General features: G+C 33.0%; 3 protein-coding genes and 1 long non-coding RNA gene across 7 annotated transcripts; 2 read left to right on the top strand and 2 right to left on the bottom strand.

Moving 5' to 3' along the window:
• The first annotated feature begins 21,609 nt into the window (after nt 1-21,609).
• On the top strand, nt 21,610-23,967 carry LOC147404411 (cyclin-D5-1-like). The gene is made up of 5 exons (XM_086437735.1): nt 21,610-22,009; nt 22,120-22,206; nt 22,311-22,605; nt 22,686-22,822; nt 22,935-23,967. Exons 1-5 carry the CDS (start codon nt 21,737-21,739, stop codon nt 23,112-23,114), a joined length of 972 nt encoding a protein of 323 aa, XP_086293861.1. The 5' UTR covers nt 21,610-21,736; the 3' UTR covers nt 23,115-23,967.
• A 7,583-nt stretch (nt 23,968-31,550) lies between these two features.
• On the bottom strand, nt 31,551-40,682 carry LOC147404410 (calcium-transporting ATPase 2, plasma membrane-type-like). The gene is made up of 7 exons (XM_086440348.1): nt 40,048-40,682; nt 37,750-37,804; nt 35,719-37,667; nt 35,440-35,598; nt 33,772-33,943; nt 33,385-33,683; nt 31,551-32,309 (listed from the first exon to the last, which is right to left on the bottom strand). Exons 1-7 carry the CDS (start codon nt 40,231-40,233, stop codon nt 32,061-32,063), a joined length of 3,069 nt encoding a protein of 1,022 aa, XP_086296474.1. The 5' UTR covers nt 40,234-40,682; the 3' UTR covers nt 31,551-32,060.
• A 17,467-nt stretch (nt 40,683-58,149) lies between these two features.
• Nucleotides 58,150-91,982, bottom strand: LOC147404409 (uncharacterized). Of its 4 annotated transcripts, none has more exons than XR_015177742.1 (5): nt 91,697-91,981; nt 91,087-91,132; nt 85,321-85,389; nt 82,102-82,217; nt 58,150-61,142 (listed from the first exon to the last, which is right to left on the bottom strand). It is a non-coding gene; the product is annotated as an uncharacterized LOC147404409 (long non-coding RNA). The 4 variants fall into 4 exon arrangements; XR_015177743.1 differs by lacking the exon at nt 58,150-61,142 and adding an exon at nt 61,150-76,368 and having other exon boundaries at nt 91,697-91,982; XR_015177741.1 differs by lacking the exon at nt 58,150-61,142 and adding an exon at nt 61,150-76,638.
• Nucleotides 91,983-101,118: 9,136 nt separating this feature from the next.
• On the top strand, nt 101,119-101,714 carry LOC147404408 (beta-1,4-xylosidase). The gene has a single exon (XM_086437734.1). The coding sequence runs from the start codon at nt 101,168-101,170 to the stop codon at nt 101,486-101,488; it is 321 nt and encodes a 106-aa protein (XP_086293860.1). The 5' UTR covers nt 101,119-101,167; the 3' UTR covers nt 101,489-101,714.
• The last annotated feature ends 25,842 nt before the right edge of the window (nt 101,715-127,556 follow it).

Genomic DNA, 127,556 nt, shown 5'->3' with positions numbered 1-127,556 from the left:
TTTGAAGTAAGGTGACTCAAGTAGTAAATGCACCTCATAATTTTAAAATATTTTAATAATAAATCCCTCTTTTAAGTGCACCTACCAAAAATATTTTTAGTTAAGATAGGACTGTCACGATTTTCACAATGAGTCGTCGTCCCCTAAAGAAGTTAACGAATGAACTTTGTCCAACATTTGATCCAAACCTTACAAGACATCAAACGTAAATTCCACTAAGTTTGTTTATCTTTTTAACTTTTGTAATGGTGCATGACAAGGAAAAAGTAATAGAAAAATCATGATAAATGATAAGAATTGATTTTGATTGCTTGACAATGTTCACACATGTTTTTATAGAGTAATGATAACCAAAACTCGTTAATATGATGTTAAATCATACGAAAGTTTTATTTTATTTTTTGCTTATGTTGATCTATCAAAGTTGACATGTATTGACATATGTCACGGTTGACATGGATTTGTTCAATTCAACACGTGTTTGCTTCAAGATCAAAGCCCGAAATCCGAGTTCAATTGATACAATACTTTAGAAAGGTCAAGATCCACACCAAAGGGGTTGAGATCGATTCGTGATCAAGTGCTAGGCACTCGAATCTGATGGCCCATGGGTAAGAGTATTCGGATGAAGAAACTTAGAGAAAATGGTTTGAGCAAAAAATAAGCTAATGAAAAGCTTGATCGTGGGTTTTAATGCCCACTGGAACATGGGTAAGCCATGGCCAAACAAGATTTCGCACTAGGTCGTGCGTTATCCATGGCCTAACCACATATTCCTTAAAATTGTGGGCTACCCATGTCCCAATTGAAAATTTTGGAAAGTTGTGGCCTACCAATGGCCCACCGAAAAAAAAAGGGAAAAAGAAAATTAGTTTTGTACCCAATGATTGCATTACCATTTTCAAATTTTAATATGTAGCGTTGTTTCAAAGGAAAAAATAGAAAGATAAAATGTGAAAAATCAAATAGAAAAGCATGTTTTTACAAAGAGAAGGTTTTCAAATCAATCCCAACCTTGTAAGATTTCAGCCAATTTCACAAGAAGCCGACTTAGTTTCACCAAAGATGAATCAAGATTGAAGTTATTTTATCACTTTTTCTTTCAACGTCTTCGAAGCCATACATCGAACCGAGAAACTTGTTACTAATTCGAAAGTTTCAGAGCTATACATCAAACCAAAAAACCAAGAATTGCACGATACTTGATCCCTGTCAGACTCAAAGCATGGAAAGGTCAGCTTTTTTCTTTTTTCTATTTTCTTTTACTTCAATCTGAGTTTGTTGAGGCAAGACCAAAGAAGCATACAAGCTTGAGCTTGTTCGGACGAATCGGAATTTTTGATCTACATCTTTGTAATTTATTGCAAGTAATTTTTTACAAAGAAGGGTAAATGCAGACATTCCAATTTTCCCGGATCAATCACAAGAGTTCTTAAAAAATCTAATAGAACAAGGGCCTACCCAAATACCTCCAACTTGACCAAATGTGGCCAACCAAGGGGGCCTATATTTTCAAGCCCAAAACCTACCTAGATTATGGGTTATCCATGGCTTAAAATTATTTTTCTCTAGGTCGTGGGTTACCCAAGGCCTAAGAGAATTTGTCTCTAGACCTTTGGTAACCCATGGCTCTGTGCATTCTAAGCTTGGCCCTTGCCTCAAGCAAGGTCTAGTCAATTATGTTGTTAAGATCTAATTTTGTGTGCTTGAGTGCTTTGGATTTGCTTAAGGGGATTTTACTTTTACCTTTGCATTAATTCTTATTTAATTTTTTTTTTATTTGGTTATTGTGTATTATATTGAAATCGCCTCGACCCTTTTTCACTTGATAGTGGAAATAGTCTTATTAGTATATGAGGGATTTTTTGAGAATTGAGAGTCACCACCTAGTTTAAGTCTAGGAATAAAAGATAATTCAAAATGGATTAGGATTGGTCCACGAATAAGAAAAATGAGTAAGGGGTCAAATTACGAGTTTCGAAAAGTGTTAGGCACTGAACCCTCCTGATCAAGATGATCGGTCTCTACTACGATTCAAAAATATCCTTGTTTTCTTGGTTTCTTGGTTTTCAAATTACAATAGATAGAAGTTCTAGATCTAAAACTCCGTCTAACCACTCTATCATGTTGAGGTTGGATCCTTAATCCATTATCTTCATGATGGGAACAAGGTGATGAACTCAAGCTAAATGTCTTCTTTCATGACCCCAAAATGCTCCAAATCGATTTTTTGCCTCAAAAGGCCTCGAATCGGATAGAACCTTTGGAGGGGGAACATAAGTGTTATGGTCAAGTTTCATCCATAGTGCTAGAATATGAAGATTATTTTCCTAATAGCATGAGTTGTCATGATCCCATGTCATCCTTATGGAACTTGTCGTCTTTGCAATATTCATTGTGTCTTTGGACGATGGTGCTTTCGAATGTTCTCCTTAGTCCATCATAATTTGCACCAAGAGTTGATGCAAATTAAATAGGTTCACATGTGCGTCATGTGGATTGATTATATATGAGGTGAAAAAACACAATCAATGGGAGAAGGACAATTAAGTCATGTTACCTAATTTTTCTATAAAAAAGACATGGGGTTGACTTCTCAAAATTGAGGATTCCATTATCTCATAAGGGGTTCTTCCTCCTATTTTTTTCTTTCTATGTAATATTCATGTATTGTAGATTTTGTACAAACTTGAAGAATACTGAAATGGTTCTTCAGGGCCCGGGGACTTAATTCAAATTTTGGATGAATGTAATACCCCAAATCCTAATTAGTATCTTGAGGAAATATAATACTAAAATTTGGAAAAAATTCGGACCAAGGGACTTAAGGTAAAATACTTGGATTTTGCATTGTTCATTTTTGATGAAATATGACTTCGCCATTAGATTCAAAATGGTCGAAAAACATACTCTAACCTGTAAGCATGCTCGAATTCGAGTTCGGATAGAAAAATTATAAAATCCTCAAATTTCATGTCAAATAGGACCCAAAACAGTGAATTTTTGTTAAAGCGAGAATTAGTAAAATCTGAATACACCCTTGGGTTCACAACAAAAAATTATAAAGAATGGAATATTCATTCGTCGATTTTCGAGTCCTGGAGATCAAGTTATTGTCGAAAATAAAAATAATGTGAAATTACCAACCTTGCCCTTCAAGTCATTATAAAAGAAACTTAAGATTTCTTTTATTTCATTCTCCTCTCTTAACAAACCTAAATCTAGCTGAGCAAGCCACCAAGGGTTTCAACCCTCTTCGCCTCAAGGTCCTTCACAAAAGGGTCACTGTTGAACCTCGACAAAGAAGGAGTTGTCGGCATCGACAAACTCTACATTCCTCCAGGTTTTAATCATAGTTTTCCATCCTTCTTCCCCACTCTCCATCAAGAATCAATGATAAGATTTCGACACACTCCACGTGAGGTTTCATCTACCTCAAGGAAGGTTTGTTTTCCATCATAGAAGGAAGAGAGAGTACCATCATCAAGGTGTCCGCAGCTATCGATCATTTCACATCAAAGACAAACCAACCCAATCTTCATGCCGTTCTTTGCCCCCGATCAATCGTCGAAAGCTATACAAGTAGGATGCCTTTCCTTCTACCCTCAAGTTATATAATGTTTTCCATAGGATATGATTCTAGTCATTAAGGTTATTTTATCTAAACAATTAGCGATGAATCAACAAAGTTCACGTAGTTTTGGTTTGAGTTGAGCATGGTTTTAAATTTCTATTAATTTGATTTCATGTTAGGAATAGAGATTTGACATGTTTTATCAAGATTTAACATTAGTTTCATGGGTGGGTCGAAGTATTCGAAGAACAGAAAAGAAATCCGAAGAATGGATCAAAAAATCAAAATTTCGTGAAATAGTTCAGTGCTGTTGGCAAGAGCTGGCGGTGCCACCGACACCTGCCGCAAGTCAATCTATCAGTAGAACAACAGAATCATGTTTCTGCCACCGACAGAAATTTTTAATTCAAACTAAGTTATGGATTTTGGGTTGCTCTCCTTATGGCTCGTACATGTTTTCTTACCCTTCATTTCACTAAAAATATTTAAGTAAATGTCTTATTTAATTTTTACTTTCCATTTACTTTTCATTTAAGTAAAGATATTTACTTTAAGTTCTTTAATGAAATTAAGGTTTTACCCCCCATTTCGGAACAATGGGAATAGTTTTGAGATCCAAAACTCAAAGGATAAAAATTTGATTTTTGGTTTCAAGAATAAAACATAAATTTTGATGTTTTCGGCAAGTTTTCAAAAGTCAACATCTTTCACGTTTCTTTGATTTAAGCTATAAAAGTTATATGGTGCCGAATCTCGTATCCAAGCCTTTCATTTCAAAAAACTCATTTTTAATTTCGATAACTTTGAAAAATCACCTTTTCCAACACTTAGTCAAATGTTGACAACTTTTTCAACTTCCACGTCTTATGGTTTTATTGCATTTTTCGAACCTTTCTACTCAACCAAAACCATCGAAAGGTATTGGTTGATGCTCTATGATTTTCGAATAATTTGAAATGTAAAATTATTTTGATAGATATGTAGGAAGTTAGCCGATAGATTGTTCGATTGATTGATGGATGGATAGAGAGAACATATGTTCTCGACTGGTTGTTGGGACAATGCCTCCAATTCTATAAATAGATATGTCACGTAAAACTAAATGAAATGATAGATGGATGGAATGATTGAGGGATAGAAATGACAGATAGATGTCACTAGAGGATACTACCAAACCTTGTTTGTATTTTGATAAAAAGAAACGATATAATATATACAAAACAAAATAATTTATTTATCAGAAAAGAGTCGTAGAAAACTTATAAAGAGTGACGCGTTGCTGTATATACGGAAGCGACATGTCAATCTAGGGTCAGTACTAGATGTCATATGCTCTTCGGTAGTATGGGATACCTTAGAGCATATTACAACTTATGAGATCCGAAAATTTTTCCTAATTCTTTTTTGGGGAACGTTCTGTGTAAAGAGGTTTCTGTATAGTGTAGAGGTAGGTGGAATTCACATATATTGCCTCTTAATAGGGTTCGACACGAGGAGTCTCCTGGACTAGTTAGTGATCACTGTTAGTATGCAGTCGTCAAACGGTAGGCCTCACCGTAAAGTGAATTCAGTATTGGATTCTTGGCCAACGGCCAATCTGAGCTAGATAAACGGTCCCATAATTGTGGTATGCCGACCGGCCACACAATCAGATTTTAACGATGGGATTCCACGTCAGATTTGAAGTTTGGAATATCGATTTGTCATGTTGAGGTTTTTGTATCGATGTGTTCCTCTACTCTCTTATCGACTACACCATCGTGTTCTTATTATGTATTTTCTTTGTTTTGTGATGTTGATAGATGTTTTCCATTTGAAAGATGTATATGTTATGTTAAATGATAAAAATGATAGATTGAAGTTATTTACAAATAAAGAAAATACTCATGGAATATGCTTAGACATTTTTCGTATTATAAAAAACTTGCATCATTTAACTGTGTAGATATTTACTCATGTTGTTAGAACGACGTTCATCCTGTTGAGTAAGATTCCCCTGTTACTCATCCTATCATTCCCCTTTCAGATGTTTTAACTTTTGGAGAACCTGTTTGTGAGGAGTCATTGAGAAGGTTCTTGTACAGGGTTTTGTCGAGGATCCGCAGCCTCCGTCAACTTGAGGATTGGCCTAGTCGTATAAGAAGTATAGTGTAATTCAAATTTTAGGACATGATGTATATTTTGGGATATGATTATAATGTTTAGGTTTGTCTTGAATTATGATTATGACTGTGTAGCTTCTGCTAATCTGATTGAGATTATCTAATATAGATTTCGCTGCGTATATTCTTCTCCATAATATTTTTAGTTATAATTGTTCTATCAGGTTATGTGATTTGGTAACCTCACATCTTGAGATTCTGACTAATGAATCATAGGAATTCGTATTAGAATTTCGGGCGTGACAATGAACCTCATGAATAAATCTTGTGTATTGTCCTCTCTTTCTCATTCTCTTTAATCATCTTAGTACAACTTGTAGACATCCAAATTTTACCTAGTCAATCTCGGGAAGAACCTCGAAACCTACAAGCACGAGAGTTCAACCCAAATTCAATCAAAAGTCCAAGGATGGCCCATCTTAGGGGCCCAACTCTTAAAAACCACCTTTTAAAGCCTAAAATTAAGCTAGGTCATGGGTTACCCATGGCTTAGGCAATTTTTTTTTCCTTTGAATCGTGGATTACACATGGCTTTGGTAATTTTTTCCTTTGGGTCGTGGGCCACCTATGACCCTAGCATATTGTGCACAGAACCTTGGGTGAGTCATTGACTCAGGCAATTTTTTCATAGAAACTCATCACCCAAGTCCCATTCGATTATGTAGTTTTGTTGGGGGATTAGTGCATTTAAGTGCTCTAGATTTGCTTAGGAAATTACCCCTCAATCCTTCTCTTAATTATTTTTTTCTCCAGAATGTCCAAACACTTACCAATTGTACCCTTGTATCAAGCCATCATTCATTTTTTAACCATGGTCTTTTGATTATTGTGTTTTTCTCTTACTATTGACTCTTGGTTATTGTTGGTCCCCACAAAGAGTCAATTACCCTTTTGCTCTCATTTTGTTGAAACACAATTAGGTAAATTGACCCTAAAGCCCTTCATCCCAATCCATAATTAAAAATTGACTAGAATTAAGGGACCTTGACCATTTTGCCTACTTAATAGAATTTTCTAGAACCTCTAAGCCTTTTACACATCTACCCCTAGGTTGTTAAGATCCTAGCTACTACAATTGTTCTAAAAATCTTAATTTCCTATTGTAAATTACATGCCATTACTACTAAGTTCCCTAGTGTTTGATCAAATTCAAGGAGTTGTGACACTTCTATCCTTCAAATAGAATTCTCTAGAATTTTGAGTGTTTTGACACCTCTATCCTTTGATGATCATGATTAGTAAGACTTAAAGAGGTGCAATTACAATCAAAGACAACTTCATTAAAAGTATTTGAAGTCATTTGTTGAGGTTTTCTTGAGAATATTTTGGAGTTAAGATTTTTGGACACTTATATCTTTAAGGGTCTCCCTAGAGCCTATAAATAAAGACCCATCCAAGATAAATAGGAAGGCAAGTTTTGAGTCCCAACATTCTGTCAAAAGTCCTTCTCAGAAGCTTTTCAAAGGGTCAAAAACTCTGTCCAATTGTCATATCATACGTCCTAGAAACCTATACTAAGAAGAACAAAAAGAGGGGAGATAGAAGAAGACTAATGTGGGGATACACCTTTACTTTTCTATTTTTACTTATTATACCCCTCTAAATACTACTTTTAATTTAGCCCATCTTTTACTTTTCAAGCATATTTAATTTCTTGTAATGTAGGTAGCTTAGTTTCTTTTCAATGACTAGGGTGGTAAAGAGTAATCCTTCCCCATGAGGTAATCTTTCCCCATATGTCCATAATAAATTCTCTAGAGAATATTTAGAATAACTTGTCTTTAATTCTTTATTTTTCAAGTCATTTAAGTCCAAGCAAAGTAGAATAGTTTTCTTTTCTTCTTTTCATAGCATAATGAGGTAAAGAGTAAACCCTCACTTAGGTGAAGTAATCTCATCTTTCTAAGTCTATTGAATAAGTTCATTCATTGAACATAAAATTCATACACCTTAGCACATACCACATTTCTTTTATTTTAAAAGGGTTATGAGTCAAAAAATATGAAATCTACCTAAATGCTTACAACTCTAAACCAACAAAAAAGTCCCTAGAGGACACATTTTTATGCATAAGATGTAAATTCCCATAAGGATTTGTCCAACTTATGGACATGTCTTTAGAGTTCTACCAACAAAAATACACTCCTAAGGGAGTACATAATCTTGTAGTTCATACTTGAGCATAAGAGATGTGAAATCTAATTAGATTTACTCAAAAACTTCAAGCTTCCAAAAATTTTCAACAAACTTGAAATTTTTTCTATGGCTTGCTCCTTATCTTCCTTTGCAAAATTAGAGGCTGAACTATATTTTGTTTTATTCTTAACTTCTCTACCATCCCTTCTAACTTCAAAAACTAAAAAAAAAAAAAAATAGTTTTCACTTCACTTTTAATCAATCTTTGGTAACCACCAACTTGGTGGGTGAGATGAGGTGTCTAAAACCTTCATTGTCTCATAATCGAACCTCCTTACCCTTAATCTCATAGGTTAGATTATATTTAGGTCATTAATTTGTTGAAAAATAGATTTTCACAACTCTTTTTTATGGTGTCCGTTCATACATTAAACTCTTTGAATGATGGCAATTCTTAAACCCATGTAGATGAGGTTAAATCCATTCCATTGAACCTCGCATATCTTCATAGCTCATACCGACTTAATTTCAAACACCGAACGACCATGAAACATGATTTAAGATGTGGTGGGACTACTTTGAGTGCCACTTGATATGGAATAATCTAAAAACCTTCTCCTTCGTGTACATAACCAAAAAGTGGGCATCGACACAAAGCATTTATACCAATAAACACAATAGATGCAATCAAACAATTTCAATTGGACCCTAATCAAAACCTAAATAAATAAACAAATTTATTAAGGGAACTTCAATTGGCACCCCAACTAAATTAAAAAACAAAACAAAGAAGAAGAATTGATAGGCTGAGATTATCATTCTCTCATGTTAGGAAAGAACATTATGTCTAGATATATCTTTCATCTTTGATGGAGAGATATAAAAAAGAAAAGAGCACAAGATCAACATCAAAAAGTCGGTGTAGATGATGTCCTTAATATCATCAAATTGTTCTTTTTGATGGATTATTGTTGATAGTAGCAACTCGTGGTTTTATTATCTTGTGCAAGTATTATGGGAAAATTTTGAGGCGGAAATGTCGATTCCTATTTTAATGGTGTTTGTTAATTTTTAGTTGGGGTGTAATAAGTAATATTTGGATTGCTAATAGAATTTCTCTTTATTAAATAGACAAGAACCCTTGACTGAAACTGCGGTATTTATAGATCAAATGGTTGATGTTATTCATTGCAATCAATTAGTTCACCGTATGACGGGTACTTCATGATCCAAAGGTATTGGATATCACCAATCAAGCCGACTTTGACTTTTTGGTGTTTGACCAGACCAAAGGCCAAAGATCATTGAATCAGTACACCTTTGATTATGGACTTCTAACCCACTAATGGGCCTCCTCATTAAGATGGGCCCTTGTAGTAGAGACAGATATCAATACAATGAGTCCGGATCGTGTACTCCCAGAAGTTGGGTAACTACACGACTACAATTATCCTTTTCTCACCACGTGGAATGCAGAACCATTTTACTCACGCTTGGTAGACTAATGAACAAAATCACGCTTAGTGATATATAGTCAATTGAATCTGAGCGGTTTCTATCATGGGCTTGGTACTGTCTGCGGGCACTATCTATAAAGCCTTTGATGAGAAATAATCAAAATGAATGTCTAGAAATCAATAATTTTGTTGACTTTTTTTTTTCGTGATTAAGTATTGGTCAAACATATAAGGAGATAGGGGAGTCGGGTAGCAAAATGGAGCAAGGCTACACCTTTATAGAACATATGGAAGCCCAAGCCATCCCTAGACATGTAATCGCATCACATTAGTCCAAGCTTTAAACATTCTCCATATGATTGAGGTTGAGATTTATGGTCTATATAGATTTTTTTTTTTTTTTTTTTTTTAATTTTAATACTTCGAGATCCTAATCATAAGAGTGCTACTAATATGAAGGACTTGATGCATACTGACGTGGAAGCACATAACTTATTAAAAAAAGAAAGAGAGAGTTTCTCACTCTTGCCCGATCTTTACCCATCACATATTTATATTTTTAGATGTCAAATCTTAAAAATGATCGTTGGGCTCACATTGACAATCCAATAACACAGACATCTAGATTTCATCAAAATATTCATATTAAAAAAAAAATTAATTTTTTTTTCAAGCTTGATCCATGATGTTTAAAATGAAATGCTACTGAGCACCCAAAAATAAAATTCAGCGGTGAAAAATTACAGTTTTATTATTATTATTATTAATTTTTTTTAGTTCATATAATTTTATCCTCTACAACCCCATTTCTTTGGATCATGATTTTAAATGTCACAAGGTGATCAGACTGAAAGTTTCTTTTTTTTCACTATGGACAGGAGAGAGAAAGTCTCTTTTTTTTTTTTAATAAGTTATGTGCTTCTATGTTAATGTGCATTAAGTCCGTCCACCAAAAGTCCATCAAATTATCAGTACTCTAATCATAAACCACACATATCAATCTTTTGAACTCCTCGCATAAGCCTAAGCTTTATAACTTGAGATTACAAATACATTCCAAAGATATCCTTGCATTCAAGTTTGGCAAGAGTCTAATAATTATTTTTAGGTAGGAGTTAAAGGAATCAACCATTTTATTTTACTCTTATCTATATACTTTCTTAATTTCTATCTTTTAACATGTTGATTTTCCTCTTAGAATTATCATCTAATTCATGATTAAGTAATTACTCTTTTTTTTTTTTTTTTTTCTAGGTTATGTTTTGTAACACTTTAAAGTTTGAAGTCTAGAAACTAGAAATCAAATTTCAAAGGTTTCATCTAGCGTCCCGCCATCGTTGGTTCAAAACTGCTAAATTTCGATTCTAAAGTTTGAAATCCAAAATGAAACAAACGGAAATAAAACTTTTGAAATGTAAATTTTAAAGGTGGATGGGTACCACCTCTGTTGAGACTTCAGAAATGTTACCAAACACACTAAATTTAATTGATAACTTTTTGGATTGCCAAACAGAATCCATTAGTTGACTTTTTAGTAATTACCTCAACCCCTATAATGGACGCATTTCTTGGTCCTGCTAGCCTAGTCTGGCCCGTCCGAAAAAACAATGTGTTCAGCCTGCAAAGGTAGGGTGGGATTCTATAATTGGGCTAATACTTAATAGTTTTTAGCCCAGCCAAATCTTCTACAAAGAAAAGTAAAATAAACTATATAATCATAAGTTAACCCTAACCCATTATCATTATAGGTAAAATAAGTATCAATTTCATATTTAATTGGATAATCTTCGCATACAAAGAAAAGAAAAAAATTCTTTGAAAAGTTTAAATTTTTTTCTTCATTAAAAATGTTGAATTCTAGTAATTTTATTTGTCCCACCCGTTTGGACCTAGCTAGGGCTTAGCGACTTAGGCCCCATAGGACTAGTCTAAGGTATCACTATGTGAAAATAGTCTAAATTCGATGGCCTAAAACCGTCGAATTTATTACAATTCGATAGCCTTTCTCGTCGAATTCGTTCGTCGTTTTGGGCCATGTCAAAAAAAATTTCGACGGTCATAAGCTATAGAGAAATAAATTCGTAGGCTTTAAAAACCATCGAAAAAATAAAATTTGACTGCTCTAAACTGTCGTAGGGTTTTTTACTTGTGCTCTAATTTCTTATTTGATTTGAGCTCTGAGAGATTAAAAATCCATCGACGAAGTGACAATGGCTCGTTCAATGCTCTCGATCAATCCAAAATGGGAGATTGAGAGACGTGAGTGAGAGTGAGTGAGAGTGAGCGATCGCTCGGAATTTTCAAATGTCTGGTTTGATTGAACCAAATCAAGAGGGAAAATTATCTGTGAGTGAGTGTGAGTGTCTTCTGCAAATTTTTTCGATCTGGTTTTCGTCTGAAATGCTGAGAAGGAAGTCTGTTAAGAGTTAAGAGTTTTTTCTTAATTTAAAAAGACAATTCGGTGGTTCGTTTGGCTCAGATTGTCGAAATTTATTGTTGGGCTTAAATTTGGATTTTGGGCCGGTAAAAGTAAACGTTGGTTTTGGGCCACCGATTTTAACGCTATAATAGTAACGAATTTGAGCTTTTTTGACGTTGTGTATAAATGGCCTTTTAAGGGCAGGGTTTGGACTAAACCAAGCCCGATTAGTACCCGCCCATTGACAGCCCTACGTATGTCCTTTATGTCTCATCTTTAATCATTATTAATTACAAGCCACTAATCTGGTTTGACTATCCAAGAAAGAACAAAACTGCCTCATTACTTAAAGTAAAACATGTATGATTTAGGGGGATATATTTACATTCTATCCTCAGAATATATAATCAGATCAAACATTTATATTTATACTTTTTATATAAACATTTCGAGAGATTAAAATTTAAAAGATAGTGTCTCAATCAAGGCCCTCTCGGTTCAACAAAGCCCATGTAGACCTTCACAGACAGTTGGCCTTCAAACTAGGCCCAAGCCTATGCAAATCATTTTCTATCAATAATGTTGCAAGTTGCTATCAATCGACTTTACTCAGGGCCCCTAATAATTAAGAAAGGAAGATAAAAAGAAAAGAAAAAAGTCAAATAATTAAGGGTGACTTTGAAGCACCACTACAAGGGTTCAAAACCAACCTTAACTCACTAATTATTGATCACTAATCTCTCTTTCTTAATTAATTGAAAACTGTCTCATATCTTGAAGTAACATATGTATATTGTAGTTTATTAAGTTTTTCTAAAATTAAACATTTTAGATCGAGTTAGTGTCTTAATCAAGATTCTTGGGCCGACCAGGCCCATGCACAGCTTCACAGACAAGTAGCCTCGAAACTAGGTCCAAGCCTAAGCCACACCCTAAGCATTTTCAATCGATAAGGTTGCAAAGTTGCAATCAATCAACTCTACTCATGGACCCTAATAATAATGATTAAAAAAAAAAAAGGAAGAAGAAGAAGATGATGATTCAGACGCTCTTCTCCAGCTTTTGTTGAATATCTGAGATACCCCTGTTCTCAAATTGGGAATACCACTAGATCTCAGTCTACTCGGTTAGATTAACAAAGAAATGACCTAAATGCCCTCATCTTCAACCTCAAAGAAAAATACCTTGATTATTGTACCAAAATTATATCCTCTTCAAGCTCTTCAATCTCAAGGGTAAATATTTTTAGAATAATTAAGGATGATTTTCAACGCCCCCCCTCCCACCTTTGACATACGCTCCCATCATAGAACCGTTGATCATTTGCCTCGAGAAAAGTAGAATCATAAAACTTTTTCTTGTGTATCCTAAGGCAAATGATCTATGGTTATGTGATGAGGGTGTACGTCAGAGGGGGGCGTCAAATTATCACAAGTCATATGTTTAGCATATTTAATCTTATCTTCAATCACCAGAAAACCCTTGATTTTTTTGTCCCAAAATCCATTGTTTTATACTCCCCCTCCCTCCACCCAAATCCTATATTATTTTTAAGGTCTAAAGGTTGAAGGAGATAGAATCCTAAGGTGGACGAGGAGATGAGGGAAAATTTTAAAGTCATTTTCTATTAGTCTCTAAGAAAAGATTGAGGTCAAGGCGTTTGTCATTGGGCAACCAAAATATAGGTTTTGTATCGAACAATTGGAAACATCTAGGTAATATGTGGTTTTTGAGATTGGCCAGGGTAAGTTGTAGTCCCTGAGGAGGGTATTTTTCATATGACACCAAAGAATGACATGTCCACGTTGGGATCATAAATAGGAAGTGCCGAGATCCTATACCTTAGAAGAATCTAACCTATCAAATCTCATTTCTTAAAAGAGTCGGATGTGGAGAGGTCGAAAGAAAGAGAGCTAGATGATGGAAAGACACGAATATATGAAAGAGGGAAATTTGGAGATCGGACATAGTAGGGGCTCTCAGAGTTCGGATGAAGTTAAGTCAGAACACAGAGGAAATATTCATCCAATTGAATCCCCAAAAATCAGGGATTCGATCACGATAATAGCCAGAATTCACAAAGATAAACTCCTGATTCGAAGGAAAGAACGAGCACGTAATAAGGGGTAGGTACATCCCTAATAAAATAGTAAGGGAGGGAATTTAGTAAGAAAATCGGGAAAAATCCTAGGGTTTCTAGGGTTGAAACCCTATAAATACAAGAATAATGGACACTAAAAAGTATGCAATTCCCTCTCTAAAAAACGCTATACTTTTTGTACTAAGGTCTTGACTTGATCTTTGGAGAGATGTTGTTGCAGGTACACCAAGGGGCACAAGAAATGGAGATCAGCAACTTAGTGAGAATCTTGAGATAGTGCAAGTGTTTGTATCGACAATCCCTATATCCAGATCATTGGATGCTCGTCAAGATTCAGAAATACACAATCCTAAACACCATCTATGGTCATTTAAATAACCAAGGACTTTAAATGTTATAGTGGGTTCAGTCCAATTTGGTGCAACAAATCTGGTGATTTGTTTGGATATAGGGGTGGAGAAGGACGGGATTTCTTTGAACCAAGTTGACTTTAAGGGCCTAATTGGATTTAGAAAATAAGATTTGGGCCCAAAAATGATCAGAATCGGTTGATGGTCAATGTGAGAAAATGGGCCTCAAGTTTTCTGACCCTGTGAGAAATTGACAGATGGCATTACCATACAAATTCAAAATTCTCAGCAAGTGAAAAAGGGGTATTGGCAATGCTGTTAGTTTCAGTGGTTTAGAAATATTGGTGAAGTTGAGAAATAAATTTTGATAAATTATAATTGGTGACCATATTGGAGAAGTGTTGTATTTTGGGTAGAAGTTGGAATTATTATTTACTAAAAAGGGGTGTTCCAAAATGGTATTTTGGACAATGGGATAAAATTTTAATAGACAGGTATTAAACTCTAAATTATTTTTTCTAAGTTTCATTCCTAAAATAATATTAAATGAAAAATAATAAAATAAAATTCAATTTTAATGATTGAATGCTATAATCCTAATTATTGAAATTTAATGATAGAATAATCATAAATATTAAATTTTAATGAGGATATAATAATTAATAAAAATTAACAAGAGTGAAAAAATGAAATAGCAAAGACGACAAAAATCGCAATAACACAAGAATTTATGTGGTTTGGCAGTGTACCTACATCCACGAATCAGAACAATAACAATCATTATTTTCTCTCAAGTTTTACAGTCTTAGAGATCTCTATTTATAAAGTTGGGAATTGCTAAAATCCGTTCAAAAAAACAGAAACCCCCCAAAAATAGAAAATCTTTAATAATTAATTTTTTCTTAATCCTAAAATATAGAAAACCCCTACACCCTCGCAATTTTGCGTAGCACAACATAATACAATACATATATTACATAACAGAGAGTAGAATCATAAGTAAGAGCTATTAAAATTTAATGGGGGTATGTAAACATTTTAGCCTTATTTTCCATTAATTTCCCATAGTCACAAAAAACTATAAGCTCAAAATACGTGATCAGCACTTCCAATCCTCTTGATTCAAATGTTTTAACCCAATGCATAAAAAAGAATGAAAAAAAAAAAAAATACATGAGATCGAGGTACAATCCAGTAAGGTAACCAACAACGACATGAAATCAAGCAAACAACATTTTCTTGAGAAATTGATTTCCTAAGCAAACAACCCTCCTAAAACTCATCATTGAGAAAAATCTATCATCCAAGCAAACAACAGTCACTAAGCATTTTTTAATTCACCAAAACATTAGTACTAGTTGTATGGGTGCAGCCTTAGTAAGAAACACATTCATCTACAAACTAGCGTTAAAGAAGAGTACAACAGCTTTGTCTTTGTTGCTAAAAGGCCAAAGAAATACTAAAGCTTAGGCCCTTGTGTCGGAGTCGGATTCGGATGCCCTGATTTGAAGGGCGACCCATCCGTATTGGGGCCAACGCGCACATGTAAGGTCAGTGTCCAGGTGGCTTTGAAGTGGGAAGTTTGAAGAGTCAGAGTGGTCAAAACATTGGGAAACAAACCCTTCTCTCTCTCTGAGGAATTGCAAGGTAAGGTTGGGATGGGCATGCGCAGGAGGAGCTTTTGCTGAAAAAGATGGCATAAGAATGAGTGTGTAAATGTGGGGGGCAACTTTCAGTCAGAAATTTAAGGCAACAACTTCAATTATGTACATTGTAGTCCCTTAGTCTTGCATTCTTTCCACTTTTTACCTATCAAAAACCTAACTAACTTGCTGCATTATTTAAATGGGAAATGGAGATGGGCCTTTGTGAATTGTGAGAGACATGGGTGTTTGACAAGACTAGCTTAGTTGGCCTTACTCTTTGGAACTTAGAAGTCTTATCTCACTATTTTTTTTTCTTTCTTTAATTAAAAAGAACAAAGAAAAGTTGGTGTGAGTGTCACAAGGTGGTAGAAAACTAGAAATATTTGTATTTTTTTCCCTTCATCTAAGAGAGAGAGAGAGAGAGAGAGAGAGAGTGAGGAGTAGGGTTGGTTGGTGAGAGTCTGGAATTTCCCATGTGGTTAGGCAGGAGACATCCTTCATCCTCTCATTTCTTTTTCTTGTTCTCTTATATCTCCCTCAATATTTATTTTTGTTGCTCTCTTTCTCTCTCTCTCAATTAAAAACACTATGGTACAACATGGTAACCTCTAATATGTTTTTTTATCAGTAATTTTAAGGGACCCCACTCTTTTATTAATAAAAAATGATCTTACAAACGTGAATATTACATTATTAAACATAACTTGTTTGGAAGATTCAAAGAAGACGACCACCCTAACTACTGAATCCACATTCAACCCCAACTTGGAAAGAGAATCCGCTGTCTGATTTGTTTCCCACTAGCAATGCTCAAAGTGATAGATGTAAAGGACTTTGAGATCTTTTTACCACTTTACCAAATATTCTACACTAGCTCTCCAACCGATTCACACGAAGCACTAGTGGATTAGATCCAAATCTTAGTGGGCGTTTAGTTCATATTCTAGAATCTAATTCTGGCTCATAATCGGATTCTAGAATCTAATGCAATGTTTGATTTGGATTATTGATCTAATTATTTCATGATCCAAAATCAAAATCATGGAGAATCAGAAACAGTTCTAAGATCGTTTCTATTGATTCTCACACACAATCCACTTATGTCGATATTGAAATAATAATAATAATAATAATAAATTAATTACAATAATAACTAATATTAATAAAAAAAATAATTATAGATATTATAATTAATAACAATAGTAGTAATCATGGAGTCAACAACCACCATAATTATAAATAATGATGAGGATGATAATAATAACCATACAAAATAAATAATAATAATAATAAATCAATAACAATAATAACTAATACTAATATAAACATAATTTTAACTAATAACAATGGTAGTAATAATGGTGATAATAATAATAATTTATAATTTTTTTAGGCGACCTTAACATGCTCCTTAATATACAATTCACTTGAAAATTAATAGAAAATAACCTAAATGCTCTCTTTTTTTAATCTTTTTCCAAAAATATTTGATTTTTCTTTCAAATATTGATTGTTTTCTATATTTGGGATACATAATTTTACTCTCATTTTCAATATCAAGATGTGTAATTTAGTAATTTTTTTTTTCTACAAAATCAATTATCAGAAACAATGTTAGCCAAATGAGATTTTGAATTCTGGAAATCAGTTTCTATAATCTAATTTTGATAATCCATAATAAGAATTGAGAATCAGGTTCTTCAATCCGAACCAAACAATCCCTTGGTACCATTTAAAGATTCTCCTCTCCATTGAAATTATTTAAACTTTGTTTATAAATTTCATTACAAATTATCCCTTAGCAAACCCATTGATCTTTTCATCACATGATTACTTTTCTTTACAATAGTTGAATAATTTTACTACAGTTGACTAAGAAATTATGAAGTGCAATATTGTAAGATATAATATATCCAACAACATCATTAGTATATTACTTATTTTAAGAAGTAAAATATGCTTAATTATTTAATTGTAGATATTGATATTTATACATTGTACACCTGAAAATCATTATAATTCCTTTTCTTTATTTTCGTTCTTTCACTATACACTCTGAACAACACAAAAGAGGCCAACAAAATATATTTTAATTTTTTATTTATTTAAAGGGTAGGGCACCGATGACTCATGAAGAATTACTTATGAGAAAACACATGAACTCAACCGTGTAAGCGTGAAATCCAACTATTAGGGTTTATATGTATTCAAATAAGATAAATCTCATTTGTTGGATTTAATGTTTACATGGTTGGGATTGTGTATTTTTTCTATGAGTCATTCTTCATAAGTCAACATATCCTAACCCTTATTTAAAGTATATTTTTTTAAGAAATATATTATAAAAAATATCAAAATCTTTTTCTATGATTCTTTTTTTTTAACTTTTGTTTGTTACTTAAAAGGACTTGATCATGAAAAAAGGTAAGAAAATTTCCATGATTTTATATTTTTAATATACATATGAAACACTCTTGTTGGTGATAAACATTTTTGTATATTATATCAATGGATACAATAATTATCCTTCATATTTTTTATATAAAGTGATTGTAAGTAATCCATTGTGAAGGAGGAGTAGTTTCATGTTTCAAAAATAAGTAATATTCTAATGGTATTTGAAATTTTCACTGGTGGTTATATAATGTTAGTGAAGATCTAGAAATTGTCAGAAATTTATTGAGCAACACATACACAAAACGTCACCAATATCTCTGTCACACAAACTTTCACTGAATTTTATTCCAACTTTCTCTTAATTAAAGCCAAAACATGCTCGTTACCGATGAATTGGTTTTGTTTCAATGACATTTTCTACGATCACTATAGACAAAACCCATATGAGAGGTGGTTATGTAACCATCGATAAATTATTTTATTTTAATAGAATTATAAAAGGAATTAATTTGTAAATACCTTTTAGAGGTAGTTATCAACTATTGATATATATTGAAGTAGTAGCGAATAATGATATTTTTATATCTAGATTTCTCGGCAATTAAAAATTGTTGCTAAAAGACTTCATTAATAATTATTTATCTATTATAAATATAATCTGTGAATGCACATGTATTTTATCGATCAAATTAATTCAATAACTAAAATCTATTGTAAAAAATAAATGTGTTTATATATGCATTTTATTATTAAATAAAATCTACATCAATTACCTTGGCAAATAATGTGGTTGGGTCCACTGGAGCCTCAAGTTGATAAACAACAATTAATAATAAAAGCTAATTAGTCATTTCAACCAATCAATAATTGTAACATAGAGTATAATACAACACATGCATTGTAAGAAGTTATCTTCAATTGGCGCTCGATGAGACTTCTAAGCTCTTGCATCTTAGCATTCCTCGTGGCATTGTCCTCCTGCATATATAGGCATCTCATCATGGAGGAGGAGACAAACTTCCTACTAGAAGATGACACCCACAACCATGAAGAGAGCCATTTTTCTTAGGTTCCATGATTTGAGAGAATATATATCGTTATGATCAGGGGCGGAGCCAGGATTTTGTTTTCGTGGGGGCAAATTACAAATAGAAAATTTTTCTGATTTTCTATGGGGGCACAATTGTAGAATGTTAAAAAAATTTGTGGGGGCAAATTACAAATAGAAAAATTTTCAAAACTTTTATGGGGGCAAAGCAGTAGAATGTTAAATTTTAAAAAAAAAAATTATTAGTATCTCCCTATTGATTTTAGAAATTCTTGTGGGGGCAATTGCCCCCACTGCCCCCATTGTAAATCCACCCCTGGTTATGATCTGTCCTATCTTGGGGGCATTTTGGAGATCTACCTCTCAACTTTCATATTTTCTCAAGCAAACACTTTAAAGTGTTTAATATGTTTTTAATCAACAAAATAGAAACATAAATAATTAAAAAAGAACCAATGAATTAGATTATGTACTCTAAGAAGGGTTATCCATCATTCAGTTCTAAAAAGGATGAACCTTTTAAAATAAAAAATAAAAAAAGAGAGAGAGAGAAATAAAAGTATGAAGTGTAGTTATTGAAAAAATGTATAGTATGAGAATCGCCATTGTAAAAAATGATTAAATTGAAATATCATGGATAATGCCAGTGGGATATTAGTGTGAAAATTCACATTTTTGCAGTCTTGAACATATCAACCTAATTTTGAATTGGAACATTGGTTAATCCAATAATTTCTTTGGTAATTACAAGTTTAATTCTACATCTTATTGGCCGAAGCTTCCATCGACGATGCAGATTCAAACCTTATTGACGAAGGAAAAAACTAAAACCCTAAATCGAATATGAAAGTAATCGATAAAATAAGTTATATATGTATTTTGAAGATAGAGAGAATTGAATTCAGACCCAGACTTTTATCGGTTCAGACTAAGTTCAATATGAAAATTGATCAAATCTGTATTTCTATCCAAATCCGATCCATAGAATTAAAACTCCGATACAAATCCTATTTTTCGGATGGGATTGAGTCAGCTATCAGATAAAAATGGATCATTGTTAGTCCTATCGTGGCCTGTTAATTTTTAAATCAGTTTCAATGGGACTAGAAGTTTCGGAATATGCTGATTTTTTATGAGGATAATTTCCTCGACATAGAAATTATCCTCACAAAAAATCAATCCATTTTGAAACGTCTAGCCCATATAAGACAAAACACCTTGACTATATTATTGGCTCTTCAACTTGACCCTATATATATATACACCTGTTTAGTCAACTGACTTCATGAACTAGTTGGTTATTTGTTTATTTGGCCATCTATTAGTATCTCTATAAGTCAAAAGATCCAGCTTAATCTGATTTTGACTTTTAGTTGTTAAATTTGACATTTTCATTGACAAACGATTCCACTGGTTAAAAAAAAGATGGTAACAAAACCCAAATAATAATAATAATAACGCACCAACCAGTGGGCCAAACATTCATGTGTCATTGCTTCACTGAACCCACAGTATGAAATGTGGTATTTGTCTCGTGGGCTATTGGACAGCAATGTTTTGTATTGTAATTATGAAGATATTGACGTTGAGTTTTCCTAGCTCTCACTTAAGCCCATGGGCTTCTTTATTCTTTACACGGTTTTAAAACTTGGTTTTCCATCTTGTCTCGTTCCCTTGTTGACTCATCCGAGTCAAATAATCTCTTATATGATAAATCACTCAACTTGATTTATAATTGGGTAATTATAATTTTGAGTCGTGATGAATACCCTCGGTTTTGGGTACACGATTGAAGTGGCAAGGGCACAGAATCATAGATCTTTTTCTTCGGGATACACATGAAACAGATCTATGATTATTTACCCTTACCACATCAGTTGTTTACCTAAAATAACTTGCATTCATCATTATTCTATAATTTTCTATCCAAACAAGGTGAATTATAAGATGTACAATCATTTAGATTATATTTTTATTAAATAATAAAAACTAATTACTTTTCTTTTTAAAAAAAATAATAATAATAACAAAATTCCTAATTGACTCCATAAAAGAGTTGTACAATATATCGAGTCAATGTGAAGAATAATTCAAATAGAAGAATCCATTAATCATTTGCGAATGTTATTAAAATTATGCTCCCTCATGATCTAATTGTCCCCAAATCTCAAAGATTCGGGCCACGAATGATAATGAAATGAGTCAGCCGAGTCATCTCAGTCTTGGACGATTTTTAATACCATGGCCCTACCTTCACCTCTGGGTCTACCACCTCCCTCAACACCCAAGACTAAAATCTTGCAACATTTGGAGAGATTTAGCGACTAGTCATATTTAACTGTGCAACCGCAAAAAATACTTCCAAAAGTTGAATCTCTCTCTCTCTCACACACACACACATAGACGACGCTTATAGAGTTCTTGTGTAGATAATTAACAAATAAAAATGGAGGAAACTGGTTCTTCTTTTTCTCTCTCTAGCCTTCTTTGTAAAGAAAGTGAATCGTTTTTAGATGAAGAACAGATTGAAGAAGGACTCTTCATTAACTTTAACAATTACCCTTTCTCAGAAACTGAAGATGATTATATTAAAACTCTGATTGAGAGAGAAAACAGTTTTGAAATCAAAACCCATGGAAGATCTTTCAACGATTGTTCCACAATGATTGAAGATTGGTTGAAATGTGCTCGTTTTGATGCCTTTCGATGGATTCTTAAAGTGGGTCTCAATCCATTTTCTTCATATATTTTCAAATCTTTGTCTTATTTTTTTATAATGATTTTTAAGTTGAGTTCTCTGAGTTATTATGTTTATTTTGTTATAATCAGACAACAGCATTTTTTGGATTTGGCTTCCAAACAGCTTATTTATCTGTGACTTATTTTGATCGATTCTTATCGAAGCGTAACATTGATGTAATTAGCAGCCCTCTCTACTCTGTTCTTGATTCTCTAATTGTTCCTTCTTTTATTGGTTTGTTTCTTCTTCTTTTTTTACTGAATCTTGTTGTTTTTGACAGAATGGGAAAGATTGGGCAATTCGATTACTATCGGTGGCATGTTTATCTTTGGCTGCAAAGATGGAAGAATGCAGTGTTCCAATTCTATCAGAATTTGGGAAAATCAAAGAATATTACTTTGAAAACAAGGTGATTCAAAGAATGGAACTTCTGGTTTTAAATACTTTAGAATGGAGAATGGGTTCAATCACTCCTTTTTCTTATCTCCATTTCTTCATCACCAAATTCAGCCATGAATCTCAACCAAAAGATTTAGTATCTAAATCTGTGGAACTTATATTAGCCATGATTGAAGGTAAATAACAGCTCTTGACTTATATTTCACATTGATGTTTATTGAAATTTATTTGATTTAGTTTGTTTTATTTGATATAGAGATGAACTTAATTGATGATCATCGGCCATCTGTTATTGCTGCGGCCGCAGTATTAGCAGTGTCGAATAAAAGATTAACAAGAAAAATGGTGGAACTAAAGATGAATTTGGTATCATCATGTGTGTCTCTTAAAAATGTGAGTCCTTTTTCTTTAATTTTCATCAACTTTACAATTTATATCCTCAATATTTATTGAGAAAGAAAGAATTTTGATAAATGGGTCTTACTTGATTATGTTTCTTTACCAGGATCAAGTGTTTTCTTGCTATAATCTAATGCAGAAATTAGAGATGGAGAAATTTAAAATGTCAACTAATGTTCTTGAGGACTCTTCTCTCACATCTGCTTCTGAAACTAAGAGGAGAAGGCTTACATTTGATGATTATGATCAAAATTATGACCTTAACAAGGAGAAGGAATTCCATTGAATCAAACAAATGGATCTCATTGTGGGTCATGAGATCTTTATTGGGTATGGATTTGTGTTTTTTTATTTTTATTTTTTCAATTGGGTTATTGGTTTTTAATGGGCTGGTTGGTTATCTACCATTTCATGGATATATGATATGGGTTTGAGTGAGGGTTTCTATTTCCAATACTAAACATGTCTGATCAAGAGACAACAATGGAGATTAGGTTGAAAAAAAAAACACTTTATCCTAAAGTGGAAAGCTCCCTAAAAGGGGGGAAAGTTAAACGTGTGGCCCAAGAGAAAGAGGTTGAAGAAGCCATGAAAGACTGTTTATTAGAAGTGGGGCTGTAGTGTTTTTATTGATGAATGCTACTGCTTACCCACTTATTTAATTGGTTGTAGTATTTCTTTGTGATAGAGATTTTTTGTACATCTCTTGCAACCCTACCTTTTGATGGGGGGCTTGAGATGCTTCAATTCCTGTCTCTTAAAAAAGCTGATAGCAATGAAGAGAGGGAGGGGAGCTGTTGGTGTGATTTGATGCATCTGTGTTGCATGTTGACCATCAAAAAGTATGTAAAGGTAAATGTCATTAGATTTGTTTGAATGTTGAGGGGTTCCTTTTGATGGAGGGCCATGCTTTTTAATGTTTGCAAGGCTGTGTTTGGTCAGGAAAACCCACCCAGACATTGTATGTGGAATCAAAGGGATTTCTCTGCAATAACTTGATGATGTAAATCTTTTTATTTTTATTTTTATGTATTGGAATCAAGATGGCCAAATGGGCCCATGTTTTTTTTTTTTTTTTTTGTTACTTAAAGTTCAAATTAAAGATATGTGAGAGGTTTTATATTTCTTGATCCATTTCACGATTCACATTGCTCTTACTTGAGCCTCATAAATGGAACTTGTATTGTATGAGATATGCTTGAGTTTATATATTGTGTTCACTTAACTGGACTGTCTTTACTTCAAATATTCAGCATTGGCTTCTCTTATGGGCAGCATGGTTTTAAAATCCCAATTTTCGGATCAGATAAGTATTGGGGGTTTATCCAATCCGACATACATGGCTGAGTACAAACCTTCTCAAACAGGTGAATACCAATTCAACATTATTTGGCAAATATATATTTAGTCTTCATTTCTAATGGGTATTTTGTTATAGAATGTATAAAGATGTTATGATCACAATGTCGCATTCTATACAAATCACAAACACTTGATTCAAATCATTCGTAAATATATACACCAAATTGATTTACTCAGCCGTGTATTAAAAAACTAGCCAAGTTGTTAAAAAAAATCAGTCTATTTCAACTGGTTTTGGCAGAGTTAATTTTGATTGGCTTGATCAATGCAAACTTGCAGGGGCGGAGCTCGTAAGGAGCCAGTGGGGGCAATTGCCCCCACAGAACTCTGAGATACCCTTGTATTTTCAACTAATTACATACCTCATTTGCCCCCACTCCCTCATCTCTCTACCCATTTGCCCAAACCCTCTCACCTTCAAGCTCTTCAACCATACCATTAACTATAGTTTGCCTCTAAAAGAAAATGCTGGCTCCACCCTTGCAAACTTGGCCTAGTTTTAAAACCATGTGGGTACGGGATTTTCAAGCATTTAACCAGAAAATTTAACCATCGTATAGTTAGGAAATTATCATTTGGATGGGATGAAAATTTGTTGAATGGTTGGGATCAATGGGTACATAATTTCACTTTTTATACTTTTTTTTATATTTATATTTATATTTATATTTTATTTAATTTAATTTAAAAAAAAAATTTGGTGTGTGTGTGTGGTGGGGGGGAGAGGGAGAAACCGACTCATTGCACGCCACCCATTATCAATTGCAATCCATCACTTAAAAATTCGCCTTTGCATTCCATTTAGATGATTACACTCCAAATTTAACAGAAAAACTATTGCACTCCTTTACTTATTCTTCTTCTTCTGCAACCATGCCCAAATAAATTTTTGTTGGTTCAATCATTTTAGTATAGTCTAATCTATGTGCAAACATGACAAATCCCTTGTAATCACCATGCATCCAGATTGACAAACTAAGGAAGGACTGGTTTTGTCCATTTTAAAGTCATTGTGAGGTTTACGGAACTCACTAGGGTCCATGTCCGACACTTTGAGCTGATCAGTAATCATGGAATTCCAAGAGATAAGATCCAAGAATAGGCTTTTACCAATTTCTAAACAAAGCCTAAATAGAGATTGGAAAAACCAATAACTTCAATTGATGCCAAAGATGAATACGGCCCTAAATCATAAGATTGCCATAATGAAGTGCAATTAATCGAGGTTTAAAGAATAAGCATTTTTTTAAGGTTTGAGTGCAACCAACAACTAGAAGTGTGCAACTAGTCCATCCCCTTTTTTCCCCCTTAATCTTGGAAAGGGAAGTCATTTTTTCCTGGTGGATTTTCCAATTTTAAGCACGATGCCATTTTAGCCAACTTGAGTTTAATAACATCAAACAAAACTTGGAGGTTCCACAACCAACAACAAATTGGATCCAAAATAATTAGGGTGTGTTTGGAAGACGGAGTTGGAGATGCAACTCACACTTACAAGGTTTGGATCGGAGTTGTTACTCTGCTCCAACAATTTTACTATGCTCAAAATGCTAAAAGAAAATTACGATTTAAAGTTAACATACTACCATAAAAACTACAATATTTCCCTTCAAGCCGGGGCTTTTGCCCCAGAATCCCAAGCAAGGGGCGCATTGCCCCCTTGAAACCCCAAAACAATATCAATGCGAAATTTGATCCATAGAAGTCTTGGCTTGATTGAATCAACACCATCAATTTTATTTTTTTGCTAGGCAAACAAGGTGGTTAGTTGTCAATGTGAAAGTGGGTTCATTCAGAAATTACCGTCAATTCCCAATACTTTAACCCCCAACTTCATGACCTTAAAATCAGAAAACAAGTTAAAAAGGCGAGATCCAAATTTTCTTCAAGACGACACAATACTAGAGTAATTGCTTCTCTCGTGCACACACACGTGCATGCACATGCAAAGGCACGCAGATAAGGTAGATGAGTAATTGAAGATGCATGTCATGTGATCCCTACAAGTACAGTGTTGTGGGTGTGTAGGGTGAACATAATGAGAATGGAGGAAAGAGGCTCCACCCTTTCTCAATGCCTTACTGAGAAAAATGTAGCTTAAGAATGGTGGATGGGGAAGCCTCCTGGCTGGCTCTGTACTATAAGCTCTCTTTGTCCATTTACTATGATACAATAGGGTAGACCCATATAGAGTGCTTCACTGTCCTGACGCCCATGTCGCTTATGTGCAGTAGTGTGGGACTCCCTTCAAGGAATCATTAATTTTATGAGACTATGAAGCCCTAAACATCATTCATGATTTGAAGTATATCTTAGAGAGAGAAATTTTTAATAATACCTCCTACTAAATTGGTAATATTAGGTTTACGCCCCGCAAATTTAAAAGATTAGATTTACCACTTGACCTAAAGTCAATGTTTTATTATTATTATTATTATTATTATTATTATTATTATTATTATTATTATTTTATTATTATTATTATTATTATATATATGATTTAATGGTGAAATTTTAATTTTAATTTTAATTTTTTTTCTAATTTTGAAGGTCATTTGGAAAAAAGTCAAAATCTCACCGTCAAATCATCAACAAAGAGCAATGTTAACTATTGGTCGAGCGAATATTACTAAATTATCCAAAAAACAAATACTTGATGGCTAGAGTAGAAATCAGAGTTTTAAAAACTGAAACAAATTGGTAGTTAGATTGAATCTTGGGACTACGACTGTCAAGACCCGTTCTTATAACTATGTACCAAAATGTCCTCTCTAAAAAAATACAATCTCTTTAATACTCATTTTATCAAATATTAGTCAAAGAAGGATTTGTTTTAGAAAAAAAATATCTTAATTACCCTTTCAATGAATTTAAGAGTATAAAGAAATGTCTTTGTTTCAAAGGTTACCCCTTTACATTTCTATGAATATTTGAGATACCCCTATGTTTATTGAAATATATATAATAAAAAAAAATTTAATATTTAAAACACAATTTCAAAACTTGACCAGAATGTCCATCGAATTGAATCAACTCAAAAACTTGCAAGTCAATTCAAATGAGCCAAATAAAATTATATGAAATTTATAAATTTTCCTAAAATAGTTTTTAATAAATAAAAGTGGCCAACTAGTTGCACACCACCCATTACCAATTGCACCCCACACTTAAAAATTCCCCTTTGCACTTCATTTGAATGATTCCACTCCAAAAAAGAAAATATTACACTCTTTTCTTCTTCTTCCCCAACCGTATACCCACATATGCATAAATTATTATTAGTTCAATCATTTTTGTATAGTCTAATCTATATGCAAATATCACAAATCCCTTATAATCATCATGTATCCCGAGTGATAAACCAAGGAAGGATTGGTTCTTATGATTTTAACACGCTTAAGAAACTTGTTGGAATCGAAGATGAATAAGTCCCTAAATTGTAAGATTATCATAATAAAGTACAATTAGTAAGTTAAAATTGATTTTAATAATAAAAAAAACATTTTTTTTTGTTAGAGTTCAAGCAACAACTAATGGTGTGCAACTAGTTGGTCCTTAAATAAATAAAAGAAATTTGTATCCCACAGAAATATTAATAAACAAATAACTCATTCCAGTTTTTCGCCTAACTTGATCTATTTTAGAACTTACTGGACCAAGTTGACTCGAGAAATTGGTTCCGTTGAATATAGGCAGAGTCACCGTCATATTTTATACGAAATATTTTATTTGAAAAACCTAAAATTTTGGAGTTGAAGATAAAAATGTTACCACATTCCATTATTACTTGTGGGGTCGTCGATTAATTCATAAAAGTAGTTATTCTTAATTCGGAGAATTTTATGAATTTTTTGAAAAATTCAAAGAATTTTGTGACTATGACCTCTACAGATTTGTTCTAGCATGACAGGTAACATAAGTCTCACCATATCCCAACTATTAGAGTTTCTGGTTTGGTCCTTAATTCATCAAATACTTTCCACTGTTTCAGAAAAATATTAAAAATGACATAACGCGTAAAGATAGGGCGCGTGAAGATGGTGTCATGTCATGTGGAGGCCCTCATTGACGTCCCATGTATTGTGTTTATTGTTTATAGTTCCTCATACTGAAACACCCTTTTCTTAGTGAACTCCACCGTACTAAATTCTGTCTAATTTTATTTGTCCATTTTAGGTACTTGAGATTGAAAAAAAAAAAAAAAATCATTTTCAAGAAAATATGAATTTTGTGAAAAAGTGGTCACAGAAATGATGGAAGAATTTGAAGAAAAAAAATTTCCACCATTTCATTGGCTAGGAAAATATCAAAACAGGAGTTGGTTTTGAAGATAATTATAAAGAGAGCTGCTATTGGCACCCCTAATTTTATTTATTACATCTTAATTAACAATAAATAAAATGAGTGAATGATTGAGAATAAGTAAAAGTTGGGTTGCCAATAGAAGATCTCTCATTTTAATTTTTTTTTGTGCTACATTTCTATTTTTTTGGGTGGGTTTAGGATTTCATATGAGCCTAATCATAATTATAAACAACTACTCAAATTGTTTGAATGAGTATTCTAATGTTGAGATTATAATTTGAACCAAACCTTTCTAATGATTGAAGGGTGTGTTTTAATCTTTAATTGGTGTGAGAAATAATTTAAGAAATTGGGGTGTAATAAGTAAAAATTGGGATGCCAATAACAGCTCTCATTTTAAACTTGTTTTGTCAACCCAAAACTTAGTTGAGTCAACTCAACCAGATCGGACATTGGGCGAAAAATTAATTTCAAGGGAAAATAAATAATCACATTTTTCTATGAAAATCATTATCCCCTCTGTTTTCCATGGGCAATTATATAGATCCTTACGAATTAGTAATCATCAAACATGTTCGGAGACAATGTACGTCATCCATACGATCATAATCAGAACTCCGATATCAATGTGTTATAATACCATATAATTGGGATCAAAGTCCTGCCTTCACATTTAAATCTATAGAAAGAAGAAAAAAAAAAGCAGACCTTATCACAAAATATAAAATGTAGATTAAGTTTATAATTTTGATTAAGTAGTCACACAAGCTATAGACCATATTATTTTTAGTATTTCTTTAATATGATAATGAGAAAAAAAAAAAAAAAGGCAGAGGAGAGGGTAGTTGACACCAATTTTTTTATTTTTTTTAAATGTCCTTGGCATTCAAAACATGTTCCATTTAAACTTACTATATCATAAAATTATTTTCATTGAAAAGAATAAAATTGCAAACATACCTCCCATAATTACATTAGTTGATTTTTTTTTTTAATTACAAAAATATCATTCTTAAACTATTTTCATAATTGCTTTTATCAATTTTAAAATATCAATTTTTTTTTGTGTGTGCAAGTTTTATATTTTCTAATGGTTCATCTTTACTCTTAACTCCATCGAAACCATGCTTTGTAACATTATCCAAAAAAATATAATGAACTACTTTTCTTAAAGTTCAATTATTATTTTTTCAATAATTTTGAAAGATATATGGGCAGAGTTTATTTTTTGAAAAGGATTGGGATCCATAGACATGAGAAAACAAAACTAATGGTCGGGATACAACTCATATCTTTGATAATATGCCATGTTATCCCTAAGATAAATCTCGACTGTTGGATCCCACTTTTTTACTCTTGGAATTGCACATTTATTTATGAGTTTATTTTCACGAGGTTAGTGACAAATCCCAACCGATTTGTAAATAAGAAAAGTTTGCATGTCCTAATCTAACATGCCATACGTAATAAACTCACCGCTACTAGTAGAAGAAATTCTTTCAAATTTCAACAATTATAATGACCTAAAAATGTACAAGAAGGACCTTGTTCAATAGTAATAGTTCCTCGCAAATATCTCATTCTTGGTCAAAAACAAATTCACAGGATTTGAAAACCAATTGGAGCTCATTTTTTCTCAATAACGAAGATTCTTTCGAATGTTACAAGGTACAGGAAGGAACTTGTTCGGTAGTGTCAGAACTTCCATATCATTCTCGAACTTGTTCCCTCGTGATTTTTGTCGGTAAAGGATTTGGTTTTGGTCTTCTAGTTTTCTTCAGACACATATTGTACTGAAAGTTGAAGCCCCGAAAGCAGATAACAAATAGATAACCAAGTGTTTTTTTAATGCCTTAAAAGACACAATTCAGATCAAACAATCATCAATGTTCAAGAGACATGGTTGCAATTTAATAGTTGCATCCGCTAGAGAAGAAAAAGATGAGTATGTCTGGTGCATGCATGCACGCACATACGCGCTTAGCATGGCACTGTGCGACACGAAGTGACTTGGCTCATGCATGCATGTGAGAGATGCTTACATACCACCCACCACTCACTTATTTCAAGTGGGACTAAAAATTTCCCACAGAATTAAAAGAAAAGCAAAATTGCAAGAATGAAATTATTGACGTGGGCATTATTTGGGATTTATATTTTTATAAACCCAAACATTGTAAGATTCAACTAGTTGCATAAAATCATGTCCTTATAGATAAAATGTGGGACTAACAAAGAAATATTAAAATAGTTGATAGTGTCCCACCTAAAAGTGAGCACAAAGATGACCAAAATATCGTAGAAAACCCCTTAATGTTAATATAAAACCTTACACATTAACAATCATATCCGCACACAAGTAACAACTTTGCTTGTTTTAACACGTGTGTGCCTCTGTGGTTCTCTTTCTTCCCTAATGGGAATACAACATTGTTATTCCCATCAAGAACTAAAAGGATAAAAAGAACGAAAAACATTGTAAACATTTGGGTGAAGTAAAATGTTGTATGGTTCAAGAAAACATAATAAAATCATGTATTCACACCTGAAATATGTGACTAACAAAAAAATCTCAAAAAAAAAAAAAAAAACAGAACCTTGTCCACCTAAAAGTAGGCCCAAAGATGACAAAAAGAAAACTCACAAAATCCAAATTTTCATAGCAACCCTTGAAACATATAGCAACTTCTTCCATGCAAGCTTGTTGAAGCTGTCCATCAGGGTCTTGTCGTCCCAAAGATTGCAATATTTAAAAGATTAAAGTTTTTATGGACTCACAAGCATAGTCACCAAGTTGGGATTCGAGAATAAATCGGAAAGGGGAAATTTCAGCAAAAGAGAAAAAGTAGAAAAAAATATTGGGAAATCAATCTGTGTTAGGGTTGTACGTAAGTGGTGCTCTCAAATTATAATATATCCCATATTAAAATACAATGATAAATCATAAAACCCCATATTGATATCATCCATACTTGTACAAAGAGTGTAACCACAGTCCACAACACATTCAAAGTTTCAACTGAACATGCCATACAATTTATTTAGGTACACTAGATAGAAAATATAGTCCATTTCCACAAGAAACATTTTCAATGTGTAAGCATTACATAAATGAAGTACATGTAGACTTTCCACAATCATAACCACCTTAATTTTTCACAAGTAGTTGGACTGTAACTGAAAATTTTCAAAAACAAAAAAATAAAAAAACAAACAAAGGCATCCTTGGAGACAGATCCTACAAGAAAGTCTATACTTTTTGTGCATGGGCAATACATTATTACAAGAACCTACATGGAAACACAATCTTGTAGATCAATTTCTAGTAGTAGATACATTAAATAACCCCATTATCACTCTCTCCTAAAACAAAGCTGAGTAGGTTAACAGGAAGAAATCTACATTCTCCTCTGTTGGAGAATAGTTAACATAAGTCTTGAATTCGAGATTACTTACAAAAGTCAAGATCATGTCGCAGCAACAATGGGAATTGTATATCCCCAGCATTCTGGAGCATGCAATCTTTTGTGTGCTAAAAGAACTGTCAGTGAAAATAGTTTAGATTTCATTTAGATCCCACGGGAATCATCTTGACAATGGCGGCAATTGGCATGCCTAGGAATCCAATGAAAATGCTGAGGAACCACTGTTGTAGAGTGAGTGGAGAGGTGTTTGCAAATGTACCAAGAAACTCAATGATGATGATTTGAAATAGGACAGTACAAGTGAGCACAGACACAAACACATAGTTCTTTAGTATGCCTTTGAAAACATCTATTTTCTCCATCTCCCTAGAGCTTATCTCATTAAACACCTGCAGAATAAGATCACAAAATCAAGGATAAGGTGAAAGCTTCCAGTAAGGTTGGGAATGTAAATTCTGAACTTTAAACAAGTTTACTTTGTAATTTAGATTAGTCGAGATTTTGTAATTTAAACATGACAGATTCTATTGCCACACCAACTTTTGCTAATGCCACCCCAATTCATATGCAATCACCAAAGAATAAGCACACATTGTGGGTGGTGTTAGCAAAAGTTGGTGTGGCAATAGAAGCTCTCTGTAAACATTTTAACTGGTTTTTTTTTTTTGCATAGATAATTTGGGGTAATTTCATTTCGACCCACTCACATTTATGGAACCACAAGCCAATAGGTGACCATTAGATCGAGTAAACTCATACGGAAACTCTGGAATACCCAGGCAACTCATGTTTTCGCACCATTCGTACTCACCAAGCTACCTCACTGATTTATTTCACCTTTGACTCACTATGGATTTAAAAATTCAGTTATACAATCATTGACTGTTGGTTCTGCAGGAGAAACCAAGTCTACCATTCCCTTCAAAATATGTTGTTGTATCTTATGGGAATGCGGGGAGTCAAAAATGAAGAATTGAATGGAAAAATTAATGAAAGATATGAATTGTCTTAACCCATACATGAAATGTATCAACTGTTTAAGTGTCTTATGAGTTTATTGAACAGTCTTGAGCAATGCATGTGTTAGAAATTGCATGCATTACCAGCCTAGGATGGTCAGGGCTATGGTTTAAAATATCGGAATGTATCAGAATGCATCGGTCAATACATATCGGTATCGGCCAAGATCGATATGAAACATTGATCCTAAAACATTCAATGTTTTGGGAATGTATTGGGTGTGTCTCAAATGTATCAGCCGATACCGTATTGGGTATTTTCAATAACCGAAACATTCAATTGATACAATATTTTAAACATGGTATGGCACCATAAAATACTCTATCCCAAAGGCGACTCAACCGCCTTTCAATGTTACCATGCAACACCATCAAATTCACTTATAATTCCATTCAAGCAGTGAACAATGTTTTTTGAATAAGATTCGAGGAGCCATAGAAATACCTGACAAAAGACGAAGGAGTTAAAAATGAGCGTATTGAGAATGAGATCAGATTCAGGTCCTTCAAGACAAAATATAGCTTTTCCTTGCGTCTGGAGATACCATATTATGACAAATTGATAAATCGATTGCCCAAAGATATTCCTCCACATCACATTACTAATGAAATTCCCTTTCCTTCCAACAGGTGCTCTCTTCATTAAATCATCAGTAGGAGGTTCAGTTGCTAGTGCAAGTGCTCCCAATGTATCCATGATCATGTTGACCCAAAGTAGCTGAACAGCCGTGAGTGGGGCACTTCCTGATAAAACAAAAAGATGAGGTAAAATAATAAATAATAAATTCCACTATGAGAAGATAAAGGTTATAAATAAGATTTTTCCTTTTACCAGTCATGCATGCTGAAGAGAAATTAACAATTAAGGCCACCACGTTAACAGTCAGTTGAAACTGCACAAATTTTTGAATATTTATGTAAACTGAACGACCCCATTTGGCCACAGTTGCAATTGTAGAGAAATTGTCGTCTAGAATTATAACATCAGCACTCTCTTTGGCCACCTGAAAAATTGAGAAAAGTTTCTTAAAAAGTTAATATTTTTATAATAATATCAACCAAATCAAGGGAAAAATATAATTGAAATATGGAGAGTTAAAATTAATAAACAGTCTAGCAGATGAGAATGATGTCAACAATACATAAAATGGATACGTTATTGTCAAATGCAAAGACTGAGAGCATGACACTATCAACTAATGTGAAATGGAATAAATAAAGCTATACCATCGTCAGCAATTGTTCTGGTTAAATGTTCAACCGTTACATCAATGCTCTTACAGTGATTGGCAATGCAAAGATACAGTTTTATTTAAGTGTTCTTTGTGCCAATGTGTTCCCCAACACCAAAGGAAATTTTTTTTTCCACATTTATACTTTCCCATTGAAAAACACTAAGTCAGGATTGCACAGAAGTTCCTCATATTAGAATCCTGAGTAGATACTCAGCATATTAAATGTTGTTTAAACTTTAAACAATAGTAGAACCCAATTACACAGTTATGTAACAGAAGAAATCCCTACTCAGTAGAATTTTGTAGGTCATTGGCAAACAGAAACTGTAGAAATTGGGCTTAGACCCATAGCTCAGTTGGTTTGACACATTGCAGAGCAACTTTGAGGTAGTGGTCTACTGATCCTTTTAAGCACTTAAAGTCAATTCTTCAGAAATGACCAACATGCCGAGATCATAGTTGTGTAAAGATACAGGCTAATAGATCTAGTCACCACAAGTAAATCTGAGACCTTGAGGTCCAAAAATTCATTTTGGAATAAAATTGACAAGATCCACACCGTTCTTTAACATGTTAGTACCAACAGAGAAAACATGTAAAAAAAAGTGGAAAATCATGTAATTTTGTAATTCAGATCATATTTACTGGACAAACCCTTTCAGATAAATGGTTAGTGAATAGGATATACAAGGCAAAAAATCTTTAGGAAGATAAAAATAGAGAAAATTGTGATAATACTCGGCCAATACATAAGGTATCTACCAGACTGAAATATTACATGAGTCTTTCCCATGTCAAGACTTCATATGGCCCAAGTCAAAGACAATCAACCAAAACAATGGTCGTAAGTCTAACACGCCAAACCATGCATGGGCCAAATCAAAGTGTGAGCCACCAAGTGAAACTTCTCAATTTAAAACAACCGAAGTGAGATAAGTCAAACCCCATATTAACTAAAAACAAAAAAGATATTTTAAACAATATGCGCTAGTTTTTTTTTTCTTTCTTTTATTAGGAAAGTGAGATTAGTGGTCGGTAACTAGTAGTTGAAAGCAGATTCTCAACCCAGCAATTTGACCAAGTCATACTTGAGTTATCCGGCTCATATCAGATTGTTGGCTTTCCAATTCCTCAGATTTTAAACCTCAAGCTTGCATGCATTCGTGTGAGTTAGCTGCTTAACTATTTCATTAGCAGGAACAGTTTAAGTTTCAATCTATAAGTAAAAACTAGCAGAGATATATAATTAGTAAGAGGATAAACACCTCAGTTCCAGCAATGCCCATTGCAAGTCCAATATCTGCTTCGTGAAGTGCTGGAGCATCATTTGTACCATCGCCAGTCACAGCGACAACTTCGCCAAGCATGTTTTTCAAGTGTTTCACCAATGTATGCTTGTCTAATGGTGAAGATCGAGCCATCACCTGGAAACAAAAAGAGACATTGTTAGTTGAATTCTTCGAATTCCAGAGTAAACTAAGTATTCCAAGATGATTCAAATATAAATATAAATATAAATACAAAGATAGGGAGTAACATAACACCTGAATTTTTGGAATTATTTCTTGCAACTCCTCGAGACTCTTCTCACGAAAAACTGGACCTTCAATTGCTATACCCCCATCAGTTAGAATCCCGCATTCTCGAGCAATTGCCTTCGCTGTGTTTATGTTATCCCCTGTGACCATCCTTACCGTAATCCCAGCAGATCTGCATATTGCAACGGACTCTTTGACCCCAGGACGGACGGGATCTTTAATACCCACAATTCCAATACAAGTATACCCTGAAACTGGAATTGGGTCCGTGGCAGAGAATTCATTTCCCACGTCCATGTAAGCAAGGCATAGAGTTCGAAGAGCTTCAGTAGCAAACCGTTCAATTGTGTCCATGAGATGGTTTATAGATGATTCGTCAAGGGCAACAACCTCACCATTTGAGTTTATAACCTTATCACATGCAGCCAAAATTATTTCCGAAGCACCTTTACAATGGGCTCGGAGACCTCCTTCAGGAAGTTTTAGCACTACTCCCATTCTCTTCTTCTCGGAATTGAATGGCTCCACTTTTATAAGCTTGGATGCTTGGCGCTCTGCCTGAAAATCTCCCCCAAGTGACATACCAAACTCCAATATGGCGGACTCTGTCGGTGTTCCTAAAATCTCAAGGTTTCCATCTTTGTTAACCACAATTTCTCCACCTGTGTTATTAAATATTGATTGGAGAAGAATTTTCGAGGCAATATCAGGGATTTCTGAGCGGAGACTAAGAGCCGCGGCGGGGCTATCCACATCCTTAATATTTCCACAAATGCATGCTTTCACAACGGTCATGTGGTTGGTAGTGAGTGTCCCAGTCTTGTCACTACAGATGCAAGTGGCGGACCCCATCGTCTCACAAGCCGCAAGATGTCGGACGAGTGCCTTATCATTCATCATCTTCTTCATGGCAAAGGCAAGGCTCAAGGTCACAGCCAAAGGTAAACCCTCGGGAACTGCAACAACAACAATTGTTACTGCGATAGCAAAGTACTCCAACATCTCTAACGCATCATCTCCAGACCAGCTCCAATGAGCCCCCTCTTGCAACTTACGGCTGAACAAGCCTTGTACCAAGACTGCAAAGGTCACAACAGCAAAGAACAGACCTATTTTCCCAATTAGAGTCGCCACTCCATTTAGTTTAACCTGCAACGGGGTCTCATCATTCCCCCCCTCACTAAGGGTAGCCATCAACTTTCCCCATTGGGTCCTCATCCCTACGGTGGTTACTAGCATCATGCAGGACCCATCTTGGACTTTGGTTCCAGACAACATAAAAGGATTCTGTTTGTTCACATTCACCGGTTCACTCTCTCCTGTTAAACTGGATTCGTTTATGAGCACGGAGAACCCCGATATGAAAAGTCCATCTGTTGGAACCTGGTCTCCTATACCAAGATGAACAATATCGCCGGGAAGTAGATCATATATCGAGATCTTTTGCCTGAACCCATTCCGTGTAACCTGAATGGCAATCTTCTTCTTCTCCTTGTCCAAATCTTGGAACTGTAGAGATTGTTTATAATCACTTGTTGCAGTGACGAATACAACCAATAGGATGCTTGCGACGATTCCAAGACCATCATGGGCCCCATGCGGCCATCCTTCTGTGGCTATACCAACAATCAGTGATACAAAGGCACATACAGCAAGAATCATGAGAGTCATATCTTGAAAAGATTCCCATACAAATACCCAGAAACTTCGTACTTGGCTTTCAGTGAATTTATTGATTCCATAAGTTTCTTCTCTTCGTCTCAGAAAGTTCTCTTCGGTGGTGATACCATTGGTGGTTGATGTGGAGAGCTTGTCTGCTATACCTTCCACCCCACCATGCACTTTTAGTTTCTTTATATCGTGGCCTTCGACAATGGATCCCAACTCGTCAGCACAAATATGAAATCCTGCGGCTTTGACTTTCTCTGGTACAGTGTATTGGATTGACTTTATACCTGAACACATTTAAGGAAATTAATATCAAGCATCTTAATCAGACACACCCCTTGAGTATGACAGTTTTCAGAAGAGCCTTACCATCAATAAACTGAATTGCAGCTTTAGAAACCAAAACTACAACTCTCAACTGCTCCTGCAATATGCAACACGATCATTAGCAAAATATAAAAGCAAGAACATTAGTTCAGAGATGCTCCAACCAGTACAAGAGAATGTGTTCTTCTGAAAGGCTTCCCACTCATAAGAACAGAATAAGCCTTAATTTTCAATTGTGCCGTTCTTGTTTTAGTGGTGATTTTTTTTTTTTTTTTGTTTGCACAATCTTTTATAAACAATTAAATAATTTTCATTATTAAGTAAATAAATTTGAAGGAAGGTTGGACATGTGTGAATCCTTCTTGGGTTTAAGGAAGCACTATCCCCAGAATTCAACAAATCGGGGATTGTGCTTGCACTACATGTCAGAGACTAAATACTTGATCACTTTACAGAATTAGTTATTGAGAAAATCCTCATGTTCATTCAAACTAATTTATCAATAAAACAAATCAAACCTCGAGTTAAAGCAATAGAGAACTAGAAAGAATAAATTCCTACAACACATTGACTATAAACCACCACTATCTGAATTTTCAAATTAGGATTCCTGCTCAATTGAACAACCTTTAAATGGAGCATTGGTTTCCAACCATGTCTAAATTCAGCAATACCGTTAATCCCAAAAATAATCATAAAACTTTTAGAAGTCCTTGACTAGCTCATATCATAGACAAAACATTATGCAATTTACATGTATGTCTCACATGATTAAAATATGGTTTTTGTGAAGTTATTCAAACAAAAGATTCAATAATTGAAGACTGTCTCGCAAACAATGTTAATTTAGATAATTTACTTGTCATACAACTAGTGCCTTAAATGTATACCTCATAGAGTAAAGTAATGGGCTGTTTACCAATTCAAAATAAGTCCAAAAAGGACTTACATAAGCCAAAAACAATTTTCCAATTGAGAAAAATCTAAAATACTTCCAAGCCCAAAAATTGGAACATAAATCTAGAGTCCAATAAAATGGACTGATTCAGAGAATCAGTTCCCAGCAGGCCAGACGAACCTACTGATTTCAAGCTGATGATAAAAAAAGCTTAGCACATTTTCAAGGTCTCTATCATGAGAAATCTAAAATCTGACAACTTTGTTATCTCGAACCCTCATCAAATGCACATCATGAAGTACAAAATGCACCTCAAGAGCACGCATCTGAACCAAGGCCTCCTCCATTGCTCACGCATGCATGAACACTTGGTGCTACTACATAGCACCTGACTAGCCCAGATCAATAGTACATGTTAGTTTATTACGTTACAAAGGTGATAACTTATATGCTATACTCCCTATCTAATCCTAAGAACTTATTCCCACTTACAAAACCCATTTATTTGTGGATATATGTTATTTGCAGATGACGTAGTTTTAGTTTATTTTTTTTATGAGTAATGACATAGTATTAGTTGATAAGACTAGAGAGGGAGTCAATGCAAAATCAAAACTCTAAAGACGTACTTTGGAGTGTCCAAGACTTCAGAATAAATAGAACCAAGACAAGTTAAGTAGAATACAAGTTCAGTATTAATCCACATATCGATGGAATAGAAAATAAAAGTAGATAGTCAAGGGATGGGTTCCCCTTTCCCTCCCCTGTGACCCCTCCCCTTCCCTTCCCAGAAAACGTTAGTCTCCTGGGGGGGAAGGCATTCAGACTCTCCTCCAAAGTGACCTTTTCCGCTGCTTCCGTTCTTTTGTACAAAAGGATGGAAAGATTGTGGAATGATGCTGCCTGCCTAGAATTTTTTTCGATACTAATCTACAAGATTAGAGCTCGAATCGTTAAATTAAATGAAATTTTTTATAGGATTACAGAAAGACCCATAGTTTTAAATCTCATCTAAGACCGAGACAACTCGTCCAAATTTTAGTTTGAATGAAGCTAAATGTTAGGCAATTTAGTAGTATAGTGATAGATTGATTATAGCAAAGCCGAGGATGCCGAGATGGATGAGTAAAAAAGCATGAAAAAGATCAAATTAGAAATGAACATATTTTGAAATTTGGGGGACACGAGAAAGGCCCAGTGGATTGAGGTAGTGAGAACAGATATGAACACACTTATATAATAACAGAAAACACAATCTAATTAACAAGATTCCCTTCAGCTGATCCTTAATTTTATTGGGATAAGGTTTTGATGATGATTTTTACTTTTATTTTTAAATGTTTGACCATATTGTTTTTCCTTAATTACAGGTTTACATAATTATATAAGAATTTGTATTATTGGAGATTTTAAAAAAAAATGGAAATAAGAGAGAGAGAGACCAGATTGGTGCGCGTGGTGCGACGCATAGCCTCGGCTTCAAAACGCTTAGACAAATTAGCAGTAAAGCGGAACCTGCGAGTTGGGTTCCTTACGAAACCACAAACATTTCTCCATCGTTGAAGGGCTTCATCTGACGAATTCTTCGGCTTCACTCCTCCAAAGTTTTCATTCAAATAACTCTCCATATTTCCTTCTTTTTTTCAACAACAGAAAATATCTTAGAAATTTGAAGCACAGATCTCTCCCTCAAATACTAAATGAGAAAAAGAAACTTCGTGGAATAACTGGAATCTGAAATTGCTTAAAAGTCCATGACCTGACAGAGTCGTCTCCATGAATAAAACTAAAAGCAATAATGGACTTGTCAAAAAGAAAGTTCCAGCTCGTTTCCTCTGTCTCTGTGTCTGAGCATTTCTTTATTCTTTCTTTGTTCCTTCGACGCAATGACTCACTAACTTTCCTCTTTTTTTTTTTTTTCTGAAAAAATACAGAGTAAGAAAAACAAATCAAGAGAAGAAGGAAAGATGTGAGATGGGAGAAGGATTGATTGATTTGGATCCGAAATTATAGAGAGAAGAGACAACAGACACAGAGAACTTTCTCCGATGGTTTGGGAACGGACCCCAAAACAGTGGATCAAATTAAACTGTATATTTTAAAGTCCACCCACCAAGTAAATTATTCCGAGTACGGCTATCGAACGCGGCCACCCAACACGACCCACCTAAACGTCAACCCGTTTAATCCGTTTTTCACGAGTTTAGTTGTTATGTGATTAATGTCGTTAACTTGTAGTTTTAAATAGGGGTGCAATTTGGTCCGGTTCAAATTGAGAATCGAATCAAATCGATAATTTTAGGGTAGTTTCGTTTGGTTTGGAATAAATTGCGATTTGATTCTAGGTTACAAAAAATCGATTAATTTTGTTTAATTATTGGATTAAGCTCGTATAGAATTAAATTAAATCGAGAATCAATCTCCTATGCAATAAATAAATATATATGTATATAATAATTTTCATAAATTATTTTAGGAGTTAGGACATATATTAGTCATCTTTTATGGATAAACTAATGATTTTTTATGGATAAATTAGTTATTTATTGTATGCAATTTTATGTTTATTATATATTTCTTTTTTACATTAAAGAATATTATTTACAATTTATAGAATATTGACAACCCATAGAATTGAATCGAACCAAACCGACTTTAGTTCGGTTTGGTTCTGATTATTATTTAGAGGAATTGACCTATGTTGGTTCGGTTCCAATTTGATCTCAAACCAAACCAAATTGCACCCCTAGTTTTAAATATATTAAGAATTTTTTAAATTATTCATTTTTTTATATTTGAATTTCAAAAAAAAAAAAATCTGAATATTTTTTTTAAATCTATAAAATATAAAAGATATTTTTCAAATAATTAATGATAAATTTTTATTTACAAAATAATAAAAAAATACTATCTTATTAAATAAATTATTTATTTATATTTATATTTATTTTTAGATTCTTAATATGGTGATCCATGTGGGCAAAATGACTCTTAATAAGACTTAAGATCTTACTAAGTAAGGATAGTATGCCTATGATAATGAAATACACTTTGAAACTAAATAATAATAAAATTATAACACTTTTCTTAATAAATTAGTAAGGAAAGTTTTCTGACCCATCATCTTCTAAGAACATGATCCAATGCCATATGGTTATAAAAGATAAAATTATATTAACTTTCAAGAAAATTCAAAAGAAAGTTATTTATCATCATTGAACTTAGTTTATGGTTGTGTGACTTTATCTTTTAGTAATAGTATTTTATTTTTGGTGGTAAAAATGAAATTTATTTTTTTCAATAAAACTAAGAATTTTATTAAATATGTTATACATAGATTGGATCAGGTATACTTATTTATAAATGAGTTGGGTTTGTAGTTAAGTTTTTTATATGACTATTAAATGAGTTGGTTTGGGTTTGATAAATTTTCATAATACCCTTACCTCAACGTGATAGGAACACGACCCGGTCCGACCCATTACCACCCCTAATTATACCCAAAGTTTTGGGTAAATATTTGAATTACTCCCTTGTTTTTTCAATCTGATGGCATGCCTCCGTTGACTTGGGTCTTCTCTTATATCTTAAAGAAAAATGACCTAAATACCTTCATCTTCAACCTTTAAAATCGTGTTCAAGGTCTTTAATTTTTAGGATAAATTTTTTTTTTTTATCTTTTCATTTTTGTAGGTAAAAAAATTAGTGGTTAGTAATAAGCAAGTGAAAGCGCAAATTCTGAAGTTGGGTCATCATAGCAATATTCAAACTTTAACCAACTTAACAAGCTTGCACCTTTCAATTTCTTTTAATCTATCCAACCATATCTCCATCCTTTGTTTTCAAACTCTCCTTAAGTCTTTTGTAGAAAATCCTTGATTTTTTATCCAAAATTTCATATATATATATATATATATATATATATATATATATATATATATATATATATATATATATATATATATATATATATATAATACATTTTCATGAATCTTATCTTGTCTTGATGTTTGAATGTTGTACTAAGGGTATCAATTGAGTTCGCTAACTGTTCTTGGTCCTTCCAAAGAAATAAAGTTTAGGGTTGGCCTTGATCTTGAGACCAAAAGGCAAGATTGGGCTAAAAAAAAATTAATCCTTTAAATCCGGTTTAGACTAGAGCTTAACAATGCTCAACTTGGACTGTCAAATCAGCAAGTATTTATTATATGTATATCTTATGCATAGAGAGATGTATTATTTTATGACAAAGACAATTAAAATATATCATAAATAAATAATAAGTTTAGCTTCATCTCAAACTATTTTTTCAACTAGGATATATATTAGAACCCTATTTCAATGAAAAAATAATATCAAATGGTTCCAAATGATTTTTATGAAAAGCATAAATTTAAAGTTTTTATTTATTTTTTAATAGAAGCCAAAAATAACTTGAAGTTAGCTACCTTTGGTCTAATAGGATATATAGCTGATTTAAGGTATAGTTCTCTCTTTAGGGTCAAATTAGGATACAATGAATCATAGGCCATACCTTACCCATTAACCCATAATGATTCTAAGTTGAAGTAGATAAAATTTTAAGCTTTCACTTGCAAGGGGGGAACAGAGTTAGTCTTAAACCTTGGGTTTCTTGCGCTAGGTCTAAAATTTAATAGGACCCACAGGCTAAAATTGATGGGTCGAGTTTGTTGGTCACCTCACTCATCCTTAGGGATTGGTCCTACTCGCAAGGGTGGGGATACCCCAAGGTCTTTATTAAATAAATAACCTTAATAAAGAGAGTCGAACCTAAGACGTGGGAACACTTTCCACATGTCTTACCAACCTGCTAAGTTGGCATCTTTCAAAACCTTAAGATTTCAAGATTGGTTTTGAGGTTGAAAAAAATAAAGGAATGAAGATGAGTTGTTTCGTTTTTGAAACTAATAAAGGTGAAAATGATGATATTCAAGTCATTTTTTAATAGCCTATAACGGAAGATTGAATTTGAAGAGGCATATCCTCCCTTTGAAAGTGTAAGGGTATCGCATATACTCTCTAAAACGTGAAGTGCATGCGCCTGAAACACCCAATAGAGTACCCTTTTTTTTTTTTGGATAGACATTCTAATACTTATTTACTTCTTTTTTGGGGCTGATTAGGACATATACTAGTACATATAAAAGTGCATTAAATACACTTTAAAATTTGGAATATGAGGGTATTTTGGTAAAAAAATAACTTTTTAAAGGGCATTTTCGATACAAAATCCAATTTCCAAATTGTGTTTATTGCACTTCAACTTTTTTCTTAGGGCACACGTTAACAAGAACCTTATTTGAGATACCCCAATGTCTTCACCTAGTGAATACTTTGAAAAAAAAAAACATGATCTAAATACCATCATCTTTAATCTATATTCAAAGCCTTAATTTTTGTTTAAAGGATGTGATGATAGTTGAAGATGATATAGATTTTAAAAAGAAGATTAAAATAATTGCCCAAGAAGTTAGAGAGCTTGGATTTTGGGGATGGATTTGTTGCTAAAGGTTGAAGACAAATGAGAGTATTTAGGTCATTGTATAAAGTCTTTCAAGTTAGACAGAGGACAAATGATATTTCACCACTTCTAAAATACATAGGCATCTCATAAGGATAGTGTAAAAGGGCACCCTAATTATTATCAAGGGCACCCCAACACCATAGTCAATTATTTTATCTTATACGGGTTAAAAATTTAGGAATGGACTGATTTTTCATGAGGAGATCATTCTCACAAAAAATCAGTCCATTCTTAAATTTTTAATCCTTTTAAATGTGGTTTACAAAAAAAATGAATGATTTACAATTCTTCAACTTATTTTAATAGGATAAGAAGTTTCAGAATAGACTAATTTTTTATGAGATAATCAATCCCCTCATCATAGAGATCATCCTCACTAAAAATCAAAACTCATTATAAAACTTTTAATTCATATAAGACAAAATAATTTGACAATGGTATCGGGTGCTCTTAGTAATAATTAGGGTGCATTTAACACTATCTCTCTCATATAAAGTATGGCATGTCAAATCAACTTTGTTAAAAAAAAAAAATTAAGAATAAATTACATTTTAACCCCTTATAATTTAACATAATTTCATTTTAACCCTTAAATATTTTGATAATTACACTTACATTCCTTATAATTATCTAAGGGTTTCACTTACCCCCTTTCATCAAATTGCTGTCAACCCACTTGTTAAGTTTCTTTTGTAATGACTATCTCACCGTTTTTAAATTGTTATTCTTATTTATGAACAAAATTATGCCGATGAAAAATGAGTTCAATGCATGTTTAGACAGGACCATGTTAATTTTGGTTTTAAATAATATAAAATAAGAGAGTAAAATAGTAAAAAAACATCTAAATTTTAACCCGTTAGTGAAAGGTGAGGTAAATGTAATTATCAAAATGTTATAAGGTTAAAATGGAAATATTTTAAATTACAGGGGTCAAAGTATAATTTACCCTTAAAAAAAAAAAAAAATTAACGAAATATCTTGTTTTCTTCCATTCTTAACTTCCAGTTATTTTATCGGAAAGAATATTGGAAGTGGGTCCCACTTTTCAGGTAACGATGTTGACTGATTGGTCCACAACAGAGTACTTTTCTCTCAACGCGTTCGCATCTAATAACGCGTATACGAAATGGACCGGTCCTGTATACCTTTTCTGTAGAATAATGATTTCTACATAATAACACGTTAACGCGTAAACTCTGCTGACGTGGTGTGGACATGGAACCATATATCTTTGTCCTCGGGACTTCTTTATTTTAGAGATTCTTCATGTTTTTTCACCCCATTTATTGGTTGATGAATCGGCAAACACGCCGTCGGAATACTCTTTCTTTATTTTAGAGATTCTTCATATTTTTTCTCGCCCCCCACCCTTGGTGTATTGGTTGAATTAGCAAACACGCCCAACAGCTCTGACTTTGACTTAGGTCAAAGTTTCCAGAGCTGGTTGATATGTTTTTTGAAATGTTCAAATTCATTGCTGAGAAATGACTTAAAAGAGTAAAATAATAGAGACTTTTAGTCTTTTTCCATGTTGAAATCATTGGTAATTGTATTAGACCCCCTATCTATTTAAAATAAGGGTTGTGGTGAAATTATCTCTATTATCAATATAAAGGTAATTATGATTTGAATTTTTATTTATTTTTACCTACTTTTATCATTTAGGATCTTTCAATCAAGTTTTTTTTCTTTTTTGTTTATGTTCATGATAAGAAATCTACTATAGTCATTGAGATGATCGTTTTCGTGATTCAAGTCCCAAAATTTATTGCATAAAGTAATGAAAAATCCTTAAAAGATTTATACATCAACATAACCAAATGATGCTCATGATTTTGAAAATAAAACAAAAAGATAGGTTTGAAATATTTTAATATCATTTAAAACAGAATCAATGATACGATAATTGATTGGGAAACAATGATTGGTGAAGTTGATATAGAGTGCATGCATGATAGTAGAAATCACTATCATATTTTATTTATGATAGTGTAAACACATAACATGATCGCTACAATAGTACAATGACCACTTGATCACTATAATAGTGTAGCGATTACTATAATAACGTAACAATCACTTCAATGGTATAGTGAAATAAAAGTGTCCCCAATCCATGGGAACGAATCCATTTTATGGTTTTGAGAAACCCCTTTAATGAGATATAATGGAGTCGCCACTTAGTTCTAGTTCTAGTTCTAAAAATGAAGAGTGATTCAAAAAGTATACAAAGTCAAAAGTCTATAAAGAGAACAAGTCTGGTGATCAGGTTACGAGATTGGAAAGTATTAGGCATCAATTTCGCTCGGTGAAAGTTGGCCTTTACTTCTACCAAAAAATCTACATTGCAAAATTTTAGATCCTAAACTCTAAAAAAGTAATAAAAGTTGCATCTTTAGTGTGGTAGATGGTTGATTATGGTAGAGAGTCCCTTATAAATTTGGCGGTGAGTGATCCTTTTGTGATGTTCTTGGATCAATGTCCATCTCCAAATCAAATTCCGAACTAGATGAAAACTACCTTGATTATTTTTTATTGTTGTTTACGATTTGATTGATTTTGAGAGCCTTTTTGGTTATTTGTTGGATGAAAATTGAAGCCGAAAGTCTTGATATTGAGTTGGGACTTCAATTTTAAGGTTTTGAAAGGGTTTTGATGATTTTCTCCTAGAGTTTCTAATGACATACGAATTTGGGGTATATGAGTTCTTATTTATAGAAATTTTTTATAAGCTTAAATTTAGATTAAGGGTTACCTATTTGGTTTTAGATAATGGTTCCAACCAATAAAATTGGATCTCTTTGACTTTTCCCTTTTTTACGCGTTTGCTGAGTAGGTTTGGATGGTGTTTGGTCATTGCCTAACCACTAGAAAAGGGCATCCACGAGTATGGACTCATGGTTAGAAACAAACGACATCTCCACGAAACCACTGTCACCAAGTAGGGGCAGTCGAGTTAGGAATGTAGAAATCCTCCAAGAAGAAGCATGTAAATAATAATAACATTATTTTAAGTTCTTGATTAGTTTATCTCATAAACTAAACAATATGCAATTTACATGTCCATCTCACATGATTAAAATATGGTATTCGTTAAGTCATTCAAATGAAAGATTCAATAATTGAAGACTGTTTGTCTCACAAAAAAAATATTTAATTTAGATAATTTATTTGTTATGCAACTATGTAAAATTACAATCTCATAGAATAAAGTAATAAGGAATATCAAATCATCCCATTGATGTGCACATAAATTGTTTCTAGATCAAAAGATTAACAACATTCAATATTTTTCATAGACTGGAAGAATGGGCTGTGTTTTCGAAATAAGCCCAGAAAGGACTTACATATGCCAAAATCGATTTTCCAAATGAGAAAAATCTAAAATACTTCAAGCTCAAATCTTGGATTTCAAGTACAAGAGACAATATTTCAATGCAATGTAAAATCATTAGCTATCTTATAGAAATTTTCTGTAGAAATAAAAATAGAACAAAGAATCAGTTCCAGAAGGTCAGATGTACTGACTTCAAGCTGATGGACAGAGATTAGCACATTTTCAAGGTCTATATCATGAGAAATCTAAGATCTGACAGCTTTGATATCTCAAACCCTCGTAAAATGTTCATCCGTGAAGTACAAAGACCTCCTCCATTGGTCACGCATGCATAAGAACTTGGTGTACTATATCGCACCTCACAAATAGGGGTGTCAATGGATCGGTTCCAATTCGGTTCTTATGATATTTGGAATCATAACTTTTATATTTTATCGGTTCTAATTCTTGTTGATTCCGATTTCGATTTTAAATTAAGTAGAACCGAAATCGGAACCATCAAAAATCACGGGTATCCGTCGGTTCCGATTCTCAATAATCGAATGAGAAAAATTATTTCAAAATCATTATAATAAAAAATTCATTCTAAAAAATAACATATTATTTATAAAGTATCAACTTAATAATAATTTGTTCCACCAAAATGATGATTTAATGACTTTTATTTTCAAATATTAAAATGTATTTCCTTTATAAGTAATAAATTTAAAAAGAAATGACTCATCTTAAACTCAAATATTTAGTTTATATGAAATTTGAAAAATTTTATATCATATATGTTAATTTTAAAATATAGGATTTTCTTGAATCATGTATAGGATTTTCTTGAATCATGTATAATGTAAAAATAATTGACAAAATAAATTGGCTCTGAGTACCCGCGGGTACCCATTGGATAGAACCTAATGGTTCCGGTTCCTATCGATTTGGTTCCATATTAGACCCGATTCTAATCGATTCCAATAAAAAGGGAATCAGAACCGATGTTTTCGATTTCGGTTCCGGGTAAATGGGTACCCATTGACACCCCTACTCACAAAGGCAGATCAAGGGTACGTGTAGTTTATTACATTACAAAGGCATGAAACTTTATATGACATACTCCCTCTCTTATCCTAAGAAAATAGGTTTGCCTATTTCGAAGTAAATGTTTAATATTGCCCTTGAATTTCAAGAAACAACTTTTATTCAAGAGCAGGTCTCTTGATGATGTAGTATTAGCTAAGCAGACTATAGAATGAATAAACATAAAACCAAAACTCAAAAGTGTTACTATGGAGTCCAAGGGCTTTAGAATAAATAAAACAAATATAGGGTACATATAATGCAAGTTTAGTATTGATACACATAGTGATAAATAGAAAATAAAAATAGATGGTTGTGATGCAATATCCTGGATCCACCTCAAGGAATCAGAGATTGGCTGATGTGTTCTTCGCGATATGCTGCTCCTTGAAATCTGCTCACAAAACTCTTGAGTGTTGATGCACCACAGATCCTTGAACACTCAAGTTTGTACAAGATTAATCTCAAGGGGTTTTAGGGTTAGAGAATGTGTACATTTTCTGTATTGAAGGCCTTATTTATAGAGAATAAGGAGAATCCTGATTTGATTTGGTTTCGTGATTCATTTTAATCCAGATTAACAACTTTCTCTAAATAGAAGTCAATCCATCCTGGGATCCTTCTTCCTTCTTCCTGATCTTATCCCGTTATCTGAGTGGAACAAAAAATATATCTGGGATGTATATTATATCCTTGATTTTCGGAGATTTGGCATGATTCACTGTATTGACATTTTTTCGAGTTCCCAACGCATAATTGCCATGGAAGATCCCAACTCCTGAGCAACTGAGTGTATTGCCTTGGGACTGGGACAATTCCTTGGATCGCTTTGATTGTGTTGTCATGATCCAGATCCCTAGATGACACATGGCGTCATCCTAGGACTTGAGGATTTTTCCCTCCACAATGGTCAAGAAATATCCCAAAGTGACCATTTTTGCTACCTCAACTCTATAATACAGAAGGATGGAATATTGAGGATGATTTTGCCTAAATTTTTTTCAATAAATACCTACAAATTGTAGCTCAAATAATTAAAGTGGAGGTGTGCCCTTGGAGTGCTATGTCACGTGACACATCATAATCAAAATTAAAGAAATTTTTTATAGGATAGCAATAAGACCAATTATGTTTTATGGAGCTAAATGTTAGACGGTTAAGTAATATAGTGATAGATTGGGTAAAACCGAGTTGAGGATGTTGAAATGGATCAGTGGAAAGTGCAAAAACGATAAAATTAGAAATGAACATATTTTGAAATCTATGAGCAATCCCAATTTCAAAATGGTGTAAACTAAAAAGTCGATCAAGTAATTCAATTACAACTTAGATAGAATGAAAATGCAAGTTGAAGATTCTAAAATAGTGCAAAGAAGGACCCACCAATCAAGTGTGGACGGAGGTTGTAAGAGAGGATATGAACATATTTATAATAACAGAAAACATGGTTTTAGGCGGAAATGAATCAATAATAATTAACAAGATTCCTTCAACCATCATGAAATATTTGGGACAAGGAAGTGATGATGATTTTATTGAATTATTATTTTTATTTATAAATGTTTTGGCCATTTAGTATATTCCCTCTAGCACAGGATTAAACATAATATAAGAAATTGTATTTTTCAAGTTAAAATTAGAAAACAAAATTGAATAATAAAAAAAAAAAAATACGAAAGACTAGTTTGGTGTGACACATGGTCAGGGCCTCAAAATGATTGTAGATTCGTAGGAAAGCAGAACCTATGTGCTGGGCTCTTGACGAGCCCACGTAGATTTTAACATCGCTAAAGCGCTTCCTCTGACGAATTCTTGGACTTCCCCTCTTGAAAGTTTTCATTCAAATAGCTCTCCATCTCCTTCCTTTCTACAAAATCTAGAAAATTCGAAACCAAATTTTTTGCTTCAAATACTACATGAAAAGGAAGATCTAGAAACTGTGTGAAATCTGAAATAATTTGAAGCCCATCACTTAGTAGAGTCGTGTCAATGAATCAAAATCACAGAAATCTCAGAAGAAAGCTCGAGCTTGTTTCTTGCGTGTCAGCTTCATGCTTTTATTTTTTCTTCTTTGTTCATTCGATGCTATAACTTTCAACTTTTCTTTTTTCCTAAAAAGCAGAGCGTGATGGAGAATTTGTTTGATTTTTAATTTTGTAAGAAACACAAGATGAAGAGACGTACAGGAGATGGGCGAAGGACTGATTTGGATCCAAATTTTGATGAGAAATTAGAGAGAGAGAGAGAGCACTTTTTGATGATTAGGGAAAAGAACAAAATCAGTGAATCAAATTAAATCGTACATTTTTAGGTGTCGTTTGTTAAACTGAAAATATATATATATATAGATATATATATAGGGCCGACCCCATTACGACCCCTTTTGCGACACATCATTTTGTCTTATATGGGAAAAAATGTTTGGAATGAGCTGATTTTTTGTGAGGATGATCTCTATGGTGAGGAGATTATCCTTGCCAAAAATCAGCTCATTATGAAATTTCTAGCCCCATATTTTTAAGTTGAAAAATTTTAGACCGTCCAATTTTTGTAAATCAATTTTAATGGGGTTAGAAGTTTTGGAATGGGATGATTTTTTGCCAGGATGATCCCCTCATCACAGAGATCATCCTCACAAAAAATCAGCCTATTCCAAACATTTTTACCCATATAAGACAAAATGATATGTCGCAAAGGGGGTCGTAATAACACTGTCCATATATATATAGGGTCCCGTTCGGCACCCTAAGTTTTACCACACATTTTAACAAACGCGTTTTGTCCTACATGAGTTAGAAGTTTCGGAATGGGCTGATTTTTGGTGAGGATGATCTCTATGGTGAGGAGATCATCCTCACCAAAAATCAGCTCATTCCAAAACTTCTAACCCCATAAAAAATGATTTACAAAAAATGGACGGTCCACGAATTTTCAACTTGTAAACATGGGGCTAAACATTTCAAATGGGCTGATTTTTGGGGAGAATGATCTTCTAATCATAGAGATCATCCTCACCAAAAATCAGCCCATTCCAAAACTTCTAGCCCATGTAAGACAAAAAACGTTTGTTAAAGTGTGTGGTAAAACTTAGGGTGATGAACATTTCCCATATATATATATATATATATATATATATATATATATATATATATATATGGTCCCGTTCCCCACTCTAAGCTTTACCCTACACTTTAACAAATGTGTTTTGTCCTACATGGATTAGAAGTTTTGGAATAGGCTGATTTTTAGTGAGGATGATCTCTATGGTGAGGAAATCATCATCACCAAAAATCAACTCATTCAAAAACTTCTAACCTCATAAAAAATGGTTTACAAAAAATGGACGGTCCAAAAATTTTCAACTTATAAACATGGTGTTAAAATTTTTGGAATGGACTGATTTTTGGTGAGGATGATCTTCTAATCATAGAGATCATCCTAACCAAAAATCAGCCCATTCCAAAACTTCTAACCCATGTAAGACAAAACATGTTTGTTAAAGTGTAGGTAAAGCTTAGGGTGTTGAACATTTCCCATATATATATATATATAGGGTCCCGTTCGGCACCCTAAGTTTTACCACACACTTTAACAAACGCGTTTTGTCCTACATGGGTTAGAAGTTTCGAAATGGGCTGATTTTTGGTGAGGATGATCTATATGGTGAGGAGATCATCCTCACCAAAAATCAGCTCATTCCAAAACTTCTAATCCCATCAAAAATGATTTACAAAAAATGGACGGTCCACGATTTTTCAACGTGTAAACATGGGGCTAAACATTTCGGAATGGGCTGATTTTTGGAGAGGATGATTTTCTAATCATAGAGATCATCCTCACCAAAAATCAGCCCATTCCAAAACTTCTAACCCATGTAGGACAAAAAACGTTTGTTAAAGTGTGTGGTAAAACTTAGGGTGCTGAACATTTCCCTATATATATGGGTCCCGTTCAGCACCCTAAGTTTTACCACACACTTTAACAAACTCGTTTTGTCTTACATGGGTTAGAAGTTTCAGAATGAGCTGATTTTTGGTGAGGATGATCTCTATGGTGAGGAGATCATCCTCACCAAAAATCAGCTCATTCCAAAACTTCTAACCCCATCAAAATTGATTTACAAAAAATGGACGGTTCACGATTTTTCAACATGTAAACATAGGGCTAAACATTTCGGAATGGGCTGATTTTTGGGGAGGATGATCTTCTAATCATAGAGATCATCCTCACCAAAAATCAGCCCATTCCAAAACTCTAACCCATGTAGGACAAAAAACGTTTGTTAAAGTGTGTGGTAAAACTTAGGGTGCTGAACATTTCCCTATATATATATATAGGGTCCCGTTCGCTGGCTAACGGATTGGCAAACTTTTTGGCAAACAAATTGGGATCGTTCGATATCACACGATCCGACGGACAAGATTAAAATTAAACGCTGATCTGCGTTAAGATATAACTATAACTTTATTTACAGCGCCATCTCTCACGTTCTTAAGATTTAGTGCTTCCTCCTTCTTCTTTAAAAACAGAAACGAAATAACAGAGAGTTCGTCTCTATCGTTGAAACCCTCCTCCCTCTTGACCCTCTCTCTCACTCTTTCATTCTCTCTTGCTCTCGCTGACCATCCTGTTCGAACGGCCTTGCAATGACCTCGCTGCAACTACCTTCATCTCGACCTCACTGCAGCTACAAAAGCTTCTCCCTCTCAATGAAGACAAAGTCTCTTCAGTATTGACAGATGAACAGGCCTTTGAAAAAATGGTGAATGAAGAACATGAAAGAATAACAATTCGTACTAATAGCCTCGTCAATGAAAGGAAATTTCTTGAAACTTGGTAGGTTTTGTATTTTGGAACCCCGAAGCCATGGTTGAGCGAGCAAACCCATTCAGATCCTTGGCCTAGCTAAGAGCTTGAGCATTTCTTACTTCACTTCCTTGAAACATGAGTAGGTTTTGTAGTTTGAAACCCACAAGCCATGATTGAGAGAAAAAAACCCATTCATATCCTTGGCCCAGTTAAGCTTGGGCATTAGATTATTAATACGGGTTCTTTCTTCCATGTTCTCATATTTATTTCATTTTCGGAATTTTCACCTTATTACCTCCATTGTACAAGATTCACATTCAAGGCAAGTTACTTGCATTGAAGACGTATAAGATTCTCTGGCCTTTGTGATCCATACTTTACAAAGCTTTATCCTCATCTTTCCCACATGAAATACATGAACAAAATTTGATGAGAGAGGCAGCGAGAGTGAGAGAGTGAGAGAGAGGGTCGAGAGGGGGGAGGGTTTCAACGATAGAGACGAACTCTCTGTCATTTCGTTTCTGTTTTTAAAGAAGAAGGAGGAAGCATTAATATTAAGAAAGTGAGGGATGGCGCTGTAAATAAAGTTATAGTTATAACTTGACGTAGATCAGCTGTTACTTTTAATCTCATCCGTCGGATCATGTGATATCGAACGATCCCAATTTGTTTGCCAAAAAGTTTGCCAATCCGTTAGCCAGCGAACGGGACCAATATATATATATATATCTCGAAAGACTTTTAAGGATTTGTTTGATTGTATGGAAAGTGACTTTTCATGAAATTTACAATTCATGAAAAAATAATGGTGGAAAATAAGTAGGATTGGAAAAATAAATTATATTGTTTGATTATATTTGGATAAAATCATGGGAAAAAAGAAGATGAAGAAAAAGAGGAGGAGGAGAAAAAAGATGAGAGTAGGGGAAGAGGAAGAGGAAGAAAAATATGAGGAGGAAGAGGGAGAAGGGAGGATGTCGTGGTGGTGGTGGTGACGACAGTGGCGACAGAGGTAAGTGAGGAAGAAGATGAGGAGGAAGATGAGGGGAGAGCGTGGTGGTGGTGACGACGGAGGAGATGGGGGATGGAGAAAGAGAAAGAGAGTGAGAAAGTGACCGGAGATAGTGATGACGGTGACAACAACGACGATGGTGACAGTGACAGAGATGGTGACGACGATGAGGTTATTATGATGGGGTGGTGGGGGTAGGGAAGAAAAAGATATGAGTGTGGAAGAATTGAGGATGGAAAATTTAGGTGGATTTCACTTTCCCACTCATATGAGTAGGAAAGTGAAGTTCATATTTTGGTGGACTTTTTGGTTGAGGTGGAAAATGAATTTCCATTTCCATGTGCAATCAAACACTTGAAAATTGATTTTTCACCCTATTTTCCATGTGCAATCAAACATACCCTAAGAGCTAAACTTAAATCTTAAAAGTATGTCTGTTTACTCGTCTGAATAATGCTGAATTCATTCAAATTAAGCTCTGATTTCATAGAATCCTATTTGCTACATACTATTGAAAATCGGTAATTTGTCTACTTTTGCCCATTCAATCACATTATGTACTGTCTACCTATTTCAAATGCCTAATTCCCATCGCATATAAAATATACTAATTTCTTACAAAATATGAAATTGCAATATTGATTTATAAATACAAACCATTATATCCAAATTTTAACATGTATAATTTAAATCATCTGATTTTTCATTCAAATTCTAGCATAGTTGTACGATATTGTTTCAAAATTTTCCAATCTATCTTTGCCTTCAAATTTTTCTACTCCCTCCTTCATGCCTATTGATGCAGGAGTCTCTAGTTCTTCATATCACATGAACAATCCACAACCATTTTACGAGCTTTCATGAATTTCAGTCAAAAAAAGAATATACAAACTTAAAACACGAAGTAAAGATCCCATCCAACAAAAAACAATAGAATCAGCTCTGAGGTCAAAATTGTCCAATGTTTGACCGAATTGTCATATATTTGTCACGGGGGGGGGGGGGGGGGGGGGGGGGAGTCCATTTATCATTATTCTTGGTGAATGCCTTTTTTAACACGCGTTTGGTTTAAATTCTAGAATTAATTGGATTCTATAATCTGATGTAACATTTGATTTGGATTATTGAGCTAATTTTTTCTTAATCAGAAATCAAAATCGGAGAATCAAAAACAATTCTTAGGCCGTTTCTCTTGATTCTCATGACTATACACTTTTGACGATCTTGAAATATATCTTGCATCAACAACAATAATAATGATATTAATAATATAATTAATAATAATAATATCAATATAATTACAATTATAATTAACAACAACACCAATAATAATAATAATAATAGTTTTTAAAATAAAAATACAAAATCATCATAATTTTTGGGTAATCTTAATCTTAAGATGCTCTTGAATATACAATTCACTTGAAAATTAAAAGAAAATGATCTAAATGTCATCTTTTTCAACTCTTTTAAAAATCTTTGATTTTTCTCTCAAAATTCTATTATTTTCTATATCTGGATCATGTGTTTTTACTCATATTTTCAATATCAAAAGGTGTAATTGGGTATTTTTTTTTTCATAAGATCAGTTTTTAGAAATAATGTTGGCTAAATGAGATTTTGAATTTTGAAAATTAGTTTCTATAATCTGATTTTGACAATCTATAATCAGAATCAAGAATTATGATCTACAATCCGAACCGAATGCCCCAATTTTTTTTGGGTAAAGAAAGAAAACTACTATTGGACACCCAACTTCTACCTGTTACACCCCCAATTTTTTAAGAGGGATTTTACCCAAAACATGCGCTACTTATGTCAAAATTCTATTTTCTATACACTGTTCATTTTAATTCCCAAAACTTGCATTTCGAGTGAATTCGCCACAATTATAATCAATATGCTTGTACAGTGTGCAAGTTTTTGAAATAAAAATGAACAGTGTACTGAATTGACATATTTAACACACAAAATGGGAATTCACCCAAAAAATAAAATAAAATAAATTAAGTGAATGATTGAGAGTGAGTAAAAGTTGGAGTGTCAAGAGAAGCACTCTTTATACAAAACCTTGGATTAAGTCCCCACCCCCCCACCCCCAAAAAAAAGAATTTTTTTTATTTTATATCTGAGTTTTCCCTGAAATCTAAAGGGTTGAGGTGTTGGATTGCAATGCAGTCCAAACTACCACTTTGTCATCACATAAGTAGGTTGTTGAACAATTATTATTTTTGACGATTTATGATCATGAATGACGAATGAAGAATGATATACTCCCAATTTTGAACATCAAGATGTATTTTTTGATTAACATCTACGATTTATGAAAAATGACGAACGGAGTTGAGATTCTAAAACTTTTTAATATTTTGTTGTAAGTGTTGATTCAAGTGTCCATTTCATAAAATATAATAGTCACTTTTAGTATTTCAAGAAGATCCATTCAATATCAAAGTCCAAAACAATTAAAAAATCATAATCATGTTTGTAGTGCCGGATTCACCACCTTTTATTGTTGAGTTCAACAATTTTTTTTTTTTGAAATATCTAGTTTAACAATTTTTATAGTTCAACATTTTTTTATTATCGAGTTTAACATTGTTTTGTCAAGTTCAACACTTTATATTGTCAAGTTTAACATTTTATCGTTGAATTCAACAATTTAATCACTGACATCAGCATATTTTGCTATTGAGATCAACTTTTTTAAAAAAGATGTTGACATCGACAAAAAAGTTATCTAACTCAATAATAAAAAAAGGTTAACTCAATAAAAAAAAATCTTGACCTCGATGATAACTATGTTAAAGTTAATAATAAAAAAATGTTGAACTTGACAATAATAAGTGGTAAACTTGATAATAAAAAATGATGAACCCGACATTCCAATTGTGAATCATAATTTTCTGTTCATTCAATTTTTTAACCTGGATACAAGATATATTTTCTTGAAATACCTAAAAAGCATAAATTATAGTTGTGAAAGGGTCTTTTGAATAAAAAGTTATGATGGTAGTCTTCAAAAAAATTAATATCCATACTTTTGTTCATCATGTTTTGTTATAAACCATCAGAATAAATAGAAAACTATATTTTAATGTCCAAATTAGGAATATATCATTCTCCATTCATTATTCACAATAAAAAAAATTGTTTGAAATGATTGCAAGCCTACATATGTGAAGAAGATGAAAAAAGGGTACTTTGAGTACTTCTTCACTTAATACTAATGGAAAGTGACCTAAAGCCTTCATTTTCAATCTCTAATCTATAAGCAAAAGACTTATGAATTTTCTTCCTAAATTTGTTATCTTCAAAGCTCTTTAAACTTCATAGTAAATTAATAGGTGAAAGCTATTCCTTATATCTCTCCCTATCGACCAACCAATGCTGAGACAATGAATGTTGTGTAAAGGGAAGCGAATAATAACATCAATTATATCACCTGTAGTAGAACTCTCGACCCTAAAGAAGTCAACAAGATAAGCTCCTAGGGAATGCTCAATTAAGGAGAAGGGAAGATATGGTACCAAATGATTGTCAAGAGATTTTGAATCTAAGTCGTTGGCATCAATATTAACAAGCTTTAACCAACTTAACAAGCTAGCATCTTCCAAATTTTTTTTTCAACCTCACATTAAGTACTCTTACATAGAAAACCTTTGATTTTTCTACTCCAACTTCCCCAAAAATCCTTTCTTGCCTTAGTGTATGTTTGGATTGAGAGAAGTGGAGAGAAGAGAAGAGAAATTCAATTTCTCTCCACCATTTAAAAGGATTTCTCTCCAAATCACTCCACTTTTGAAACTTCTCTCATCTCCTTTACTTAACAATCCAAACAAGAGAAATAGAGAGAAACTCATTTTTTTTTTCTCTTCTCTCCATTTCTCTCAATCCGAACACAGGATTAGGGTTTGAAGGTTGAAGTAGGGGTGTCAATTGAGCTTGTAGCTGGACTCATACGAAAAGAAGGGTGAGGACCTTGACCTTGAAATAATTCTACATTTTCAAGAAAAAAAAAGAGTTTTTTGGAATATGGTTTGAGATAAGTAAGACCAAGGTCAATCACTATCCCATTAGTTTGAGAATGTATTAGTGTCTCTAAAGTGTATTATAACCCACAAGGGTGTGCATTAACCATTTTTATTTTTATTTTACTATTGATTTTCCTTTATATCTTAGTTTGTATTTTGTATCATAAAATATCATTATTCTAGTAAGGATGTCTTATACTCTCTCTTAGTTTTGATTCTGTAGTATTCACAACAAATGTCAGTAGACATGGGAATGTGATAATTTCAAATTCTCTATTGTCACATTATTAGGTAAATCACATCTAATCTGTTTTTTTTTTTTTTTTTAAACCTTCCATGTTCTATCCAAAAGTAGAATCAGACCAAACTAAGCTGGCATTGCAATCTCTATAGGATAAATCAAATGCAAAGAAATCAATTAGAATGTAGATCGATCATCACGACCTACGATTCAATGGTACACTTTTTTTCTAATTGGCACTAATCCATGATGGGTCTACAAACTCTATGATGAATGAGTACGACAATAAATAAAACGAGAGAAAGCTTTGTGATTGAAAGTTGAACCAATCTATCATTAAAGAAAGAAAATAGGGAGGGACGTTATATGACGATTCGTTATTAAATATTGTGTCTTATATGTGTGTACAGTAAAACAGGGGAATTTCTAGATTTTTTGGATCAACGACTCTTAATCCCGAGGCAACACTAATTACACATGGTATCATTGTACGTGGCTAACTTATGATAAAAATGTAATAGTGGTGAATCCATTTATTCTACAGCCCGACACATGAAGAAAAACTGTAGAAGGTTTTGAACATGTGATAAATTTGAATGGAAGTGATTTAAAAGGATTTTTCAAAATATTAATTAGTTGAACTTTTGAACAAGAAGAACAATGTTTGTTAGATAACACGCCCAAAAAAACCCACATATGGGTATGGGTCTGGTAACTGAGATTGTAATTGGCTCCCAATGATAAGCAAAGTTACACAAGTTTTCTTCAATTTCTTTTGACCTTGCCATGGTCTACAAACCCTCTTCCCATGCTCCTACAAAGTTTGGTACTGTTGAAGAGACCACTTTGACCATAGATTTAACATCTTAAGTAGACAATTGGAGAAGTCAATGGCTTGTTGTAGTAGAGACAAACTTTGAGTTGAGCGCAAGAGCGGAGCCAGGATTTTGCTCATGTGGGGGCAACCAAGAGTGGAAAAAAATATTTGTGGGGGCAATAGTGGCTGATTTCTTTATCTGTCGTTAAAATCTGTCGCAATAGCACATTAATCCATAGAATTTGAAAACTCTTGTGGGGGCAAATGCCCCCACTCTAAATCCGCCCTTGGTTGGACGGCTTCGGTGCCTAATACCTTCCAATATCTGTCATCTGCCCCCTTACCTAGAATCTCTATCGAAAATCGACTTAAATCCATGTTTGATGTCATCATGGTTCCTAGACCTAAAGCAGGTGGCGACTTCAAATCTAACCCCAAAGGTCTAAAAACCTGCATCTGAGGTAGAAGAGGATCCACCCACAGATTGAGACACTTTCAACTACAAAACCAAAGTCTTTTTCTTCAAATGGGATTCCATGCCACTAACAAAGTGATTACTGATAGCAAATATAAATACGTTTGAATTAATAGAAAAAATAAGTCTAGACAGAATTGAATAGAGGAATAAGATGTGCTCTTATGGAAGAGGTGGGGCCTATTTGGATTTTAGACAATTTAGAGAACATAAACGAATAACCCACTTGATAGCAAATCCAAATTAGCATTTACAATTTCTCTGCCCAAAGGCCTATCCTATCCAAAAATATGATAAAACTATCATTACAAATTATGTGTGTAGTCTCCTTTTGTTTGGTATTGACATAAAAACTACAATACATTTGGTTCTCTACAAAGGTGGAAACAAGAGATTTTGGAGAAAGGAGATAATTTTATGGATCTTTCACCAACTAGCCGAGCTTAAATTTGGAGAAAGGAGATAAAATCTGGTTAATTAAATTTCAAATATATCATTGTCTCTCATTGTATGCAGTATCTAAGATCCAGTTGTTTCTAACCCAAATTGTTTAACCACGCGATGAGAAAATTTATCTACTAATGAAAAGTTATCTAACAAAGGGTCCTTCAACTAGTTTAATATCATATATATGTAAGAGAGCAGCCTCTCCACAATGAATCCTTGTAGTTCAGTGGGGTCCAGAAGAGCTTAAGCATACCAAGTTGATTCCAATGTCGAATTCTTTGAAGATACAGTCCTTGTTCAACCAATGGATGTCATACTCTAGCCTAATTGATTGGATGAATGAATTATCCCAGAAAGGTGAATCCTTGTAGTTCAGTGGGGTCCAGAAGAGCTTAAGCATACCAAGTTGATTCCAATGTTGAATTCTTTGAAGATACAGTCCTTGTTCAACCAATGGATGTCATACTCTAGCCTAATTGATTGGATGAATGAATTATCCCAGAAAGGTGCGATTCCAAGAGCACTTCAAAGGAGTTCAAGAGACAACAAATCAATTCAAAGCTGTCCGCAAAAGAGAGACTTTCAACTCTCAAATGTGTCCCTAATTCAATCAATCTGGCTAGGAAGGAGTGGAAATCCTAGGAAATTAATAGGAAGGTGGCCAAAGATGAATTGCAAGATATCAGAGATGCCCACTAAATTTTTCAAAGAAGACAAGGCTTTTGGCATAGTTCTCCTTTAGTCTAGAGATGCTGAAAAATTCATCAAGAAGATTTCGTTATTGCTGAGTGCAAGTGTTAAGACTTAAGAGTCATCCATAATATAAGCAGGTCATTAACTTATAAATCTACAATTTGTTTTTTCACGAAAAGATGACTGAATAATTCCATAACTAGAGAAATCCCCCATTTCAGAGCTTATGCCTGCTGCTACTTTTTTTTTTTTCTTTTTTGTTTCTATAAGCAATTAATATCTCAAGAATCTTTCCCCAACAAATTTTTTGGGAATATAAATGATTAAATCAAGTTTAGGTGTTATTTTATGTAACTCTGATGTTATCTAATGTGCAATTTTTTACGATTTCTTGTAACTCTTGATCTGATTTGTTTTTTGGTTTTTTATTTTTTAGCTTTCGGGAATGAAATTGTTCTATGGATTTTTGTAACTATGATCTTAAGTGATTTATTTGTGGGTGTTTGATAATGGATGTTATCTAATGTTTGTTGGTGTACGATTGTATGTTAAGTGGTTTTTTATGATTATTGTAGTGTAGGAAAGAAGTGAGTGTGGTGTTGAAGGGGGTGTTTGATAATGAAGTCCAGTATACTGTTTTATGCCAAGTGCACACTTGAATAAATTTCAGTTGGAAACTAATATTTGAGGATATCCAAAAAATGGACAATAATACCATCTAAAATGATCCTATTAAAATGGATATGCTCCCAAATCAGATAAGAAATATTCCCACCATGTTCATTCTCGAATACCACAATGATAATGAGATTTTCCAAGTTGCCATTTATTGACGATGCTTCTTGAGAAATAGGTCTAAAGGATTTCGCTTTGCAGTCTAGTTTGAATAGAATTTTTAACATGTTTCTCTTCTTTTAGGGAGACATAAAACTATGTACTACTTCTTGCTTGTGTTACAATGACTCTGATGTTGATCAGGTTAAGCTTTCCACTGCACGGTTCATGATGTTTTGGTAAGCTTTTGGTGGATCATATTGTCATATCTATTTTCTATAATTTTAATGTTGAAAAGAAATTGACAAGCTCATCATTTTTTTTTTAACTTACTTCAAAAGTCTTAATTAATTATTAGATTTTATAGCAGAAAGGGTCCTCTTGATCCTTCTACATCTTTTACTTTTTTCTCTTTATTTTATTCCAAACTCAGGTTTGCAATTAATTGGATGTGATTACTGGTCTCATTTTCTTCAACAACTTTTGTTCCACTTATTTCACTATCTTGAAAGCTTTCTTGATGCCTTGGTATCAAGTGGTTACTCACAATATCTTTCTCTATTCTCTTACTGTGGTCCAAATCATTTTCTATTGCGTCACTCCATTTAGTTAGGCAATGGTATGATGGCTATATCATTCTGTTAGTCTAGGTTATTAATGCATAAGCTTTAGAAAGTTATAACCAAACAAACAGAAGCACATGGAAATACATGAATGATGTCTGACTGATTCAAACAAATGAGAACAAATAGGAAATTCATCTAATATTGTGTGACTGAGATATGAAAATTTTGGAAAATGGAGGGTTCTATGTTAGACAACTAATGTCCTTAGAATTTATACTACTACTTTTTTATTTTTTGAATTGTAAGAGAATAGTAAATGATGTCTCATGCTCCCTATAGACTTCTATAAGTTTTTATATAAGACACAATAATTAATGTTTCTCTTGCAATATCCTTCTATAGATGAGACTGCTATCTCTGTTTGTGGTGAGACTCCATCTCTGCCATCTCCGAACCAGTGTTGTATGTGTAAATTACAGGAGGAAACAGTGGATCACTTACTCATGCACTGCCAAGTAGCACATCATATTTGGTCGCACTTCTTATCTTTCTTTGGTATAGTGAGTTGCTTTCCCCGATCAATCAAGTCGGCTTTGGAATCTTGGTTGGGGTGGGGAGGTTCTTTCTCATCTTCTAAACGGAACCTTTGGTTCTTGGTGCCGTTTGTGATTTGCTGGGGAATTGGGAAAGATCGCAATCGCTGTACTTTTTAGGGGAACGTGTCTATGTTGGAAGGATTAGTTTTGTCGATTTTGGAGATTTTGTTCTCTTGGTGTAAACTTTATAAGGATTTTAAGGGGATTTTTTTTGAAGACTTCATTGTGAGATGGGATAGGGTTTGTTCTTTATCGCGAGAGTGATTGGTTGTTCTCGCTTCGTTGTTGTTTTCTTTTCTTGTTTTCTCTCTTTGTTTTGGGTTGGTCCCCTCGACCCCCCTCGTCGTTCTTTTCAATAAATTCATCTTTACTGATATAAAAAAAAAAAAAAGACTCCAGACAAATAGGTAAATTAAGGGACGAGAATCAATCTCTCTCTAATACCCTTTATTTTTTTCTACTAAGCCCAACCAACAAGACCTTGAAAAAGACCAATTTTTTAATGCCCTACTGCCCGCCCTCCACAGAAAATCCTATCACTACTATGCCATGAGCAATAGTTGAATGTCCAGAAGTTTCCAATAGTTGAAAATCCTTGATTTCCACCCATGATATGTTCTTCAAATGAAAGGTCTTCTCTACCTACTTCTAGTGGTAAAGACAAATCTACCCACATTAGAAGAATGCATGGGTCAACTTCAACAGAGAGAGATGTGGAAACCAAAGTTTAGAACTTCCTAATTTCTTGCCCATAACGGGTTCACTTTATGTTTCATCTGGTAAAGTGTATTTCCTTCCATGATTGGAAGACCTCAGAATGGGCAAGCTACTTACAACCAATTTTATTATAAAAAGTTTAAAATTGTTATAATTATGATGCTGATTTTGTTTCCTTATCATAACTTCTTAGCTTTTTGATTTGCATATCTAGCGTAATGGCTGAAAAATCTATCCACAATGCAACCATTCAAGATTCTAGTGAAAAGCTGAAGAGTGTTGCAAGTAATGACAATGTAGATTACTATTTGCTTCGTATTCCATATTTCATATTTTACATTACATTAGATATAACTTTGAGAGTTTATTTATAATTTAGTGTTTTATTAAAATGTATATCATAGTGAATTACTGTGCATGTTTATTAATAGATAAAGTCAAAGCTTACCTCACTATATAAAAATTTCTTTAACAATAGAGCATGAAAATTGGATGAATTCCTTCAATAATATGAATCAAATATCTACATCAATAGTACCTCAAAATTTTTTTCTTTGCTTGGTTGACAGCTTCAGGTAAACTACTCACCCTCAATCACCTCACTAAGAGGGGTTTCATTTTGCCTAATTTGTGTGTCATGTGCCATGCGAATGGGGAGAGTGTCGATCATTTCCTTTTACATTGCCCTTTTGTTGTAAATTGCTGGTTTCATTTCTAACAGTTATTCAACTTTTACTTTCTCCTTATACCAAGGCTAGAACCACAACTTTTTCACGGGTAGGAAAAAACAAAAGACTTTGGGCCTTGCTTCCCGTTGCAATTTGCTGGGGTGCATGGAAAGAGAGAAACATGAGAATATTTTCGGGATTGGAGAGATCTCACTGTGACATGGTTTTGTTCATTCTTGGGTTGTTATTTTATTAGTGTAAGATTGATGGTTCCCTTAACGGGGTCTTCTTTGAGGACTTCATGTTTGGATGGGACTGTTTTCAGAGATAGTTTTATTTATCTCTTCATTTTCTGTCATATCCTTTCTCATCTTTTCCTATTTATCATGTAATATATAAATACGAATAAAGAAATAATAAAAATACTTTTCTGAAATTTCTTCTTCTCTTCTTCGTCTCTACCCTAGCTCAGTTTCTACAAAGTATCAGAGCTCTGGTGACGACCGAGAAGATCGAAGAGAGTTCCGAAGCAGGTAGAGGATTCAATCTCCAACCTTTTGCAGCCATAGGGCTGTTGCCCACCCTCCTAAGGCTGTTGCCAGCCACACAACAAGCCTCTAGGTGCTGCTGCAAGTCAGAACAACTGTTTAGGTGCTGATGCAAGTCAGCAACCACCACCTAGGGTTGCAGCCATTCCTTCAACAGCCTCCTAGGGTTGTCGCAAGTCAGCAGACACCACCTGGGGTTGCCGCCAGCCCTTCAACAACCTCCTAGGGCTGTTGCAAATCAGCAACACTTCTCTTAGGGGCTGGCGCACATCAACAGCAACCCTCTAGGGGTTGTCGCACCATTTCAGCCACCTCCTAGGGTTGCCTCCAGTCACCTAGGGTTTTGTAGATCGCCATCGGATCATTCCTCACACCTAATTGACTATTATAGCCTATGTCACGGTTGTAATAACCTCCAAGGTGAGTCAGATTTCTTTTTTTCATCAGGAATGCGGAGATAGATCCCCTTCTTATGTTATATGTGGTTCGTTAGTGTTTCCGAGTAATCTCTTGTGTGATCTGGATTTTTTGTGATTAGTTTATTTCTCCGAAGTCATGTCAGAAGTAACTTCAAGACAGTCTACCAATGGTGGTTTTGGATCCTCACAAGTCAGAAATGAAAATCCAAACCTCCAGATCACCACAGTCAAACACGATGGCACAAACTATCTAGAGTGGGCTCAGTTGGCGAAACTAGCCATCCATGGAAGACGGAAAGCAGACAATTTGAATGGGAAAGAAAAACAACCAAATGTCTCAGATCCTAAGTACAAACAATGGGATGCTGAGAAAGCTGTAGTTATGTCTTGGTTATAGCATTCAATGCAACCTCATATTAGTAGAGGATACCTTTTTTTTTAAGACAACACAACAAATTTGGGAATCAATGACTCAATTCTCAAGCTCATATAACAGTGCTCAAATCTATCAATTGGAACATAATATATCGCATCTCAAATAGCGGAAGAAGACATTATCAGGTTATTTTTCTGAATTACGTAGCATGTGGGAAGAGCTCGATCACTATTTACCTTTCAATTGGGAAAGCTCGAAAGATAGTGCATAGCTTAACAAAAATGTTGACACACGTACATTTAAGTTTCTTGCCGATCTGATTCCCAAGTTTGAGATGGTTAGAGTTTAGATTCTAAACAGAGATCCTCTAACTCCTTTGGACATTGTATATTCTTGTGTTCAAAGTAAGGAGAGTCAACGCTTGGTTATGGAACATCTGGATATTCCTGTGAGTGATAAATCTGTTATGGTAGCTAGTAGACAGAGAGAAAGACAAACTCCGAAAGTGAAGAAATTTGATAAATCCACCTAAGCACCCTAATAATTAAAAAAAAAAGAGGCCGAAGTGTAACTATTGTGGAAATTTGAACATATTCAAGTTAAGCGTTAGGACTTGATAAGTCGTCCTAATTGATTCCAATCTAAGGGCAGATCTTCCTCAGCTCATCATGCTTCCAATGCTGACATACTCGATGATTCTTTGAGTTTTGAGCTACCGCCTCTAGCGGTACATGCATCCCAGGAGGATATTATTCGTTTGAAGGCTCTTTGGAAGGTTCACCACTGTGACCTATTCCTTTGCACACACAGGTACCCCTGCCACTGCTCATTACGTTTCCTCATCTCAATCCAACTCCTGGATTCTTGATTCAAGAACTTCAGATAACATGATAGGAATATGTCTTCATTCTTTCAGTCCTATAGCCCTGTTCAAGCAATGACAAAGTTCGTCTAGCTAATAGTTCCATATCATCCATAATCGGTAAAGGAACCATCACGGTCCCTTAGAGTTTTTCTTAGTCTAATGTTTTACATATTCCTAATCTCACTACCAATCTTGTGTATGTGATGTAGCGGAAGCCTGTGAATCAATAGATTCGATAGATTGTGTTCAATGGAACACTCAAAATCAATTTGAATCAATAGATTCAATTGATAAACAAGCAATAGATTGAAATAAAATAGAGCATAATGCTAAAAAAAATAATTAAAATAGAAAAGATAATTGAATTGATTATTAATTTTCGGATTTGGAGCTCCTTATATAGATAACTCAATCATAACAACTTGTAATCCTACTAAAATACTAAATATTAATATTTCTAACCTATCTATAACATAATACTAACTTTCTAATCCTATTAGAACTCAAATTGGAGACTTTTAAGTACTTCTAATTTTAGTCTAAATAATAAAAACGAATTTAAAACAAATTAAAAACTAACAAGGAATTGTACTCCTAACATAACTATGAAATAGAAATTCTACTAGAAGTAGAAATAGAAATCTAATAAATTAGAGAACTACTTAGAACTGTAGATGTCCTACATCAGTATGTTAGTAGTGTTACAAAAAATCTAAATTGTTGTGTTACCTTTTTCCCTCTCATTGTGTCTTTGAGGATTTGGCAACGAATCTAAATTGTTGTGTTACATTTTTTTCCCTTTCATTGTGTCTTTGAGGATTTGGCAACGAAGAGAGTTACTGGCAGTGGTCATGAAGCAGATGACTAGTACCTTCTCAACATCCCAACGTCTCAGTACATTCCACATGCTCATACTTCTCAGAGTAGTAGTAAGGTAGTCAATAAATCTCGAATAATGCAGTGGTATATTTGATTGGGTCATGTTTCTTTTTAATATTTACAGTGTTTGTTTCCTCCTTTGTTTCAGGCTATGTTATTGTTAGAGTTACAATGTAAAGATTGTCAATTGTCAAAGCATTGTCGTTCTTCTTATCCAATAAGTTTAAATAAAAGTTCCTCTTTATTTTCCCTTGTGCATTCTGATGTTTGGAGACCATACCCTTTTACTTCTTTGTTGGATTTTTGTTATTTTGTTATTTTTGTGGATGACTATAGTAGATGTGTGTGGGTGTACTTAATGAAAACAAAAGATGATGTCTATTACTGTTAGATTAATTCATTCTTATTATATTATTAGTTTGTAGGTCCTTCTTAGTCTTTTCCTTATTTAAATCTTTGTAATACTTTAAAGCCTAATTAGGGCTAATTAGTTGAATAATAAGAAACTCTCTAAGTTTAATTTGGTATCAGAGCCAAGAACTCTCTGCCTCCATCGAAACCTACTGCTACAAAATCCATTAACTGATTCTTCGTTAAATCATCCTCAACTTCTCTCGTTTTCAATTTCGTATCACCCCTACGGGGGTCCTCTGTCACTACAAACCCTAATCGCATCATGCGATAGGGAGTTAACACCTATTCGAAGCCTGCATTCAGGTTGTTCTCACAGCAATGATGTTGTTTGGTGCCTAAAATATCCAAGGTGACTGTCTTTGAGTCTTGCAACACTCAAGATAGAAATTTCGATCTTGTGCAACCATCATAGGTGGCTGTATGAGACCTACGATCATAGCAGGTACCATTTTTTGAATTTTTAACCATCGTGAGTGGCTAATCAACCTCTTGCGACCATCGTAGGTGAGTTTATAAGATCTGAGATCACAGCAGTAGGCTGTTTTGGAGCTCGCGATCACAGAAGATCACGGTTATGAAATCTGCAACCCAACAGGACACCTCCACAGAACCTTACGACTGCAATAGATTGTTGTTCTGAGTTTGGCGACACTCTACGATCATAGCAGAAATCTAATGATTACTTCAGATGGGGATTCTGGTATCTGCGACACCTATGATCACTGCAGAAATACAGTTTTGAAGCTTGCTATCATTTTTTGAGTCTTGGTTTGAGACCTATGATCACTGCAGAGTTGCAATCAGAGGTCTACAACCACTCGAGTAACGGTGATCACAGAAAATTCCTTGTTTTATTTTTGAAAACTAACTCTTTGTTTGGGAGGATCACAGTAGTAGCCGCAGATTTTTTTGTTTCTAGACCACCCTTTCCAAACCAAAGTACATATTTTGTGTTTGTTATGGCCTCTGAGATGTCTTCTTCCTCGATCACCAGTGATAGTGCTGGATCAGGAGGTATTCCCTCTCATTCGACAGATTTTCCAGGCATTCAAATCACCACCGTAAAATTAAATGGTCATAATTACCTTCTTTGGACTCGTTCGGTTGAAATGTTTATTGGTGGAAAATGGAAGATTGGTTACCTCACAGGGAAGGAAAAATAGCTGGTACCAATGGCCACTACTTACCCCCAATGGTTTGCTAATGACTCTATGGTCCGTTCTTGGCTAGTTACATCTATGCAACTACACATTACAGCTGGTTTCATGTTGTCCAAGACTGCAAAACAGATATGGGATTTCGCAAAAAATATCTACTCGCAACGTCAAAATAATGTCCAAATTTTTAACTTGGAGCGTGAGATTTCCTGTCTTTCGCAAGGAGACTCTCCAGTCACCTCCTATATATCACAGCTACGGGCTCGATGGGAAGAGTTGACCTTCTACTTCTCCTTTTATGATTGGAAGCACTCGGGTGACGAGGCATTATATGCGTCGATTCTGGATAAGAATCGAGTTTTTAAATTCCTAGCCGGACTCCGGAATGAGTTTGAGTATACGAGAGTGCACGTATTGGGTATGGATCCTTTCCGTCCCTATAGACCACATATTCCTATGTTTTGGCTGATGAGAGTCGTCGTGCAGCTGTTCTACCTCGTTCTTCAGGAGACCATTCAGTTATGCTTGCTCGCCTACCTTCTCCACAGCTTCCTAATGAATCTATGTCTACTCGTCAGCGACATAAGTGTGATCATTGTGGCAAGTTAGGTCATGTCAAGGCTCGTTGCTATGCACTTCATGGTCGTCCACCTCAACAACGTCATCAGTCTCAACGATCTTCAGCTCATGTAGTTTCTCAGCCGACTACTGATCTAACACCCTCTGCAGCTCCTACCACTTCATCGGATTTGATATTTCTATCCCAAGCCGAATTTGACAAGTTCAGGAAATTCTTCAATCAGATGGAGACTTCATCTCAACCAGTCTCTACATTCGCTCAATCAGGTATCCACCAGCTCCTCACCATGGATCATTAATTCTGGTGCCTCACATAACATGACCGGTACGTCCTCTCTTTTTAAAACCTATACTGCTTGTTTTGGTCATCGCAAGGTTTGCTTAGCTGATGGTTCGTTGTCTTCTATAGCCGGTCAAGGTCATTTACCTGTTACATCCTCTTTATCCTTAACTAACACACTGCATGTTCCTCATCTCACTACTAATCTTATATCTGTTAGTAGTATAAAAAACTTGAATTGCAGTGTAATCTTTTATCCCTCTCATTGTGTCTTTCAAGATCTGGGGTCGAATAGGACGATTGGCACTGAACGTGAAGTGAATGGACTGTATCTCTTGGACGTAACTGGTTCCCCTAGCATCCATTCTGTCTCCCAGCTTAGTAGTAGTAGTTGTTCTAATAAGGCTCTTGTAATGCGTTGGCATTTATGCCTAGGCCATATTTCTTTTGGATATTTGAAACACATGTTCCCTACTTTATTTAATAATAATTTACTTGATTTTTCTTGTGAAACTTGCCAATTAGCTAAACATGTGTGTTCTTCTTATCCCATTAGTATGAATACTACTGCACCTGCTATGTTTGACCTAATTCATTCTGATGTATGGGGTCCTTCCCCTGTCACATCAACCTTTGGTTTTCGCTATTTTGTTTTGTTCATTGATGACCATAGTCGTACCACTTGGATTTATCTAATGAAATACAAGAGTGAAGTTTATGGAATTTTCAAGCAATTTCTTGCTATGGTTCATACCCAATTTAGTCATACCATCAAGACCTTCCGTTCTGATCATGGTATTGAGTACACCTACAGTGAGGTCTTGAAACTTTGTTTAGAATCTGGCATTAAGCATCAAATGTCTAATGTTAAGACTCCTAAGCAGAATAGTCGATCCCAACGTAAAAATCGCCATATTCTAGAGTTAGCTCATGCCATTTCTATTAGAATGAACGTGCCCCAATCCTATTGGGCTGATGCAGTACTTACTGCCGTCTATCTTATTAATCGAACCCCCTCCCAGGTTCTTCAGTTTGCCACACCCCTTTTTAAGCTCTGTCCGGATCGTTTCCTTTTTCCACTTCCTCCGCATGTTTTTGGGTGCGTCTGCTTTGTTCAAATCCTTGACCAAACTCGTACTAAACTAGACCCTAAGGTTGTAAAATGTATTTTTTTAGGTTATTCTTCTACCCAGAAAGGATACTGGTGTTACCATCCTCCTTCTCGACGGCGTTTCATTTCTCGGGATGTTTCCTTTTTTTAGCATACCCCATACTACAATGGGTCTGTTGGCATTCAATCTGAATTATTTCCCCTCGATTTCTCTACTGATCCTTTTCCTTATTTATTTCCACTTCCCATGCCGGTTCCTCCATCTCCACCCCCCGTCCGTTCGTCACCTCCTTCTTTACAGGTTTACTCTCGGCGTCCTCGCAATACTACCATCACTCCTCTACCAGACCAGCTCGCTTCCTCGCCTCCAGCTCCGCCTCTTGTTCCCTGTGATGACCGTCCCATTGCTATTCATAAGGGTAAGCGCACTTGTACTTATCCAATTTCTAATTATATATCTGATTCGGTTCTCTCAACCTCCTATCGGAGTTTTCTTGCTTCTGTATCCGTTGTTTCTCTTCCAACTACTATTGCAGATGCTATTACCCATCTTGAGTGGCGCGCCGCTATGATCAATAAGTTGAATGCACTTGAAAAAACTCAGACTTGGGAAATTGTACCTCTTCCACCTGGTAGGAAGGCGGTGGGATGTCGCTGGGTTTTCAATCTTAAGCATAATCCGGATGGCTCTATTGCTCGTTGTAAGGCCCATTTGGTAGCCAAGGGTTATGCTCAGACCTATGGTATTGATTATCAGGAGACATTTGCTCCGGTTGCCAAGATGACTACCATTCGCGTTCTTCTTTCTGTTGTCGCTATCAGAGGGTGGTCTCTCTTTCAGTTGGATATCAAGAATGCGTTTCTCAATGGTGATCTTCAGGAAGAAGTCTATATGGTCCAACCTCCTGGGTTTCTTACATCTACTTCTCCAGCACATGTCTATCGTCTTCGTCGTTCTCTTTATGGTCTGAAACAGTTGCCTCGCGCATGGTCTGAGCGCTTTACTAAAGCTATGTGTCAGTTTGATTTCTATCAGAGTTCTGCTAATCACACTCTTTTTTTGCGTCACTCCCAAAGCAAAACTGTAGCTCTGATTGTTTATGTGGATGACATTATTCTAACTGGAGATGATGCTGTTGGCATTGCCGAGGTAAAAACCTCATTAGGCCGTCAATTTGAGATTAAAGACCTTGGGCATCTTCGCTATTTTTTGGGTATTGAGGTTGCGCGGTCTCAATCCGGTATATTTATTTCTCAACGCAAGTATGTTCTTGGATTACTCAGTGACTCTGGTCAGCTTGGTTCTCGTCCCACTGATACTCTTATTGAGCAGAATCATAGGTTAGCTGATTCTGAGGGGGAGTATTTGGAAGATATTGGTCAGTATCAGCGTCTTGTAGGAAAATTGATCTACTTGTCTATGACTCGCCCTGATATTGCCTATGTTGTTAGTGTTGTTAGTCAGTTTATGTACTCGTCTCGAACATCTCATCTTACTGTTGTCTATCATATTCTTAGATATCTTAAGGGATGTCCTAGTCGAGGTATCCTATTCAGTAATAATGGTCATCTTCGCATTGAGGCATGGACAGATGCAGATTATGCTGGTTCGGTGACTGATAGACGGTATACTTCTGGGTATTTAACTAAGATTGGTGGCAACTTGGTAACTTGGCGCAGTAAGAAGCAGGACGTGGTTTATTGGTCCAGTGCTGAGTCAGAATACCGAGTTATGGCACTTGGAGTGTGTGAGTTATTGTGGTTGAAGATCTTACTAGCAGACTTGTGTCTTCCTGTGCCAGTCCCGTTCTTACTTTATTGCGATAATAAATCAGCTATTAACATAGCAGCAAATCCGGTTCAGCATGACAGAATGAAACATATTGAAGTTGATCGTCATTTTATTAAAGAAAAAATTATTTCTAGACAGATTTGTACTCCCTTTGTACCTACATCTCAACAACTCGCTGATATTCTTACTAAAGGTGTTAGTAAAATAGTCTTTGAAGGTGTTTTGTCCAAGTTGGGTGTTGTTGATATCCACGCACCAACTTGAGGGGAGTGTTAGATTAATTCATTCTTATTATATTATTAATTTGTAGGCCCTTTTTAGTCTTTTCCTTATTTAAATCTTTGTAATACTTTAAAGCCTAATTATGGCTAATTAGTTGAATAATAAGAAACTCTCTAAGTTTAATTATTACATATTCCAAGATTTTCATGCGATGGTCCTAACTCAATTTGGAGTAAAGATCAAAATCCTTCGCTTCAATAAGGGTGGAGAGTATTCCTACAAAGGTGTGAAACAATTTTGTGCTACTCAATTTTCATGCGATGATCTTCCTTTATTTTCTATGATTCCATATCTTTGGGTGTGTTTGTTTTGCTCATAACTTCAGTCATGCTCGCACTAAACTTGATCTTAAAGCATTGAAGTGTTTGTTTCTTGGTTATTCTAACTCTTAGAAGGGTTGTAAATGTTATCATCCACCTACCCGTCGTTGATTTCTCACAATGGACATTACTTTCTTTGAAGACCAGTGTTACTTCCTAGCCCTGATCGACAATCTCTTCAAGGGGAGTAGTTCCATCTATCTACTAACCATGAGTCCCTTCTACAGTCATATTTCCCAATTTTACTACATTTACCAATTATTCCAGAATCTAATGAAGAAGTTGTGTAACCAATCAAGTCGGTGCCTGATTGTTTTGGACGCACTTACACCAGAAAGGGAGAACCAAGTCATTGTTGATCCACCATGCCATACCACTGAGGAGCTAAATCTAGTTTCTTCATATTCCAATGTTCCCATTGCTCATCGAAAAGGTAAACGTGCTTGTACTTTGCATCCAATCTCTCAATTTATTTCTTACCATGATGTGTCTCCATCTTATCGCTCCTTTGTAGTTAATATGTCATTTGTTTCCATCCCATCTAGTGTGAAAGAAGTTCTCTCCAATCCCAAGTGAAAATAGGCTATGGATGAGGAACTGAGAGCTTCAACAAAGAATAATACCTGGGAGTTAGTTTCATTACTATAGGGAAAGAAATCTATTGTCTGCAAATGGGTGTTCACAATAAAGTACAAGTCAGATGGATCGATTGACAAGTACAAGGCTAGGTTGGTTGTCAAGGGTTATGCGGCATCGTCTATCAAGAAACCTTTGCCCAGCTAGCTAAAATGAATTCTATTCATGTTTTTCTCTCTTTGGCAGCAAACTTCTCTTGGAAGCTTCACCAACTAGATGTGAAGAATGCCTTCTTGCATGGCAATTTGTAGGAAAAAGTCTACATGGATACTCCTCTAGGAGTTCTCTTTTCCAATGCTGATAGGAAAGTGTGTCGTCTAAAGAAGTCCTTATATAGTCTCAAACAATCCCCAAGAGCGTGGTTTGAGATGTGTCGTTCTGTTATACAGGATGTAGGTTATAAACAATGTTAGGCAGATCATACACTATTTGTCAAGCATGGTGGACATCATACTATAATTCTTATTATGTATGTTGACGATATTGTCATGATAGGAAATTGCCCTACTGAGATCCAAACTTTGAAGCATCTTTTTAGAAATCACTTTGAAGTAAAAGACCTTGGACTTCTTAAATATTTTTTGGGTATTGAGGTAGCTCATTCTAAGACAGGCATTTTTATCTCACAGCGCAAGTATGTGTTAGATCTGCTCCAGGAAGTTAGCAAACTTGGGGCTAAACCAGTTGGTACTCCAATTGAGCCAAATCACTAATTGAGTGAAAATGATGGTGAATCCCTTCAAGATATCAGTCGTTATCAAAGTTTGGTTGGTAAACTCATCTACCTATCTCTTACGCAACCTGACATTGCTTATGCTGTAAGCGTTAGCCAATTCATGCATTCCTCTCGTACAACACATCTTGATGTTGCCCTACACATCTTTTGATATTTGAAAGGATATCCGGGGAAAGACTTAATATTCTGTTCGCATGGTCACATGCGTTTAGAAGCATGGACAAATGTTGATTGGGCGTGTTTTATTACTAATCGTCATTCAACTTCTAGGTATTGCACTATGGTGGGTGGTAATTTGGTAACTTGGCGCAGTAAGAAACAATTTGTAGTTGCTCGCTCAAGTGCGAAGGATGAGTTCCAAGCCATGGCTCTTGGCATATATGAGTTACTCTGGTTACAAATTTTGCTTCGTGAGCTAGGTTGTTCACCACCTACACCTTTTCAGTTATACTATGATAACAAGGCGACCATTAGCATTGCTCATAATCCAGTTCAACATGACCACACCAAGCATATTGAGGTCGTCGACATTTCATCCAGGAGAAAGTTACTTCCGATAACATCTGCATCATTTTTGTTCCTACAACACAGTAGTTAGCCGATGTCCTCACCAAAGCCTTGGGTTATACCAGTTTTGACAATCTCATGGGCAAGTTGGGGCATGTGCGATATCTTTGCACCAGCTTAAAGGGGAGTGTTATCAGTGATAGTTTTATTTATTTGTTTATTTTTTGTCATGTCATTTTTCGTCTTTTCCTATTTATCATGCAATATATAAATAGGAATGAAGAAATAATAAACATACTTTTCTGGAATTTCTTCTTCTTTTTTTCTCTAAAACCTAGATCAATTTCTATAGGGACTCCCTTCGTAGTGTGTAAAGTCTTGTCCTAGTAGTATCTTGTAATTTTGGTCAATCTTCTCAACCACTTTTTTTAATGATTTTTTTTACTTATTAAAAGAAATATCAAAATCAATAGTTGATTATTTGACAAGCCAGATAGTATTTTACATAAACATCTAAAGCATAAACTTGTCCACTTCAACTAAGCATGTGTGGTGTTAGTTTTTTTTCACATCACTTAGCATATGAATGAGTATGCTCCTACATACTTCATATCGTTACAAACAGATCGAACCTTGTCACCTCAAGCATGCTTCTTGAGCCAATTACATTGATGTAACCCCCTATGTCAACTTACCACATCGTCAGCAAGTTTGTACAAGTTTTGGTGTTCAAGCTTGCCAAGCCAGCCAACTACATTTTTCAGATTCCCAACCCTTCTATTGTAGTTGGATATTTCACTTTTGGAGGCACTCTTTGGCTCCAAACCATTCATGAGACTTTGGTATATACCCATATCTGACGCTTACACAATTTGTTCCACCATCCTCAATACCTCACTCCAAACCAACAAATAAATGAGACATTATTTACCATGATTGACCTATATTAAACTTACCAAGAAATGATGGAATCTGTCGTCTCAAGGATATAAATGATGAAATGGGTATATTGACAACATTATTCTAGCTACAGCAACATCGGATGTGGCTGATGGTATTATGCCTGGGGGTCGAACAACACATTCAAGAATTAAAATACTCATTATTATTAATCACTCCAGTATGTGTGGTATTCACAAACAAAGCAGCCTTGCAAAATTAATATAGGTTACAAAATTAATAATTTGGGATGAGGCTTCTATATAGGGGAAACTAGCAATTAAGGCCTTTGATCGCACTCTACAAGATATTATTAATTCTAAATTACCTTCTGGAGCTAAACTTGTTGTATTTAGTAGTGATTTTAGACAAATTCTTCTTGTTGTACATTGAACTACAAGAACACAGATTATACATTCATATTTCGTAAAATCACATTTATGGGTAAAGCTGAAAAAACTTCATTTGCGAACCAATATGTGTGCCAAAAGGAATATAGATTTTTGTAATCTACTATTACGTATTGGCGATGGTGTTAAGACATCGGTTTTTCAAGATTTTGTTAAAATTCAAGATGATATGTTGATTGAATATGAGGATGATGAAAAGATCAAAGTATAAACTTATTGAGGCAATCTTTCCTTCACTCCAAGAAAATGGATATTGTTCTAATACTGTAACTGAACAAGCGTTATAGAAAAAATGAATTTGTGGATGATTTGAACAACTTAGTTATTAAAAGATTTCTCAGTGAGGAAGTTACCTATTATAGTTTTAATACTATTGAGGACGAGACTAACAACAATTATCAACTAGAGATTTTGGATAATTTAACACCTAATGGGCTTCTATCACACAAGTTAGTCTTGAAACTCAATTGCCTTGTTATGCTTTTAAGAAACTTGTGCCCTTTGAATGGACTTTGTAATGGAACATGTCTTATTTGTCGAGACTTCCAAAAAATGTTAAAATGCAAAAATTGTTGTTGGACAATATATTAGAAGCCAAGTATTTCTGCCTAGAATTTTATTACATTTCCCTGAGAATGATGACTACCTTTTACTTTCAAGCGGAAACAGTTCCCTATCCGATTGGCATTTGCAATGACTATAAACAAATCATAAGGGCAAACTATTCAACAGATTGGTATATATTTACCAAAACTTGTGTTCTCATATGGACAACTTTATATAGCAATGTCAAGAGGTGTCTCAAGATCAACAACTAAGTTTCTTATCAAGCCACCATTTGATGATAATGTTGAATCAAGATATAAAATAATTGTGGTACATTATTTCTACTAATTTTCTTACTATTCAAGCACTCTATAAAACCATACCCTTAACCACAAACTAAATGTTCGATCAAAATTTGTAGTTATCATAAAAGATTGAATTTTAGCTCTAACTAAATCTATTAAGTCTAACATCCAATCGGTCTCAAGCTAACAGAATTGGATCATAGTGGCCATCAGATCTAAATAATACTATTATAATTAACCCAAAATAAAATTTTATAGTATTATATAAATGATATTATTATGATAATGTCCATGATCCATATGTGAACAAACCCATCATTCATAGCGATCATTGTAGAAAAATAATACCTTACAGGTGAATTGCATTTTATACAACATATTCATTCTTAATCCATAGAAACTAGAATATGGCTTACAACATCAGAAAAAACAAATGATTCACAAACCTACTCTCCACATCATTGTGGAAAGTAACTCTAACAAAATTATCGAGAAAACAAATAAAAATTTGATTAATATAATTTTTATTTTATAAGATTTTTTATTTTTTATTTCATGTTTGTCTTGACATTGATATACTCTAGTTTAAAATTAAGAGTTGAGGGGCTCTCTAATCATTTCGATTTTGTAGTTTTTATCTTATGTTTGTATTTATTGATTATGTAGATATTTGTTACTTGCATGTCTTGATATGCTAGATAAGCATAGAGAAATAGAGTTATAGTACCAACACATTTCTTTTTTGAACCAGATTTCAACAAATTGGAATTTGAGTGTCAACTTGTACCAATAGGAGAAACACTTCCCAATAATAACAAGAATGGATTTGGAACAGTAGTGAAACTTCTTTTTGTTGATGAACAGATTAATAATTACTTTTCCTTTTAATTAAAAATGATAAAATATCCTTTAATGATATTATAACATTTTTTATTTTTCATGGATAGGATCATCGAATATAGGTTATTATGTTCAATGAAATTGTTAAACATTTTAACCCAGATTTAAGAAGCAACTCAATCTACTATATTTATAATAAAATCATCAAGGAAACACTTCCAAAATACATCGTTGGAAGTACAAAATATGAAATTAGTTTGAATAAAAGAAACACATTAGCCGCAACTGAGGATACTACTTATTGTACAATGCATTAGGCTCACCTAAGTTTTTGTCTAAAACAAAACACACCTTTGGTCACCAATTGATGCACAGGCAAGCAAATAAGGAGGATTGAAGAAATTAGAAGAAAATTTGAGAAAACAAAGATCAAAACATATTATGGTCGTTCTAATCAGAGCAAGCAAATTGATCATTTAGAGTGATCAACAGTTCATTTTTTAGCCCCTTTTTTGCAATTTTCTTTGTAATGAACTCCCTTATGAACTTATAAATAAGGGAGATAAGGAAGAAAATGAGAGAACTTTGAGGGAAAACTATGGAAATTGACACAAAGCTCTTAATGAATTATATTGGATTTCTCTTTCTTCCTTTTAATCCTTCTAAACTTGGTAAGACCTCCATTAAGTTACAGTCTAAATTTATATTCAGCAAGTTAATGGGATTGAATACATTGGAGAAGAAGATTAAACTCACAAGTTCATCTTGAACTTTAGGTAAGAAAACCAAGAAATTACCCATTACTTGTGATGTTGGATCCTTGATCCATTATCCTTGTAATAGAAACAAGGGGAAAAGAACTCGGCCACTGTCCATCTCATTTATCCCTCGATTTATTGCCTAGATGGTTCCGAAGAGAAAGGAAGCAATACCCCATGTCTCCATTTGTTAATGGATACACATTTGTTTAAGCAATTACATGGTTAAGTACACATTTGTTTCATTGGATTCACGGGCAAATGATGTGTCATTTGAACAACTAATAGGTAGGTAGTTATTTTTGGCAATAATGCAATCGTTATTCATTTATATTAAATATCTTTATTAGTAGTAATTGATAATAATAATAAAATACTTTAACATATGATTTTATATTGTAGATATTGTAGTAGTTGTCACAAAAGTTGATGCTTCAATTAGTACAGTAAGAAGACGGAATGGGTCGGAGGTTTGTAAGCCTAAAATCACTCTATTAGATTCATCGTAAGCTATTACATTCCTTCAAAATTTAATTCAATTTTTTATTTGACTTAAATTTCAATTACTCAACTTAATAATTCTCAACTTATTTCTTTTAAGTTCGTCATCTCCTGTACCCTTGACACTATGGGGAAATTTGGCACAAACTTATGGTGAAAAGCTTAGTCATGTGTTAAATTATTACTAATCTTAATTAAGATAAATGAATAACAATCGCATAAGTACAAAAATTAATTAATTGCCTATTAGTTGTTGAAATGATGCATGGTCTGATAGTGAGTCCAATGAAATAAAGTTGAAATTAATTATGTAAGTACCAACAATCATATTATCAATTGCAACCAATCTACTTTTCTTATCCAAAATGATATCATATTTTGCATTTCCAACGTTGTATTTTGGAAATGCTTCTTTGGTGGTTCCATAAGAAATATAGTAGGAGTCACTTTTTAAATCTAATTCAAAATATTAACTTGTTTCAATGAACATGAATCCCTTTCTATCTAATAAATCTATCTATAAAAATAAATAAAAATATTATCATATCATTAAAGAATATTGATCATTTTTAATAGAAAGAAAAATATATGTATTACTAACCTCTTCATCAATAAAATTAGTTTTATTATTGATCCATATCCATCATTGTTATTATAGTGAAGTGCTTCTCTTATTTGTACAAGTCAACACTTCAGATTCTAATTTATTGAAATCAGGTTTAAAAAAAGAAGTATGTTGGTACTCTTCTTTATAATTATCTGACAAATCAAGAGCAGTAAGTAACAAATATCTACATAGAATAAATGTTATAATAATAAGATAAATACTACAACATTAATGATTAAATGTAAATGAAGTTAGTCTCCTCAATTCTAAATTGTAGAACAAAATTTTAATTTCCACAATGAATTGGAAAGTGACTGTGAATCATTTTTTCCTAATGTAGTAAGTTAAAGTGTAGTTTTTTTATGATTTTAAGATAGGTATGTTCTACCAAATGAAACCTACCTGTAGGGTATTACTATTTTCTTTGGTCTATATGAATGATAGAAGAGTCCACACATATCTTACGAACCCACCAATGGATTTGATTTGATCTTCTAAAACATCTTTTGGACCAATTATGATAGTATTACTAATATCCAACGGCCACTATGATCCAATTGGGTTAACTTATGAGGCTAGATGGTAGATGTAGGAATGACAATAGATTGGATTAGAACCAAAATCTAATGCATTATAATAATAACTATAGATTTTGATCGAGTATTTAGTTTTTGTTAAGGATCTAATTTGATACAGTCCCTGAATATATTAAAATTGATAGCAATTGTGTTGATATAGTTATCCATGCAAAACAAGAAAGATTTTCCACTCAAAATCCAATCAAATAAATAAAGATTTTAATCGAGTAATTTCTATTAAAGATCTAGTTTTGAAAAAGTGCTTGAATATTATCAAAATCGATAGAAGTTTGTTGATATGGTTATCTACACAAAACAAGAAAGAATTTTCCATCACTAACATTGATATGTAGATTATAAAAGTATATATTAACGTTGATAACTAACTTTACAATATTTTACACCACTAACACATCATGAAATAAAAAAAATATCTTACAAAATTTTACGCATGCATAAAATCTATAAATATCATAATTGAACTTTAAATATAAAAAAGTGGAACTTACAAATTTTTGTGTAATCAATATTTCTGGTGTACCCCGATTTATCATCCTCAAGCATTGTCTTGGTTAGAAAATTAGTTGATCTTAAAACACCTCTCAATATTACTACATAAAGTTGCTCATGTGAGAACATAAAATCTGGCAAATACATACCAATTTGTGAAATAATAAACCTTTGCAATTTGTTTAAAACCATTGCAATTAGCAATCAGATAAGTAACTACGTCCTCTAGAAAGTAAAATGATAGTAATCATTCTCAATAGATATAATGGACTTCTAGGCAGAACGGCTTCTCTACCAATATCTTGCCTAACAACAATTTCCACATGTATAACATTTCTTTTGAAGCCACACCAAACAAGACGCTCACTATTACGAAGTTCGTTTGAATGGTCTAAGTTTCTCAAAAGCATAACAGGACAATTGAGTTTTAAGACAAACTTGTGAACCAGAAACTCATTAGGTGTTAAATCATTCAAAATCTCTAGTTGGTAATTGTTGTTAGTCTTATTTATAGCAGTATCAAACCTGTAATTGGTAACTACTTCACTAAAAATCTACTAATAGCTAAGTTGTCCTAATCATCAATGTAATCATTTTTTATTTTCAATAATGCATGTTCCATAATGTAAATAGAACAATATTCATTTTCATGAAGTAAATAAAGATTGAATTAATAATTTTATATCTTAGTGACAGTTAGTTATACAAAGTAGCTTACTGTAGTTATCATTTTAGTAAAACAAAAAGGAAACTATTTTTTTTCTTAAATGTATATATATAAAATAAACGAAAAAATACTAACTTGTGTTCACATCACTTGCTATACTCGCATGCTTGTCATTGGAATCACTAATTATTGCATGATGGGAGCTTTCCAGCCATTAGGCTGAATTTGCAAATCAAATGGATGAATAGTTCCTACAGGAAGGTGAATTCAGCATCACATTTAGAATGAGAATGGATACATAAATGAATAATATAAGAATATCATGAAAAGATGCAACACTCAAAGGCAAAAGAAATGATTACTTTAAGACACCCTTCAAACTAATGTTAAGCAAAAAACCTCTAAACAAGGACTAAAAAATATGGGAAAATTAAAAGATACCCGTCCAATCCAAGCAACATCCTATGAACTAAGTTTTTTAGAGTTAAATGAATCTCTATTTTCTAAGCATGAACAGTTCCTGATAAAGTACATAATTTTTTGCTTCAATATTTGCAATATCTAGTATGATTTAGTAAAAAGATATATTGAGAAAAAAATCAAATTCAAAATCCAGAATTCAACAAGCATCAAAACTTTACTTTGTCCCTTTGGTGGGGTTTTTATTACCAATTATTAGAATGGATAGAATCGCAAATATTGATGCTCATAGTCCAATCAGCACCAATCAAAAGGTTGTTCGTTGCCTTCTCGACTTTAATTGTAGCTGAAGAAGACAACTCTCTATACTCTTTGATAAACAACAAAAAGAAAAAAGAAAATATAGCTTTTTGTTGAGGAGAAAGACTAAGAGAGGGGCATTAACCAAAATGAAAATTTCAGCCATTACTGTTCACCAAAAGATAATCAGTTCATGAATGAGATTTTCTCTGTGACAGGATTGCAAGATAGAGCATTGAAGTGCCTTGACCTGCTCCAAGATGTGCAAGCAACAAGTGGGTTTGTCAAGGTTGCAGCAAATAGTGCCTTTTTTTTGTATGTGTTAGAGTGATAGATGATGAGATTTTCTCTTTTGCCGGGACTGCAGGAGAGAGCGTTGAATTGCCTTGAACTGCTCCAAGATGTACAAGTGACTAGTGGGTTTGTTAAGGTTGCAAATAGTGACTTATTTTCATATGTGCTAGAGTGGTGGATGATGCATGCTTGAGATACAGCACAAGACGACTTAACAGTTGGGTCATGTGCAAATTTTAGATTCCAAGAGAAAGAAACTGAAAGAACCATCTGAAGAGGTGGGGATTGTAATCAACAATCTCATACTTTTTGCTATTGGCAATTAACTAAGACAGAAAAAACTAATGAAAATCATCATAAACTCAATATAAAAGTGACTTTCTTTGGTATGATGCATGAATAGTCCATATCTCAAAAGAGTGAGTTAAAACAAAAGAGAATGCTCCTTCACTTATCAATTGCCAATGGCAATAAGTGAACAAGAGAGAATAACAAATCATACATTATAGTTATGATCTTATGGTCATACTTATTAAAATACTATAAGTACTAGTCTAAGGCCTTTGGCTTATTGAGATGGGGTTAGCCAAACCACTTTCCTTTCTAGTAATACGACCCAAGGCTCTCTCTGGTCGAAATGTGGACTCACAGAAACTTTCATTTCAATAGAGTGAAAAGAAAACCACATTTGAAATGACACCAACTGTATAGATTCCTCTAGAAGGTTGGGGTTCTTTGTTCTGTTATCAACTCAAATGCATATTCTTTTTTCTTCATTTTGTCGTAAGGTTTCGCAAGGATGATTCACTTCTAACACACTAACCAATCATTTTCTCCATATACAAAAAAGTAATGGCTTTTTATTCTACTTAACCCATTGCGGATTCTACTTGTACTGATATGAAATTAACTGTTTTTTATTCTCCTTGAAGTAAATCCCATCTTGGGTTTTCTTCTCTAATGTTCTTGATATGTATTTGTTTCAGACAAAGGAAGCAAGGACTTGAGGTGGAATTCACCGAAGATAAGTAAACAACCATTGTTAGAATGCTTAATCGGTTGGAGAGAGGTTTGCTGATACCATTTTTCTCATTGTTTGTTGTTATGCTCTATGATAACACTTTAACTTAGTTTACTCTGTTTTTATTAATGATAGAGATGGTCTCTCGTTGCCAGGAGAATCCCTTGTAGAATGGCGGATCTAAAAGGAATTCAAGAAATTCTTAAAATAAATAATTTTAAAGAAATGAATGACAAGAAATATATCAAGGTAAGTAAAAAAATTATTAAAAAATCAAGCATATCAGATTCAATAGCTAAAATTGTTTATATTAGTTATGCCCTCCCCTATGTTTTAAAATTGATGACACTCAAAACCCTTCCTTGTCAATTTCTAACATAAAATTAGTAAGCAATTATTTTTCCCATGTATTCAAACTAAAGATTATATCTTCTTCAACCATTAACCTTAAAGAACAATATAGATAGGGGGTAGGTATTAGATAGTAAAGATTGAAAAAAGAAAACAAATCTGACCACCAAGTATAAAGAAACAATAGAGCTCAAAAATTAAACTCAAGATTGCAAGCTTCCAGAAATCATTGAGCATGCAACTGCATTTGCATTTTGTATGCTGAGATGACTTGAAGAAAAGATTGTACAACAATTAAAATATCCATTAAAGGAAATAAAAAACACAGATTCAAAAGAAATCATTAAGAAGACGAAAAAAGGAATATAATAAAACATTGGCAATCACAAAATAGGAATGTTATGCTAAATAAACTTGAAATGAAGAAAAATGATTAGACAATAGGTGCTTGCTAAACCTAAATAACATAGGTTAAGAGTTAAGACTGGGGGTTCAATCCCAAAACAGAATGCCTTAATGATTAAAGATAGCAATCATAAAATAAGGATATTAAACTCAATACCACCTAATATATTGAAAAATGTCAAATCTTAAGAAACCTAAGATCAATAAGTGATGAAGCTCAAAATCAGTAACTAGTCACAAATGCTTACCACTTTGAAACACAATAAAGAGAAAATATTCTTATAGATTTTTTAGTTAATCACAACATTTGCTTAGAAAGGTAAGGAATCTAGAAAAACATTTATTTAGTTATTGGATTGAAATCTCAACCATATAAGCTTCAACTTGTATTGAATAGCATATTAGCTCCAAAGCACTGCTTGTCGGCTGCATGGTGATTTCGTTTTCATTTACATCATATTATACGCAAAAAAATACAAATGCAATATATCTCAGGAAACTACAGCGTGTATTGGATTAGTGAAATGGGCCAACATCATCTAATATTTCAAGTTTTCACATACCTGGATAGGTGAAACTTTAGATTTCCTCTTACGGGTTTTCTTTTTTCACTTGTAGAACAATTTGCAAACCTGAAAACAAATAACAATATAAACTTAAAATCTTACTTTTTTATTTTATTTTTTTAAGAATTCAAAATCCACACAGGAAGTATCTATTAGTAAGATCTAATAGAATTTCTATTTTCTGACTCTTCATTATAGGTGCTTATAGCAGACACATCTCCCTGCAAAGTGCATGGTGTGTATAGCTTGTGGATTGAGGGTTTGGCCTTTTGTGTTTTGTCCAACCCTATCAAAAAAGTTAAAGAAAAGGCAGTGGTAGAGAAGAAAAATAACCAACCCCCCCCCCCCCCCCCCCGCGCCCCCCCTCCTCTTCTTCTTTCTCTCTTTCACTGAACAATAGTGACTACAGTCAATTATAAGAACGTGGACAACTAAAGAAATCCTCACAGCCAGGCTTGCTAGTGCCAAGGTATTTAAAAAAATCCTCTTCTTGTATGTTTTGTTGTTGTTTTCGAGTGAATGGGTGTAGTTTTCTTACAATTAGAGTGATTCTTATCAATGGGTTGGATTGTTACAGAGCATGGATGAGCTAAGGTATTCTCTCTTGTACACGACTCTAGAGCTAGAAACAAGCTTAGCAGTCCAAGAGGAGAAGCACTTACTCCTCCAACACCAACCAACCCAATATACCACTCACTTTCTCTAGGATTTCTAGCATTGAAGATTGTAGTGGTGATTTCCAGCTCCCTAATCACATACACTTCGAGATTAACCTTTCACTGAGCAAATTGGATTCTTCTCTGCTTGAGGATTCCTCCCCAGGGCACTGGTGCGGTACCTACCAAAGAGCATCCAATGCCCGATTTAGAAAACAATGAGCAAAGGAATAATCTCAACTGATTCAAAAGCCTCCTCCACTTACAAGCCTTCCTCTATCTATAGGGATCCTCTTCCCTACTCTCTATTTCGCAGCTTTCTTATACCAAGTTTCTTTCCTTAATCCACGAAGATTCTCATCAGGATCTTAGGAATCTTATCCATTTCTAATTTTTCGCAAGAGTTTGTATGTACATGTTGACTGTATCCTAACTTGTTATCTTGGACAGAACTTATCCCAATCCAAGATTCCATCTGGGGACATGGTCCTACGCAAAACCAAGTCGTCACGTGCACTACTTGTGACCCCTTAGCCTCGGCTCCCCCGGGTTCCTTTGTGTGAAGGGAAGGAGTACTATCTTTTCTCGCAATGCTATCTGGAAACATGTACAGTCTAGATGTTGATTCAGATTTTACCCTATACAAAGATCAACCCAAAAGAAGACGAGAGACTCGAACACTAGCATATCCTCTTCAGATTGCGAAGGAAGCACGCCATCAAAGGTAGCTTTAACAAGAAAAAGATACTTTTGGGCTGATAACACCAAGTACCAAACGATTTTTTCATTTGACTACTACAATCAGTACAATGGGAATGGTAAGCTCTAAAGAAATTGCCTCTTTGTCAATAAGGAATCATGGGCCTCCTTATTATTCCTCAACGACTCGGGTTTGATAGCATTCTAGGCATATTAACTACAATGGCATGTCCAATGTTAATTTTTATTTCTTATTTTACTTCTTTTGCCATAAGAATAAGTCCTATGTAAAAGGCCATAATTCCATCCCTTGCTACTACCTTTTAAACCACTTTAACCGTCCTGTGTTGTAGATCAATTTGAAATCCATATGTGTGAAATTTGAATTTATGTCCCAAGATATATTTTATAATTTAGACTATTATAATGAGTAAAACAGCTCAAATTTTTTTTTATAAGCAAAATTTATTGAAAAGAGGACAAGGAGACCTTGAGGAGAACACAAGGAGAAAGGGGAAGAGAAGACAAAAAAACAAAAAGATCACTCCCTAATTACATTTTCCCATCTAAACAAAAAATCTTCAAAAAAGAAGCTTCTAAACTCCTTGAATTACTTACTCCAAAAGAACAACAGACCCAAAACACTAAATATCATCTCCCGCAAGGTGTTCTCCTTCCCCTCGAACGTGCGTAAGTTCCTTTCACTCCATAAGCCCCAACAGATTGCAAATGGAGTAAGCTTCCAAAGAATCATCCACCTGCTAGAAACAAAGTGAAACTTCCAACTAAAAAGGAGAGGAACCACCGAACTAGGAAAACACCAAGAGACCCCAAACAAAGAGAGAAAGAAAGACCAAATGCCATGTGCCACCTCACAATGAATCAGAATGTGATCCACCAACTCACCACTAGACTTGCACAGGCAACAAACATCAATCAAAATAAAGCCCTTACGTCTAAGAGAATCAATTGTTGGCAACTTATTCAAAGTCGTCAACCACATAAAAAAAGACACTTTAGAATGGACCTTAGAAGCCCAAATCAATGAAGATGGAAAACAAACCTCAGTGATGTCTTCAAGAAGCAAATAAAAGGACCTAACTGTGAAGCAACCGTTCCCATTGCCTTTCCAAATTCAACGATCCTCTCTGTCCATCAAAGGCCTTGAAGAAGCTAATAATTCCGAGATAGAGATTGCATCCTCAATCTCCCAATCGTTCAGTTTTCTTCTAAAACCCAGATCCTAGGACTCTACCCTCTCAATAGGAATAAAAAAGGTAGAGACAAGCATTCTTTTCCTCAACGAAATCGAGTACAACCTGGGATACAGACACTATAAAGGAATATCAGTGCACCAACTGTCCTCCCAAAACCAGACACGATCCCCCCTGCCCACTTCAAATCTAGTGTGCTTTCCCAAAGCCTTACCCAACAAGGAGCTGCCTCTCCAAACTCCGCACCCAAATGGTAATCTACTCGGCCGGCATTCCCAGCCAAACGGGTCTTCCCCAAACTTAACTGCCACTACTTTCCTCCAAAGCTCCTCCTTCTCGATGCCAAACCTCCAAAACCACTTCCCCAGCAAAGTTTTATTGACTAATCTGAATCTCTTTATGCCAAGACCCCCGTGTTTCCTAGACAAACTTCCAATTCACCAAGTAAAGCTTATGATTCCCACACCTATCATTCCAAAGGAAATCTCTTGCCAGTTTCTCCAATAGGGATTCAATTCTACTTGGAAAAGAGAACATGGATAAAAAAAATGCATTAGAATACTACAAAGAGTACTCCTAATCAAAGTCAATTTACCGCCCTTAGATAGATATTTAGTTTCCAAGAGCTAAGCCTTCTCCTAACTCTCTCAACAACCGTCTCCCAAACCGAAGTGCACTTATAAGCCGCCCCCAAGAAGAGCCCTAAGTACAAAGATGGCAATGCCCCAACTTCACAACCTAGGAAATTTTCCCAGGCCTCAACATCAGGAATCACACCAATAGCGAAGATCTTGTTCTTCCTCAAATTGATCGAGAGCCCCGAAACAACCTCAAACCAGCAAAGGTGGCCTCTAAGAAAATAAACCTCACTGGGAGAAGCCTCAAGAAAGGCCAAGGTGTCGTCAGCACACTGAAGATGTGTAACTCTAGGCCCCAACTGCGCTACTCCAAACCCAAACAAAACACCAACAGAGGAGGCACGAATAAACATCCTTCCCATGGCTTCTACCACAATATTGAACAAGGGGGAGAGGGGATCACCCTGTCTTAAATCTCTTGAACTACTAAAGAAACCGACTGGGTTACCATTCACCAAAATTAAAAAGGAGGCTGAGGCCACACATTTTCTCATACAAAGAATCCACTTTTCCCCAAAGTCCATCCTCTGCAAAAGATGCCACAAAAACTCCAACTGACATGATCGTACGCCTTTTCAGTATCCACCTTGCACACTAAACCCGCTTTCCCTGACTTCCTTCTAGAATCAATACACTCATTTGCCACCAAAACTCTATCAAGGATTTGCCTTCCTCTGATAAAGGCCCCCTTGCTCCTTGCCTATAACCTTCGGCATCACCACATTTAACCTCAACACAAGGACTTTTGCTAAAATCTTGTACACGAAAGTTACCAAACTAATGGGTTTGAAATCTCTCAACTCCTGAGCCCCCTCCTTCTTGGGGATAAGAGTTATGAATGTAGAATTTGACCCATTATAAAAGAAACACTCATCAAAAAAGTCTCTCATAGCCGACGTTAGATCCTTTTTGACCACCTCCCAACACAACTTGTAGAACCCCATAGTGAAACCATTAGGGCATAGCGTTGTATCACTACACATGCTGACTATGGCTTAGTGCACTTCCTCTTCCGTAAAGAGCCTTTCCAACCATTCTTTGTCAATATCCGCTATCGAATCAAAACTCTAAATCATTCAAGAATGGTCTCTCTAAGATGTCTTGTGAGTAATGCTTTTGATAAAAATCAACAATCGAAGCCCTATCGCTAACTTCATCTTGAAGCACCTTGTTGTCCTCCTCAAGAATCCTCCCAATGAAATTTCTCCTATTATTAGAATTTGCCACACAATGAAAACCTCATGTTATTGTCCCCTTCCTTCAACCATCTCACTTTAGATTTATGTTTCCAACTGATTTCTTCCAAAGCGACCACCTTTTGGAAATCAGACTTCACATTAAGACATATCGATCTCTTCCTCTCTGCCAAGAACCCACCTTCATCTTCCTCTATGTATATTAGCATAGACAACAAAGTAAAGACTCTTTATCTAAACTTTACTTTGAAAGCTTGAGTACTAAAACTCAATTTGAAATTGGTACCAATTCACGTTAAATCACAAATTTATGAAACCATAACAAAGTTCAAAGAATGAATAGCTGAATTTAATAGATCATGTATCAAATAGTAAGGAAAAATTAGGGGTCTGTGAATCAAAAACAACATTGGAGAATTGATGCATCTATCAAATTTGACATGAAGAACATCAATTGATAAATCAAAAGGTACATATCATTTATTTATTTTTGATAAATAAGATTTCATTAAAAAAGAGCAAGGACGGGCAAGATGACCAACCAGGTGAGATTTAAAAAAAAATTGTTTTGAGGTTGAGAAGCCCCTTATACAAAGATAAACCAAACAAATAAAAAAAAAACAACAACAAAGAAAAAAGAACCCCCAGGAGCTATGCTTCACAAAGCACATCTCGTCTAAATACAAAATCTTCAAATGAGACCCCAACAAGCTCTCCACTTAACTTGGACCAAAAGTAGAGAAAACCCAATCTTAGTTTGTTGAATTGTAAAACGTAAATATCATTGCATGCAAATCATAAGGGGGGGGAGAGACAAACTCTAGAGCATTAGAGATTGTTAAAAACAATCAATCCCAGGTGAAATGCAAAATACAAATTCAAATAACTTGATATTGAAAGCTTTAATGAGTGTTTCCAGAGAAAATTTGAGAGAAGATGGAGGAGGAGGAGAATAGGATTGTTATCAAATTAAGAGTGAAAATGCCAAGAACAAAAAAACACATTTCAACTTAGATTAATGTGAAATGGGGTTAAATCTATCCAAATTTAATTTTGTTTTTTGTTGTAATTATAAAGATTGTTGTATCGATCTAGGTCACCAAAGCTTAGCCACTCTTGATCCAAGCTAAGTATAGGCACTATCATATTGAATCAAACAAAAGAAGGCATATATCTCATAACCTATCATGCTTATAATCTAAAATCAGCAAGGAAAACAATAACTACTTAACAAGAAATTGTGAAATGATGAAAGTCTAAGCTCGCTAATATTTGTTGACATTTAAGCTTCTAAATTTTTTTCACCTAAAAATTGAACATAGAAGGAACTACTTAGATGGGCTTTAACATAAAATATTACCTGAGAGACTGAAACCCCTTTATTACCCAAAAATCCAATTTAAATCCTGTAGAAGGAAATATGAAGACAAATTTTCATGAACAGGATTAATACTCAAAATAAAAAATCTGAAAATCTTGAAAATTAAATATAAAATTAAAACCAAAAATAACTTGTACTAAGAAAACAAATTATAACTCAAGACCTCAAATCTGAAAATCTCAAATTTCAAGTATATACTGCCTTTTTGTTAAAATTTTAAGATTAAGATTGTACCAATCAACCATTCATTTTAATTTAATCAAGAAAAAAGTTGTGGAAAAAATGGATTAAAAAAATAGGTTAAATTAAACTTTAGAAATATAACCCATTCAAAAGGATTACAAATAATTTTTGAAAATTACACAACCAAAAATTATTAAAGAAGAATAATAAAGGTTCACTAAATCAGATTTCTTGCACTGTGAGAGCAAAAAACCATTAATGGATGGGTCAATTTAAATCAAAAGAGATAAACCTGATTTTCACAATGCCTTATTTTTCATTATAAGGTTACAAGCAACAAAGCCAGAAACCATGCAATTATAACCCAAAATCAAAGTACATAGACAAATATGAGAAGAAAACTTACAGGTTCGATCTCATAGAGAATTTCGTATAGAAAAGGTTGAGTCGATCTCCATGAATTGCAGCAATACGTAACAGTCAGAGATTTCGTTGGCTTTCAACACTAAGCAACAAAGAAACTGTAACGCTTCCTTCTTCATTAAAGCGACGTGGCAACTGCTTATGGGCCCACGCTTGGAGAGGATATTACTTACATTAATCACGTTTGATCTCTTTTTTCAATTAATTTTTAGGTTTCTTGTTTTAAAGATTTGTTTCCACTTTATTGAATTAGTTTCTTAGAACTATAGGCTTCTTTGTTTGAGGAGTGGATTTGTTTCCACGTCTTAGGTTCTTTCGAATAAGAATAATTTGTTTCCGGTTTAAGTGGATTTGTTTTCACATTTTAAGTTGTAAATCATGAAGAATTTGTTTCCATTAATTATCGGTCATCATTTAAAAATTTTCTCTTGCACTTCCATTTAAGGGTGTCAATGGGTTCAGTTGGTAAGGAACTTAGAATCATAATCACTATATTTAATTCAATTATGATTTAATCTAATTTTAAAATAAATAAAATCAGAATCGAAACCATAAAAAATCACGGTATAATCATTATATTTAATTCAATAATGATTTAATCTAATTTTAAAATAAATAAAATCATAATCGAAACTATAAAAAATCACGGGTACCTTCCGATTCTCAAGAATTAAGAAAAAAATATTTCAAATTATTATAATTTTTTTCTTTTGAAAATTAGTATATTATCAATTAAATCATTAACTTAGCTATAATTTGATATACTAAAATACAAATTAATGATTTTTTTCAAAATAATAATTTATCTTAGTTTAAAGTAATAAATTTTTAGAACTCATTTTAAGACCCAATCCATAATTTATATGAAAAATTGAAGAATTTTATATAATATGCATTTATTTTGAAATATATATATATATATATCTTAAATCATCTATAATATCAAAAGAAAAATAAATCAATTCCAAGTATCCTTTGGATAGAACCTAATGGTTCCGATTCTTATCTAATCGATTCCAATAAAGAGAAGATTTTTTATTTCGGTTAAATGGGTACCTATTGACACCCCTACTTACAGTATATGATTCCACTTCAACTATTATTATTTATTATGTCTTTTAAAAGTAGATTGTACTAGTTTTATTCTTCTTCAACTATGTTCACAAAAATTATACTAGTTCAGAATATTTTACAAAAATTTTAAAAATAATGGGGAAAAAAAATAACCATTTTTTATTAGATTCCCCAAGGGATCAAGACATGTTTCATTAAAGAAAATAATTTTAATTCAATCAATTAAGCAATTGTAAAGGGAAATAATTGCGTGTTAATCCAAGCCGTACACATGTCCAAATTGACTAAGTGGTACTAGGGACAAAGCAATATGAGAGGCGCAACCCTGTAAGTAGGGTAGGTCAAAGCTAAGACCTTCCCAGTCTGGCTGGCAAGGCAACATAGCAATTAGCCAAACCAAGCTTGCCAAGCAAGACAGCCCAGGTCATAAGAAAATCATAAAATTGATGCGTGCACGCCAGTCCCAGAGATCCCGGAAGAGATCTCTAAATATAAGTATGATCGATCCAAAAAATCTCGATTAGGTAAACAACTTCATAGAGTCAGTAAATATCCCATGATTATAACCTACAAAGGGGGAAACCCTATAAAGGGACTAGGGGGATAAATAGTACAGTAAACACTATTAAAATGGATCTTTTTGAGGAGATATTAGAGTCTAACCAATACTAGTGACTATTCCTTTGCTTCTTTAACTTAAGCATCAAAGTGATTTTAACAGGTACTATGTCGTCACGAAGGAGGAAGGCGCTAGAAACGACTTCGGATCAGTGTGATTGGATCCATCATAGTTGTCTATCGGATTTCAACCGCGCAACAATAAATAAGGAGAACTCACTAAAATCATTTGTTCATATCAAATACCATGTGTGAAAACCCTAATAGTTATGGATTCTTATTATGTTCATCTTCATTACAAGAGGGCGAAAGAAGAATATGAAAGAATGCAACTCAAATGACTTTATGAGTCTAATTACAATTAAGAGTCGTGCTGGAGTGACTTCAAGATTGAATCTCATATCACATATCTTGACATGAAAATGGATAGGATCCATAGATGCGTTTTCACTTGTATCTTGAGGAAAACATCTATGGTTCCCATACACTTTCACGTCAAGGTGTGCTATGTGAGGTCCAATCTTGAGGTCACTTAAGTATTATTCTACAATTAGTGTTGAGATCCAAACACATGCTATTATCAATTTCTAAATAAAAATATTGAAAAATTAGTACCTTGCTTAAGGAGGTTTGATACACAAAAAATCAAAGGGAAGTTGAAGTTTCGTGGAAAATGACAATTTTCAAGTGTTTGACGTGTCAAAAACTTTAAATTTGCGTGAAAAATGATTTGTCAATAACTCCTATTTTTCTTCATTAATGGAAAATCATTTTTTTACCCCTCCCCCTTGGAAAACGATTTGCTAGCACACGACAAATTAAACAAAATCAATATTTATTTTATAAATAAAATTAAACAAAATCAAAATGCACAACAACAAAAAAAAATGAAATCAAACAAAATCATATTCTTATTTATAAAATAAATATTTAAATTATTAAAAATTAATTATTTTTATCAAAAAATTTAAAATTATCTAAATCAATCCATTTTTTGTTTTGTAAATTTATGATTGAATAATTAATTTTAAATTATATCAATATTTATTTTATAAATAAAGTTAGAGAGCTGCTATTGGCACCCCAAATTAATTGATTACATCCCAAATAAAAAATAATAATAAGTAAAAGTTGAGGTGTCAAAAGAAACTTTCTCATTATTTGCTAGATTTGATCTTTTTTTTAAAAAGTATTTTATATAAGCATAATCATAATTGAAACAATTACTAAAATTATTTGAACGAGTGTTATAATGTTAAGATTGTAATTTGAGCCAAACCTTTGTATTAATGTTTGAACAATGTGTTTTAATCTTTAATTGGGGTATGATAAATAATTTAAGAAATTAAGGTGGAATAATTAAAGGATTTACCTAGCAAATGATTTGTCAACTAATATTTTCTCTACAGTCAAACATGCCCTAAGTTTTTCTCTTACTCTACCCAACAATCCAAGGTTGTTAGAAAGACATAGAAGACGAAGAGAGTTAACAGTTAGGGGGTGGAGTCTAAATTTTTTCTATGAGGGGGCAACCAAGACACAAGAAATTTTTAACCTTTTTGTAGGGGCAATAACGGTAAATTTTATTTTTCATCGATGTTATCCATAATGGCCTATATATATCTTATAAGTTTTAGAAATGTTTTTGGGGGCAAATGCCCTCATTGTAAATCCATCCATGTTAAAATGGATGAAACTTATTTTTTTCATAATATAATATTAAAGAAGGAAATAAATTTGTTTCTTTGAATAATGCAATAAATAACCAATGATGTCGATCACCAGCACTAAAAGAAAAAAATAAAGATGGATAAAACCTTTGTTAGTCTCAATTTATTATCATTATTAGTAGGTGGGATAAGCAAATGCACGTATATAACAAAAATTAGGATTTAAAAAATTACTTTAAAAAATCTAAATATATAATCAAATTTTTATCATTTAATATATGATAAGGGTTTGTTGTAGTTTAAAAATATTAATATAGTGATTCTGTTTATAAAATAATAAAAGAAATATTTTGTAATTGTAGAAAGTTAAAACTAACATGCTTACTAGAGGCCATGGGATTGAAACGAGGGAAGGGGAGCGAAAACTAAAGAGAGAGAAATTAAGAGGGTTAAGTGGGAGACCCACGAATAAATGTGGGTCAGGCCACCCTATGACAACTTTTTTTATATGAAGAAATTTGATTTTATTGATAATTCTTAAATGAATATCATGTGAATCCTGATAGGATATTTATAAGGATTACGTCAATCAAGATAAGGAAACTAACTTAACATAAATATTGTAATTTATTAAAACTAAATATTGTAGAATATCCTAATTGGTATTGCTACATATATTATTCTCTAGCATTCCCTTCCTTTTGAGATGAGATACATTGATATGATACAATATATCTCATGTATCATAATATGTTGTATCTAATTCTCTAACATTTTCTTACAATTGCATGGTCCTTTGAAGAAGGAATATGTAATTGGCTTCTCCGAATAATTTCTTTTGATCTCATTAAGTGGCACGTTATTAAACCGCCAAAAATCCAATTCTACTTCTTGGTGGTCATCATTTGTCTATGAAGGTTATCACCGTCGCATTTAGCTTCTTTTTTTTTTTTTTTTTTTTTGAGTCTGTCAAAGTCGATGACTTATGAGACTAAGTTTGTCATGATCTCTCCCAAGAACAAAGAAATTATGATTGTGTAATTTAAATGAAAAAGCTCTCTTTAGAGATATTTTTTTTAATAAGAAAAAAAAATGAAATCGTAAGAAATGAATGTATAGACATGAGAGATTTATAGAGAAATAGAAGGAGATTTGGTTTTATTGAAGAAAACTAATAAGAACAGCACACCAAGGTCAAGGTGCTTAGTGAAGCTTGAGCTCTGATACCATGAAGAAATCTGATTTTATTGAGAATTCTTGGATGAATATTACATGAATCCTGATAAGATATTTGTAGGGATTACATCAACCAAGATAAGGAAACTAACCTAACATAAATATTCTAATTTATTAAAACTTCGTAGAATCTCTTAATTGATATTGCTACATATATTATTCTCCAACATTCCCTTCCTTTTACGATGAGATACATTGATATGATACAATGTATTTCATGTATCATAATATGTTACATCTAGTTTTCAACATAGTCGTCATCTATTTCTTTTTTGCAAACGTCATTAAATATCATTTTTTTAAAACCATCATTTATAGTTTGTCATAGACATAGGCAAGCTCTAGTATATATAATAAAATACAATAGTTCTCATCCTAATGTTTATCTCCCACATAAGTAGGAGTTAGGATTTAACCATATCACTAATCTCGAGGAATAATTTCAATTCAATTCTCTTTTCCCATCCCCTTTCAAGAATACCCCTTCATCTTTATTACATTTTCTCTTGATCTCTTATACACATTTTCAATAATATCCCCTCAACTTTATTCTCTTTCCTCTTTTCTCCATTTCCTAATAATACCCATACAACTTTATTATCTTTACCCTTTTACCCCCTTAACCTCAAAAAGGATAATCGTAGACACAAGCAAACTCTAGTATATAATAAAGTGCAATGGTTGTCTTCCCTCAATGTTTATCTTCCATAAAGAGCAGATCATATTCAATTTTGCACGCATCTCAAGGAATAATTTTAATTTTATTCCCTTTTGTCTCCTCTTTTTTCAAAAATATCCATTTAACTTTATTGATTTTTTTTTTCTTTTCTACCCATTTTCAATAATACCCCTCCAATTTCATTGCCTTAACATTTTCTAAAAATACTCTGACAACTTTATTGACTTCCCTCTTTTACCTCTTAATCCCAAAAAAAATGATTGTGTCTTAGGGTTAAGTGAGTTTGACTCATCAAAATCAAATGGGACTCGTCAAACATACACATAGTTGGGCCAGATCTAATTAGAAAAACTTGTTTTCTAAAGCACTGATCTTGATCTATCTAGAATAGAAAGTGTCACAAAATTCACAGAATAAAATGAATAAATTTGGAAAAATTCAGAGATTTGAGAATACAACATTTTAATTAATGATTAACCGTATTCATAGTTGAATCGTCGATTAAGTCGGTGATTTGTGGCTTGTAATGTAAAAAAGCCAGGTAGTCCGTCTTATAAAACTATTGTATTACATCTCATTAGGTATAAAAATAAGGGAAATTTACTAACCCTAATGTTCCGCTGTAGTGACTTCTTTACAAATTCACCCTGAATTTTCAACACTATCTTAACAATGGGGGGCGTTCAATGGCCAACTTTTTAGCAAACTTTTTGGCAAAACATTTTTCAAAACATGAGTTAGAGATTTTGGAATGGGCTGATTTTTTGTGAAGATGATCTCTACGGTGAGGAGATCATCATCACCAAAAATCAGCACATTCCAAAACTTCTAACCCCATCAAAAACAGTTTACAAAAAGTGGACGGTCCACAATTTTTCAGCTTGTAAAGATGGGTTAGAAGTTTTGGAATGGGCTGATTTTTGGTGAGGATGATCTCCTCACCGTAGAGATCATCCTCACCAAAAATCAGCCCATTCCAAAACCTCTAACCCATGTTTTGAAAAATGTTTTGCCAAAAAGTTTGCTAAAAAGTTTGCCCTTGAACGCTACCCCTTAACAATTACTTAGTAAAATTCTTTCTTTCTTAATGCCCCTCTCACCCCATAAAAACCTTTCTTTCTTAATGCCCCTCCCCTTTTCTTAGCACTCCTTTATCCTATAAAAATCTTTCTTCCTTAAACGAACAAACTTAAATTTAGAGATTGTCGATTCAAATAATTGAAATAAATCATTCAAATGGCCATACTTAAACCTTTAACTTTTACAATCAATGCCTTATAGTTTATCAATAGAAAAATTATTTTTATATTATGATACATTGTTTTACTTGGATTTAATTTATAGTGTATGTGAAAAATGCACTTATCCTACAATATATATGGAAAAAAATAATTATGTTTATAGTATTCAAAATTTTCTTGATTTTTTTTTTTTTTTTAATTTCAAATTTGTCTGAATAAATCCAAGGGACCCTAGCCGAATGGATAAAACTTTGAAGTGGCCATCCTGTATCGAAATTTTAAAGAAACCCTTTCCTTTAAATTACACGTGACATTTCAAGAGGTATTCTAAATATTAATGAAAATGTAAAGGTGTAAAATAAATACAAATTGCCACTTGCCTTATAACAAGGATGGTTTTTTAAAAATTTGAAGTGGGCTTCCACTTCATAGTTGGACTCTCACGAATATTGAGTCCTATTACTTCAAAATTTTGAAGCAGGCAAGGCCACTTCAAAATTTTGAAGAAATTGTCCTTATTAAAAGACACGTGATATTTTAAATTTATTTCACACTCCTGCATTTTTGTCAATATTTAAAATATCTCTAGAATGCCCTGTGTAATCCAAAGGAAAGGGTTTGCTCGAAATTTCGATGCGGGATACCGCTTCAAAGTCTTTTCGCCCAAAAGTAGCCGAATCCAAATTTTGTTACAAACTCAAACAACACGTGAAGTAAATTGGCAAATTTCATTTTCTCTACTTTTAAAATTCGTAATCATTTTGTCTTTGAACTCTTTGAGACGTCTGTCTGCCCCATCCAAGAGTTGGTGTGGTGTTAGTAAAAGTTGATGGGGGCTAATATAAAAAAGCGATCCATCGTACTTTGGTGCGTTCCAGCTGTGTTTTAGCACGTGTAGTACCTACCGCCTTGGGGCAGTAGTAGTGCGGTCAAAGAACTGAAAGTCAAAACTTATCCTTAAAAAATTTAGAAAGTCAATGTCCCCGACTCTTATATTAACAAATTGTTTACGCATGACCTCCTTAAACAATTATCAGTCAATGTTGGTCGATTTTATGAACGGCAAGAGAAGCATTTCCTAGTATATCTTAAATGCTTCTGTGGGTTATTAAAATAAAGTTTTATTAAATTTTAATATTTTAATTTAAATCCTAATACTTATAAAGAAAATACTAATGCATCAGAAACATAAACTGATATTAAAATAAATAATTGATATGTTTGTACATGAATCATCTCGAGATTTGTAAATAACTCATATCATCTTCTCATAGGTTTCTTTCTCTCATGATCATCACCTCACCATGTTAGAGGGGAAGATTAGAAAAGTGGGAAAAGATTAGGGAGGGGGAGCAACATCTTATTCTCTTTGTGAGAACTTTTGGAACAAAGAAGCATTTAGAACGGACTCAACGTTCATTTTGTTAGCAGAAAACAATCAAATTCATTTAAGGTTTATTGTATGATGTAGTACCTACAATAAAAAATTGAAAACAAAAATTTATTCAAGGATTCAGGAAATCCAAAAGTTATATGAGAGAAGGGTAGGAATTATTTGGTAAGGGAGGAAAGTAGTAACTCAGAACGGACGATTCCACATGGAATATCTCTCCTCCCAAGATGGGATAACATTTTAGGAATTCTTATGATGATGATTTGACATGATCTATCCTTCCAGATTGGATAATGGGTTCAGATAGGCATGCCAATGGATACTAAACGAATTAGATAGGGGTATATTTGAATTCGAATCCAAAATCAAAGTCCAATGGATATGATATTTAACATTTGAATTCGAATCCAATTGACTGATCGGATATTCGATAATACCTGATTCGAAATAGGCTACCTACATAAAAAGACTATTTTTCCCCAAATCCAGCCTTCAACCCTAATTTTCAATTTGTATCAAGAAATCATAATCTTTAGTCTCTATCAAACCTTTAAATTTTTCTTAAATTCATCAATCTCAACCTGTATATAATTAAAAAAAAAACCTTCATTTCTTGTTAAAAATCTTCAATTTTTTTATTCTCAAAATCATCAAAGAACCATTGATTTTCATCAGATTTTATCTACCCAACTCTCAAACCTCAAGGCAAATTAGGATCTTGGGAGAGTAAAAGATGGTGGATTTTTTTAAAATAAACAAATCAAGGAATTTTTGACTGATTGAAGAGAGAAAGAGGTACCTAGATTGGATTTTATTGAAGAAGATGGTTTTGATTCATAAACCCTAACAAGAGAGATGAGAGTGAGAGCTACAGATTCCATTTTAAAATCTTTTCAAAATGAAAAGAAAAATCTATTTTTAATATTATATAATAATAATAAAAATTATTATAATTATTATTGTTATATTTAACATTAAATCAAATTTTATTGGATCAAATTTACAAATATCCGAATTAGTATCTGAATGGTATTGAATAATTAAATCATTTTTGAATTCAAATTCAATTAATAATCAACTATTTGAATTCACATTTGAATCCCTTGATTGTAATTTTGGAGACCCCACCACTCCATTGGTCTACGTGTACATCTTACTCCCTTTCTCTCTCACCCATTTTTACTTGCAATATAATTTTTTTTAAATAAATTGATTTTATGAGATTGATTTTTTCTCTCTCTCTTGACACCTCCGCCATGACACGTGTTCCCCCACCCAAGAACCTTGTGACTTCTCTATGTACACATCAGCCACCTGTTCATTGCTTATATACCTAACAATCAAAAAAGGCAAACAACCAAAAAAAAAAAAAAAAAAAAATTCACTTATTTTGTATCTTATTATCCGCACACGGTTCTCATGTTAGACTAACCTACCTTGTATTTTGATTCCTTTGACCAATTATCACTATAAATAAAGGTCATCTGAGGACTTCCAAAAACATCTTCATTCAACAACTATTGTCAGATAAATTCAGATTCAGATGGAAGGCTTAATACCATTTCTTCTCCACCACATCAAGAAAGAAAAACACCACAAGCATTATCGTTCGTTCTCCGATGGCTCGACACGTAGTTATCGTCCCTTAATGGGAACGGGCTCAGTTGAAGGCTCCTCTCATCGACGAACTCAATCGGAGTTTCAAGCACCACCCACGTTTGAGTTTTTGGAACCGCATTCTGGTCTGGAATTCTTACACTCGCGAAGCCTTAGAGTGGATTCAGTTCTCTCTCCATCGAAAATGAAAGACTCAAAGCTGATAGGAGAGGAGACTAATTTCTCTCATCTTCATAAACGACGATAACGGACAGATTGGAATCAGCTAGAAGAGTGGATAAAGGATAAACTAAGATTGAAATTGTAGATATATATCTGTTGTGTTTTAGTTCTTATTGTTATTTCGTTGATTTTATCGTTGTATGCTTTAATTACTGAAATGGGTTGTTCTTTTTTATTCTTTTATTCTTGGAGAATTATTGTAATGGAGTTGTTTTTAATATAATTGAAGAAGAAGAAGATATGATACCAAATTGACTCACCAAGATTTAAATCTTATGTGCTAGGACCATTGAGTTTGGTTTATATTTGTAGAGGTTAATTTTGTGATAAATTGATCTCAGATCATGATTTTATTATTCAATTCACAAAATAATAATAAAACATATGAAAAAATAGAGAAGGTAAGGATTTTTTACATGGTTCGACAAACGTGCCTATGTCCATGGGCTCGGGGAGCTGTTTTACTATACATCTTACGATTATATGACCTCCTCTCCATTTTTTCCTCCACTTTCCTCCCCTTCCGTCTTTTTTTCTCTCTCTCTCTCTCCCCCCCCCCCCCCCCCCCACAATGGCCTCACAAGGCCTTTAAATAGAAAAATCCTTAAAAGAGTCTTAACCCTAATTAAGTTACACCCTTATCCAAATTAATAGTTACATAAAAGAGAATAATCCTCTTAAATTGGAATTCTTCCTCAATAAGATAGAGTTATCTTCAAATGATACTATGTATCCATCTTGATATGTGTGTTGATGGTGGGAATGGACGATCCAGATAGGAAATGATTTTATCCCTCCACATAGCTCTTTCTTGAAGGTGGAGATTGGTGTATTGATATCTGCCTTCAAGAAATACTTTTGACCTGAGTGAGCACCATATCTGATTTTCAAACTAGTAAGGTCATTGACCCCTGGAGCTAATTTTCTTCAATTTTTTTTTTTTTTTGTAAATTTAATCTTCAACTTGGTCGAACTCCCATAATAAGTAGATGTTTCAATAATAGGATTGACCGCAAAATGGACTTGAATTCTTTAATGAACCAAAACTTTGACAAATTATAAAAGAGCCGACCGAAATCCTAGATCGAACTTGGATCTCAGAACAATCTAAAACTTTGATAAATAATAAATGAACCGACCAAAATTCCATATCGAGACTTGAATCCCAAAACAATTCAAGACTAAGATAAATAATAAATGAACCGATCGAAATCTCAGATCGGACTTGAATTCCAAAACGATCCAAGACTTAGATAAATAATAGAATAACCGATCGAAATCCCAGATCGGACTTGGATCCCAAGATTTTGATAAATAATAAAAGAACTGATTGAAATCCCAGATCGGATTTGAATCTTAAAACAATCCAAGACTTAGATAAAAAATAGAAGAACTAATGCCCTTGTCTTATAAAAACTTGTTTCATTTCCCTCAGAGTAGAGTTCGGTTCACGTAGAACCAGAGTGAAACTTGGTTCACATAAAATCGACTTTATTGCCTTATTGTGCTCCCCTCAGAGTGAAGTTCGGTTCACATAAAACTGACCTTATTGTCTTCTTGAAATTTGCTTCACTCCCCTCAAAGTGAAGTTTGGTTCACATAGAACTGACCTGAAAAGCTTAAACAAGCAGATGTCACAAAATTTATAGAATATAATCCTTTTAATAACACAGATTCATAGAATAATCTTTTTTTCCTTATAAAATTGAAAAGAAATCAAGTACATTTTTTCTACCTTATTGAAAATTTCAAGGAAAATAATTTATAATGGCGTCCTTAAAATACATCTTTTATGTAATCCCGAGTTCAAGTCCTTAATTATACTTGGACTGAGCCCCTAAGTATGAATTAACCATTTTACTTAATTGATTGGGCTTGTATTGAGCCCCCATGTATACCTTTTATCTTGGTGGGTTATAATTATAAGTTAAACCTCTCACTCAACAAAGTCCCTAGACTCAATTAAGTTGGGCACGAGATTAGCCTCCAAACTTATTTGTCAAGCCAACCTTGCTAATAAAAATTTGGCTTGGCATAATTTGGCCCCCAAACATAATAATTAACCGTATATCCTGATGAGTTGGACTTAAACTAAGCCCCCAAGTATACCTTTTTTATCCCGTCAAGCTTCTAATAAATTTAACTTATTTGAGTCGGGCTTGCGCTTAGTCCCCATAATACTTTTTTGTCGGGTCAACTCAATTGGTAAATTAGATTGCATGACTTTGGGCACAAAGTAAGGCCCCATGCAACCAATTGGTTCAACACACTATATTGGTTGACTCAGATAAGCCAACGATTAAGTAACTTGGGTCACCCAATTGGGTTTGGATTAAGCCACCTTATATTTTCATAATTGCTTTTACCAAATACATGTTCATCACTCATAAAAAAAAATCGATGTGTGCTACGAGAAACCTTGAGTTACTGACTCAATTTGGTTTGAGTCATCTACTTGATGTGCACTCTATCTAGGTATTGACTCATGTTATACAAGATTTTCTTGATTTTACCCTTTCACTACCAAAATAAACTAACTCCCTGACTTTATCTCCACCCTTTTGGTATTATCACTGTCCATATGATTTGGAATCTTGGTTGCAACGTGTGACTTCAACTTCTGAACCTATGCTCCTTGGATGCGATGTGGTGAGCTCAACAACCCTAATGTTTGTTGAGTTTCAAACTTGATGAAGCAAGGGGAGCTTTTGCAATAGTAAGGCTGCTCAGGTACGTATCTCTTTCTTCTGACTTATTTTTATTTTCTCTTTTGCTAAGAGTATAACTCAAATCATTTTTTTCTTGGATTCAACTAATCTCATACACCTTTTTGAAATAGATAAAATTAATGTTTTTAATCAATTTTAAATAGTCAAACACATTTTATAAGAGTATTTGAAGAAAATGATAAAAAACAGTCAAAATAGGTTTCCAAGGTGATTCACATAGGGTTTGATGATCGACATAGGTTTGGTCAACTGAACCCAAAAGGTACTCATTTTTCACTTCTTTATAGGGTGATGGATCGGTCGACCCAACCTGTTCAAGAAGTGACTAAGTACTTTTCGGTTGACCAAACCCAAAATGCATATTTTGCTCTTCTTCATAAGACAACTGATCGATTGACCGAACATTCTTTGGTTGATCGAGTGTAAAGGTCTGGTTATCTTCTTCTTCAATTTTTACCCCAAACTTTTCAAAAATCTATTTTAAACAAGATTCATAAAAAAGTGATATTAAAATAGCTAATATTAAGCGTAAACTTCGTAAAGATATAATTTTTCCCTAATTTAAAAAATATATAGGATTCTTGAATAAAAAACTAAGATGCATACGGCTATTATGAAGATCTAGAAGTTTCTTACCTCATATCCAAGCTATAAAGTCCACGAAGAAAACCAAAGATCGATTTGAATTGTATGTTTTACTTCCAAATTTGATCAAAATCTCTATTTCTTCAATTCCCCTCAAATCTTACGATGAGCCAATCATTCTCTTTTTTACACTGAAACCTAATGGAACCTCTAAGTAGATGAAACAAAGAAAAAAAATGGGAAGGAGATTGAGGTTTTTCTTTAGGATTTAATTTTAGAAGAAAAGAGAAAGTGAAAAATCTGGATTTTTTTATGTTTTTATTTATAGTTTTCGAGGAACACAAATGTCATTTTCACAGTTTTTTTTATTTTAATGATAACTTGATACTCGAAATTGCACAACTTATACTCTATTCTTAAAAACATTTCACTACAGAACTATGGTGTGATAAGATTTACCAAATTCTAACTCCAATAATCATCATTGCCTTTTTGAGTACAAATTTTACATGTAAATTTTTTTTCTCAACTTCTGATTAATTCGTGCTTAGAGGTTAAAGTATGTTTTTCGACTATTTTGAATCTATTGTCAAATTCAATTTTTTCTAAGTTTGTAAATCAAAATCCATAAATCTCACTATCGACAACAAATTTCATAAATTTACCTCAAAAGGTGTAAAATAAGGTGGAAATGATTTTATTGATTTGATGAAAATAAGATATACAAATCTTAGTATTATCTTATAATTAACAATCAAATACAAAAATAGTGGTGACATGTGTGTGGCTTTCTTTTCTCTAGGATTCGCATTTGATCAGTTGAGAAGATTGTTTTGATAATGGCTTTGTTGTTCTTGATCATCTGTATGATTTTTGTGTGGATTTCTTATCTCCGGGCTTGGTACTTGATTAGTTGAGAATGTAATTCCTTATTAGTAGATGTTGGCTTGTGTTTGATCTTTTGTGAAGGTTTTTTGGAGATTTTTTTTCTAGAGAATGTAGTTCTTGATTTTCGTGCTTGATCGACTAAGAATGACTCTTTGACTTCTAGAGAGGTTTTTTATATTGATCTTCTTTGGAAGCTTTTTATAGATTTTTTATCTTCGGCTTTGTGCTTGATTGACTAAGAAGAATTATTTGGCTTTTGGATAATGAGTTTTAGGCTTGATCTTCTTTAGAGGTTTGTTGTAGATTTTTTCTCTCTCTGGACTTCACGCTTGATCAGATGAGAATGATTTCTTGGCTTTTAGATAAAGGCTTTCATTTTTTATCTTCTTTTGAATTAAAATTCCAGTATTTCTTGAAGAATATATTTTTGTCTCTAGATGAAGGTTTAAGAGCTTCTTCTTCTTTAAAGGGAGAGCTAATGTATTTTGAAAGAAAGTGATCACAGGTCTTCCCAAATGTCCTAGGCTTTGATATTTATAGATTCGGAGTAAGAAGAAATTTTCAATAAGACCCATAACTTAACTAGATTTTACATAGTTGGTTTAAATGGCATTTGGGTATTGATCCGACCCATTTAATTGGGTTTTAGAATTAACCATGGGTTAACCCATTTGTTGGGTGTACGGGCCCAAAATTTAATATAAACCACTTGGACTTGGTTTGATCATGGGTTTTATCTGCAAAAGCCCAAAACCCAAATTATAAGAGGCTTATTCCTAGTCAAGATGCTCAATTTAGATATTTGGTCCATTTACAAATCTTAAGATTTTTCTTGTGATTTGTGAAAAATGTGGAGACCAATTTAAAATGTCGATGCATACACTCACTATATCAAAAATCTTAGAATTCAAAATTTAAATTTTTAATCAAGATACGAGTTAAAATTTCAGGTCATTATAATAAATATCTCCATTTATCATTTCCTAAGATTCTTTATTATGAGCACATGTTGAGACTTAGTAGTAGAGTTTTAACTCTCCTTGTTGGTTTTATACAATCTGGACACTTTGATATTAACGATTGGGGATCTTGCGTTCTTGCATTCTAGATTGTATACATTCAGGGAAGAGTGTTGTAAACCTCTCCCATATTAAAAAAAAATTGACACGTAGTCAAGAATTTTGATCAATTAATATCTTAACATATTTCCCTTTATAATATTTTTTTCAATTATTGATTACGTGGAATGTATTGAGATTTGGGAATAAGGTTTTTTTGAGTTACTCACTGTGTTATATAAGATTTAATAGAAGAGCTAGGTGAAAATAACAAAGTTATTCATTCACGTGGCTCTATTTCTAACAAGGTTGGTTGAAAAACTTTTTGCATTTTGATCAAGTTCAGATAGAATACACTCAGAAATGAGGATTGTAAATATTTTTCACACCTAACAACATGGTACATAATCAAGAACTTTGATCAATTAGTAACTTAAAATATCTCCCTTTACAATTTCCTCTAATTCTTGATTATGTGGCACGTATTGAGGTTTGTGAGTAAGATTTTAACTCTTTTTGCTAGTTGTATACAATCTGAATTCTTTGATATTATCACTTAAGAATCTTATGTTCTTTCATGTCCTCATTTTACATGTGCAAAAAGTATGACTGTCTGATCAATTGATCAAGAAATAAAAAATAGTCAATTATTTTATAATTTTTTTTAGAATGTAAACAAATTTATAAATGATTAACTGTCTACATCATTGGTATAAACACTTATTTTTAATTATCTAGCCTGTCAATTCATCCATTTTAAATAACAAAATTTATTATCACATCCATTTTATTTTTTTACAAGAAATTTTATGTTGAAAAATATTATAAAAAATTTCCCTATCATTCACTAATTTTTTTTTTCAAGATAGCGTGATATTTTTTTTAATATTTAATAAATTTAATTAAATTTATTAATTTAATGATTAAAATATTTCAATTTTAATGCTTAAATTTTTTACATGTTTTCTTGGCTATGAATCAATATTTTTCATATGTTTTATGTTAATTAATTAATTTTAGTAATTAAATATTTTGATTTTCATGCTTGAAATTTTTACATGTTTTCTAGACCATTAATAAATATTTAATAGAATTATGATACTTTTTATAATTTTATTTAAATCAATTAAGTATAGTTAGTCAATACTTTAATTTTGTATTTGAAGTTTTTTAGACATTTTCTTATAAACTCCCCTGCATTTCTAAGATTTATAATAATTTAAAAATATTTTTTAATATTTAATTAATTTTGATGATTATGGTATGGGTGGGAAAGAAGCACAAGTTTTAAGAAAAACAAGGATTAGATCATGGTGGTGGATCCTTTTACGTAGAATTTGGGAAGAGGGAACACAAGCTTGCCTGCTGATTCCCTTCTCTTCTAAGTGCAAGTAATTTTGAAAAATGAAATTTTAGTTCTTTTTAAGTTCGATTTCTCTATGTAAATGTCGAACAATCGTCTCTTTCGAAGGTATTGTTGTGGACTAAAGAGACCACCTCCTATTATCACTACAATTTCATCCATTTTATTTATAGACTTCTTGCTCAAACTTTCATATTTTTCTTGCACTTCATGGCCTTAGCTTTGTTTATATGATATTTTTGTAAGTTTTTCATTGTGTTATGTAAGATTAAATAAAAAAGTAAGGGTCAAAATAACAAAGCTCTTCATACACGTGGCTTTAGATCTGAAAAGGATTATTAAACAACTTTGACATTTGATTGAGTCTAGATCTTATACACTTATAGATGAGGATTGTAACCATCTCCCACCCACACAAAAAGTTTGTCATGTAATTTAGAATTTTTATAAATTGATGTCTTAAATATCTCTCTTTATAAAAAAAAATTCAGATAATTAATTACGTGACATATAATGAGATCGGGGAGTATGGTTTTTGTTAGTTACTCACCATGTCATTAGAGATTAAATAGAGGGGCATTGGTAAAAATAACAAAGTTATTCATATACAATGCTGTATTTCTGACAAGATTGGTTTAACAACTTTTAACATTTTTATTAAGTCTAGATTGAACGCACTCAAAAAAGAGGGTTGTAAATCTCTCCAATGCCAAATAACATGGAATAATACACTCAAGGAAGAGGGTTGTAAATCTCTCTTACACCAAACAACATGCCACCTAATCAATAATTTTAATCATCAGTGATTTAAAATATCTCCCTTTACAATTTTTTTGGATTTTTTATTAAGTAGCATGCATTGAGCTTTGAGAGTAGGGTTTAAATCTCCTTGCTAGTTGTATATAATTTAAAATCTTTGATATTATCTCTTAAGAGTCTTGCATCTTTCCATGTTATCTTTTCACACGTGGAAAGAGTGCGACCACGAGATCAATTGATTAAGAAGCACAAAATGGATCAATTATTTTTCTTTCTTTTAGAACGTAAATAATTTTTATATATGATTAATTATCTATGCCATTAGTGTAAACACTTCATATTTATTTATTTATTTGCCTTGCCTACTCATCCCTTTTAAGTAATACAATTTATTACTATATATCTCATTTTATTTATTTACATATAATATTTAGGTTAAAAAAATATTGTAAATACTTTCTTAGTCATTTACCACTTTTTTCAAGATATTATGATAATTTTTTAATATTGAATAATTTTTAATTAAATTAATTAATTTATAATTAAAATATATCAAATTTTAATGCTTAAAATTAGTTACACATTTTCTTATACATTAACTAATATTTAAGAGATTTAGGATTATTTTTATAATTTTTTACTTAAATGAATTAAATTTAGTAATTAAATAATTTGATTTTCATGCTTAAATTTTTTTTACATGTTTTCTTTGCCATTAATCAATATTAAAGATATTTATAATTACTTTTATCAATTTTTATTTAAATCAATTAATTTTAGTAATTAAATATTATGATTTCGTACTTAAATTTATTAGATATCTCTCTAGAGAATCCTCGATATTTTTAAGATTTATAGTAATTTTAAAATTTTAATCAATTTTCATGATTAAAGAATAAGAAAGAAACACAAGCCTTGAGAAAAATATGGATAAGACCATGGTGGTAGATCTCTTTACGTCGAATTTGAAAAAAGGCAACACATGTTTATCTGCTGATTCCCAACTCTTTAAAAGTGCAAGTAATCGTCTCTTTTGAGAGTATTGTTGGGAATAATGAGTAGGTTTAAGCATGTCGATGTTCTACAAAGCTAGAGAGACTACTTCCTACTATCACTACAACTTCTATATTTCATTGCTAGATTTTTACCCAAACTTTCATATATCTCTTCTACTCCACTTACTAAGTTTTTTTTTTGTATGATTCTTTGTGAGTTTTTCATTGTGTTATGTAAGATTAAATATTATAACATGAATGAAAATGACTAAGTTATTCATACACGCGACTTAAAACCTAACAAAGATGGTGGAACAACTTTTGGCATTTTGATCAATTCTAGATCTTATACACTTAGGGAAGATGGTTGTAAACCTCTCTCACAATTAAAATTTTTACCACGTAATTAAAAATCTTGATTAATTAATAACTTAAAATATCTTTCTTTATAATTTTTTTTGGCTTATTAATTACATGGCATTTATTAGGGTATGAAAGTAAGAATGTTGTGAGTTACTTAGTGTGTTATTTGAAATTAAATGGAGACGGATAAGAAAAATAATTAAGTTATTTATACACGTGGCTCTATTTTTGACAAAGTTTGTGAAATTTTTTTTGGTATTTTGATCAAGTCCGGATCGAATACACTAAGGGAAGATGGTTGTAAACCTCTCTCGCACCTAACAACATGCCACGAAATTAAGAATTTTATTAATAACTTAAAATATCTCCATTTACAACATTATCAGATTCTTGGTTTTGTGACAACTTTCGAAGTTCTAGTAGTAGGGTTTTAACTCTCTTTGTTGGTTGCTAACAATCTGAACTATTTGATATTATCGTTTGGGAATCTTTTGTCCTTCCATGTCTTCTTTTCACATATCCAAAAAGGAACCATCTAATAAATTGATCAAAAAACATAAAATAGATCAATAATTTTTCTTTTTTGTTAGAAAGTAAACAATTTTATAGATGATCAACTATTTAAGTCATCTGTGTAAATGCCTCATTTTTACTTATCTGACTTGCCAATTCATCCTTTTTTAGTAATACAATTTAGTACCTTATTCATCATTTTATTTATTTACATGCAATATTTAGGTTGAAAAATATTATAAAAATTTTCTTAGTCATTCATCATTTTTTTAAAGATATTATGACAATTTTTAATATTTAATACTTTTCATTGAATAAAATAATTTAAAAATCAAAATATTCAAATTTTAATGAATGAATTTTTTACATGTTTTCTTTACCATTAATTAACACTTAAGAGATTTATGATATTTTTACTTAAATTGATTATTTTAGTAATTAAATATTATAATTTTCGTGCTTCATTACACATTTTCTTAGCCACTAATAAATATTTAAGATGATTTTAATAATGTTTATTATTTTTATAAATTTTAGCTTAAATAAATAAATTTTAGTAATTAAATATTAAGATTTTCGTATTAACTCTTTTTTACACATTTCCTTGGAAACTATTTGATATTTCTAATATTTATATTATTTTTTTAATTTAATGAAATCATAGTAATGGATCCCCTTACGTAGAATTTGAGGGGAGGCAACACATGCTTGTCTATAGATTTTCTGCTCTTCAGAAATGCAAATAATTTTGTGAAATTCTTTTAATTCATCTTAAGCTCAATTTTCCACGTTAAAGTTGAACAATCATTTATTTTGAGAGTATTGTTAGGGACTACGAGTAGTTTTAGACATGTCGATGTTTTGCAAGGTAGAAAAGACGACCTCATAATATCACAATAACTTATTCCATTTAATTTTTAGATTTCTTGCTCATGCTATCATTTTTCTCCCATACTTCACTCTCTAAGTTATGTTTTTATGATTCTTTGTGAGTTTCTCATTGTGTTATGTAAGATTAGATAGAAGAGCAATGGTGAAAATAACTAAGTTATTCATACACGTCGCTCTAAATCTGACAAGAATGATGAAATAACTTTTGACATTTTTGATCTAGTCTTGATCATATATATTTAGGGTAAAGGGTGTAAACCTCTCTCACTCCAATTTTTTTTTTTACATAATCAAGAATTTTGATCAATTAATGTCGTAAAATATCTTCCTTTATAAGTTTGTCAGATTATTGATTATGTAACATATATTGAGTTGGAGTAAGGTTTTTGTAATTTACTCATTGTGTTATGTGAAATTAAATAGAGGGGTAAATATGAAAATAACATAACTATTCATACTCATGGTTTTATTTCTAATAAGATTGACAGAACAACTTTTTACATTTTGATCGAGTTCGGATCAAATACACTCAGGGGCGAGATTTGTAAACCTTTCTCACACTTAACAATATGCCACGTAATAAAAATTTTGATCAATTAGTGACTTAAAATATTTCCTATGAAGGGATAAATTCCCTAACCTATGAAGTAACGCCACATGTCACTAAGGAATAATAGAGTTCATTGAGAGCATTCTTTCGACCATAAGTAAACAGTCACTTGGTAATTCACAAAGAAAGTGAGGCTCAAATAAATGTCAGGAGAATGGAATTCCATAAAAATAAATGGCTCTAATCCTTGGGATTTTGGAATTTGAGCAATTTAATTAGAAAAGACTCTTGGAAAGAGGATCCCACGCGATTCTTTTCTCAAAATAGAAGGAGATAAGGTTGGAAACGTGAAATTCTTACTTTATAAATAGAAGAGGATTCCCATATCTAAGGTACACAATTTTTTTACATTGAAACTATGTCAAAATTTCATTGGGACTAACTTAGGCATCGGAGGCTCCGTGGAATAACTTTGACATTTTGATTGAGTCTAGATCTTATACATTCAGGGACAAGGGTTGTAACCCTCTCCCGCCCACATACAAAGTTTGTCACGTGATCTAAATTTTTATGAATTGATGTCTTAACATATCCCCATTTCTAAAAAAAATCGGATAATTAATTCATGGCTTGTAATGATATCGGGGAGTAAGGTTTTTTTTAGTTACTTATTGTGTTATGTGAGATTAAATAAATGGGCATTGGTGAAAATAACAAAACTATTCATACAATATATTATATTTTTGATAAGGTTGGTAAAACACCTTTTGGCATTTTTATGGAGTCTGGATCAAATGCATTAAAGAAAAATGAAGTAAATTTCTCTAATGCCAAATAACATTATAAAATACATTAAAGGAAGAGGGTTGTAAATTTATCCCATACCAAACAATATGTCACGTAATCAATAATTTTGATTATTAGTGACTTCAAATATCTCCCTTTATAATTTTCTTAAATTTTTTATTATATGGCATATATTAAGCTTGGGGAGTAGCGTTTAACAATCCTTCCTAGTTATATACAATCTAGAATATTTGATATTATCTCTTAGGAGTCTTACGTCCTTCCATTTTACCTTTTCACACGTGCAAAGAGTGGGATCATGTGTTTAATTGATTAAGAAGCACAAAATATTTCAATTATTTTTCTTTTTTTATTAGAAAGTAATTTTTTTTAATAAATGATTAATGATTTACATCGTTAGTGTAAACACTTCGTTTTTAGTTATTTGACTTACCAACTCATCCATTTTTTGAACCACCAAATGGGTGGCCGAGTGGTAGCACTTCAGGGTCAAGGGGTGAGCTCTCCTCGTGGTCTCAAGTTTGATTCCCACTAACTACTAATATCAGTGGCCATGGACCACAGGATTAAAATCCTGTTTCGCAAGCCTTATTCGGAGAAGAGGGAATAGTTGGTGCGCGCAAGCTGGCCTAGATACCTTTCTAATTAAAAAAAAAAAAACTCATCCATTTTAAGTAATATAATTTATTATCACATGAACCATTTTATTTATTTACATGCAATATTTAGGTTAAAAAATATTGTAAAAATTTTTCTAGTCATTCACCACTTTTTTAAAGATATTATGGTAATTTTTTAATTTTAATAAATTTAATGATTAGAATATTTAAATTTTTATTTTTAAAATTTTTACACATTTTCTTGGCCATTAATTAATATTTAAGAGATTTATGATTATTTTTATAATTTTTTACTTAAAAGAAATAATTTTACTAATTAAATAATTTGATTTCTGTAGTTTAAATTATTTACATGTTTTATTGGCCATTAATCAATATTTAAGAGATTTATGATTATTTTTATAAATTTTAATTTTAATTAATTAATTTTAGTAATTAAATATTCTGATTTCTTGTTTGAATATTTTACATATTTCCTTTAAAACTCCCTAATATTTTTAAGATTTATAGTAATTTTTAGTATGTTTTTTAAAATTTTAATTAATTTTCATTATTAAAGAATAAGAAAGAAACACCGACTTTAAAAAGAACATAGATAAGACCATGGTGGTGGATCTCTTTATGTCAAATTTGGGAAGAGGCAACATATAATTCTCTGCAGATTTTCCACTTTTAAATGTGCAAGTAATTTTGTGAAACGAAATTTTAATTCATCTTAAACTTAATTTTTTTACATCAAGGTCAAACAATTATCTTTTTTGAAGGTATTGTTGGGGATAATAAGTAGGTTTAGGCATGTTGAAGTGTTGGAAAATCAAAGAAATCACCTCTTACTATTAGTACAACTTCTTCTATTTTATTGGTAGATTTTTATTCAAAGTTTTATATATCTCTCCTACGTCATTCACTTAGCTTTGTTTGTATGATTTTCTATGAGTTTCTCATTGTGTTATGTAAGACAAAATTGGACAACATGGGTGAAATAATCAAGTTGTTTATACATGTGACATTAAACCTAACAAGGATCGTGGAACAACATTTGACATTTTGATCAAGTCTAGATCTTATACACTTAGGGAAGAGGGTTGAAAACCTCTCCCACACCTAAATTTTTTTCACGTAATCAAGAATTTTGATCAATTAATAAATTAAAATATCTTTTTTTAGAATTTTTTTGGATTATTGATTGTGTGGTATTTATTGAGATTTAGAAGTAAGAATGTTGTGAGTTACTCAATGTGTTATTTGAGATTAAATAGAGACAGAAATAAGAAAATAATTAGGCATTTTATACCTGTGGTTCTATTTCTAACAATATTAGTAGAATAAATTTTGATATTTTAATCGAGTCCGGATCGAATACACTCAAGGAAGATGATTGTAAACATCTCCAACACCTAATAACATGCCACGAAATCAAGAATTTTATTAATGACTTAAAATATCTTTATTTATCATTTTCTTAAATTCTTGATTATGTAGCAATGTCAGAGATCTACTAGTAGGGTTTTAATTATCCTTGTTTGTTATATACAATTTAAACTCTTCGGTATTATCATTTGTAAATCTTACTTTCTTCAATATCTTCTTTACACACGTCCAAAGAGTAAGATCATATGATAAATTGATCATAAAATACAAAATAAATCAATTATTTTCCTTTTCTATTAAAAAGTAAACAATTTTATAAATGATTAAATATCTAAGTCATTTGTGTAAATGCCTTATTTTTACTTATTTGACATGTCAATCCATCATTTTTCAATAATACAATTTATTACCCCATTTATCATTTTATTTATTTACATGCATATTTAAGTTGAAACATATTGTAAAAATTTTGTTAGTCATTCACTATGTTTTCAAGATGTTATGACAATTTTTAATAGTTAATAACTTTTCTTTAAATAAACTACTTTCAAAATTAAAATATTCAAATCTTAATGCATGAAATTTTGACACGTTTTCTTTGCCATTAATTAATATTTAAAAGATTTATGATATTTTTACTTAAATTAATTAATTCTAGTAATTTAATATTTTGATTTTTGTGTTTTAAATTTTTCACACAGTTTTTTGGCCATTGATAAATACTTAAGATAGTTTTGATAATTTTGATATATTTTTGCTTATATAAATTTATTTTAGTAATTAAATATTAAGATTTCTGTATTTGAATTTTTTTACACATTTCCTTGGAAACTATCCGATATTTATAATAATTTTAAAATTTTAATTATTTTTTTATGATAAATGAATGAGAAAGAAGTACACGCTTTGAAGAGAGCATAGATCACACAAGAGTAGTGGATCCCTTTACGTCGAATTTTAGGAGAGACAGCACACGCTTGTCTATAGATTCCCTATACTTCTGAAATGCAAGTAATTTTGTGAAATTCTTATTTAGTTCATTTTAAACTCGATTTCTCCATGTTAAGGTTAAACAATCATCTATTTTGCGGGTATTGTTGGGAATATAAGTAGGTTTATACATGTCGATGTGTTGCAAGGTGGAAGAGATCACCACCTACAATAACTGCGACTTCTTCTATTTTATTTTAAATTTCTTACTTAGGCTATCATATTTCTCTAATACTTCACTCTCTAAGCTCTGTTACTATTGTAGACGCGTGATTTCGTCATTATGATGACTACATCTACAATGATTTGGAGTCGCCACCATTCAAGTTGGAAGTGGGTGTGAATGGTCACCCGGGGTACATTTTCCAAAAGATGAGATTTTGGCATTTTAGTGACTCACGATGGATAAAGGGGTAGTCAAACCTCGAGATTTGGGTAAGCGGCTCGGTTGAAGAAAAGGGAAGGTGTTAGGCACCCTTTCCTCCCCGCCACGTGGCGGTAACCTCAAATAATTCGATCATTTTGATTTTTAAAAGAAGGTGAAAAAATGTGCCACGTGGGTGCATTTGTTCCCTAAGTAGGGATTCATTTTCGGCTTGATCATAGGGTCATTTCATTAATGAAATTGACCCATATGAACCTTAGCCTTGGAGCCCAATCATCAAAAGGGGTAAAATAAAATAGAAAAAGGGGGTGTTAGAAGAGGGAAAGAGTAGAAGGTTAGAGAAAGAGAGGGGGGTGTGCTTCAAACCCACCTTGTATCTTTTGTTTCTTCTTTTCTTCTTATTGCTTGAGTCTTCTTGAGTCCTTAGTATAATATAGGAGTATGAGAGGGGAAGAGGTGATTAGAGAGAGTAGGGATTTCTTTTGTTTTAGTGAGACTTGTAGAGGATTTGTGTGAGAGAGTTGGTAAACTTGATTAGAATTGGTGATGGTTGTTAGTAGAAAGAGTGTTGGGGAGAAGTTTTGTAATGAGAAGTTGGGGGCCATTTTTGGGAAGAGGAGGAGGGTATTTATAGATGTTGAGGAGTTATTTTAGGGATATAATGGGGTGAAGTGAAGAAAAAGGGTAGAATGGTTATGAGTTTGAGAGAGAAGTGAGTGTAATTGAGGAGATTGGAGGGTATTTAGGGAGGGGGGTTAAATGGGTGAGTTTTGACCCAAATGATTGGATCCTACCCAACCCATTTGGGTGGAGTGTTTGGTGAGGTGAGTTTAGATGGTGGTTGTGATTAAATGGTATTTGATTTAAGAGAATGGAGAATTAAAGAGGTGGTTGATGATATTTTGGGAGGGTGAAGGAGATGATGTCATGTGTCAAAGTGGTTGGAAATGAAGGGTTGAGAAAGTTGATGTGAGAGGTTGAGTGTTTGACTTGAGAGGATGGTGTAGGTTTAGGTTGTAGATGTAGGTTTTGTAGGGATGATGAGGGTAGATTAGGGGAGGTATAGGTTAGGGGGTGGGTAGATGAGTTTGATTTGAGAGAAAAGGTGATGGGTTGATGTGTGGGTAGATGAGATTTAAAGCAAATTAATGGGGTAGGTAGTTGGGTGAGGGAGGTGAGAGGGTGATGACATGTGTCATCTTTTGATGATAAAAGAGTGATTGGTTGATGTGGGTTGTGGTTTATGGGTTGGGGTTGTGGGTTGGATAATGAATTGGATATGGTTAATGATTTGTGGGCTTTGTAGTGTTGGGCTTGGGTTTTAGAAGTGGCTTTTGGGTTTTAGGGATTGGTTGAGGCGGAGCGGTGATAGTAGAGGAGTAGTAGGCATCCCAAGTCTCACATCTTTAATTTTTTAATTTTTTTAGATTTTTTCAATCATTAGTTTGATCAAAAATGCCACGTGTTAGCGAATCGGGCTTTTTAGGCCCGTTGGTGAAATTTATCAAAAATTTGGCGTTTTTAATTTTTAGGAGCGGAAGCGGTGGTGAATAATGGGAAAGCGTAAGGAGGCCGAGAGTCCTTTTGGTGGCCTCCTAAACCATTGAGAGGTCTTAGGGGCCTCGATTTGGTCAAAATGTTATTATTTTCAACGACTTGGACCCTTAAGGCCCGTTGACACATTTATTTGGAAAATCTGTATTTTTGGGCCTTTTCGAGAAGTGGCCCGTTCAAATTGAGGTGTCTACAACTATGATTCTCTGTGAATTTCTCATTGTGTTATATAAAATTAAATAAAAGAGTAATGATGAAAATAACAAAGTTATTAATACATGTGATTTTAGATCTGACAAGGATGGTAGAATAATTTTGGATTTTTTTTATCAGTCTTAGTCATATATCTTTAGGATAGAGGGTGCAAACTTCTCTCACACCAATTTGTTTCACATAATCAAGAATCTTGATCAGTTAATGTCTTAAAATATCTTCCTTTATAATTTTTTCAGATTATTAATTGTGGCATGTATTGAGATCTCGAAGTAAGGTTTTTGTGATTTACTCATTATATTATCTAAGATTAAATAGAGGGGCATATTCTATTGATGTAAACACCTCATTTTTACTTATTTGGCTTGCCAACTAATCCCTAATATAATTTACACTTTTTCTTTGTCATTAATCAATACTTAAGAAATTTATGATAATTTTTACTTAAATTAATTACTTGTATTACTCACATATCTACACATTTTCTTTTGTACTAATTAATATTTTAGATATTTATGATAATTTTAATTATTTTAATTTTAATTCATTAATTTTAGTTATTAAATATTATCATTTTCATGTTTGAACCTCAATATTTTTAAGATTTATAGTAATTTATAATATTTTTAAATATAATTCATTTTCTATGGTAAATGAATTAGAAAGAAACACAACCTTTGATAAGAATAAGAATCAAACCATGGTGGCATGTTGAATTTGAGGAGAGGCAATACAGACTTGTTTGATGCTTCCCACCTTTTAGAAATGCAAAAATTTATTTGAAATAAAATTTTAGTTCATCTTAAGCCCAATTTCTCCACGTTAAGGTCAAAAAATCGTCTTTTTCGAGAATATCGTTAGGAACTATATAAGTAGGTATATGCATATTCTTGTATTGTAAGACAAAAGAGACCACATTTTACTATCACTATAATTTTTTCTATTTCATTTATATAATTCTTTTTCAAATTATCATATTTCTCTCTTACTCCACTCTCTAAACTCTGTTTCTATGATTTTCTGTGAGTTTCTCATTGTGTTATGTAAGATTAAATAAAAGAGTAATGGTGAAAATAACAAAGTTATTCATACACATATGGGTGTCAATGGATAGTCGAAATCTGAATCCGAATTCGAATTCGAAAAATCGGATATTATCCGAAAATTTCGGATATCGGATTCGGATTCGGATGTCAGTTTAACATTTGAATGAGTTTCGGATACGAATTCGGATATTGCGATATCCGATTCGATAATATCCGCTCCGATAAGAATATGTATATCATGTATTTATGTTTTACAACAAAACTTTAACACATATATACATGGTGATGTGTATTTATGTTTCATAACAAAACTTAACTTATAAAGTCATCTTCTCCCCAACCTCCATCTGAAATGCAGAATCAGTCGGTAATGGAGGGTATGGCCTGTGCGAGGCTGCGAGCTCCATAACCCACCGTCTTCTCCGGCCGGCGTCATCCAGGTACATAGTCTCTCTTTCTCTCTCTCTCTCTCTCTCTCAGTAAAACCCATCTTCTCGACTTGTGCGAGCTCCATTATAGTCGTCTTCTCCGACCGACTAGCATCCAAGGGTATTTCCTCTATCTCTCTCTCTCTCAAACACAGTAAAACCCTATTTTACTCTCACACAAAGAAGAAAATCCCATTTGTAGGATTTTTGTCGGATCGGATATTATCGGATATCCGATATAATTTTCAAGTTCGGATTCGAATATTTGTTAATGCTATCCGATCGGATTCGAATTCGAATTCGGATATCATTCTTTTTTTTCGGATTCGAATTCGGATATAGCAATATCCGATCGGATACCTATCCGTTGACAGCCCTACATACACATGACTCTAGATCTGAAATGGGCGGTGGAATAACTTTTGACATTTTATAAAAAAGTTTGGATCATATATGTTCAAGGAAGAGATTTGTAAATCTCTCCCACATAAACTTTTTTTTTGTCACATAATCAAGAATTTTGAATAATTAATATCTTAAAATATTACCATTTATAACATTTTTTTTTATTTATTACGTGAAATGTAATGAGGTCTGGGAATAAGATTTTTGTGAGTTACTCGCCCTATTATGTAAGATTAAATAGAGTTAGGTGAAAATAATAAAGTTATTCTTACATATGACTCTATTTCTATGAAGGTTGATTGAACAACTTTGGATATTTTGATCAAATTCGAATATAATACACCTGGGGAGGAAGATTGTAAACCTCTTTTAAACCTAACAACATGGCACATAATTAAGAATTTTGATAAATTATTAACTTAAAATATCTCCATTTATAATTTTTTTTTTTAATTCTTGATTATGTGACATGTATTGAGGTCGAGAAGTAGGGTTTTAACTTTTTTTTTCTAATTGTGTACAATCTAAACTTTTTAATATTACCACTTAAGAATCTTGTATTCTTTCATATCTTCATTTTACATGTGCAAAAAATAGAACCGTTTGATTAATAAATCAAGAAATAGAAAATGGATCAATGATTTTTAAAATTTTATTTTTAAATGTATATAATTTTATAACTAACTAATTATCTACATCATTGGTATAAACACCTTATTTTTAATTATCTGGCATGCCAACTCATCCCTTTTCATAAATAAAATTTATCATCACATATTTCATTTTATTTATCTACAAAAAATTTTAAATTAAAAAATATTATAAAAAATTTCTCCTCCATTCACTACATTTTTCAAGATAGTATAATATTTTTTAATATTTAATAAATTTAATTAAATATATTAATTTAATGATTAGAATATTTTAATTTTAATGCTTAAATTTTTTACATATTTTAGTTTAATTAATTAATTTTAATAATTAAATATTTTGATTTTAATGCTTGAATTTTTCTACATGTTTTCTTCTCATTAAACAACATTTAATAGAATTATGATAATTTTATTTAAATAGATTAATTTTAGTAATTTAATATTTTGATTTCGTATTTGAATTTTTTTAATAATATTTTCTAGGAAACTCCCCGATATTTCTAAGATTTATAATATTTTTAAATTTTTTTAATTAATTTAGATGATTAAAATATGATAAAGAAACAGAAGATTTAAGGAAAAAATGATTATACCATGATGGTGGATCCCGTTATGTCAAATTTGGGAAGAAACAATACAAGCTTGTTCGTTGATCACTCACTATTATGAAGTGCTATTAATTTTAAGAAATGAATTTTTTTTGAAGTTATTGTTGAGGTCTGCAAGTAGGTTTAGGTAAGTCGATGTAAGGCCAAATAAACCACTTCCTACTATTACTACAACTTCTTTCATTTAATTTGTAGAATTCTCACTCAAACTTTCATCTTTAAGTCGTATTTCATTGCATAAGTTATATTTCTGACACTTTGTGAGTTACTCGTTGTGTTATGTAAGATTAAATAAAATAATAAGGGTCAAAATAACAGAGTTCTTTAGACGCGTAACTTTAGATTTGAAAAGGATAGGGGAATAACTTTGACATTTTGATTAAGTCTGGATTGTAGACACTCAGGGACGAGGGTTGTAACCCTCTTCTACTAACATAAAAAGTTTATAATGTAATCTAGAATTTTTATAAATTAATGTCTTAAAATATCCCTCTTTATAAAAAAAAATTGGATTACTAATTACGTGACATGTAATGAGATTAGGGAGTAAGGTTTTTGTTAGTAATTCATTGTATTATATGAGAATAAATAAAGGGGCATTAGTGAAAATAAGAAAGGTAATTATACACAATGCTCTATTTCTGACAAGGTTGGTGAAACAACTTTTAGCATTTTAATTGAGTTTGGATATAATGCACTCAAGGAAGAGGAATGTAAATCTCTTCAATTTTAAATAATATGTCAGAATACACTCAAGAAAGAGAGTTGTAAACCTTAATCATCAATGAATTAAAATATCTTCTTTTGTAATTTTCTCAAATTCTTGATTATTTGGCCTGCATTTAAATCTGAGAGTAGGGTTTAACTCTATTTCCTAGTTGTATACAATCTGAAATCTTTGATATTTTTTTGTAGGAATCTTCCATCATTTCATGTCATCTTTTGACACGTGTAAAAAATGGGACCATATAACCAATTGATCAAGAAGCACAAAATGGATCAATTATTTTTCTTTTTTGTTATAAAAGTAAATAATTTTTATAAATGATTAACTAACTACGACATTAGTGTAAATACTTCATTTTATTTATTTATATACAATATTTAAGTTAAAATTTATTGTAAAAACTTTCTTAATCGTACATCACTTTTTCAAGATATTATGATAAATTTTTAATAAATTTTGATTAAATTAATTAATTTAATGATTAAAATATTTAATATTTAATATTTTTATACATTTTATTTTCCATTAATTAATCTTTAAAAGAATTAATTTTTTACTTAAATTAATTAATTAATTTTAATAATTAAATAATTCAATTTTCATGCTTAAAAATTTTTTACATGTTTTGTTGGCCATTAATCAATATTTAAGAGATTTATAATTAGTTATATAAATTTTTATTTAAATTAATTGATTTTAGTAATAAAATATTATGATTTTGTGTTTGAATTTTTTTTACTATTTTCTTAAAAACTCCTTGATATTTTTAAGATTTTTAATAATTTTTTTAAAATTTTAATTAATTTTCATTATTAAAAAATAAGAAAGAAATATAAACTTTGAAAATAACATAGATATGGTCATGGTGGTGGATCCATTTACATCAAATTTCAAAAAAGACAACATATGCTTCTCTACAAATTCCTCACTTTTCAAAAGTACAAGTAATTTTGTGAAACAAAATTTTAATTCATCTTAAGATTTGTTTCTATACATCATGGTCGAAAAATCGTCTTTTTAAGGGTGTTGTTGGGTATGATGAGTAAGTTTAGGCATATCGATGTGTTGCTAAGTCTGAGAGATTGCCTCCTACTATCAGTAGAACTTTTTCCATTTCATTGGTAGATTTTTTTTCAAACTTTTATATATCTCTCCTACTTTAATTTTTTAAGATAGTATGATAATTTTTTAATATTTAATCAACTTAATTAAATATATTAATTTAATAAATAAAATATTCAAATTTTAATGTTTAAATATTTTTACACGTTTTCTTTGTTAATAATCAATATTTAAGAGATTATTTATGATCATTTTTATCAGTTTTTTATTTTAATTTATTAATTTTAGTAATTAAATATTTTAATTTTCTTATTTGAGATTTTTTACCATTAATCAACATTTAAGAGATTTATAATAATTTATTATTTTTATAATTTTTGTAATTCAATATTCTGATTTCACTTCCAAATTTGATCAAAATCTTTCAGTTCCTCTTAAAGCTTGCGATGAGCCAATTGATTATCTTTTTTACATCAAAACACAACAGAACCTCTAAGAAGATGAAACCAAGAAAGAATGTGGGGAGGAGACTGGGGTTTTTCTTAAGGATTTATTTTTAGGAGAGAAGAGAAAGTGAAAATCTAAAATTTCTTTTATGTTTTGGTATTATAGTTTTCGAGGAACGCAAATATCTTTTTCACATTTATTTTATTTTGATGATAACTTGACTCTCAGAACTTGAAATTTTACAAATTTATACTCTATTCTTAATAATTTTTCACAAAGGATCTATGGTGTGATCAGATTTCCCAAATTCCAACCCCAATAATCATTCCCCTTTTGTGTATAAATTTGATAAGAAATTTGAGGATTTAAAATTTAGTTGTTTGGCCTCTAATTAATTCATGACTACAAGTTAAAGAATGTTTTTCGACTATTTTGAATCTATTGGCAAATTCAGATTTTTTTTCAAAAGTTTGTAAATCAAAATCCATAAATCTCATTATTGATAACAAATTTCACAAATCAACCTCGAGGGGTGTGAAACAAGGTGGAAATGATTTTATTGATTCGATGAAAATAGGAGATACAAATCCCAATATTATCATATGATTAACAATCAAGTACAAAAATAGTGGTGACATGTATATGGTTTTCTTTTTTTTTTGACTTTGGTGGCTTTGTTGTACTTGATCTTCTGTATGATATTTATGTGGATTTCTTCTCTCCAAGCTTGGCACTTGATCGGTTGAGAATGTGGTTCTTGATTAGTAGATGTTGTCTTGTGTTTGATTTTTTATGGAGGTTTTGTGGAGATTTTCTTTTTTTCGAATTTGCACTTGATTGATTGAGGAATGATTATTTGGTTTCTGGAGAAAGGCTTTTAAGCTTGATCTTATTTGTTGGCTTTCTATAAATTTTCTTATATTTGGAGTTCACACTTAACTAATAAGAAGAATTATTTAGTTTTTGAAGAATGGCTTTTAGGCTTAATTTCCTTTGGAGGTTGTTTAGATTTTTTTTTCTCTTCGGGCTTCACGCTTAATTTGTTGAGATGGATTTCTTGGCTTTTATCCTTGATTTTCTCTTGAATTGAAATCTAAGTCTTTCTTAAAGAATATTTCTTCATCTCCAGAGGAGGGTTTGAGATATTCTTTTTCTCTAAAGGAAGAGCTTATGTCTTCTAAGAGAAAGAGATCTCGAGTCCTCCCAAATGTCATAGGCTTTGATATTTATAAACTCAAGGTAAAAAAATATTTTTAATTATACCCATAACTTAACTAGATTTTACATAATAGGTTTAAATGATATTTGGGTATTAATTCTACTCATTTAATTGGGTTTTAGAATTAACCATGGGCTAACCCATTTGTTGGATGTACATGCCCAAAATTTAATATAGATCACTTTGTTAGTTCCATATTTTTTCAATCCCAATACTTAAGTTGGGTGTCAGACCGATTTACAATTGAAGACATGTGAAGATCACGATAAAACCATTCAACCTCAAACATACAAAACGCTCATAATGTGTGTACATAAAGCCTAAAAGATAATAAGACCACCTAGATCATTCCTTAATACCTAGATGATTGTTAAGTTGATTCACATTGGTAAATACCTTGACGCATTCATTCATCGGAGCTTTAGGGAACTCTAAATGGGATCAAAGGGTCTTTTGGTAATTTGACCAACCTTAGACCATCAACTACCCTCGAGGATCTAGCATTTCACTAGTCAATTAGGGAAAAACTCCTTTAGGGTGGGAATGAGAACCCAATTTAGTGGCCTGACTTTACTGTGGGTGTTGGCCTGGTCAACAACAAAAACAACGGGGTGAGGAACCCTATGATCGTTGCCTCATTCCTCTTCCACTCCATTCCTCCCAATGACATGGAGCTTGCTGATCGGGCTAAGCCTGATCTGGCCTTTGGGAAGTTGGCCCAGGGCCTTTACCATGTAATACTCCTCTATCCTCATATGACTTGCTTTATATCTTACGTTTTATGATTGTTTTCTTTTTTACAAGCCAACGTGTATGGATCATTGGCCTTCCTTAGATGGCGTGAAGCTCAAAGTCATGTAACTGCCCTAACCAGGGAGTATGATGAAAAGTTGGCTCTTTTCAACGATGAGCTAACCTCCTCTAATCATGCCACTAAGGAGGCCACGGAGGACCTCAAGGCAAACTTGACTTAGTTCTCTAAGGCAAACTTGACTTAGTTCTCTAAGGCAAACGATGCTTTGGACTCTAAGAATAAGAAGCTTGCAAGTTCCCAACAATATCTCCAATTGGAGCTCGCTAGTTACAAGGAGAGAGTGGGGATGAGGGACGTAGAGCTGGTAGACATCTAGGAAAAGGTGAAAAAACAAGAACAAGAGGTAAAGTAGTGGGACTTCAAGTTGGGATCTCTCAAGGTTGACTTTTAGTAGTTCTTGGAAATCATCATTTCTACTTTGGCAACTCAATTTGAGTTAGTGTTGGTAGAAGCCAAAGTAGAATAGGCCAAAGAAGATGAGGTAGTGACCAAAATGTTGATGGTCAACTGTAGGCTGGTTATACCCAAGTCAAAGAAGAAGCAGCCACCAAGGCCTACCATGAAGGTTTTGAGGTTGCTCAACTGCAATATGGGGACGATGAAAAAGATGAGGAGTCTGATAGTGGTTCTCCTCTTCCTTCTCTCGGGCATTGACCAAAATAGATAGGTGCATTCGGACGAGTACCCCTACCCCCAAAGCTGGACGAGGAAGATCTGCTAGCCCTTAACTAGGACAATGCTTCTGGTCAGGTTCATGCTCCTAATCCAATCATTACTTTTGATTAGGGTTGTTTGGCCGATCAAACCAACCTTGTTGAAGACCTGCTTTTTCTTTTTCTGATTAGACCCTTTTTGTTGAAGACCAAACATCTTCTCTTTGATTTTGTTATGCTTGCATTTCTTTATGTAATCTTCTATTTTGGGACTTTACTACGTAATCAATCTTCACAGTTAATGAAAAAAAAATTATTTAAAATTTTTTGCTTTTCATTTTAACTAGTTCTACCTCATTGAACCACTGTAATATTCTTATTCTGTAACTCATACTTAATTCTAATCTTGGAATTCTTATTTTAACAATGTTTGTTCTGATCTTGTACTCTATTTATTCCCCTCAGGTGTCCTTTTTGAGATGATAAGTGCAATATGATGGTGTTTTATGGGGTTGACTTAAATATCCACATATTAACATGAGTCACTTTGACTCCTAAGCTACTCAAGATAAGACTTCGTCATCTTGATCTAATAACAATGTTGTTATTCTGGGCAATAGAGGTCATTCAGGACCCTGAGTCACGGAGGGTTGATTTTTTCTCACTTAGGCACATAGGCCATATTGCCACTCAGGACAGCAGAGGTCACTCACGACCTTGAGCAACACATGATTGAACTTTTCTTACGTAAGCCACACTACAACTCAAGACAATTTGACACGAGGCCACATTACCACTCAGGACCCTAAACCACACAAGGCTAAACTTTTTTCAATTTGGCACGAGGCCACACCAACACTTAGGATAGTATAGGTCACTTAAGACCCAAAGCCACACAGGGCTAAACTTTTCTCAATTTGGTACGATGCCACACTACCACTTAGGACAACAGAGGTCACTTAGGACCTTGAGCCACACATAACTGAACTTTTCTCAATTATGTTTGAGGCCATACTGTCACTTAAGACAGTAGAAGTCACTTATGACCTTGAGGCACACAAGGCTGAACTTTTCTCAATTTGGCATAAGGTCACTCAGGACCCTGAGCCACGTAGGGCTGAACTTAGAATGCATAGAATCAATATACTTTTCTTTTGTTGATAATATTTCTTGAGGTTACATGTATTCTAAGGTCTAGGCAACTCTTGACCTAAAATGGTGGATAAATAATAAACCCTCTTGTTCAGCTCTTTTATATTTTAGAAAATCCTGCGTAATACTAGCTTTCTTTCTTTGAATTGCTTGAGACGAACTTTTTTTGTTGAAATACATCTATAGTTTTTTATGGTAGTTCTCTAGTTTTACTAGTACGGCTTCTTGTTTTTCTTCGAGCAGGT

Source organism: Akebia trifoliata, chromosome 4 (genome assembly GCF_017979445.1).
Source record: "Akebia trifoliata isolate Shusen 1 chromosome 4, ASM1797944v1, whole genome shotgun sequence".
Lineage (NCBI taxonomy): Eukaryota > Viridiplantae > Streptophyta > Magnoliopsida > Ranunculales > Lardizabalaceae > Akebia > Akebia trifoliata.
This window is presented reverse-complemented; position numbering and strand designations above follow the sequence as displayed.

Coding starts and splice junctions, on each gene's coding strand:
- LOC147404410 (XM_086440348.1), bottom strand. CDS start 40,233: ATGGAGAGTTATTTGAATGAAAACTTTGGAGGAGTGAAGCCGAAGAAT. Junction 37,805..40,047: donor GCACCACGCGCACCAATCTG/GTCTCTCTCTCT, acceptor TGCATATTGCAG/GAGCAGTTGAGAGTTGTAGT. Junction 35,599..35,718: donor AAATAATTCCAAAAATTCAG/GTGTTATGTTAC, acceptor TTTTGTTTCCAG/GTGATGGCTCGATCTTCACC.
- LOC147404411 (XM_086437735.1), top strand. CDS start 21,737: ATGGAGGAAACTGGTTCTTCTTTTTCTCTCTCTAGCCTTCTTTGTAAA. Junction 22,010..22,119: donor CCTTTCGATGGATTCTTAAA/GTGGGTCTCAAT, acceptor TGTTATAATCAG/ACAACAGCATTTTTTGGATT. Junction 22,823..22,934: donor CATGTGTGTCTCTTAAAAAT/GTGAGTCCTTTT, acceptor TTTCTTTACCAG/GATCAAGTGTTTTCTTGCTA.
- LOC147404408 (XM_086437734.1), top strand. CDS start 101,168: ATGGAAGGCTTAATACCATTTCTTCTCCACCACATCAAGAAAGAAAAA.